Source organism: Grampus griseus (assembly GCF_964374135.1).
Source record: "Grampus griseus genome assembly, chromosome: 6".
Lineage (NCBI taxonomy): Eukaryota > Metazoa > Chordata > Mammalia > Artiodactyla > Delphinidae > Grampus > Grampus griseus.
The window spans coordinates 85,958,392-86,102,570 of record NC_139000.1 but is presented as its reverse complement, the minus strand read 5'-3'; the positions used below and the strand labels follow the sequence as shown (position 1 = coordinate 86,102,570).

At 44.5% G+C, this 144,179-nt stretch overlaps 1 protein-coding gene across 3 annotated transcripts; it reads left to right on the top strand.

Annotated features, from left to right (window-relative positions):
- Positions 1 to 65,696: 65,696 nt before the first annotated feature.
- Positions 65,697 to 129,046, top strand: PTCH1 (patched 1; the record flags this gene model as incomplete). 3 transcript variants are annotated; one of them, XM_082656070.1, is made up of 23 exons in its annotated part: positions 65,697 to 65,888; positions 76,029 to 76,221; positions 93,622 to 93,811; positions 95,445 to 95,514; positions 95,617 to 95,708; positions 97,074 to 97,272; positions 97,572 to 97,693; positions 98,511 to 98,658; positions 99,491 to 99,622; positions 100,044 to 100,199; positions 100,937 to 101,035; positions 101,541 to 101,666; positions 107,008 to 107,126; positions 107,755 to 108,157; positions 108,800 to 109,109; positions 113,929 to 114,071; positions 116,149 to 116,332; positions 117,801 to 118,081; positions 119,513 to 119,650; positions 122,537 to 122,679; positions 125,993 to 126,092; positions 126,658 to 126,912; positions 128,504 to 129,046. In XM_082656070.1, the coding sequence occupies 23 exons, from the start codon at positions 65,697 to 65,699 to the stop codon at positions 129,044 to 129,046; spliced, it is 4,338 nt and encodes a 1,445-aa protein (XP_082512196.1). The 3 variants fall into 3 exon arrangements, with proteins under 3 accessions (XP_082512196.1, XP_082512198.1, XP_082512197.1); XM_082656072.1 differs by lacking the exon at positions 65,697 to 65,888 and adding an exon at positions 74,192 to 74,404; XM_082656071.1 differs by lacking the exons at positions 65,697 to 65,888; positions 100,044 to 100,199 and adding an exon at positions 74,207 to 74,404.
- Positions 129,047 to 144,179: the final 15,133 nt, after the last annotated feature.

The following is a 144,179-nucleotide window of genomic DNA, read 5'->3' as shown; positions in this document are numbered from 1 at the left end:
GGGCTTTCCACAGAAATCTTTTTCCCCTCCCTCTGCCTCTTCACTCACGCCCTACCCCACAGGGACTGGCCTTACCCGTGAACTCTGTGATTCCAGTAGCATGTGAGATGTCCTCTTGCCCCAAACACCCCCATTAACAAGGCTCAGGAAGATTACCGGAAATGAGGGCGTTCAGTTGCTTTCCTAAAATGCATCTGAGGACAATAAAATGGAGAAAATTTGAACTTTGATGGGATGTAGTGAGAGATATAGTGAGGGCTGATGTCAGAGACTGTAGGAACCCAGAGAACAATCTGAGGGCACTGTATGCCTGGGAACAAGAAGAGACAGTACCTGAGGGAAGGAGAGGGAGGGAAGTGAAAAGGTACCCAAGACCTGCATCCCTGCTTGGGGTGCCTGAGAAAACCATACTTAACTTTGGAGTAAGACGCAATTTGTAGGATTTCTGGTTTGAACTAACGGATAAAGAATTTCGTGGATACCTAATCAGTGCTTTCACTCCACATTGAGTATTTATACCTGAGGACCTGAAAACTCTCTAAAAACAAACATTCCTCTCCCATGCAGGAAAACAGTGATTTGAAAAACATAGGAAGCCCCGGTACGAAAAAGTTCAATGACTTATCCAAATAAAACCAGCAAAATTTGACTCTTTTAGACTGGGTTCATAGTAGATTATCCAGATAATTTATCATCTAAACTGGAACACCTTTGAGAGTAAAATGGAGCACTATTAATAATTAAGCCAGGATGTCCCAGGTAAACCGTGATATGAGTTCAGGAGCCCCAGGGCATGTTCTGCTTTCCTCTACTGGGAGGTATCCTTGGCTAGTGAGTGAAAGTCTTCGATATGCACCTAAATAAAACTTGTAATTCACGTATTCCTCCTTGGTGGATATGGACAGTGGAAAATGCTCTAATCTTAGAATTAAAAGACTTAAACTCATGGGCTTCCCTGGTGGCGCAGTGGTTGAGAGTCCGCCTGCCGATGCAGGGGACACGGGTTCGTGCCCCAGTCTGGGAGGATCCTGCGTGCCGCAGAGCGGCTGGGCCCGTGAGCCATGGCTGCTGAGCCTGCGCGTCCGGAGCTTGTGCTCCGCAACGGGAGAGACCACGACAGTGAGAGGCCCGCGTACCGCAAAAAAAAAAAAAAAAAAAAAAGACTTAAACTCAAATAAATAAATAAATAAAAGACTTAAACTCAAGTCCAGCTCCGTCCCTTCCTAACGGAGAGAACTTGAGTGGATCTCTTAACCTCAATCAGCCCAATTTCCTCCTCTATAGAATGGGGAGGATTCCACTCTATTCTCAGGTTGTTGTGAAGATTAAAGATTAGTATATGAAAAAGCACTTTGTAGGCCTTTGTTCAATAAACGTGTGGTATTATTTGTACGTTCGGTGGTAAATCTGGACAACCTCTGGACAATGCATAAAAAAGCTTAAGCCTGATACATGATTTCTTGAAAAGCTATGAAAAGAATTGCCCCATGTTTCCATTCTGGCCTCAATATGAATAAATTTTGTTTATTTCATGTTGAGGTATTTCAGCCCACCAGGCCCCTCCTTTCATTTCAACTTGAAGGCAGCTTTTGACCCCTGAACTTTTAGCACCTTTCTCATTGGGGAGAAATAACAGTTCCACATTTAAGTGAAAACGCATGTATATTCCTTGACTCTCTGCCTGAAGCCACTGAGTTTCACCAAGAAGAGGCAATAGGAGTAACTTGTATTCAGCACTTGAATGTCTTCATGGTCAGCTTGAGGGGTAACATGGAAAAACTTATAGGGGCATGAGAATAATAATATGGGGGTTTTCAACTGTAAAAAGAAGACCACACACATGGTTCCATGTGGATTGCACCCTGGACCGTCTTCAAAAACAGGGGAGTTGCATTCTCCGCGGCCATGCGTAGGCCTGGTTTAATTAAATGTAGGCCACAAATGGGCTGCCAAACATGATGCCGAAACGCTGTTGATTGCTGTGGTAGAAATTTCCCATTGCTCTGTGTTCCTGATAAGATAGTACATGTGGAGAGTACAACCTGAACGCTTGGCAGATGGTCCCATCTGTTTTTCCATCATTTTGAATTTAGCAGGAAAACCTCAAGATGTGTTTTGACACAAGCATGCTTTTTTCCTTTCTGCATTTTGAAATGGCTGTGTTCGGAGCCTAATTAAATCCATATGCTTCTGATTCATTTACACTTAACTCATCAAAATGTTGTTTTGTAATAGCCATTTGAAGTCCAAGGCGCCTCTCTTGAGCCTTTTTTCTGAAAACCAGGAAGCTATGGTGTGCCAGCCAGCCAGCAGGGTTCTCATACCAAAAGGTTCAAATATGGTTCAAGACAAGATTTCACAGCCAGGAGATTCTGGTGGTTAGGAATTGTCCTAAAGCATCACTGTCAAGTGTGGGGTGTGACTTTGAATCCTCTGTTATTATCCAAAGATACTCAGTGTTCAGAATAGTAGAAAACAATTTATGAGAGAAAGAAAAATAATGCTAGAATCATTGGACCCAATGGGAAATTTTAGTTTAAATGGGAATTGGGTGGTTTTCCCTTTTTTGTTTTTTTGTTTTGGTTTTTAAAGAAGAGTTTTTATTAGACATAACTAGAAGTTATAACTGAAGGCTTCATGCTAACCCCTACCCAGAATAAGTAGCTTCTATGTCATATATTCTCATTATCAGATCCTACGTAGGCTTTAAAAAAAATTATCCATAACTTGGACTTAAAAGTATAACTCCTGCTCTTTCAATGTCATACTAGAGCCTTGTCTAAAAAGTCCCCCTAAGAGTCTAGAGTTTGTGATCTTTGTTTGACTCACTATTTACTACTGTTTACTGTTTGTAAAGTAAGTTATTAACTTGTAGAGTTAAAAATTATTAAATTGTAGAGTTAAAAATTATTTTTGTCCACTAAAAAAGCAAGTTGTTTCTATCTAGGAAAAAAGATAACTCCAAAGGTTACAGTTTTGTTGTGCTGTAGGATATTAACAAATTTTGTATCTAACTTAGCAATATTATTTCAGCATTTTTTCTTTGATGGACTGTATATACCAGTCTTCCCAATCCTCACTCAAACCTGCTTTACCATCCATCAGTTCTCTCATTAACACATTAAATATATCTTTGATACACAATCACTAAATATGTGTTTGAGAGTCATTTAACTTTTTGAAAATTATCCTTTGAAACTGAACGAGTCCTAAGCCTGGCTTACCTGATCTATCTTTCCTCCTACTGGTGTTCATTTGAGTTTTATAACTATGTCAAGCAAATGGGCATTTGAAGAGCTGAAAATTGAGTAGATGCAACACCAGAAAAGGCCCAAAACTCAGCGAAGCAGGGAGAAAAGGGAACTGTTTTGAACACTGAATGAGTTTACATTCATCATCTCCTTTCAGCCACGTAACAACTCTGGGAGGGAGGCATCACCCCACATCTCAGGTGAGAAAAGTGAGGTAGGAAGTGATTAAGTAACTTGCCCAGAATCACACAGCTTGGAAGTGGCAGTACCCAGACTTGAACAGGGACCTGTCAATTCCAAACCCACGCGTTCTTCTCACTGCACCTCCCCCTTTACTGTACAGTTAAAGGCTTCATGGGGTGAGGCAGTAGAAAACCATAGAAGTAGAGAGAAGGAGCAGACTCAGCAGGGCCAGGACAGAAAGCAAGTCAGGCAGGGCTTGTTCCACAGATATGTAAGTCAACGCACGTTCACGCTGACATGAAATATGCCAAAACATCCCTGTGATAGGTCAGTAACTCAGAATAAATGCTTTAAAAAGGGCTTACAAACCCAAATGCCAACCTAAATTACTTTTATTGCATTACATAAATAAGTATAAGCATAAGACCAGGGACTGATGGGGGGAAAACATTTATTCCCCTCTTCCCACGATTCCACATGGAGAAACATTCATCAGCCTAACACTTGTAGTCCTGGCTGCTGGATCCTCCCTGGGGAGGAGAAGGGCTTATCTGATTGGTGAGCTGGGAAAGAGCAACTGGGCATGCTCAGTGCAGCCCCTCCCTGTGCTGGGGCTGCCCTCCACAGGGATCAGGATGCTGCTCTGATGTCTGCCTTGGATCAGTGAAGCTCTTCAGCGCAAAGGCCAGTTGACCAAGTTTCATTCTGGAGTGACATGTAACACATCTAAGCCATGACCCCCAGTCTACCTTTTATCAGTTACAGAGCTGACATTTTGATCATCTGTCTGCTTCTTGCATCTCTGATTCCAAACACAGCCAAAGAAAAGAAGTGTAACCACCACTATTACACTTGGGTTTAAACCACCACCATTTAAACCCAAGTATAAATAAACTTGATGCTATAGAACTCCCACACAAATTAACAAATTATACGTTTAAAAATCTGCAAAAATAATAGAATTCAAGCTAGCAACACTAATCAAGGTGACGTGACAGATGGATTCTGTTATTTCTTATCTATTAAGCCTCTGATGCTCTCATGAGAGTGGCCCCCCAGCCAGCCATGTGACTGCTCATTTCCACCCATCCCCTTTCTTCTCTTTCATACTGATTTGAAACTTTCCTTTAAAGGAGCACCTTGGTGTTAGTTTGTCTTCATTGAGTACTAATTCATTATTACATAAGAAGCCTGCCTCAATTCTTTCCCTATTAACTCAAGATAATTAAAATATTTCTACTTGACATGAATAGGATCCTAAAAACAAATGTAGACACAGGTTTGCACTTACGTAGAGCTTCTTGGGGTGTTAGTTATTCATCTAGATCAGTGTTTCTCAGTTTTTTTCATTATTATCCTCTTGACGAGCTTTTTAAGACTTCTTTGTTTTTACGAATCTCCCCCGCCGTGAAATTTTAATACCATAGGCATACTATATATCTGTTTACATGTTATACGTATATCTGTTATTTAATTATTAAAAGATTACAAATTTTCACCACATTTCCCCCAAGAACCAATTTTTTGCCCCACAAGGCACGATATCATCCCCTTTGAGAATGCATAATCCAGACCAGTGCTGTCCAATAGAAATATGATGCAAGCCACATGTATGATTTTAAATTTTCAAGTAGCCACACTAAAAAGTCAAAAGAGCAGGGGCTTCCCTGGTGGCGCGGTGGTTGAGAGTCCGCCTGCCGATGCAGGGGACACGGGTTCGTGCCCCGGTCCGGGAAGATCCCACATGCCGCGGAGCGGCTGGGCCCGTGAGCCATGGCCGCTGAGCCTGCGCGTCCGGAGCCTGTGCTCCGCAACGGGAGAGGCCACAACAGTGAGAGGCCCGCGTACGGCAAAAAAAAAAAAAAAAAAAAAAAAAAAAAGTCAAAAGAGCAGGCAAAATTAATTTTCATATCATATTTTATTTAATTTAATCTATTCAAAATGTTGTCGTTTCAGCAGGTAATGAGTATAAAAACTTACTGAGATATTTTATATTCTTTTTTTCTCACTAAGATTTCAAAATCCAGTGTGCATTTTAAGTTTAAAGTACAATTCAGTTTTGACTAACCGCATCTCAATGCTCAACAGCCCCATGTGGCCAGGGGCTACCGTATTGGACAGTGTAGTCATTCTAAATGATTCAGAATGTGACTGTATTAATCACTTTAGCCTACCTAAAAGCCAGGCTTATTCTCAGACCACTTGCAAACAGCAGAGACTATGTCTGCGGACCTCCGGAGATCCATAGATTGAAGCTGGAGAAGCCCTGAGTTAGGCATTTCCCACATAATCAGATTCCTTAGTCTGAGGGAAGTTTACCGTGAGGATGAACAAGGAAGTGAGGAAAAACAACCCATCTCGTCAAACCTCATTGGGAAATGGAATGCTGTTCCTTGCCCGTCAGCACTTACTGTAGCTCTAGTGGTCAAGGGAGCCTCTCAAACTACTTGTCACCTTGCTCGGCCCCTGAGTCCCTGCTTCTTTCTACTCTCTGTCCTCCATCTCTGCACCTCATAGCTTCTGCTGTCTCGTGGCTTCTCATTCTTCTTTCCAGGTGTGAGTCTGCTCCTGCAACTCTCCACCAGACGCTTTCTCTCATCCTAGCCGCCCACCAGACGCCTTCTCTCATCCTAGCCGCCCACCAGACGCCTTCTCCCATCCTAGCTGCCCAGGCTGTATACCTCCCATCCCAGCCGCCCAGGTGACGGGATCAGATCAGTGGCTCCAGTTTATAGCACATCTTAGAGGTGGAGCCTCCTCGCCAGCACCTTGGTGGGAGTCCCCTCGTCACAACCAGCTCCAGGCAGCAAGAAAATGTGAGGGAAGAGCCTGCCTACCCTGCCTACACGATGCCTCCTTTCCACGCAGCTCCACCCCAGCCCCTTTTAGCTTTCCAGGCTGAAGTTCTCTCCAGAGTCTTACCACCAGCCACACTGAGAGGAAAGAGAGAAGGGGGAAGAAAGAGAACAAGGAAACATCCATTTCATTCTTTCGAAAGTTGCAACTCCAAACTCCACTCCCTCCACAGCGGTCCCATTTTTCATAGGACTCTAGTTTGCGGCCTGTTTTCAGAAGGCTTCCTACTTGAACATGGAGTTGGGTGGAAAGAGGGAAGAGAAGGGAGCCTGAGCTCACCCTAGAAATAAGAGAACTTCCAAGCATCTGGCGCTGGATTGCACTATAGAGTTCTTTGTGTAGCACCCCTCCCTCCGCGTGCACACATGCGCATACATACCACCAGTCTTTGTCTTTAGGGTAACATTAGAAGCATGTTGCATTCCTTTAGGACAGTGGTTCTCAATCAGGGAAGATTTTGCTCCCCCTTCCCGAGGGGATATTTGCAACGTCGGGAAGCATTTTCAGTTGTCATAGCTGGGGCTAAGCGTGCTACTAGCATCTAGTGAGTAGAGGTCAGGCACACTGCTAAGTATCCTGCAAGGCACAGGACAGCCTCCATAACAAGGAATTATCTGATCCGAAATGTCAGTAGTGCCAAGGTTGAGAAGCCCTGAGCTTTAGGGAAATACTTTTTTCCACTGGTGACGGAACAGGGGAGGACTGAGGCAGGAGAGATAAGAGTGAAAGGTGAAGCATTCTAGAAGCATGTTGGACAATTAGGAGAAAGTAGTCTGTGACTGAACACATAATCTTCACTTGAATGTTTGAGAGACTTTGTTTTTTAAAGAAGATGTTGGGGGTAGGAGTTTAGTAATTTTTTTTTTTTTTTTTGGCTGTGTTGGGTCTTCGTTTCTGTGCAAGGGCTTTCTCTAGTTATGGCAAGCGGGGGCCAGTCTTCATGGCGTTGCGCGGGCCTCTCACTATCGCGGCCTCTCTTGTTGCGGAGCACAGGCTCCAGACGCGCAGGCTCAGTAGTTGTGGCTCACGGGCCCAGTGGCTCCGTGGCATGCGGGATCCTCCCAGACCAGGGCTTGAACCCATGTCCCCTGCATTAGCAGGCAGACGCTCAACCACTGCGTCACCAGGGAAGCCCTTGAGAGACCTTATTATGTTATTGCAACAAGGTGAAGATATGGACCGTCAGGATGACTTGGGAGAGACAGCAAAATCTGTGCCTCAGACCGTCTGGGTGCCACGCCCGGCCAGAAGCATGACTTGTTGAAAGATGAGAGCTTGTCTACACCTCAGATGTACCATAGAAGAAACATAAAATATTGCGGTGAAGTGGTGGCCAGGGCATAAAAGACAGTTTTTGTTAAGCCTCTGACCCAATCCCAGTGAAAACACGGGGTTCTCCTTCTCCTCCCGGGGTGGGTTTGCACGAAATGTGTGCACAGACCCTTGTAGAGACAGGAGTTCACTGATCCCTGGTTGTTTCCCCAGTCATTCTTCTATGAGCAGGACTTCTTCTAAGATCTTTTCCATTCATGATGGGGAAGGCCTTCCTGTCATTCTTGTTTTACAGACGGGAAGTCTAAAGCACAGAGAGGCTAAGTGGCCAACGGCTTTACAGCTGGGAATGTGAAGAGGCAGGATGCAAACCAGGTCCGTCTGACATGACCTAACTCAGCACTTAATCACCAGGCCGTGCTGCTGCTCAGCACAGGGACCTCGGTTCCTAGAGGCTGACACCTTCAGATGGTTAAAGTGGGCACATGCAGATGTTTCCATTTGCTGAGCATCTCCCCTAAACCATAGCACTGACCCTTCACTTGACTGAAGAGACCAAGCTGTCACAGGCCGCTGTTCTTCCTTTCTCCCTTTTCCCTGTCTCTGAGGCGCCTCTGAACTGGAAAACCCAGGCACCACACGGGAGGAAACAAACTGAAAGGTACAAGGAGGCGAGCTTGTTCCCCAAGACTCTCTCAGTTGTTATAAGGAGTAACTGAAACTCGTAGTTGACCCCAACCCCGCAGAGTTGGCACCAGGAAGAACACAAGCATTTTATAAATGCTCTTCCAGGAGGGGAGGTGAGCTCACTTCCTGAGGGAATTACTGCAGGGGGTGTCTGCGGGGGCCAGCCAGGCCTGGCTTTCAAACATCTGAAACGGCCCACGGTGTAATCAGGCATGAATATTGATTCAAATAAATTATGCATTTTTATACACTCGTTTATTATTTTATTCACACGCTCGCTCCATGAAGTTAGCCTGGGCAACTGTCATGGGGCTAGTCAGCTCTTGGATGCTGTAAAAACCAGTTGCTTTGAAATATTCGGTGGCCAAAGGGAAATCCAAGTTATTAGTGAAAATTATAACGAAAATGACAGCAACTTTCTATCATCCGGAAGCGCCTTGGTGAGTGCAAGTCGTCAGGGTCAGATGTTGCCCCATTCCTCAGGCTTTCATGAGATATGGATGGCTCCAGAGCATTCTAGCAATTATCATTTTAACAAATAGAGCTCTTTTCTAATATTCACATTCCTTTCGCATGGCCTCATGAAAACACAAACATTCACTCCATCCTCAAAAAATGCAGGCGCTCTGGGAGGAAAGAGCTACCCTCTCAGCCCCATAGTCAGGCTGGAGGAAACAGAGACTGATATCAGATCCTGGGTTATAAAGTTGATTGCCTCTGACTCAGCTGATAAACTAGATCATACCTCTGGGGGCTTGGTTGTGCCCTGTTCTTGGGGCCATTCAGGGCAGGGCATGTATCTTCTGGAAGAGGCCCTTGGAGGCACTCATCCAGAAGACCTGACTTGCACGATGGGTGACAGTAGGGGAAAGTCAGCAGACCTGCCTGTCTGCTCCCAGGTGGGAAGTAAACTGGGCGGACCCCAGGCCCTAACAGCTCTCTGTGTCTTGATGTGACAGGCTGGGAGTGGGTGCAGATCCTCCATGCAGGAGGCTGGGTTACAATGGTCCAGCTTTGCCCTGCAGATGGATCCTCCCACCAAGATCCACATTTTGGAGAGGAAAGAGAGGTAATCCTGAAGCCCTCTCTTTTGAGGACTAAAGCTGATACTGTCCTTTCATCTTCAGCTGATTTCTGGTGTCTTTGTCACTTAGTCACCAACTCCAAAGGGAAATAGAATAAAGAATTTGGATTTCCTCAATACATGATCAAAGGAACCTTATGTACTTCACTGAAAATTGAAATGAACCTCAGTGCGCTATTTTCTCTCTTGATAATTGTTTAAGGAGATACTCATGCCCTGGAAACTTGCATTAAGAGTTATGAATGTTTAAATTAATACATGAATTTACCTCTGTATTTTTATGGGTTATTTTCAAATTTCATTGTCTGAAAGAAATGAAAGTAGAGGAAGACCCAAGAACAACAAACCCATATCTGAAAGAGATATAGGGATTTTCACTTTCTATAGTATGTGTTTCTACAATTTTTTAAAACAATGAGGTGAATTATATGTAATATGAGAAAAATGTTTTAAAGAAAGAGAAAAAGCAATACATGAAATTTTAAATACTTAAATTCTTAGGGAAAAGACACAATACTCCAAAGTTAGGGAGGAAGGAAGAAATGAAAGTTTAAAAATGGTGTGGCCATAATCCCAAAGTACATACAATTCTTACTAGTTTTTCCACTGAAAAGATAGATCATGCTGGTACCATGATGGACCTGACCTCAGAGTTACAATCCTAAGAGCCCAAGATGGTGGGCATCTTCAAGTAGCTACTCTGCAGCAGCCCATGGGCTAAGCTGCAGCCTCCATACACTAAATATTAATGGAACAAGCATCTGGTCATTTCTGGACACCAGTGGAAAGGAAATTTACTAACAGAAAACTCAAGGTGCTAATAGAAGGTAAAATTGTAACTATGAACCAAATTGAGAAAAAAAATCAGTGTTGGGCTGTTTACATCAATGGAGTAGGTCCTTCTGATCACAGAAAACAAAGCAGCCAGAGGACTTTGATGCCAAATGTCCAAGCAATAGATTAGAGTAAAATGAATCACCAAAACTCATTCACAAACTATGTGTGGAGCAGCATTTCCTCTAAGGATAACTCCTAGCAAGAGTTTCCCCAAGCTTTCCCCACAGGGAGATTCTGTATTTGCAGATGCATTAGATCATGTTCATTGTCCTTGCAGAACCCTCTACACAGAAGGGGAAATACTTGTTCATTAAGTTCTGCATACATTCTGGACTTGGAAATAATTGGTACAAGAGAGAGAAAACAGAGTGAGTCAGGAGCAATGTCCCTTTACCGCTCCACTCCTTGTGTAAACCTCCTTCTCTTGGTACTCCTGCAATCACATGAATGGGCCAGTGGGCCAGTGCAGAGGAGTGGGCTGGTGTCTACACACACACACACACACACACACACACACACACACACACACCCCACACTCTCTACACAAACACCACACATTACGCATATACACAACACATACACATATGCCACACACACACCACACTACACACGCACAGTACACAAAACACACACAATGCACACACACACACCCTACACATACCACACAAACACCACACACATATACATACAACACACATACACACACCACATATCACACCTACACACCCCACACACACTGCCCACAACACATACACAGACCGTGCACACACATACACACCACCCACACAACACGTACACACAGACCACACATATACACACATAGACACACCACACATACACACACGCACCTGTAAGCCTTGACCGCACAGGTAGCAATCCCATTGTGCCAATCTGCGGTCAGTATCTGAAGAGCAAACAAGGGCTTAACTAGCACGGGGCCTTACCTAGCGTGAGACCATTGTACAACTGAGTAGCCAAGTGTAACAACATCCTGTGCCCCTTCCAAGCACACAATAGACTGGGCCTCTGTCAGCAAAGAGGGGAGATATTGTGACTCACTAATTTTACCAAAACAAAACAGACTGAATTCCTCATTCAAGAAAGTGTGAGTGGCACTGATTATACAAGTTCGAGAAAAGGAGCAGTAAACCTCAACACGAAATGAGCACTCTTCTTGAGCATTTTTTAGAAAGCAAAAGCAAGATGTGATTTGCAATTTTTCTGGGTGTTCCCCATATTTCCGTCAGTAAGGGAAGAGCTAAAGGATGGTAAAGACTATATATAAAGTTCTTAAATAGAATGAGGCTAGTCTCCGAGATGTAGTGCCTAGCAGGAAAAAACTTGAGTGACAAAACGATGCATAGAGGATGATGCCACTTATGTGGAAAAAGAATTTTATTCCCTGGCCGCAAACCTGTGTGTGAGTGCATAGAAGAAGGACTTGAAGGATCCAGTCCAAACTTAACAATTGTTACCTCTGAGGAAGAAAACAGAATTGCTCAGTGAGGAGAAGCAAGAGGTGAAGAGGCCTTTCACATTTTACTCTACGTATTCCTAATTCATCTGAATCGCTGAGAAAGAAGAACGCACTTTGGTATTACTTGCATAATAAAACAGAAGAAACAGGGCTTCCCTGGTGGCGCAGTGGTTGAGAGTCTGCTTGCCGATGCAGGGGACGCAGGTTCGTGCCCCGATCCGGGAAGATCCCACATGCCGTGGAGCGGCTGGGCCCGTGAGCCATGGCCGCTGAGCCTGCGCATCCGGAGCCTGTGCTCCACGACAGGAGAGGCCACAACAGTGAGTAGGCCCGCGTACCGCAAAAAAAAAAAAAAGCAACAAAAATAACAGAAGAACAGAAAAAAGAAATTGGATTTACATTCATAAGTAAGAATTACAATTATTTTTAAATACCATGCCTCAGTTGGCAGGACACCCTGGATTTTGGGGTGTTTTTTTTTAAGCTGAAGACTTTCAAGGTTACTAGTAGAAAGCACTATTTAAGACACAGAGAGCTGTATTTTAAGTCTCTTGCAGGTTCCTAATGCCTGTGCCAAGCAGAGGAGCTCCAGGGACTCCATGGCAGCAGGTGTCATCGCAGGCAGAAGGGCTGGGACCAGATCGTCCAGGTTCCAACTCCACTGTGGCCACTTACTCGCTGGGTGGCCTAGGCCATTCCCTCTACCTCTCTAAGCCTCAGCTTCCTAGTCTATAGAACAGAGTTAAAAGTAGTATCTACCTCTCTGGTTGAAGAGAGTGACAGAGACAAACACCTGTGTCGTACTTAAGCACTTAATGGTACGCTGATATATGATAATTATTCTAGAAATACTGACTGCTGTTATTAATGAAGCACCACCAGGAATTCTCACCGGAATGCATAATATTATCCTAAACCCAGAATGAATGAGAAGATTCCACCAGCCGAGCCAAGTTTCAAGCTCACACGTTCCACACCGAACAGGAAGTTATTGAGCATTTTCTATGTGCCAAACACCGAGGGCACTATGCTCCAGGAGTCTCCACTCAAAACAATTAGCAGTGATTACAACAAAGAAGAAAAACAGTAGCTGCCCTGGGGGCACGTGTGTGTGGGTGTCAGAGAACTCAGTCCCATCCTAGGGAGAGGGAATCAGGTCAGGCTTCTCAGAGGAAGCAATGTCTCAGACTCAGAAGAAGTCAAGTAGAATGAGAACACGTTCCAGACAGAACTCAGGAGCAAAAGCTCAGCAGTGAGAGGTAATACGGCAGGTGCCCAACAATGCAGGTTATTCAGGTGGAGCTGGAGGTGGGGAGAGTTGGGGGAGACCTGGTGAGTTAAGCAAGAAATCAAAGACTATTCATGCCTAATAAATTTTCTTCCCCTGTCACATCACACACCCCGTAATAGGTTCCCCCAGGTGTGCTAACACAGCAGCCTGACTCACTGCACCCTCACTGGGAAAACTGTGTCCAGTTGGGGGCCCTTTATAGCACCAAAAGGGCAGGCCAGGGCTGGGGGATAGTGGGAAAAAGTTAATGCCCACAGATAAGGAGAAACACCATCAAGTGTTCATGAACCTCATTGCACAAGCCCCAGACAGGCCAGGGTAACTAAAACGCCCACTGCACTCTCCCTTCATAGACACTTGCAGGTCAAGATTTCCCAGGCCCGGGTCTCAGGGGTTTTCTAATGCACTGTCTCCAGCTAGGCCAACGCAGAAGCAAATTGCCAAGGTGACATGTAGCAGGGGAAGGTTTTCAACTCCTTTCAATGGTAGATTTGTCGAGTTCTTCAATAGGGAAAGAAATAGACCTGCACTTAGAGCTTGGCCAGGTCGACATGGCGGTGGGTGAATTCCTGGTACTAGAATGAACTCAGGAAAGTGAAAAGGCAGGTTAACAGAGCTTACCATAGATTCTCTAGAATAGGGAATAAGGCAATCAATATTCATACCTTACCTTGTTTCCTTTTTGATTAGGTTGGAAAATTATTGTTTTCAGTCTAGTTTTCCTTTCTGTCACAAAGAATGGTCCATGGATTGTTAGGGATTCAGCTCAGAAGAAATAATGGATTGAGGCATCCCAGGGCCCAGCACTCCCACAGGCCCCACTGTCTTCAAAGAGCTAGGCGGCTGTGCGTCATCACAGGACCTTGACCCGCCTACATGATTAGACCCAGGTGTAGCCACTCCGTGGAGTAACCAAGCAGGAATGAGCTGGGCCAATGGGTTCTCACTCTTGGGAACTTGGCTTGAGGAAGGAGAGAATCGGGCTGTGGGAACCCAAGCTGAAGGGATGCAGGAAAAGGAGACACGTGAAGTACAGAAGAAGCCACAAGAGGCCATAAGCAAGCTGACGTTTTCAGGAAACCACGTTATGAGGAAGAAGATGATATGAGCAGGATGGAGAGGAGCCGGTTAATAAAGATAAGAGAAGCAAGAAGACACAGACAAAAGAAGGTGAGGCCGAGAGAGGGGCCAAGGCGAGGTGGAGGTGGGACACTGGAGAGAAGATGCTGGTGCTCTCAGGAGCTGTGAAGCATGAGGGAAGGAGCCCCAAGTGCCCCAGCTCCTCATCTTTCACCCCCAAGAGGCTGGCTCTTTTCCTGACATAGTAGGCTCAATACACCTCACCTCCTGAGCCAGCCTGAGATCGCCTCTGTTCCTGGGATCCAAAGAACCTGGGAAACACAGCTGAGATACCTGAACGAAAAACGTATGCACCAGGAACTGGGAGAAAGTGGGTATTTTTCACCAGATCTCTGCTGGTTTCTGCGGAACTGTGAATCACAGGCGTGGTGCAAAAAAGATGGATGTGGGAAACTTTTGTCTGAATTTTATAAAAGTGGGCAGGTGGTAGATTCCACCACATCGTGAACTTTGACTCCATGTTGTGCAGGATTCTAGGATAGAAAAGTCAGACCAAAGGAGGTGGTCACAAGAGCCAGGAATGGATTCTGAAGAACATTTGCAGCAGATTAAGCACATTTTCTTTTCCAGAAGTGGTGTGGAGCTTCAAAAATCTCCTGGTAGAATATGTTTTTATAAGAGTTGACTTTCTTCACCTTTGCTACAATGTGAAAACCATTCTTTAAAATTAACTTGAAAATCAAACACATTATCAGAGGTGGTGAATTAGGCACTTTAAAATAAACCTCCTCGGTCCTTGAGCATTGTCTCTCTCTTTTTTTTTTTTTTTTTTTTTTTCCTTTTTTGCGGTACATGGGCCTCTCACTGTTGTGGCCTCTCCCGTTGCGGAGCACAAGCTCCGGAAGCGCAGGCTCAGCGGCCATGGCTCACGGGCCCAGCCGCTCCGCAGCATGTGGGATCTTCCCAGACCGGGGCACGAACCCGCGTCCCCAGCATCGGCAGGAGGACTCTCAACCGCTGCGCCACCAGGGAAGCCCCGAGCATTGTCTCCTTTGAAGTTGACTTTCTCCAACAATAATGTGTGACTTGTCCACTTTCCTAAATTCTTCCTGCCCGATTACCACCACTTTTTGTTAGCAGGACGAGCCAGATCGCTCTCCCAGATAGCCATGATTGTATTAGCAGTTTGCTAACGGCATCTTCATCCTCTGCTTCCTCCTTTTTAATAAGAAGTAGCTTTTAACAATAGTCTATTTCCAGCAGCCAAAAAGCCTATATATACACTTTCAACTACTCCGTATCCCCAGGATGCCCATTCCCCCAAGCAGAGAGAGGCTACAAGTTGTCGTACTGTTTTCAAGAGGCCCAGTCTTGTCCCCCTCCTCCACACACATCCCAACTAGGAAACCCAGCAGCGATTCTGGTTTTTCCATCAACACCTGCTGCAGCTCTTTAGTGAAACAGGTTTAGGGTTGGAGGGGATATATCAGAGCTCAGGTTTTATTAGAAGCTGAATGATGAGGAAGACATAGGAAGACAGGGACCTAGACTAGCAAAGGTCTCTGTTTTCAGTCTCAGTAGTTTGGATCTTCACTGGTTTCGTTGTTCTTTATGCTTCTAAATCAGATCCAAGCTTTCCACTGCCAGCCATGGGCCCAGACCTGGAGCCATAAACTTGAGTAGGTTCCTGGTACAAAAGTGTGAAGTGATCAATTAGACATTTGCTGTGATCCCATCTACCTCAGGGAATGCAGTTTCTGGTGCAGTGCTGGGATATATGGTGAGACTGTCATACTAGACATCAGATCATCCTTGAGGAAATCATGGAGGTATTAATATTTTCAGCTATCAAGATCTTTCCTTGTTGAACTCCAATCATTGAAACCAGTCATTACCCATGTAATATTGTTCTCTTCATGTCAAATGAGGGATTGCTGGTTCTCCTTGAACCATTGCATCCACAACTACAGGCAACACTGTGGTCTCTGAAACAAGGGACTGGTACTTCAGCCACCATCTTGGATCCAAGAATTATTTTTAACTCTGTTAAAATAAAATTCTGTTTTGATCTCTAGCATCTCTTTTTGGTTCTTAGGATTTCCTTCTCTTTGCTTTCATTGCCCATCTGTTTTTGCATGCTGTCTATCTATCCATTAGAGCCCTTAGCGTATTAATCATAATTGTTTTAAATCCCAGGCTGTTAATTCCAACATCCGGGCCATGTTTGGTTCTGAAGCTTGCTCTGTCTCTTCAAATTCTATGGGGTTTTTTTCCCCTTTGGTTTCCCTTGTAATTTTTTTCTTGATAGCTGGACATAGTGTACTGGGTAAAAGGAACTGCTGTAAGTAGACCTTTAGTAAGAAGGTGGTGAAGAGAGGAAGCATTCTATAGTCCTATGATTAAGTCTCAGCATTTAATGAGCCTGTGCATCTAGACTATGAACTTCACACACGTTCCTCAGTTTTTTTCTCCCCCACCCGCCGTTAGATAGGACATGATGGCTAGAGCCTGCTATGTAGGGGGCACTCCTATGGCTGGGTCCCTCTGGAGTTTTTAACTCTCGGAGTCATCTACACTGAACCTCCATCAATGCATCAATTACCATTCCAGTTTTCCTGCCTCCCTGTTTCCCACAGTGGTCTCTACTTGTGGATCTCCACTCCCTTGAGCCACGGCTCCCTGTGTTCACCTGTCTCTTCAATCTTGAGGGCAGCCGTTTTCTCTGTGTCTTCACTTCTTTTACAGATCCTAGAAGAGTTGTTGATTTTTCAGTCTGTTCAACTTTTTACCTGTTATTAGGACAAAGTGGTGACTGCTAATCTCCTTACATATGGAAATGGAAACAGAAAATCCCCCCAAAATTTTTTAAGTCACTTTTGTCCCCACCACTATCCCGTGAAACAAGAAAGCAAACAGTGTCACCATTATTCATGTTTTATGCTTCTTGTAGTACACTCTTAAAAATAAGAACTGCCCTCTAATCCATCAGTTGACCTGAATCAAAAAACCTAACAGAAATCAGGGAAGAGCAAGGCCACTGACTGAAAGTGACGGCTTGACTCTTTGGTGCCCAAGGGCCTTCCACGGGAAAGGAGGGTCCTGAAGTCTACTGGCTTTAGACGGATGATTAGTTGGGTGCTCTGTGCACAGTAATGTTGAACCAGTTCTGAAAGAGGAAGTGCCTGAAATGACAATGTTTGGGAAATGTAGGCAAGACCTAGGTAATTGTTTCTTCTGAACGGAATTAGTGCTGGGAGGAGGAGACCAGTGATTTGGGGCGATCATTTCTTTTGGTGATTTTGTTAATTATCTGTGGCAGATACTGCAAAATATTTCAACATCATTTCCAACACTGTCTAGAATGTGTCCCTGCTCTGTAGAGGCTGAAAAGGGAAAGACCATCCTTCCCAGACTCCCCTAAAAACCAATTATTAGTCTCAGTTGGAACTACATTCTCAAGGGAGTGGGCAAGTGTTCTAGACTGTGCCAGGTAGATGCATCCATGAGAGACTTGGAAAGCAGCAGTGAGCAATGGGAGGTGGCATAGTGAGGGGAAGTGGGATCTCCTGGCAAGCACTTGTTGGAATGCTTTTGTTCTATGACAGCCTTGGCCACGTTTCTCTCTGTGGTCCCAGCAGCATATGATCTGGAGAGTTGGCAGTGAGGACAGTGAGGTTTCTGCTAAAAAAACAATTTCATTGCGTGGTTGGTTTTCTTTTGGTTGCTTATTCCTGACTATGTAACATCCAAGCTTAGTTCCCTGGTACTCGTGGAAATTCTGTACTAAATGCTTCACTAGCTGGACTCTTATGGTTGAGAAAGCCTGGCCTCTTCTCTGTTTCCAGGCGATGGAGTGGCAGCTGGATGGCCGCGTGGTCAGTTCAGTTCACTTCCTTATCTCTTCTCCAGTGCTCCCAATCAGACTCCAGGGAATGGAAATGGATTCTGAAGGACCAGCCAAGAGACCAAAACCTAATTTTAAAAATATACTAGAGGGGCTTCCCTGGTGGCGCAGTGGTTGAGAGTCCGCCTGCCGATGCAGGGGACGCGGGTTCGTGCTCCCGGCCTGGGAAGATCCCACATGCCGTGGAGCGGCTGGGCCCGTGAGCCATGGCTGCTAAGCCTGCACGTCCGGAGCCTGTGCTCCACAACAGGAGAGGCCACAAGAGTGAGAGGCCTGCGTACTGCAAAAAAAAAAAAAATATATATATATATATATATATATATGTATATATATACACACATATACACTAGATGAACAAATCTGAAAAGTTAGGAATTTCCTCACAAACTCTAAACCAAAAACACTTCTGCTATGTTTATGTTCAAAGGTACAGATCTCAAAGAAATTGATTATATCTTGTATTTTATACAGGAAGCCCACTTCAAATGGCCGTAATGTAGTTAAAATTCTTTTAAGAAAAAGAAATTTGAAAAGAAAGTGTTGTTAGTCCAACTCATTATTGAAAAGAAGAGTTTGAAGTAAGTTCTTTTTTTCTGTCACTTCTTTTACATTTCTGAATTTAGAAATTTTTATTGGGTTTTAACATCATATTTCAATGTTTCATAACTGTACTCCTCAAAAGATAATTTTTAAGCAAGTGCACTTTTTCTGAGAATCATGTTTAGATCTGCTATTTTCCCTATCAGGGCAGCCTACCCATATTTAGAATCTGGAGGTTGACTTGGGTCTGTAGGTTTATGTAATAAAAAGAACTCATTCACTAATCCACACCTTAAAACTATGGCCCAGAAGCTTTGGACACCATAAGCATACAAATAAACACTTAATAAATAAGTGATAATGGTGGAAGAGGGTAGAAGAAAGACTGTTAAGCTCTTCCTGTAAGTGGCAGTCTCTGAAAATAGTTTGCTATTCGCTTGACTCGGAAAACTCCACAAAATCATGTAGATCAAGAGATTCAAATTGTTGTGTTCACTTTAAGGACACCCAGGAAACTGCCCAGAGCCATCAAGGTTATGTATATCTGAAAAGGTGTGGTTTTACGGAATCAATGTGTACCATTCCATCCTTACAATGGCAGAGTTGGTGGGTGTGCCAGGCCCAAGAGTGGAGCTAGATGTAGGGTCAGTGGCCCAAAAACAGTGCTGAATTTTTGCTGCACATGCTTAAAAATGCAGAGAGTAATGCTGAACTTAAGGGTTTAGATGTAGATTCTCTGGTCGTTGAGGACATCCAGGTGAACAAAGGCCCCAAGATGCACCACTGAAGTTACAGATCTATGTGAGCTCCTACTGCCACACTGAGATGATCCTTACTAAAAAAGAGCAGATTGTTCCTAAACCAGAGGAGGAAGTTGCCCAGAAGAAAAAGACATCCCAGAAGACACAAAAACTTAAGGCCAGAATAAATTCAGCACAAAATAAATACCAATAAAAGTTGTTTTGTTTGGTTTTGTTTTGAAGTTCGTTAACAAAAGCTAGGAGACTTCTTTCATTTTGGCATTGAGTGTAGAAAGACACTGGAACTACAGGAGGATGTGGGCAGGTCTTAAGTGCTATAAAAGGAATCTGATGTCCGTAGAAGAGATTCCCCCATCATGGTAAACTCCTCTCACCCAGTTTCACAGGCCAGACCTGGGAGTCATTCTTCTTGCTTGTCCCTCCCTCTCTCCTCACCAGACTTCTTAGTTCCAGCTCTAGCATGTTTCTTGAATTCATCCACATCTTCCAAGTCTCCTGGCAGCGTCCTAGTCCAGCTAAACGTCATCTGGCCTAACATCATCATCCTAACTGGCCTCCCTGCTCCCTCACCTGGCCTCCTATAACCCATTCTCCTCACAGTAGCCAGAGCCATCCTTTTGCACCACTCAGCAGACCACACCCACGCCTCCACACCCACAGCTGGGTCCTGCCTTCCTCACCAGGCTCACTCCGCCTACCCTCCTCTGCCATAAATCCATCATAATCCTTCCAGTTCTTCAGCGCACCAAGCTCCTCTCTCTGTAAGAGCCCACACAAGAGAATGGCTTATCTGCCTGGAACATCCTCCACTGACTCTTCACAGATTCACCCAGGTCTGAGCTGTCACTTTTCAAGCTAAGCTCTCTCCCACTCCCTCCCTGAACCTTCATATCTAGGTGGTACCACCCCTCCCCACAGCCCCTCCTTCTCCCCCAGCACCCTGTTCTTTTTCTATGGAACATCTCACAATCTATAATTATATATTTACATGTGTCTTTTCTCATTTATGTCTCTCCCTCACTAGACTTTAAGCTTCTCCAAGGCCAAGATCTTCCCTGTCTTGTTCACCATTGTGTTTCTAGAGCCTAGCACGGTGCCTGACACATAGCAGGTTCTCACGCATATCTGTTTTAATTTCTGGACAGATCAAGAAATCACTTAGGATATAAATTCAGGAGGATTTAGCAGTAATCAGCAAAAGAGAAATCCAACTTATCAACAAAACTCCAGTTGAAAACAGATCTAGCCATTACCTCCATAAATTGGGGAAAAGGAAAGGACAATTAATTACACATAAAGCTCACTCCGTGGTTGTTTCCACCTACCAGTCTGCAAAAAAGTATAGATAAAGGTTCTTAAAATTGGACCTGCAGTCACCAGTTTGCAAAACAGCTTGCATTACCTACTACCGTTGAAGATAAGCATACCCAGTAATCCCACTCTTACTGTATAACCAACAGAAATGTGTGCAAGAATGTTCAGAGCTGCATTATTCATAACAGTCCCAAACTGGAAACCACCCAGTGTCCACCGACAGTAGACTAAATAAGTAAATTGTGGTTTAGTCATACAGTAGAACACAACTACAGCCACAGAATGAATTTCACAAACATAATGGTGAGAAGGAAAAGAAAAAAAAGAAAAGAAAAGCAGAGGCCAAAGCTATATACTCTATGATTTCACTTATATAGAACTTGAAAAACCAGACAAAACCAATGTATTCTTAAATGTAAATGCAAAGGGACAGCAGAAAAGTGATTGCCATAAAATCAGGATAATAGTTACCTTTGGGGAAAGGAAGAGACATAAGGGGGTCTCTGTATTGCTGATAAAGTTCTATTTCTTGACAAGGGTGATAGCTACGTAAGTGTCCACTTGCAGGCAAATATCGAACTGTTTTTTAAAAAACTAAATATGCAGGCTTCCCTGGTGGCGCAGTGGTTGAGAATCTGCCTGCCAATGCAGGGGACACAGGTTCGAGCCCTGGTCTGGGAAGCTCCCACATGCCGCGGAGCAACTAGGCCCGTGAGCCACAACTACTGAGCTTGCACGTCTGGAGCCTGTGCTCTGCAACAAGAGAGGCCGCGATAGTGAGAGGCCCGTGCACCGCGATGAAGAGTGGCCCCCACTTGCCACAACCAGAGAAAGCCCTCGCACAGAAGCGAAGACCCAACACAGCCAAAAATAAATTAATTAATTAATTTTTTAAAAAACTAAATATGCGTAAGAATTAGGTGTTGAAAATACAGGTTCTTGGTCCCACATCCAAGATAGTCTGATCCAATGAGCGTGACTCAGGCTCAGGAAGCTACGCTTAATAAAGAGCTTGAGAGATTCTAACATATGTGGTCCTCAGGCCAGGCTTGGGGAAATGACCTCATAGCTGGAAAGAGATTTAAGGGATGGTCAGGAAGCTTACCCTGATTCCCAGTTTAGTGCTCTGGCTTGATCAGCTGAGGGTCTTCAGGTTCATTCCCTCAAGTCCTCTTTTGAGTGGGCATGGTACCATCATAAGGAAGAGAGATACAAAGACAGCTCAAAACCAGAAACAGTTTAGGTAACCTTCAAAACAAACTGAGGGTGAAGTTCAGAATTGCATTTCTGTCTAAGGTCACAGCTGTGTCTCATGAGAAGATTGACCATTGCAAAGTTTCTTACCTACCTTTGATCACTTTTCTTAGCTTTTAAAAGAGTAGCTATACGATCATTGTTGGGATCATTGCTGGTTACTTGTCATCATAAAGGCCATCATTTTGCAACGTGCAATACAGAAAACAAGGCCCCATGCTGACACGGGCATTAAATCTGCAAGAGCTCGTGTCCAGTACAAGTGGGGCCTGAAAAGGCTCTGGTTTTCTAGGGAGACACACCCGAGCGATGCAAGAGGGTGGAATGAGCAGGCCCAATATGTCCTTGCCTTTTTGACGAGAAGCTTGGTAGAGCTGTCTCTCCAGGCAGCAGCAGCTCCCAGGCCCTAAGCTTCTCCCAGGTGTCCCCACCCCGACCCTCCCCCAGGGCTCTGTGCTTGACTAACTGGTAAAACAAAGCAGCTGTGACACCAGGTGGCTGCAGCTCAGCTTTGCAGGGCGCTAGGCTGAAGTCATCCTTGAAAACCACTTACCCGGAACTAGACAAATATACCCATTCATCAGGACAATTTTCCTCTCAAAGTTAGGTCCTAACCCCTAAGGCTACCCGCCAAAGAAGCCTGTGCTGCGTTTTGTTGTGTTCAAACTCTCCTGGAGACCTGGGATTCTGCAGGCAGCAAGGGCTTCCCTTTCTCTCTTTTCAGCCTGCTCTCCCCCTCAGATTCTATGCATTTTTGAGAACCTACGCTGAGGATTCCTCCAATGTTGACCGAAACTAGAGGTGTTTGGGGCACATCTGGAATCCCCATCTTTCTTTTCCTGGGCCCAGCAGGCAGCTTTCCCTGAAAACCCCCTACTCTGCCGATCCCACCTGCCACCTGGAATTCACCCACAGCCCACCTCCAGTCCCAAGCTGCCCAAACCCTGTCGTTTCCTCTATCCCGTGTTTTAACCTTCACTCTCTGTCCAGAGCCCATGGGAACGAGTGTGTTTTTGAGCTGGAGCGTTAAAATCAGGGAAAATCAGAGCATTGCTGGCTTTGAGGAAAACGATCAGGGGGCACTTCCCTTCCATTTCTTTATTGAATTTGGAAAGTCTGTGGAGGAAAAAGAATTACATGTATGCAGGCATAACCTCTTAACACATTTTCCAAGGATCTCAAATGAAAAATTCTTAATACACAAAACGGGAAGAACTGCAACTTTGTGGGTGGTATTGTGGAAAAAGCTTTGGGCCAGGAGGAGAGAGAAAAGGATTCTCATCTCGTCTCTGCCAATAAATAGTTTTGGGCCTTAAGCAGATTGCTTGGTTTTCAGTTTCCTCATTTCTACAAGAAAATATTTGGATTTACCAACAATTTCTCTCAGCTCAGAAATTCTATAAACTTACGGATACATATTCTTCATATTATACTACAAGTAACAACTATATGAGCAAAAACTTGACCTCAGGATTTGACTGTGCTTCTTGTCTCCACCCATCTTTTTCCTCTCTGTCCAAGGCAGTATTAAATTTCCAACAGTGCCTGCCGGGCCAGAGTCCCACCCGCTCATGCCAGTGGTGCGGTCAATCCAGGAGTCTCGCTTTCACCATGCCTGTGGATTCATCTGTGCCCCCAATAATTAGCTTGTTTCTCTCCCACCTCATCCCTGGATTACAAAAAAGGAACAAACTATAGCATATAACACAGCGTAACAGGAACAGTCTGGGGTGGGGAAATGTAAATAAGTCTGGAAAATCCCAACCAGAAAGAAAGACATTCAAGTCTCACAAAGTTGTTATAGTTCAGTCTCGAGTTTGGCCCCCAACGTCCTGGAAGCCAAAGAGAAAAAGGCAGCCCTGCAGATACTCAATTAGCACCTTGGAATAGAAAGTTCACAAAGACACAGGCCAGTGCTTTCAGGGATGTGCAGCTTCCCTGTGTCCAACTTCCAAAAGGCATGTCTGTGGGGCTCTTCCTACAGGAGCAAAACCCAACACAGTGGACCCTGCGCTCAGCAGGCATCCCACAGTGAAGTCAGTGGGAGAAAGCATCTAGCTTGTTTTTGTACCTTTTCTCACAAAAACCTGTCGTAGTCTCTCTGTGACTGCAGAGTCAGGAGATAATCAGAGGAAGAGGAAGCAGCACAAAGTGCACAGTGAATGGTGGGGTTGGCCGGGGGTGCTGCTGGTGTAGAACAGTCAGGGAAGTCCTTTCTGGTTAGGTAGCCTCTGAGCAGAGATCCGGAAGAAGTAAGCAAGTGAACCTCCTGGATCCCTGGCGGAGGAGCGTTGCGGGCAGAGAGGATGGCAAGCTTGCAAAGGGCCTGAGATAGACCACGCTTGGTGTGTTTAAGGAAAAGGAAGGAGGCCCGTGTGACTGGGGTGGGGTGAGTGCCGGGAATACCCATGGGGAGCTGGATCAGAGAGGAAGAGCCCCTGGGACAGGGTGGAGAGCAGACCGTGTGAGACCAGCAAGGACATTGGCTTTCACCTTAGATGAGATAGAAAGACAGCAGAGGGTTTCAAGTCAGACTTGATCTGACTTACTGATGTACAAAGCCAGAAATAAGTGCTGCAGCTTCTTCCTCCTTTGGAAACACCTAGAAGCCACACGTAGAGAGAGACAGGTCCCCTCCTCCGCCATGGATGGGGGTCTTCACCACCCAAACAGCAGATTTCTTAAGGTGTGCATAGCCCTGAGCGTGAGTGCCTCCTTAAATGTGCCACGATCGCTTTACCCTGGTCCCCACCTTGGCCCCCAGGCCAGACACCAAGAGGGCTGAGATAGTGGTTTTCGATGTGGGTTGTTCAGAGAGATCCTAGGAGGAGTAGTCGGTGGGCTCTAAGCACCCCACCCCTGCCTGCTTCAACAAGTGCAGTACTGTTTCCAACTGCATCATAGCTTATATTTCCTGTCTGAGTCAGTTATCGCCTGGAAAGAAGGATTGGGGGATATTCACCAGACTGTTCTTGGTTAGCAGTGGTTACCGTAGGTGCATATGGGACGTTGCATGGAGGAAAGTAGCAGGTGAAGGCAGAACTTATTCGTCTAAATGGTTTCAACCGTGTACAGTAACCAGATGCAAATCTTGTTCACTTTAAAAGAAGCATGATATGAAAAAATTAAAACCTGTAAAAGAAGAGGCTAGGATGTGACCCCTGTGTGATGGCTTCTGATGGGTGCTGTAGAGTCTGGATAGAGAGGAGAAGGCTGGAAGGGAGACAGGAAGAGGGGTGTGTTGCCCTAGTAGATACCTCAAAACTTTCTAGATGTAATAATCAGATAAGGCAAAACTTGTTGAGTTCAGTAAGCAAGTCCAGCGGAAACATGTTAAATTGGATGGTTGTCTGCTACAGATACAACCAAGCAAAAAACAGGGTACTGAGATGGTATCTCTGTTAGTCTCCTCAAGCTGCCGTAGCAAATTGCCACAAACTGGGTGGATTAAGGCAGAAGAGATATATTCTCTCACAGTTCTGGAGCCTGGAGGTCTGAAATCAAGGTAGCAGTAGGGTATCTCCAAAGGCTCATGGGGAGAATCCTGCCTTGCCTCTTCCACCTTCTGGTAGCTCTGGACATCCCTTGCTTTGTGGTTCCAGTCTCTGCCTCTGTCCTCATGTGGCATTCTCCTCTTTCTCTCTGTGTATCTCTCATAAGGATCACTTGTCAATGGATTTAGGGCCCACCCTAAATCCAGGATGATCTCCTCTGAAGAACCTTCACTTAATTACATTTGCAAAGACTGTCTTTACAAATAAGGTCATATTCCAGGACACAACATAGCTTTTGGGGAGCCACCATTCTCACCACCCAAGGAGAACTTCTGGAGACAGTAAACAGCCCACAATAAATGGTGAGTGTTAAGCCTCCACCTCTGGGGAGAAGCAAGGATGCAGCCATTCCGAAACAGGAAGGGCCACCAAGCCAGAAAGCAAGCAGCTAGATCGGGGCTGATGAAGCAGTGGGAGCAGATGTGACATGACCAGCGGATCAAGGCTGTAGCTGGCAGAGGGGAGGCAACAGCAAAGTACAGCACAGCAGTTTGGGACCTTGGCTGCACGTTAGAATCACCTGAGAACTTTTTTAAAACTATTAACACCCAAGCCCCTACCTCAGAGATTTTGATCTAATGGGTTTGGGTTGGTACCAGGGCATTAGTATTTTTTAAAGATCCCCAGGGGATTCTAATGTGCAGCGAAGGTGGAGGAACACTGGTAGCTGAAAGAGTGCTGAGTGGAGAAGTCAGAGACCTGGGTTCTCCTTCAGGCTCTGATGCTCACATTGGACAAGTAAATTCACATCTCTCCTGGAGGTGTGGGCCTGGGCTCAGAGATAACAGCCAAGGTGTCCTTTTATTGCGCTAGTTAGTTAAGTATACCTCCTTCACGTGCTTATCTTAGCTTTGTTACTGCTGCCAGGCCAGTTCTGAGACCCTCCATGAATACACACTGTTCTGACTTTGCTTTCCACCTGCTTCTGCACAACTTGAGTGGCCACGCTATACTCAGGACTCAGGCGTAACTAATTGTTCAAATTATTACAAGGTCTTATACAGATCACCAACAGGCACATGAAAAGATGCTCAACATCGCTAATTATTAGAGAAATGCAAATCAAAACTGCAATGAGGTACCGCCTCACACCAGTCAGAATGGCCATCATCAAAAGGTCTACATATAAATGCTGGAGAGGGTGTGGAGAAAAGGGAACCCTCCTACACTGTCAGTGGGAATGTAAATTGGTACAACCACTCTGGAGAACAGTATGGAGGTTCCTTACAAAACTAAAAAAAAACTACCATGTGATCCAGAAATCCTACTCTAGGGCATATATCTGAAAAACATGAAAACTCTAATTTGAAAATCTACGTGCACCCCAATGTTCACAGCATCACTACTTCCAATAGTTAAGACATGGAAGCAGTAAATGTCCATTGACAGATGAATGGATAAATAAGATGTGGTATATATATATATATATATATATATATATATATATATATATATATATATATATACACATACATATATACAGTGGAATATTAGTCATAAAAAAGAATGAAAATTATGCCATTTGCAGCAATATAGATGGACCCAGAGATTATCATGCTAAGTGAAGTAAGTCAGACAAAGAAAAATATCATATGATATCACTTATATATGGAATCTAAAAAAAATGATACAAGTGAACTTATGTACAAAACAGAAATAGACTCACAGACATAGAAAACAAACTTATGGTTACCAAAGGGGAAAGGGGGGATAAATTAGGAGGGATTAACAGATACACACCACTATATTTAAAATAGATGAACAACAAGGTATTACTGTATAGCACAGGGAACTATATTCAATATCTTGTAATAACCTATAAAGGAAAAGAATATGAAAAAGAATATATATATATTCATTTTCAGATATATATATACCTGAATCACTTTGCTGTACACCAAAAACTAACACAACATTGTAAATCAACTATACTTCAATAAAAAAGCATTACAACTCCTTAACAATTTAAGCAGCTTGTCATGGGTCCATTTGATGTGCATATCTAAGGAGACTTGTGTCCTCTCAAAGCACTCTCCAAATGTCTGCTAAAGGTATTTAAAAAATCACCACTCCATCCATGGCCAGGGACCATGGTCCTCTACTTTATCTCTCTACTCTGAGCACTCACTCCTCTGGGGCCTGAACACAGCTGCAGTGAGAGAAACTCTCATTCTCTTCTTGTTTTTTGAAAGGAAGAAGGCACTAACTCAACAGCGCTTTCTGTGTTACAATAGTTACTCATCCCTAGGCCTCAGAGTTTTATTACCTACCTAAAGTGTTATGTCAATATCTTGAGATACTAAGTTAAGTGCTCTTTTTAAATTCTCTTCCCCTACTCTAGCAGGTGACCAGTTCTGTGTTCAGCATTACAGATGTGCCCTGGTTCCTCAGAGAGCTGCTCAAACGTGGCACAGTCTGGAGCATGGCCTCTGGGCCCCCACGAGAAGCAAGTACAACAAGCAACACCCAGCTCCCTCTGCTCCTGGGTGACCCACTGAGTGTGGCCAAGGAGGCTGTCTATTAGAAATTGGCCACGCCATCTTGTTTAGACATTCTAAACGCCAAACCTCAACTGAAAAACCGAGCTCCTTTGTGAATGGGATAAATAATCTGTCAGGGATTGAGAATCTACTGAAGACTGAAAATGAAGAATAAATGAAACCATCTTGAGATAGAGAAGTGGTAGAAGTAGGGGTTTTCCGGAATTGGTATTGGCATAAGATTTGGGTGACATTTTTTTTAACTTTTTTATTATGGGAAATTTCAAACATACACAAAGGTGGAAGGAGTAGTGTAATAAATCCCAATGAATCCATCCATTAGCTTCAAGAATTACCAACACAGGGCTTCCCTGGTGGCGCAGTGGTTGGGAGTCCGCCTGCCGATGCAGGGGACACGGGTTCGTGCCCCGGTCCGGGAGGATCCCACATGCCGCGGAGCGGCTGGGCCCGTGAGCCATGGCCGCTGAGCCTGCGCATCCGGAGCCTGTGCTCCACAACAGGAGAGGCCACAACAGTGAGAGGCCCGCGTACCGCAAAAAAAAAAAAAAAAAAAAAGAATTACCAACACATGGCCAATCTCATCTCATCTGTATCATTCTCTTGTGAGTGACATTTTTAAAACAATTCTGAGACTCCACAGTGCAATCTCCAGGTTTAAAGATAACACTAAACCCTACGGAGAATGCAAGTAAAAGAGAGAACAAACAAATCTCTTAAATTACTGTGATGTGGTATAAAAGCATTGAACCGAGAATTGAGATTGCTGGCATTCAGTGCTGATTTCACATTAACTAGTTATGCAACCTTGGGTAAGATATGTAGGCCCCAATTTTTTCACCTATAAATGAGGAAGATGAATTACAGGGTTATTCAAATGGCTTTCTACATAAACCATAATTTAAATCCATGAGAGTGAACTAAAAATTAAAAGACAACTAATATTTATTTTTAGATACTAAGGGCTAGACATTGAGCTGCATGTTCAATGAGATATATTATCTCAATAAATTTTACAGGATATAATGACATAGGTAGTTTCCGCACTCTCTCTACCACTTCTACAGCTGAGAAAACTGAGGTTCCTTGGCTTAAATATTTTTTTTCCAAAGTCACAGAACTAGGAGGGGGTGACGTTGGGATTGCCCACCTGGCATTATTTAACTCCCCAATTCACTGAAACATGATTCCTCTATAGCTGCAATTTTATTTTTGAGTTTTCATCATTAGTTGGAACTAGCCATGAAAAACAGTAGGTGCTCAATGCATGGTTTTTGGATGAGTGAATGTTGAATCTAAAATTCATTATCAAACTTGCTCACCACAAATCCACAGCACCTAGAATAGTACCCGGCACATAGTAGGTGCTCAATAAACCTTTGTTATAGTAGACTACTCTCTAAACACATTAGTCCAATATGCTGATACAGCTAAGAAGACCAGCCAGCTCAAATGTTTGAGCTGGAAGTATACTGGGAACCAAAGTAAAGGTAGCATGTTCCTAACATAACAACAGGCTGTGTGCTGTTCACTGTGCTGTGTGGCTGTCTCCGCAAGGCTGTATCTACCTCTGCTCTATGTACCTACGTAGAGAGGTGAAGGAGCTGGAGAAAATTCAGAGTGTAAAGTGCTTTTGTGAATAAACAACCATAAAACTGACGACTCTTTCTTGTCCAGTGCTCTTTTCAGCCCTCATCTTCTCAGCCAATCAACAGGGCTGCCTACTCTCTCAATCCATGGTCTCCCAGGCAGAAAACAACCAGTCTCCAAGGCAATGTTCATGTTCATGTTTGTGTTCAAACATTCCAAAAATCTAAGCTGAAAAAGGCAATTGTACTTGACGTGGCACTTAAACTGATTCAAACTTACACTGAATTAGATCATCACAATCTAATTTTAGAACATTTTATGTCCCCAAAAGAGATTGAAGAGATTTCTTTTGAAATTTCTTCAAAAGAAATTTTAGAACATTTTATGTCCCCTGTACAACCTAGCAGTCTTCCTGGTTCCTGCATATCCATCCCCTACTCCAGGCAAGAAGTATACATAGATGATAGATAGATGACTGATAGATAGGTAGATAGATAGATAGATAGATAATGTTTATTACATATATGTAATTCAGATGAGATATATAGATATACAGTTGACCCTTGAACAACACAGGTTTGAACTGTGCAGGCACACTTTTATTGATACATGGATTTTTTTCCGTAAATATATTGGAAATTTTTTTGGAGATTTGCAACAATTTGAAAACACTCACAGATGAACCACACAGCCTAGAAATATCAAAAAAAATTTAAAAAGTATGTCATAAAATATATGTAGATATACATTTATGATACAAAATATGTATTAATTGACTTTTTATGCTGTAAGGCTTCTAGTCAATGGTAGGTTATTAGTAGTTAAGTTTTGGGAGAGTCAAAAATCATACAGAAATTTTTGACTTTTGGGGGGGTTGGCACCCCTAACTCCCATGTTGTTCAGGTGTCAACTGCATGTAAATATATATATATATATATATATATATGGATGGATGTATATTATATGATATATATTAGGAAATGTGTCTCCTGTTGGTTCTGTTTCTCTGAAGAACTCTAACACACCAGTCTTTTTTCCCTGAACTGATTCATTGTTGAATATCTTATGTCTTAGGTTGGATTTCCTGGGAAAGATTTCTAGGACTCTGATACATGTGGGCAAGAGGTTTATGCAGTAGTGTTCATAGGAGTAACACCCAAGTGAGTGAGGCAGAGTGAGAAATTGGACTGTGCGGAGTCCTGGAGCTGACATGGCCCTAGAAAGTTGTCCCAAATTCAGGCTAGCAGGCCAGACTTTTGTAAATTGCCCCCTCCTGCAATAGAGCAAGGAAGCATCATCCTTGTGTCAGGTAGTTTTCTTGGGCTGAAGTCAACTCCCAAAGAGGGACTTAGCTGTGGGTTGTTAAAGCCAATGTTCCCAGCAAATTAGAGAATAAGTATCCCTATCCTGAAGGGGGAATCTGGGCAGCACACTACAGCATCCACTATACATTGAATGCTTCCACCTTCACCAAATCAATTTGTAATTGTGTTGTTTTTTTGTTTGTTTGTTTACAAAATCAATCAAGAGACAAAATCATTCTTTTTGGTCTGTAGAGATGTCTTCTTTAGCTGTTTAAGAGGCTTAGCAAGCCAAGCTGAATAAGAAACAAAAAAGAAAATTTGCCCTTGCTAAGTGATGAAAGAATTCTATAGCAGTTGGCAAGAACACTGAGGAGCTAGTGTTTAGACATTAAAACAAAACCTCTAAGGTACTTACACAAAACACTGGCATTCAAAATGGAGAATCTCACTCACACAGACAGGCGGGCTGACAGACTGACAGAAAAACCAATAGTTCTCAAGGCGAACATCTTAAGTTACAGCAGCTCTTGGTTTATTTATTTTTCCCATTAGGTACTGCATTCAAAGGACCTTCATGTGGTACACTGAAGATCAAAGTACATTTTTTCAAAGAACCAAAAAAAAAAAAAAAAAGCAGAAAGAGCTAACTATTCCAAATATACATATGTTCTGAGTTGTGAATATTTTCCATCCTTTGTTGTAGGAAAATAAGTTGAAGACAGGAAAGAACTAGGTGATAGAATCAATTGTGTACATAGCATTGTCAAGAGAGGATGCCAAATTCAACACAGTGTTAGCCTGTCTGTAAGCTGAAGGTTTTAGAATTTAAAATAATCAGTGACTCCCTTGCTTGGTATATCTTTTGCTATATTACACTTGAGACACTTGTAAAAGACAATTTCTTTTAGGAAAAAACTACAGTATATTGAGTGAGTCTCAATATACTGAGAATTTTCATGGTGAGTCTCACTTTTTTTTCTGCAGGAAAGAGCTTTTCTCTGCAGAAAGTTATATTTCCCCTTCTATTTCAAACATACTTTAGATTAAAGGATTCCTACAACATTATCCTAGTACCTCTAAGAAAAGAAAAATCATACACCACGTTCTTGAAATTTCCTCGATAGAGAAGTATTCTAAATAGGACATGTTCAGCAGCACCGTTCAACACATATTGATCGTTGGCCTTCTATGTGCCAGATATTGTGGCAGGCACTGAGGCTACACCCAAGACCAAGACACAGTTCCTACTTTCAAAATGTGAGGAAGACAGGCAATTTCAATGTTAAGCGGGAAGTTTCAAGACAACATGTAAAGGAACTATCCCACGATGCCCTGGAGATCACCTAGTCCTGTGGAGGGGGTTAGAGGATGAGGGATGGTTTCATGGAAGAAATGTCACATGAGCCTAGACTTAGAAGTTGAGCAGGGGTAGCTGGCTGAGGAGTCCTGGGAAGGACCCTCCATGTTTGGGGAATGGGAACTACAGGTGACTCAGTATTGTTGTATATGAGAGAAAGGAGAGGATGGGAGGAGAGGAACTGGAGAGGTGGGCAGAGGACAATCACAGAAGGCTTTCAATGGCATGTTAATGAGTTTCAGTCATTAAAGAGGAACATGGCCAGGTTTGCTTTTAGATCAGTCATTCTGGCAGCTGCATAGAGGAGGGATTTAAAGGAAACAATACAGGATTGGGGGAAACTAGGAAGGTGGTTCTTACAGCAGTCCAGGCAAGAGATGGTGAGAGCCAACTTTATTAGGAAGGGCCACTTGGGAATTAGATGAGGGGACAGGTGTGAGAACTATTTTAGAAGCAATAGGAAGACTGGGTTACCGATAGGATTTAGGAGTGAGAGAGAAGGAGAAATTAAGTATGATTCCCAGTTCTTTGGATTGGGCAGTTGGGTAGGTGGATGGATGCACGGTCTGTTGGACAAACAAGGAATTCAGGAGGGCAGGTATAGAACAAAAGCATAGGAGTTTGGTTTTAGATATCTTGAGTTTGAGGGACCCAAGGAATAATTAAATATAGGTGTGTCTAAATCGCTGAAAAGAAGGCTGAGCTAAACATGGGCTTGGGAATCATTAGCACATTCAAGCATTATAAGGGTATGAATTTTTTGTTACTGTTTTTATGTATTTTGTTCACTGCTGTATATCCATCATCTAGAATAGTACACACCATAAACATCTGTTAGATGAAGAGTAATTTAACTCATGGGAGTGAAGAAATTGTCCAGGTAGAAATGCAGAATAAGAAGAAGTGGTCAGAGGGCACCCAATCACATAGAAGAGGTAATTCGTTGGACATCTCCGCTGCTCTCATTGCCAGCACCGAACACCAGCTCTTGATGTTTCAAGTTTAACAGAAATTACAGAAGAATTCCCAATTAAGGTTACATGTCAAAGTTTCAGACTTACCTTCATGCAATTATCTCCAAATTAATAGGAGATAAGAAGAAGATTTTCTTAATCTCCTATGGTGGGGAGAAAAATCCATTATACGTATTTTCAAAAATTTTTATGGGCTAAAGTGAATACTGTAAAGGGATGAGAAACACACATGTGCACTTGCAAACCTAAACTCTGCATATTTCATCTAATTTTTAAAATCTTGGAAAGAACAAATTATATAATAATAAAAAAGACCATCTTGGTCTCCAGATCTATATACTAATGCCAGCTCAACCTCTCCATTTAGAAGACTCAAAGGCACTTCAAAATTGTTATGTTGAAAAGCAAACTTATATTCTCCCCCCAACTCATGGTGAACACACGACTTTCCATGCAGAGACACAAGTCAGAAAACTAAGAGTCATCTTTGACTCTTGCTCCCTCCCTCTCTCTTGCTTTCCATAGCTACACCATCCCCAAGCCCTGTCAACTTTACATCCGACATACCTCTAGAATCTAGTCACTTTCTTTCCACGTCACCCCACTCTATTCCAAGGCACTGTCGTCTCTCCACTGGACTTCTGCTACAGCTTACTAATTATCCATCCCTCCCCTTATTCCCTCTGGCCCTGCCCCCAGTGGATTTGATGCCAATCTGAGTTTTTTTGTTTTTTCAAAACACAGACCTGATCACAATTCCCTTCTATATAATGCCCTTCCTCGTCTACCTATGGCTCGCAGGATAAAGACATCTCCTTAAATGATCTAGAAAGCCTTCATGACATGGCCTCAATCTGGCTCCCCAGTCTCATCTGGCCCTCTGTCTTCTGAGCTATCTGTGCTCAGACCTTCCTTTAGATCCTCATGTAGGCTGCCTCCTTCCCACCCCAGGGTCTTTGCACTTGCTATTCTCTCCTCCCGGAACATTCTTATCATCAACTCCCCACTCTCCAATCCAATGCATTTGGCCTAGGTAACCCCACTTATCCTTCATATCACAGCAGAAACATTGCTTCCTCAGCTTAGGTCAGATTCCACTATTAGGTGAGTTCATGGAACTCACTGCTACCCCTCAGAGCACAATCTCACTTTATAACTATATACATTCTTCACTGTATAATTATACATTCACTTGTGCAATTAAATAAGTAATATCTGTTTGCTGGACCATAAGTCCTATATATGTGTTTTGATCACTATTACATCCCCAGCTCCTAGATCTGTGCCAGGGCACATAGTAGGTACTCAATAAATATCTGCTGAAGTAATGAATGCATGAATGAGTGTGTATATCCATTTTTCTCTGAAATACCTATTTTGTATATTTGGACGGCTTTGGAATTATTAACCAAAAAATATCTCCCAAAGCATAAGCACTACATGTTTTTGCTCCCACCTCTTAGTTATTACACAAGATTAAACAACATATGCGTATACATAATCCTTGACAAAATGTTTATTTGTTGCTCATTCATCTGATGTAACTATACAAGTTGAACTGAAAAACTAAAACTGTACTCATGTAAAAATGTCAGAGTCCCTTTCCTTAGACATACCTCCACTAAGAAAAGCAATCAGCTAGAAATGTCTAGTCAAAAGCTACTTCATCGGGCTTCCCTGGTGGCGCAGTAGTTGAGAGTCCACCTGCCGATGTAGGGGACACGGGTTCGTGCCCCGGTCCGGGCAGATTCCACATGCTGCGGATCGGCTGGGCCCGTGAGCCATGGCCGCTGAGCCTGCACGTCCGGAGCCTGTGCTCCGCAACGGGAGAGGCCACAACAGTGAGAGGCCCGCGTACCGCAAAAAAAAAAAAAAAAAAAGCTACTTCATCATTTTACCCTTTACCATAACACGTAACATGGACACTTTTTGAAATTGAAATAAAACAAAAATATTTTTAAAATATTACTTTGAACACTCCATATAACTTGGTGGAAAGTTCATCAGGACGTTGCTAATGAAATATTATAGAATTTGAAAAGTGTTAGACAAACTTCGTAAACATATTTCAAACTCACATCTCTATTTTAGTTAGTTTTTCACATGGCTGTTTCCTCAGCCGTAGCAGGAGCAGGACTTACCCGTCTTTTTATTGCCGGGGCTCAGGCCCACATGCTCACCACCCACTAGCAATAAAGGCCCCTGTCAGCTTCAAAACTTTCATTAAATGTTTCCTCTTTTTTCAAAAATAACTAGAAGGCATCCAGTTCAAAATAATGTCCAAAGATTGAATATCCACTGTTTATACGTATTAGTGTTGTTTTTGCCTCAAAAAAAAAGATACCAAAACTCAAAAAGAGTTTTGATGTCTTTGCACAACCTTCTAAAATGAAACCTCTGTTGAAAGGTGAAAAAAAACAGCAAATGGAACATCAGGCGTTACTGCTGCAAAAGAAACAAATCTGTTTGAAAGTTTTTTAGCCTTTTTATTGCAGCAGCTCCTAGAGAGTTTTCCTTTGGATAAATTGTGCGGATTAAGAATAAAAAACATTTGGGGATTCCCTGGCGGTCCAGTGGTTAGGACTCTACGCTTTCACTGCTGAGGACCTGGGTTCAATCTCTGGTTGGGGAACTAAGATCCCACAAGCCATGCAGAGCAGCCAAAAAATTTTTTTTAAAAAGATAAAAAACAAAAAGACCATTTTTGACTCAGTTGGTTAAAAGGTCTCAAATCTTACTTGCAAGAAGATTCCTTGTAGGAATTTCGAGACCTGAACCCATATGTATACTCATAACTGAGTCCAACTGAAAATTCTTTCCTCATGTTGAAGGTGATTGTCTTAATGGATGTTTCCCCAAAAGTGACCTGAGGAAGGATCTGAGTGCAAGTGCTTTACTTGGGAGTGGCAAGTGGGGGTGTGCAGTAGGAAGAAAGGGAAGGTAGCCAATAAAAGTCCATTATTATGAAAGTCATCCCTTCAGATAAATGTAACTCAATCCCACTGGGGAATTCCAGAGTCAGGTTTATTCCAACCAAGAGGCAGGAGAGCTGGGGTATTTATACACCCGTCAATCCTTTCTTGAAGGCTATTTCCAGACGTATTCATTCTTCACCTCCTCCAGCCAACTGTATGAGGACAGCAGAAATGGTTTAGTGGCCAGAGAAAGCCCTCTGGCAAGGAAAAGCAGCAAGGAAAAAAAAAGCAGCAAGGAAAAGTTGGGCTGATAGAGGCTGTAGTGGTAGGGACAAGGGCATATAGCAGGGGCACCAATAGCATCTACCAAAGTGATGGACAGTACAGAATTAATTCCCATTTATTGAGTGCTTGCTCTGTTCAGAGCCCTGTACTTTAATGATTTCATTTTTCAACTCATAACAGCACTGGGAGGTAGGTACTATTATTGAGATTTTACAACCGAAGAGGGAGGGTATTTAACTTCTCCAAGGTCATGCACTAATGTGCAACACACTATATCTGGCTCCAAAGTCTAAGTTCTGAACCACTACCCTATACTGGAAGGACTTTCCCTGCACCTCAATAAATACATACGTACCACCAACTCCAAACACAGTGGAATTCATGCAAGACCAGCATATCTTTCCTAACTGTCGGGCATTGCACTGCTTCTTTCACGTTGGCATCAAGAGTTGTGCCAATTATTCAACAGTCAGTTGACCAAATACAGGACAACTTTGTGCAGGGTTGTGGGGCTCTATGGGCCTTTGACTGAAATTTCCAAATGAACATTCCGTGTGGCCAAGTGCTCAGTGAAAAAGAAGGTCTAATGAATCTCCATGGTGTATGACTAAAAGCAGCGCCCGAACCACCCGAGCTTGAATACAATTATAAGGGGGTCGTCCCAGTGCTACGGGGCACAAAGTAACTCTTATCTGAAGTTGGAAAGGAATTTCCTGAAATAGCTGGTAATTGTACAATGAAGCACACTATAAAAGCTGCTATCCCCCATCATGCGGGCAAAATTGGACCAGTTAGATAGAGCACTGATATAGACCATGAAATTATTTTCAGAGACTTTCCCTCCAACTGAGAAAAACCTACCTACCTAAAATAACCTCCCTTTATAGGCTGTTGCAGTAATAAAGGGGTTTATTTGATGAAACTTGCTGTGTGTACTCAAAGCAAATTTGAACCAGCCAAATTCCCATCCTTCTGAGAAATTATAGCAATGACCTCCTATATATTCCTACATTAAAGTCACAACACTTTAATTTAGTCTTGAAAAAACCCTGAATTCTTTATATTTGTAACTTCTCAGTGTTCTCATTTTATCTTTTATAATTGTTCAAAGAATCTCCCTAAGTTCTTTGTTTCTATGGAAAGCCCACTACAAAGAAAAATAATCATTTGTCCCTCATCCATTTTAGAACTACAAAACTATTCAAAGATACTCTAGAGACAATTATACAAAATACAAGACCATATGTTTAGGAGGAGAAGCAGAAGCTAGGAGCTCAGCTGACACAAAACTTCCAGGTTCTACCTGTTGCTGGTCATCTCTATCATGAAAAGTTATCTACTACAGCTTACACACCCTGGATGCAAAAAAAAAAAAAAAAAAAATGTGTGAGCAGAGTCCACTGTCTGCGACAATTAATTTAAAAGAGTGTTGCTGCAGAAAGGCATCTGGAACAACTTGAAAATCAAACTGGAGCATGAAACATAAGGGTCTTCCGTATTCCAGCCAATAAGGAATCCCCTCACATCATCTCTTCTAGAGGAAATTTTGTTCCCTTAACATAGACATTGTAAAAGGGCCGATTTATAGTAGATGAAAGAACATTTAAGGAACCCCTGAGAGGAAACCACCAGAAAATGGCCCTGGGAATGAGGGTTTTGTTATCCGAGCCACAGGGACCTCTAAGGTTTCTGCAGTGTCCTCCCCCATTTAAAAGGCCACAATCTCCTTTTCTCCAGGTCACAGTGGGCTTCCTTTAGACACATGCTCTTCTGAAGTCTGACTCAAATGCACTGTGGTTTGTACTCATTTTTAAAGGATCCCCTTCTCTACTAAAGCATTCTCACCCATAAAGCAAACGAATAGCTCTAACTGTGAGATGAACTAGGCAGAGTTTACATTAAGTAGTGAGACTCCTGAAGACTCAGTCAGAATAAATGAATGTGCGTAAAGAGTTTGTGCTGTGAGGAAAAACCCACAGTATTGCCGTCCCCATCGTCCATGTTATCATTTTGATTATGAATTGTGCCTACCAAATTACATCACCTGCTCAGATCAGCACGGATTTGGTGAAAAAGCACAAAGCTGTGCTAAAAGGATGCCAAGAAGTAAGCAATCCTGTGTTTTAAAAAAAGGGGGGTGGGCTTCCCTGGTGGCACAGTGGTTGAGAGTCCACCTGCTGATGCAGGGGACATGGGTTCGTGCCCCGGTCCGGGAAGATCCCACATGCCGCGGAGCGGCTGGGCCCGTGAGCCATGGCCGCTGAGCCTGCGCGTCCGGAGCCTGTGCTCCGCAACGGGAGAGGCCACAACGGTGAGAGGCCCGCGTACCGCAAAAAAAATAAATAAATAAATAAAGGGGGGTGAGGGTTAAGCTGCGCTTTTAAGTAGAAGATACAACAGTAGTTTGATAATGCTACCTCTTATATGTCTATAGGCTTAATTACATGCACAATAATCCTAAAAGGTAAACAAAATCACAAAATTATGGTTGTCTCTGGAGAAGATAATGGAGGATTTGAAGTCAAGGGTAGAACTAGGATACTTACTCTTCGTTCCATACCCTTTAGCACTGCGTGGCTTTTTATTATGGAAGTGTATTTCTTCTTTTTAAGTACTGAATATTTGAAAATGTATGGCCTGCTTAGAAAGCAGGAGCAGAGAAACAGAAAATCCAAATGCATAGTCACGGGCAGTGAGGAGAGGATGAAGCTTAATCCTGCAGGGAAACTCTGGGCACAGTGCAAGCCTCAGAATTATCCAACCCAGGCTGAAGGAGCTGGGGTATTGATGCACCAACCTCTGCGAGTCCACCTTCTGCAACGGTTATTTTCCACTGTGAGCTGCTGGGGGCAGGGAGGTTGTTGATTCCCAAGCACTAAAGGGCAGTGTGGATTTGGCTGTTGGGAGGGACAAGAATCCTCAGGCACAGTACTATGATCTGTTTCTACTCATTACACTTCTGACACCAAATGTGTGAGTTTTCCACACCAAACAGTTCTCCACTTCTCTGTAGACACCAACTGGGTGTCCTACAATTTAATTCAATTCTGATATCAACTCCCCAGAGTTAGCACAGACCCCACAGGTTAAATGTGCAGATCGCCCCTCTACCTCAGGAGCCAATCACAAGTAGTGGGTGCCCAGGTTATCCACACCTCTGTGTGACTGATTACAAGTTGGATGGTCCCCACAACCCCTTCCTCAGGTGTGATAATCTGTTACAATGGCTCACAGACACTGCTTTACTTACTATTTCCAGTTCATTGTAAAGGGATCAAATGAACAGCCAGAGGAAATGGTACATAAGGAGAGGTCCAAAAGGGTCCCAAGTGCCAGAGCTCCTATCCCCATGGAGTTGGAGGCACATGTGTTCACCAACCCAGAAGCTCCCCGAACCCTAGCATTTAGGGATTTTGTGCAGGTGTCATTATGTAGCCAATGAGTGAATTACTGACCATTGGTGATTGAGCTCAATCCCCAGCCCCTCTCCCTCCCTGGAGACCAGGACAGGGGTAGAGGGGAGAGGGGAGGGGAAGGGGGTTGGGAGGGAGGAGCTATTTCTGGAAGTTCCAACCCTCTAATCACATGGTTGTTTCCTCTGGCAACCAGCCCCAATCCTAAGCTCTCTAAGGGCTCACCAAGAATCACCTCATTAGCACAAACAGGTGTGAATGAAAGGGGCTTATTATAAGACATTCCTCTCACCCCTATCACTCAGGAAATTCCAAGGTTTTAGAAGCTCTCGTGGAAGGAACTGGGGACAAGGACCAAATATATACTTCTTATTATATCATCATACCACACACAGAGACGCAGATTCTAGCAGCTGGAAACCTGAAGAGCACTCCCTGCTCACAGATGAGTCTGGAAGGTATGGAGAGGCACTGACAACACCCACTGTAGGCCTGATTTTTTGAGGTCAATATAATGACCTGCCAACCATCACTGAGTATCTCTAGCAGGTACCCAACATTCCTGGGGCTTGAATTTGCCCAGGTAGAGCTTTGCTTGTGAGTCATTACTGGGGGCCCTGTGGAAAACAACAAAGGAAATGAAAGGATTGGAAAAGAGGGTGAACGGCAAGGCCAGAATAGAAGTGGAAAGCACAAGCTCCACGTGCAGACACCACTAGTCAGTCATGTCCCTTTCCCTTTGACTTGCACTGGCTCAGAATCCTCTTCCACATCAGATGATTGGCAGCCACTTTCAGGCTATCAAGATTGGCTCTCAAAATGTCAACTATTTGTCATGTCTTTACTAGAGGGTACAAATGGTTCAGCCAGACTATTCAGCCAGAGAACATAAATAACATTTTTTAAAATGTTTTCTTTCTGGGGCTTCCCTGGTGGCGCAGTGGTTGAGAGTCCGCCTGCCGATGCAGGGGACACGGGTTCGTGCCCCGGTCTGGGAAGATCCCACATGCCGCGGAGCAGCTGGGCCCGTGAGCCATGGCTGCTGAGCCTGCGCGTCCGGAGCCTGTGCTCCACAACGGGAGAGGCCACAAGAGTGAGAGGCCCGCGTACCGCAAAAAAAAAAAAAAAAGTTTTCTTTCTTGCGTGTGTTCTCAGGGAACAAGAGGGAAAGTGGGGAAGAAAAAGATAAAGTCCCCGTATGAGTTTCCTCTTGCTGCTGTAACAAATTACTACAAACTTAGTGGCTTAAGACAACACAAATTGTTATCTTACTGTTGTGTAAGTTAGAGGTCTGACATGGGTCTCACTGTCTCAAGGTGTTGTCAGGGCTTTGTTCCTTTCTGCAGACTCCAGGGAAAATCTGTTACGGCTGGCCACAGTCTTTGGCTTGTGGCCCCTTCCTCCATTAAAGCAAGCAATGGTAGGTGGAGTCTTTCTTACTTGGCGTTCGGGCTCTCCTCCTGCCTCCCTCTCCTACTTTTAAGAATTCTAGTTTGGATCCGCCCACCCAAATAATCTAGGGTAAACAACCCATCAAGATCCTTAACCCAATTACATTGGCAAAGTCTCTTTTTCCAGGTAATGTAACATATTCACAGGTTCTTGGGATTAGGACATGGATATCTCTGGGGGACCATTATTCTGCCTACCAGAGGCTCCTAAAAATCATCAATTTTATCAATGCCTTAATTTTTCCTAAAATGGATCCTGATTCCATGCCATCTCCCTTATTCTTTTTAATCTGTGTAATTTTTGGAACTCTAACATCCACAAAATGTCATAAAATTCCTACCAAAAGCTGTTTCTGGGTAAGTAGGGAGAATTATTCTAAAGGTTTGATTGGCTAGATATTGTGAAGACTAACTCCAATCATAAAGTCATCTAAGAGTTCAAAGTAAATAGAACTTCCTTGAATATGCAGATTCAGTCAGAACCTATCTTCTAAAATTGGATTTATTATGGAGGAGCTGATACCAGCAAACAGTGGACTAACCAGTAAAAGAAAATAGATAAACCCATAAAATATCTTTGAGCCGACAAAGGGATATTTGCACCTTTACGTTTATAGAGGTGTTACTCACAAAATAGCCAAAAAAGTAAAGGTAACCCAAGTGTCCATCAGTGGATGAAAGGATAAATAAAATGTGGTATATCCATACAATAGAATACTATTCAGCCTTAAAAAGGAAGGAACTTATCACACATGCTTGCCATGTACATGAACCTTGAGGACATTGTGTCAGTGAAATAAGCCAATCACAAAAGAACAAATAATGTATGATTCTACTTGGATGAGATACCTAGAGTAGTCAAATTCATAGAGACAAAAAGTAGAATGGTGGTGATTAGGGACTTAAAGGAGAGGGGAAAGGCCAGTTAGTTAGTATTTCACGGGTACAGAGTTTCAGTTTCACGAGATGAAAGAGTTCTGTGGATGGGTGATGGTGACGGTTGTACAACGACGTGTATGTATTTACTGCCACTGAACTGAACACTTAAAATGGTTAAAATGGTAACTTTTATGTTACGTGTATTTTATCACAATGTTAAAAATTGATTAAAAGAGGATTTAATATTTAAATATCTTTGAACGTAATTGTTTTAAAAATTATTTGCGCAACTGTTGCATATGACAATATGATAACATAGGAAAATTCTTTCCTACAAGGAGACGCGTTTCAACAACACAGAAACCAGAAAGTGAGGTTCACAGACTCTTCCGATGCTTAACAGTCTAGAGAGAAGTTACTATTAGCATTGCCTACACTAGCTCCTTTGTCCTTTGCATGAGGAGATTGAGGAAGCCCCAGAAAGTCTTAGAGTTTTTAACTTCTAGGTTGTGGTGAAATACCTAGGTGGTGATTATTAGTTTCTGTTGTATCCCTCTGTCATGGATTAAATGCCCGTAAAATGGGACCAAGAAAAGCAGAGAGAAGTCCAGGAGAGAGTTATCAATAGTTAACTAATTCAATAAAAAATATTTATTGAGCACCTTTTTGAGCAACATATTTTATAATTAGTGATATAAACAAGATGGTCCCTATCTTCAAGGAACTTACAGGCTAACAGAAGATTAACATGTTATTCTAGATATTTTTTAGATTGCAAATATCAGAAAGTCCACTTCTAACTAATTTAAACAAAAAAGGGGAATGTAATGGGCCATGTAAATAAAAAGTCAATGCCTGATCCAGGGACAGAAACTGTAATCAGGATGGAATTTCTCTCCATTCCTCTGCTCTGTCGTCCATGATATTGGCTTTAATTTATTATCAGGCCCCAGCTAGTGTTTCTAGCAAAATCCAGATATAGTAATTTTTATAGTTAGAGAATCTCAGTGAGAAAGTAAGATTGTTTCTTTCTCAATGGTCCCAGAGAAAATCTCACTGTGTTTCATTAACAGATTGGTTCACATGCCCTTTTCTGAACCAGTCACCGTGACCAGGGAAATGAGATGCTCCAATTAGCTGGGCCAGTCTAAGGACCTGTGCAGGGGTGTGGGAGAAAGTCAATTCATCCTGAAGCTCTCAGGTGGGAATAGGAGTTCAACAGGGAGAAACTGAGGTGATGCAAGCTGAAGAAATGGTAAGCGGAGGCTAGGTATCAAAAATAACAGCTGTCCACTCTGGCCTGTATAAAAGAGAATAGAGGGTTGGATAAGGTAAGTATCGTGGGATGTAAGAGATAAGAAAGCTTATTTCAGTGAGGGACCAGGGAAGTCTTCTCGGGGCAAGTGACAAGTGAACTGAGCGAGTGATAGGAGATGGGGTATAGAATGTTTTACATAAAAGAAATAGCATAAGCACAGGTGAGAAAGGTCACCTAGGAGACAGAGCACCTCAGCTGGGTGCTTCATAGTGAGAGCAGAGGAGCTGAGGTTGAGAAGGCTGAGGATATTGGTGGGAGGGCTGAGCATTCACCCTTCATTCAGTTAGTGATGGGGAAGTATCGAAGGTTTCTGGTCCAGGAGTTGGTTGAAAAGACCTGTTCCTTAGGAATGGGACTTCGCCATCGTGGATGGGATGGACTAGAACGGTTGAGGTGGGAAGCAGGGAACCAGTTTGAAAACTATAGTCCACACGAGAAGTCCGAGTATCTAGGGCCAGGGCCCCTGTGAGTATAGGAATGTGAAGGAATATAAGAGAAATGACAGTGGGTAAAGATGTGGGACAGAAACAGCAGTGGTGACAGCTTGAACTGGAGTAGGGAGTGAGCTGGGCAAGAGAAGAAAATGAAAAATATACATTTACATAAAGTGCCAGGCATGAATGGATGTTGATGTCTGTGTGTGTGTGTGTGTGTGTGTGTGTGTGTGTGCGTGTGTGTGTGTGAAGAGAGAAAGAGGGAGAGGAACAATATTTTGGTGAGACAATGATAATTTTTACTTTGACATTTTGAGTTTGGGACACCAGTAGACAACTCAGGTAGAAATTATAAACTTTCTGAGTATAAGGGGATTTAAGGACAAGAATATCTGGCTGCACTGTGCCCACAGCCCCGCGTGGCAACAATGCGTCTGCTGGAGCTAAGTAGTTGCCGGCCCCTTTGGACAGGACTCTGCATTCGCCATACTGTCCATCACTCCCTAGTGTTTCCCCTATACGAAGCTTGTATTTTTCTGGTTACTTAATTTTTTAAATATTTTTTTACCGTTCAAAAATGGTTAATTTGTTTTTGCTTAAAATATTTCTTTTCTCTTATAGACAATTAAATTCCTACCTCTGTTAAAAAGGTTTCTCCAATCCGCGGTCATGCTAAATTACATGATTTTTATTATTTTACTTTTTACATGTAAACACTCCATCGAGAACTAATTTTTGCAAATGCTTGAGATTGGGAGCTAACTACATTTTCTTCCAGGAGATATCCATTTAGGTCAGCACCATCAAATTTCCCATTAAATCTTTCCCATTGAATTAAATCTCCTTTGTCAGATATTAAGTTCCTGTATTTACTGGGGATCTATTCCTATGTTCTCTATTCCAGTTTACTAACCTCTTACTTTCCTCATGACTAGGAGAAGCAAGACAAAGCTCTAAAAGCAAGTTGGAGGATAAGCATGAACCCAGGTTCTGCCTAGAGAACCTGTCTTGAGGTCCTTTATAGGAAGATAAGCAGAACAAAGGAGGACAGACACATATGAATAGTTTGGAGGTTGGAAAATACAGGCAGTTTTGGTGACATTGAGTTTTGTATTCTTGGGAAGCAGTCATATGGTACTGGCTAGTTTGCCATTGAATGAGAAATCATGAAAGGCAATTGAGGCTGATAATTTGAAACAAAGAAAGACCTAGCAAAGAAATGAAGAAGAAAAAGAGATGAAGAATGTGGGCCATGAACACCAACACTCTGATACTGAGACCAATTTTGTTCCATTCAGGGAGCATTTTCGAGTCTTTCTGCTGGGTAAGAAACCAACCTGAATATGCATTAAGTTGGTTAGATGAGTGACTGTACCTGGGAGAGAGAGGAGAGAGGTGCAGGTCTTGGCCAAGGAAAGCCCCGTTTAGCTACCTACAGAGGCCAAATTCACAATGCAAGTGCATCTTCCCTTTCCTTTTTGGCCAGATCTAGACTAATAGAGCTCAAATTTTAGCTGTCACCAGAACCACCTGGAAGACTTGTTAGAGCACAGATTGCTGGGCCCCATCCCAGAGCTTCTGATTTAGTAGGTCTGGGGTGGAGCCTGGGAATTCACGCTTCTAACAAATTCCCAGGTGATGCTGATGCTTCTGATTGAGGGACCCCACTTTGAGAACCACGTCTCTAGACTTTAATAACAAAATGACTAATAATTCTACTAATTACTAACAATTTACCATCAAAATGACTAATAATATTTGAGAGATTTTAATTTTGTAAACGAAAACCTTATTTGTGAAGTTTTCTCTGACCCTCCTCTTGTAGAGTTGATGCCATCTCTGTGTGCACCGATGAAGTGGCATTTAAGTTGCATCTTAAAGGATGTATGCAAAGGTAGAAGGTATAGGAGGCAGATGGAGGGAAGAGCAAATGCACAGGCATAGAGGAGTAAGGAAACTGCATGTAATTCTGTTTGGCTAAGGAAGAGGGACAGGGCGAGGAGATAGGGCTGGAGGGGAAGGAGACCAAGAAATCCACTAGGGACCTTGTAAACCACACCAAGGAATGTGGACATGGTGCCTGAGGAACTCCTTTGGCCAACAGAAAGGCAGCATCAGAGGTGCAGCTTAATTTCTGACTGGCCACCGTGTTAATGGAAGAGCCACTGATTCAAAAGAGCAGGTTTCGGGAATGCGGAAGGGACAAAGAATTCAGCTGGAGGAGGTGGGCAGGAATATGTTCAGTTTTAGGCACTTGTGAAGCATCCATGTCCAGGAGGCAGTTGGATGTAGAGTCTGAAGCTCAGGAAGGAGACTTGGGTGCCAGTGGACTCACTGTCCAACCTATAAGGGTAAAAGAGTAAGCGGGCAAGAGGAACTGAGGTCAGCGATGGGCCCTGGAGAGCACCAACTTTTCAGGAGCAAGTGGAAGAACAGGAACCAGCAAAGGAAGCTGGGGAGGAACAGTCAGACAAGTAGAAGCAGAACAGAGGCCAAGGCAGGAGAACAGAGCTTTACCACCAGGTGCTACAGTTTAGACGTGAGCATGCCACAAAGAAGCCTCAGGAGTGCCTCAGGGTAACGCTCTGTCCTCCACAGGGCAGCCATGCTGACCAAAGAGGCTGGAGCCCCAGGGCAGCCTCTCCAGCCACAAAGCAGCCTTTGCTGGAACTCCTGCAGTAGAGTGGAATGCGGTCCGACCACTGAGATCCCCGCCGGCCTGCAGCACTTGCTGCTCCACGGTGACAGTGCACTGGAGCCTCGGGATACCCACGGTCAGTGACCGGCTGAAGTGCACCCATGAGTAAGGCTCAGTGAGTCAGCTGGTGATGGTCATGTTTCAGGTGCTGGAAGTGGAGCTGTCTGGTGCTGAGGGTGGAAGGCAGAAAACAGATTCCAGGAATCGCAAATCTGTCTACACATATACTGAATGTGTCTCTCCTTTCTGCAACTGGTACACTATTTTAATGGTGTCCAAGTTGGCTCAGGGTGACTGTCTAACCATGTGTGCCTACACTGCAAGTTGGAGCTTCACTGTTATTTTGAAATGCTTGCTTTGAAGAAGTTCTATGATGTTATGGTTTGAATTGTGCCCCCTGCCCCCAAAGATATATTGAAGTCCTAACCCCCAGTACTTTAGAATGTGACCTTATTTGGAAGTAGGGTCAGTGCGGATGTAATTGGTTAAGATTAGGTTGTGCTGGAGTAGTGTAGGCCCCTCATCCATTATGACTGGTGTCCTTAGAAGATGACAAGAGACACAGAGGCACACACAGAGGGAGAACACCGTGGGAAGATGGAGCAGAAATTGGAGGGATATATCTACAAGCCAAGGAATGCCAGGAATTGCTGGCCATCACCAGAAACTAGGAGAGGCCTGAAACTGATTCTCCCTCAGAGCTCTCAGAAGGAACCAACCCTGCCAACACCTTGACTTCGGATTTCTAGCTTCCAGAACTGTGAGAGAATACATTTCTGTTACTTTAAGCCACCTTTTGTGTAATATGTTGTTATAACAGCTCTAGGAAACAAACACATGGAAAATTAGAAATCCATTCATATTATCATAAGACATTTCAATATGAAATTTGTCAAAGCAAAACAAGTTTGCCCAACAAAGAATTTGTTAGATTCTTTGACTATAATTTCAACAGGTGTAAATTTGGGGTTTTTTCATCTTTATTAAGGTACAATTGACAAATAAGATAGTAAGATATTTAAAGTGTACATGATGTTTTGATATACATATACATTGTGAAGATATTGAGTTAATTACCACATCCATGATCTCACATATTTACTTTTTTTTTTTTTTTTGGTGAGAATGTTTAAGTTCTACTTTCTTAACAAATGTCAGGTATATAACACAGTGTTATCAACTATACTCACCATATTATACCCTAGATCCTCAGACCTTATTTGTCATTGGAAGTTTATACCCTTTTACCAGCCTCTCCCTGTTCTCCCCACCTCCAACCCCTGACAACCAATTTTCTATTCTCTGGTTCTTTAGTTTGACTTTTAAAAACATTCTCCATATAAGTGATACTATACAGTATTTGTCTTTCTCTGCCTGACATATCTCTTTTAGCATAATGCTCTCCAGGTTCACCCATGTTGTTGCAAATTTCAGGATTTCCATCTTTTTAAGGCTGAATAATACTCCATTGTAATATTCCATTTATTTATTTATCTCATAATTTTATAATATAAAGAAGATGCAAATTTTCCACTAATTCCCACAGATAGGTGCCTTCCAATCTCCTCCAGTTTATTCCATTGTTTTGTACCAATATTATTTTTTCTATGTGTACCATGACATAAAAAGTTGGAAAGAACGAGAAGCACTAAAGTAGAGGGTATCAAGAAGTATTAGTGGAGTGTGGAGGAGGAGCTTCAAGATGGTGGAGGAGTAAGACACGGAGATGACCTTCCTCCCCACAAATACATCAGAAATACATCTACATGTGGAACAACTCCTACAGAGCACCTACTGAATGCTGGCAGAAGACCTCAGACCTCCCAAAAGGCAAGAAATTCCCCACGTACCTGGGTAGGGCAAAAAAGAAAGAAAGAAAAAACAGAGGCAAAAGAATAGGGACGGGACCTGCACCAGTGGGAAGGAGCTGTTAAGGAGGAAAGGTTTCCACACACTAGGAGCCCCTTCGCGGGCGGAGACTGCAGGTGGTGGAACAGGGGGAGCTTCGGAGCCGCGGAGGAGAGCGCAGCCACAGGGGTGCGGAGGGCAAAGCGGAGAGATACCCGCATGGAGGATCGGGGCCGACTGGCACTCACCAGCCCGAGAGGCTTCTCTGCTCACCCGCCGGGGCGGGTGGGGGCTGGGAGCTGAGGCTCGGGTTTCGGTCGGAACGCCGGGAGAGGACTGGGGTTGGCTGCGTGAACACAGCCTCAAGGGGCTAGTGCGCCACAGCTAGCCGGGAGGGAGTCCGGGACAAAGTCTGGAGCTGCGTAAGAGACAAGAGACTTTTTCTTCCCTGTTTGTTTCCTGGTGCGCGAGGAGAGGGGATTAAGAGCGCCGCTTAAAGGAGCTCCAGAAACGGTCGCGAGCCGCGGCTATCAGCGCGGACCTCAGAGATGGGCATGAGACGCTAAGGCTGTTGCTGCAGCCACCAGGAAGCCTGTGTGCGAGCACAGGTCACTATCCACACTTCCCCCCCACCCCGCCCTCCCGGGAGACTGTGCAGCCCGCCACTGCCAGGGTCCCGTGATCCAGGGACAATTTCCCCGGGAGAACACACGGCGTTCCTCAGGCTCGTTCCTCTGCTGCCGCAAGCTCGCCCCACACTCCATGCCCCTCCCTCCCCCCGGCCTGAGTGAGCCAGAGCCCCCGAATCAGCTGCTCCTTGAACCCTGTCCTGTCTGAGCGAAGAACAGACGCCCTCAGGTGACCTACACGCAGAGGTGGGTCCAAATCCAAAACTGAACCCCAGGAGATGTGCGAACAAAGGAGAGAAAGGGGAATCTCTCCCAGCAGCCTCAGGAACAGTGGATTAAATCTCCACAATCAACTAGATGTACCCTGCATCTGTGGAATACCTGAATAGACAACGAATCATCCCAAATTGAGGAGGTGGACTTCGGGAGCAATGATATATATATATTTTTTCCCTTTTTCTCTTTTTGTGAGTGTGTATGTGTATGCTTCTGTGTGTGATTCTATCTGTATAGCTTTGCTTTTACCATTTGTCCTAGGGTTCTGTCTGTCCGTTTTGGTTTTTTTTTTATTATTATTACTTAAAAAAATTTTTTCTTAATAATTATCTTTTTATTTTAATAACTTTATTTATTTTATTTTATTTTCTTCTTGCTTTCTTTCTTTCTTTTTTCTCCCTTTTATTCTGAGCCGTGTGGAGAACAGGCTCTTGGTGCTCCAGCCAGGCGTCAGGGCTGTGCCACTGAGGTGGGAGAGCCAAGTTCAGGACACTGGTCCACAAGAGACCTCCCAGCTCCACATAATACCATACAGCGAAAATCTCCCAGAGATCTCCATCTCAACGCCAAGACCCAGCTCCACTCAAAGACCAGCAAGCTACAGTGCAGGACACCCTATGCCAAACAACTAGCAAGACAGGAACACAGCCCCATCCATTAGCACAGGGGCTGCCTAAAATCATAATAGGGCCACAGACACCCCAAAACACACCACCAGACTTGGACCTGGCCGCCAGAAAGACAAGATCCAGCCTTATCCACCAGAACACAGGCACTAGTCCCCTCCACCAGGAAGCCTACACAACCCACTGAACCAACCTTAGCCACTGGGGACAGACACCAAAAACAACAGAAACTACGAACCTGCAGCCTGCAAAAAGGAGACCCTAAAAACAGTAAGTTAAGCAAAATGAGAAGACACAGAAACACACAGCAGATGAAGGAGCAAGGCAAAAAACCACCAGACCTAACAAATGAAGAGGAAATAGGCAGTCTACCTGAAAAAGAATTCAGAATACTGATAGTAAAGATGATCCAAAATCTTGGAAATATAATGGAGAAAATACAAGAAATGTTTAACAAGGACCTAGAAAAACTAAAGAGCAAGAAAACAGTGATGAGCAACACAATAAATGAAATGAAAAATTCTCTAGAAGGGGGCTTTCCTGGTGGCGCAGTGGTTGAGAGTCCACCTGCCGATGCAGGGGACACGGGTTCGTGCCCCAGTCCAGGAAGATCCCACATGCCGTGGACCGGCTAGGCCCGTGAGCCATGACAGCTGAGCCTGCGTGTCCGTGCTCTGCAGTGGAAGAGTCCACAACAGTGAGAGGCCCACACACCAAAAAAAAAAAAAAATTCTCTAGAACGGATCAATAGCAGAATAACTGAGGCAGAAGAACGGATAAGTGACCTGGAAGATAAAACAATGGAAATAAATACTGCAGAGCAGAATAAAGAAAAAAGAATGAAAAGAATTGAGGACAGTTTTAGAGACCTCTGGGACAACATTAAACACACCAACATTCGAATTATAGGGGTCCCAGAAGAATAAGAGAAAAAAAAAAGGGACTGAGAAAATATTTGAAGAGATTATAGTTGAAAACTTCCCTAATATGGGAAAGGAAATAGTTAATCAGGTCCAGGAAGCACAGAGAGTCCCATACAGGATAAATCCAAGGAGAAACATGCCAGGACACATATTAATCAATCAAAAATTAAATAAAAAGAACAAATATTAAAAGCAGCACAGGGAAAACAACAAATAACACATAAGGGAATCCCCATAAGGTTAACAGCTTATCTTTCAGCAGAAACTCGGCAAGCCAGAAGGGAGTCGCAGGACATATTTAAAGTCATGAAGGAGAAAAACCTACAACCAAGATTACTCTACCCAGCAAGGATCTCATTCAGCTTTGATGAAGAAATTAAAAGCTTTACAGACGAGCAAAAGCTAAAAGAATTCAGCACCACCAAACCAGCTTTACAACAAATGCTACGACTTCCCTGGTGGTGCAGTGGTTAAGAATCCACCTGCCAACTCAGGGGACACGGGTTCGGGCCTTGGTCCGGGAGGATCCCACATGCCACGGAGCAACTAAGCCTGTGTGCCACAACTGCTAGGCCTGCGCTCTAGATCCCACGAGCCACAACTACTGAAGCCTGTGCACCTACAGCCCATGCTCCTCAACAGGAGAAACCACTGCAATGAGAAGCCCGTGCACCACAATAAAGAGCAGCCTCTACTCACCGCAACTAGAGAAAGCCCACGCGTAGCAACAAAGACCCAACATAGCCAAAAATAAATATATATATATAAATAAATAAATAAATTTATAAAAACAAAACAAAACAAAATGCTAAAGGAACTTCTCTAGGCAAGAAACACAAGAGAAGGAAAAGACCTACAATAATAAACCCCAAACAATTAAGAAAATGGTAATAGGAACATACAAATCGATAATTACCTTAAATGTAAATGTAAATTACCTTAAATGTAAATGTAAATGGATTAAAAGCTCCAACCAAAAGACATAGACCCATATATATGCTGTCTACAAGAGACCCACTTCACGCCTAGGGACACATACAGACTGAAAGTGACGGGATGGAAAAAGATATCCCATGCAAATGGAAATCAAAAGAAAACTGGAGTAGCAATTTTCAAATCAGACAAAATAGACTTTAAAACAAAGACTATTAAAAGAGACAAGGGAGGACACTACATAATGATCAAGGGATCAATCCAAGAAGAAGATATAACAGTTGTAAATATTTATGCACCCAACATAGGACCACCTCAATACTCAAGTCAAATACTAACAGCCATGAAAGGGGAAATCAACAGTAACACAATCATAGTAGGGGACTTTAACACCCCATTTTCACCACTGGACAGATCATCCAAAATGAAAATAAATAAGGAAACACAAGCTTTAAATGATACATTAAACAAGAGGACTTAATTGATATTCATAGGACATTCCATCCAAAAACAACAGAATACACATTCTTCTCAAGTGCTCATGGAATATTCTCCAGGATAGATCATATCCTGGATCACAAATCAAGCCTTGGTAAATTTAAGAAAATTGAAATTGGGCTTCCCTGGTGGCGCAGTGGTTGAGAGTCTGCCTGCTGGTGCAGGGGAGGCAGGTTCGAGCCCTGGTCTGGGAGGATCCCACATGCCGCAGAGCAACTAGGCCCGTGAGCCAAAACTACTGAGCCTGCGCATCTGGAGCCTGTGCTCTGCAACAAGAGAGGCCACGATAGTGAGATGCCCGCACACTGCGATGAAGAGTGGCCCCCGCTTGCCACAACTAGAGAAAGCCCTCACACAGAAACGAAGACCCAACACAGCAAAAATTAATTAATAAACTCCTACCCCCAACATCTAAAAAAAAAAAAAAGAAAGAAAATCGAAATTGTATCAAGTATCCTTTCCGACCACAATGCTATGAGACTAGATATCAATGACAGGAAAAAAACTGTAAGAAATACAAACACATGGAGGCTAAACAATACACTACTTAATATTCAAGAGATTACTGAGGAAATCAAAAAATACCTAGAAAAAAGTGACAATGAAAACACAAGGACCCAAAACCTATGAGATGCAGCAAATGCACTTCTAAGAGTGAAGCTTATAGCAATACAATCCTACCTTAAGAAACAAGAAACATTTCAAATAAACACCCTAACCTTACACCTAAAGCAATCAGAGAAAGAACAAAAAAACCCCGAAGTTAGCAGAAGGAAAGAAATCATAAAGATGAAGTCAGAAATAAATGAAAAAGTAATGAAGGAAATGATAGCAAAGATCAATAAAACCAAAAGCTGGTTCGTTGAGAAGATAAACAAAATTGATAAACCATTAGCCAGACTCATCAAGAAAAAAAGGGAGAAGACTCAAATCAATAGAATTAGAAATTAAAAGGGAGAAGTAACAACTGACACTGCAGAAATACAAACGATCATGAGAGATTACTACAGGCAACTCTATGCCAATAAAATGGACAACCTGGAAGAAATGGACAAATTCTTAGAAAAGCACAACCTTCCAAGACTGAACCAGGAAGAAATAGAAAATATGAACAGACCAATCACAAGCACTGAAATTGAAACTGTGATTAAAAATCTTCCAACAAACAAGAGCTCAGGACCAGATGGCTTCACAGATGAATTCTATCAAACATTTAGAGAAGAGCTAACACCTATCCTTCTCAAACTCTTCCAAAATATAGCAGAGGGAGGAACACTCCCAAACTCATTCTACGAGACCACCATCACCCTGTTACCAAAACCAAAGATGTCACAAAGAAAGAAAACTACAAGCCAATATCACTGATGAATATAGATGCAAAAATCCTCAACAGAATACTAGCAAACAGAATTCAACAGCACATTAAAAGGATCATACACTATGATGAAGCGGGGTTTATCCCAGGAATGCAAGTATTCTTCAATATACGAAAATCAATCAACGTGATACACCATATTAACAAACTGAAGGAGAAAAACCATATGATCATCTCAATAGATGCAGAGAAAGCTTTTGACAAAATTCAACACCCATTTATGATAAAAAAAAAAAAAACCCCTCCAGAAAGTAGGCATAGAGGGAACTTTCCTCAACATAATAAAAGCCATATATGACAAACCCACAGCCAACATCATCCTCAATGGTGAAAAACTGAAACCATTTCCACTAAGATCAGGAAAAAGACAAGGTTGCCCACTCTCACCACTATTATTTCACATAGTTTTGGAGTTTTAGCCACAGCAATTAGAGAAGAAAAAGAAAGAAAAGGAATCCAAATCGGAAAAGAAGAAGTAAAGCTGTCACTGTTTGCAGATGACATCATATTATACATAGAGGCTCCTAAAGATGCTACCAGAAAACTACTAGAGCTAATCAATGCATTTGGTAAAATAGCAGGATACAAAATTAATACACAGAAATCTCTTGCATTTCTATACACTAGTGATGAAAACTCTGAAAGAGAAATTAAGGAAACACTCCCATTTAGCACTGCAACAAAAAGAATAAAATACCTAGGAATAAACCTACCTAAGGAGACAAAAGACCTGTGTGCAGAAAATTATAAGACACTGATGAAAGAAATTAAAGATGATACAAATAGATGGAGAGATATACCATGTTCTTGGATTGGAAGAATCAACATTGTGAAAATGACTCTACTACTGAAAGCAATCTACAGATTCAATGCAATCCCTATCAAACTACCACTGGCATTTTTCACAGAACTAGAATAAAAAATTTCACAATTTGTATGGAAACACAAAAGACTCTGAATAGCCAAAGCAATCTTGAGAAAGAAAAACAGAGCTGGAGGAATCTGATGTCAGACTATACTACAAAGCTACAGTAATCAAGACAGTATGGTACTGGCACAAAAACAGAAATATAGATCAACGGAACAGGATAGAAAGCCCAGAGATAAACCCACACACATATGGTCACCTTATCTTTGATAAAGGAGGCAAGAATATACAGTGGAGAAAAGACAGCCTCTTCAATAAGTGGTGCTGGGAAAACTGGACAGCTACATGTAAAAGAATGAAATTAGAACACTCCCTAACACCATACACAAAAATAAACTCAAAATGGATTAAAGACCTAAATGTAAGGCCAGACACTATCAAACTCTTAGAGGAAAAAATAGGCAGAACACTCTATGACATAAATCACAGCAAGATCCTTTTCGACCCACCTCCTAGAGAAATGGAAATAAAAACAAAAATAAACAAATGGGACCTAATGAAATTTAAAAGCTTTTGCACAGCAAAGGAACCCATAAACAAGAAAGAAGACAACCCTCAGAATGAGAGAAAATATTTGCAAACAAAGCACCTGACAAAGGATTAATCTCCAAAACATACAAGCAACACATGCAGCTCAATATCAAGAAAACAAACAACCCAATCCAAAAATGGGCAGAAGACCTAAATAGACATTTCTCCAAAGAAGATATACAGATTGCCAACAAACACATGAAAGAATGCTCAACATCATTAATCATTAGGGAAATGCAAATCAAAACTACAATAAGATATCATCTCACACTGGTCAGAATGGCCGTCATCAAAAAATCTACAAACAATAAATGCTGGAGAGGGTGTGGAGAAAAGGGAACCCTCTTGCACTGTTGGTAGGAATGTAAATTGATACAGCCACTATGGAGAACAGTATGGAGATTCCTTGAAAAACTACAAATAGGGCTTCCCTGGTGGTGCAGTGGTTGAGAGTCCACCTGCCGATGCAGGGGACACAGGTTCGTGCCCCAGTCTGGGAAGATCCCATGTGCCGCGGAGCAGCTGGGCCCGTGAGCCATGGCCGCTGAGGCTGCGTGTCCGGAACCTGTGCTCCACAACAGGAGAGGCTACAACAGTGAGAGGCCCGTGTACCGCAAAAAAAACCCAAACAACAACAACAAAAAACTACAAATAGAACTACCATACGACCCAGCAATCCCACTACTGGGCGTATACCCTGAGAAAACCATAATTCAAAAAGAGTCATGTACCAAAATGTTCATTGCAGCTCTATTTACAATCGCCAGGACATGGAAACAACCTAAGTGTCCATCAGCAGATGAATGGATAAAGAAGATGTGGCACATTATACAATGGAATATTACTCAGTCATAAAAAGGAACGAAACTGAGTTATTTGTAGTGAGGTGGATGGACCTAGTGACTGTCATACAGAGTGAAGTACGTCAGAAAGAGAAAAACAAATACCGTATTCTAACACATATATATGGAATCTAAAAAAAAGAAAAAGAAAAAGACATGAATGGCCAGAAGAACCTAGGGGCAAGACGGGAATAAAGAGGCAGACCTACTAGAGAATGGACTTGAGGATACGGGGAGGGGGAAGGGTAAGCTGGGACAAAGTGAGAGAGTGGCATGGACATATATACACTACTAAGCGTAAAATAGATAGCTAGTGGGAAGCAGCCACATAGCAGCAGGAGATCAGCTCGGTGCTCTGTGACCACCTAGAGGGGTGGGATAGGGAGGGTGGTATAGGGACGGTGGGAGGGAGGGAGACGCAAGAGGGAAGAGATATGGGAACATATGTATATGTATAACTGATTCACTTTGTTATAAAGCAGAAACTAACACACCATTGTAAAGCAATTATACTCTAATAAAGATATTAAGAAAAAATGAAAAAAAAAAGTATTAGTGTAGCCAAATGGAATTAATTTTATATCTGCAGAAGTGGGGGCATGGAAATGGGTGGGCCACTCAGTGAAGGGTAGGCTGGTAGCCTGTTTCAATCCATGAAGGTTAAACAGATGTGTTCATCTGTCAAAGTAAATAATGAGCTGCAATTTGTAAGCTACCTTCTCCTTCACTTCCGCCAGGTCAATGCTTGTTTGTAACTGAATATTTCTTAAGCAGTCTGTCTGTCACTTTATCCGTAGATGAGTGACTTTATAATAAAACATCCTATCAACATGCAAATTCACTATTTTATGGATTTTTACTATTACTCTCATTTATAGCTCCTAATAGTATTTACAGTAAATAAATGTTATCACCTTATACACAAAGAACCACTGAAATGTCATTATAAGGTGACCCCATGGAATGGTTACATATTGACTTTACTGAGTTTTTTTAACCCAGGTTTGGGCCTGTAAAGTAACAGTACATTTGCACAACATTTTCTGACTTGACTTTAAGCTTATATATCCTCATTCCCTAGGAAAAGATTATGTGGGGTTCTAGTCTGTACCTAGGGCATTGTCTTGATATAGAGAAAGCATGAAGGCAGTCGCTCACAGGTTTGACAGGATCAGGTCCAGAAATAGGGGCCTGGGTTCTAACAACAGGATTTGCTCTGGGGTGCCTCTGGTTCTCCCCTGTCCCTTCCCAAGGAGCTCACTTTCTCTCTCCCTTTGATCTGGTCAGCAGTCCCTCTTCCTTTCTTCAGGGTCCCCCTCCCCCTTCCCTGACCTCTCAGGAGGTGGGGCTCAGGCACACACTCTCTGTACGCTGTGGCTCCTGCACCTGTCACATTATTCTAGAGTTATTTATTCTTCACAACCCACCAGGCCACCAGTTTTTCTAGGGCTACAATGGTGTCTTTTAAAAAAATGTTTCTCCGGGCTTCCCTGGTGGCGCAGTGGTTGAGAGTCTGCCTGCCGATGCAGGGGACACAGGTTCGTGCCCCGGTCAGGGAAGATCCCACATGCCGCGGAGCGGGCTCACTGAGCCTGTGCTCTGCAATGGGAGAGGCCACAACAGTGAGAGGCCCACGTACTGCAAAAAAAAAAAAAAAAAAAAAAAAAAAAAAAAAGTTTCTCCTATGCAATAGATCATACCTTCAAAAGTATATTTATCACCTGTATGTACATTTTAAAGAACAAAAAAATGAATTGTTTTTGAACTCCCCAATCCCTTCACCTCCTGTACCCCTAGAGGTAACAGTCCTTGAATTGGTTATTCACAAGGTATGGGTTATTCACAAGTATTGATTTTGAACTTTAAAAAAAATGGGCTTTATATATGCATTCTCATGGAGCTTCCTTCTGACCTAGGTATTTCACCCAAGATAATGTTCATTCATATTGTTACAAAGTAGCTATCGCTCATTTATTTTCACCTCTTGGTAGAATTTCATTGTGTGTATTCTCCACAGTTTATGTTTTCTACTTTGATTGACACTTTGGTCATGTCTAGTGTTATGCCTTCACAAACAATGCTGATGTGAATATTCTTGAATACTCATCCTGGACCTCGTGTTTCTCTTAGAGATATATCTAGGAATGGGATTCACCCTTTCTAGATAATGCCAAATTATTTTCCGAAAGCGATGAACCCAATCTACACTCCAACCAGCAGTGCCCCAAATTTCCCACTGTTTCAGTCTGCTCACACTTGCTATGGTCAGACTTTTAAACGTTGCCAATCTGATGGGTATAAAATGAAATGTCATGATGTTTTTAAGGAAGACTTCTTTTTCATTCCCCAATTCCTAGCACCTAACAGAGGATTATGCAAGTTAGTGGAAGCTCACAGATCTTTTATTTGGCGAATGAACAGCAATAATGCAATGTGACAAGTACAATTATAGAGAAGGATGATAAGAATATATTTGTAAATTAACCATGTGTCCCTTTGGTCTTCCAATCTAGTTGCACAACGGAATCACCTGGGTATCCTTTTATTTTATCATTGGCATTTCATTATGAAAAAACTTCAAACATACAGTAAGTTTGGGAGGATTTTACAGTGAAAGCGTGCACCTAGATCCTACCATTAGCATTTTACTATACTTGCTCTAGGGGGATTCTTTTGAAAAATGTCTTGCTCCAAGGCTGGGATTCTGATTCTATAGCTCTGAAATGGAAGAAAAGAATCTATCTTTGTTTCTTTGTTTTTGTTTTTGTTTTTAAACTCCCCACGTGATTTTGAGGAGCAGCCTGCCTTGGAAACCACAGCCTGAAGGAACTTGCTGCAATAAATGAAAAAGACAGATTTATAATTAGCCCAACAGTGTTCATCCTTTGTGGTGGGGAAAAAGTTCTGCTGGTTGCCTAAAGCCATTTTCTCAGCTCACCAGCATTCCTAGGAAATGTGTCACCCAGCATCAGTTTTGCAAAGGTGTGGACAGGTTCTTGGGAGGTGGCAGGCCAGGTCCTCTCAGCACTAGAAGCCAAGAAGGATCTGGCTCCAGTCCATCTTGACTCTTCCCTCTGAATATCACAGGCAGAGAGAGGAACTCGCCCTTCAGATGCAAGCCAGCTCCTGTCAACATTTGGGTGCTGTTATGGGCTGAAATGTATCCCCCCCAAATTCATATGTTGAAGCCCCAGTATCTCAAGAATATAACCATATTTCGAGGTAAGGTCTTTAAAGAGGTAATTAAGTTCAAATGAGGTCATATGATGGGTTCCAACCCAATAAGACCAGTGTCCTTACAAGAAGAGGAAATCTGGACACAGACACACAGAGTGAAGACCCTGTGAAGACCTGGAAGGTGGCCATCTGCAAGCTAAGGAGAGAGGCACCAGTAGAAACCAACCCTGAGAACACCTTGATCTTGGACTTCTAGCCTCCAGGACTGTTAGAAAGTTAATTTCTGTTGTTTAAGCCACGCTGTTTGTAGAACATTGTTATGGTAACCCTGGCAAACTAATACAGGTGTGGAGGGGAAGGCACCAAGCCTAGAGTCGGGCAACAGGACAGGCAGACCCAGGCTCCCGCCCCCCCAGCTCCCCACAGAGCAGGCCTCCATCCACAACTGGTCAGAGTTGCCGGAGAAGGCGCCACTGCCCAGTGCCTTCCCCATGGGGGTTGCAAGGAAACAGAAACACACATCCTCTCCAGGCCCTTGTTCCTCAGAGGGTACGTTTCACAAGCCCAAGGAGTGCTGCTGTCTATATACATGAGGGGTCCGCAGAGCCATCAGCAGGCCCACCTGCAGCTGAGCGGCCTCAGAACGCAACGTCATGACAGGCTCAGGGAGGCTTCAGCCTTCCCCTCACACCTCAAACCTTCCCCCACAATCTCACCCGCACGGAGCCTCGCCTTCACACAGCCTCTTTCACTCACAGAGTGGAAATGAAATTTGGCTCACTGTTCCAAATTTTGAATCATGTAGCTCAAATAAATAAAGTTTGGTTCTGCACATTTTCCCACCAGTCTTAAGACACGTGATGAATTCTGAGAAGCAACAACTTTAATTGTGTAAAACAGCACTTTTTGTCAGACAGAGGCTATTTTATTCAGAGACAGCCAACTTTAATATTTTCATATTTAAATAAAAATATAAATTATACAAGTATATATGAATACATATATTTTCCAAGGACATAGCTCTGTTTTGTATCCCTGTGGCGATAGTGCCATTACCACTACATGCAAAATTGGAATTGTAAGCATTGCCATTTTTTTAAATGGAAGTATAGTTGATTTATGATAATGTGTTTGTTTCAGGTGTACAGCATAGTGATTCAGTTTTTTTTTTTTCAGATTATGTTCCATTGTAGGTTACTACAAGATATTGAACATAATTCCCTGTGCTATATAGTAAATCCTTGATGCTTATCTATTTTGTGTAAAGTAGTTTGTATCTGTTAATCCCATACTCCTAATTTCTCCCACCCTTTCCCCTTTGGCAACCATAAATTTGTTTTCTATGTCTGTGAGTCTGTTTCTGTTTTGTATATAGAATTCATTTGTATTTTTTTTTAGATTCTACAGATAAGTGATATCATATGGTATTTATCTTTCTGTCTGACTTACTTGACTAATTATAATATTCTCTAGGTCCAACCATGTTGCTGCAAATGGCAATATTTCATTTTTTAAAATGGCTGTTTTTTTAATATATATATATACATATACACATATATATACATATACACATTATACATATATAATTATATATATGTGTATATATATATGTGTGTGTGTGTGTGTGTGTGTGTGTGTGTGTGTGTATATCACATCTTCTTAAGCCAATCGTCTGTTGATGGGCACTTGGGTGGTTTCCATGTCTTGGTTATTATAAATAGTCCTGCTATGAACATTGGGGTGCATGTATCTTTTTGATTAGAGTTTTTGTCTTTTCCAGATATATGCCCAGGAGTGGGATTGCTGGATCATGTGGTAGCTCTATTTTTAGTTTTTTAAGGAACCTCCATACTGTGCTCCATAGTGGCTGCAAAAATTTACATTCCCACCAACAGTGTAGGAGGGTTCTCTTTTCTCCATACCCTCTCCAGCATTTATTTGTAGACTTTTTGATATGGCTATTCTGAGTGGTGTGAGGTGATACTTCATTGTAGTTTTGATTTGCATTTCTCTAATAATTAGCGATGTTGAGAATCTTTTCATGTGCCTGTTGGCCATCTGTATGTTGTCTTTGGAAAAATATCTATTTAGGGCTTCTGCCCATTTTTTGATTGAGCTGTTTGTTTTTTCAATATTGAGTTGTATGAGCTGTTTGTGTATTTTGGATATCAACCCCTGTTGGTTGCATTGTTTGTAAATATTTTCTCCCATTCTGTAGGTTGTCTTTTCATTTTGTTGATAGTTTACTTTCCTGTGCAAAAAGCATTTAAGTTTGATTAGTTTCCATTTGTTTATGTTTACTTTTATTTCCTTTGCCTTGGAAGACTGATACTGCTATGATTTATATCAGAGAATGTCTGCCTATGTTCTCTTTTGGAGTTTTATGATGTCATGTCTTATATTTAGGTCTTTAAACCATTTTGAGTTTATTTTTGTATATGATGTGAGGCAGTCAATCTAATTTCATTGATTTGCAAGTAGCTGTTCAGCTTTCCCAGCACCACTTGTTGAAGAGACTCTTTTCTCCCTTGTGTATTCTTGTGTCTTTTGTTATAGATTAATTGACATAGGTCCGTGGGTTTATATCCGGTCTTTCTATTCTGTTACGTTGATCTATATGTCTGTTTTTGTGCCAATACCATGCTGTTTTGATCATTGTAGCTTTATAGTATGGTCTGAAGTCTGGAAGGATTATATCTCCAGCTTTGTTCTTTTTCCAGACAGAGGCTATTTTTTATATTTACCACATTTAATATCTTTTTCAGTCCTCTTAGATATAATTTGAACCTTTTGATTATTTTTCTGACCTGCTTGATTGCAATAAGCTATTTCTCCTGGCCCTGATCTGCTACTATCACCATCACCATCATCACCAGCCAGCCTGGGCACACCTGCCTCCCACAGTTTAAAAATCTCCTTTGGCATTTCATTTCATACCACATTCTTCATTTGCAAGGGTGCCCCTGCAGGTCTCCATAAAGGGAATCCTCTCATCAGAGAGAGTCCTATGTGGACATCTGTTACAAGAGTAAGCAACTTGGATCAGTTTCATTTTTTGAGGTAGGGGGTTTCACAGGTATCTTTCTCCCTGCTTCTTCCTCTCCTGAGATTATTGTCCTATCTTTGAATACTATAACTCCTCCATGTGCCTCCCTACTTGGTAATTTTGTCCCTTAAAGACTTTGGTTTATTACATTCCACATCTCACTCCACCTCCTTTGTTTCCAAGCTGTCTGTGCAGGTTTTTCTGTTCTTCAATCCTGTTTTACTTCTTGCTGTTGTTTACACAGTTCTTTTTCTGTTTCAGTGTTGCAGGTAGCACTGTAATTCAGTTGTTCATTCAGTCTCCTAATTCCAACCAACCACCTTCAAATACTTCTTACCCTTCTGTCCTCAAAGCCCCAATTCTACAAGTTGGTTTGGCTTGGGGTATCTTCCTGACAGGAATGGGGGAGGGTAGTTATTTTAGAATGGAAATCCCTACATTGGGCAAAATTGCTTTTTATGAAAGCTTCATCTGTTTGATCCAGTATTAAAGAATGGCCACACCTAGGGTGACTGACTGAGTATGAGAGTGGCATTCATCCTGAGATGGAGAGTTTCTCAAATGTGGACAAATGTTTCTTCTGAACCCTCAGTTATTCATTTGAAGCCCTCCAGCTGCTGGAGGCTGCTCTTAGGGAGGGGATGAGTAAAAGTGCCTAGGCACCCACTTTTACTGGACAGGGAAGAGGGGAGCATAGAATGAAACATGTACATGCATGCATGTGCCTTTGTGTGTGTGTGTGTGTGCGTGTGTGTGAGACAAGGGTAACAGCTGTATCTCAAGTAGCAGCAGATATTCAGAAGCAAACAGAGTCAGGGATGATCTTGTTCATCAACAGAGTTGATCATGCGCATGTGGTCTGTTTTCAGACCTGTTTCGAAAGGTCCCTCCATTGTCCCTTCCTCAGATGCCCCACATGTCTCCATTGGGTCCTGCCTTAATGCCCTGAAATCTCCAAGTTGGGAATTATCCCTCTGGGCATGGCTGTAAAAGTCCAAGTTAACTTGCAAAAGTATTGTCTAGTAGCCCCTTAAGCCACTAACAAACATCTTGACGCAAATTGGCTTATCAGATTGGGCAGGCTACAACTGAGCTCTGCTGCCTGGAAGCCTTGACAGTCATTGACACCTCCACGCCAAGAGGATTATGACTGGGCCACACTGGAGCTGGCTTTGCAGGAAGGGGAAGCACAGGCAACTTTAGAATGGTGGACACAGCTGTTTGATGAGAAAGAGCCCACCCACCCTGGCAGAGAGTCTCAGAGAAATGCCAGAAGGTAACAACGTATGGGGTTCTGGGCCCTGGAGAACACATGTCTCAGAATTGATGATTTAACGTTTCTAACATCTAGGAACAGAGGGAAGAGAGGACATGGCACTGAGATAATTTTCAAAGCCTGATTTCAGAGGAAGGAAAGGAAGGACAAGCTGCTATTGAGCGAGAGCTCTTCAAGTGTGTTCCCGTCCTTCCTGAGCTTTTAGGTTCCTACACCAAAGGTTTTATCTCCCTGATTCACTAAACCACCACTGTCCAACTCCAGTAATTCACACCCAAACCAAGCTCGTCTTTGCTCCCAATTATAAAGCATTTGACTGAAATATGACATTAATACTTTCAGTCTTAACTAATGGAGACCACAAAATCTGGGCAGCTCTGTAACCTTCCTGTTCTGTACTATAAAGGGGGCAATTTGACAGGAAGCTCATGCAGCTTCAGGGCCCCGTATCGCACAGTCCCCCTTCCACGACCCTGTAGTTGATTTTGTTTGTAATTTTGACTTCCTAAAGAAGCCCCCCCCCAAAAAAAACTGCATATGCCTGAGACCCCACCAAACCTTGGCCACACTCAGGGAGCACATAGCCAAGTGGGCTTGCATGAGGGTCTTCTTTTTAATTGGGAAAAGCAAACTCCACAAATTCTGCTGGAATTTCCCCACAAAACTAGCTTACCAAACAACTTTATATTATGGGCCATTTAAATGTCCTTTGCTAAGCTGTTTCTTATTTTTTCTTATCCCTCTTTCTCTGTCATATTCTAGGCCACTCTATTTGGAGATGTACTTATACCTTCCTCTTCCTTGCCCCACCCAAGTTTATAACAGGATATGAACAGAGTCCTTTGATATGACACCAAAATGTAGTGTTTCAGAGGGAAATATTGGTGAGTCTGGTTTTCCAATTATTATTACTCTTAGGATCCATGCTCAACTAATATCCATTTGAGACCATTTTATACTAAAGTCAATTGGTATGAAACGGCTTTCTGGACCAGCCTAATTCATAGGGCTGCCCAGCATTCCAACGTTTAATTACTTAATGTGTTTCAAACACAAACACCCTGTAAACTCAAATGACACTGTTAAAGAACGGTATGTCGTCTTTGGGATAAGGAGATGAATTGTGACTCAGGTTTTGTTTTGTTTTATTTTGTTTTAATAACCACGGGTACACACACACATGTAATCACACTGTCAGCCCAGAATGAGGTGAGGAAAGTCTGGCTTTTCTTGAAGATCTGCTAGGTAACTCTCGGTAGTTTCAGTAAATTATCTTACCCCTTCCCCGTGTATCTGTAATTCATCGTTATTCAAAACGGAGTCCATTTAAAATAGCACCTTTTAGTTGTCTTGTGTGTGAAACAGTCTACCCTGCAAGTTTGAGTAGATAAAATGGTAAACATTGTAGCAAGGTCTCTCCTGAATAGGACTTTCCATTTAGGGTAAGAGCCTGAGAGCCACAGCACTTCCGTCTAGCCCAATCACCCAAGCTGGCCTCATTTGGGAAGGCAGCGTGGGTGGGAGTGTTTGGGTGGCATACCCCAAAAACCACAGTAATTGTAAGGGAAAAGAGCAAATATCAATTAGTGATTCTTCAGCCAGCTACCAATCTTGGTTTCCAAGGGACTCCACCAAAGTCTCTTCAGAAGAATCAGCTTCCCAGGGACCTCCGACAGAAGCTGCACGAATCCACATACATCTTAGTACATTGAACATTTCCCCCCACCCCTCCCCGGGAGTCTCTTGTTATCTGCCCGGCTCCCCTGGCTCTCTGCCTCCCTGTCAGCCTGTGGGCCTGTCAACCAGAATGCTCCCAGCTTCTCGGGGCTTCCGTGGGAATGCGAGCAGGAAAGGGCTTTGAGAACTGCGGACAGGAAGGTGGTGTTCCTCTGCAGCGCTCTGGGCACCCCACACTTCCCGAAGTGCTGGGGATGCTGAAATGAGCTTCCCTGCTCCCCCAGCACCCCCCACCCGGGGGTTCGGGCAAGTGACTAAATGTCAGCAAATAGCGTGTGTAGGGTGGGGGAGCACTAGATGGGGAAGGCGAGGTGGCGAGCGGAGACCCCCCGCCCGGCGGCCCCCCGCAGACAGGGCCGCGGGGGGCGGGGAGGGGCGGCCGTGGCTCGCAGGAGCTCGCTCGGCGGGGCGCCTCCCAGGAAGGAGGGGAGGGGAGCGCCTGTTTACCCAGGAGGGCTGTGCTGATAGCACGTTCCTTGAGTTTACTTTGCTTTCCTTGAGTTTATTGTAAAGGGGTAAAGTTTTCGGATCTGTCACGTGACCCTGACAGGTCCTGCCTATGGCGCGGCAGACCACCCACGCCGAGGGCCATGGAACTGCTTAATAGAAACAGGCTTGTAATTGTGAGTCCGCGCTGCACTCCGCCGAAAGCCTCCGGCGGCCCAGCGCGCCGGGGTTTTTACACTTTCCGTTCCTTTTGTAAAGACGGAGGAGGAGGAGGAGAAGACGAAGACGAAGAAAAAGACGACGACAGGGAAGACAAAGAGATCCGCGGCGACAAGGCTAGGGGGAGACCAGGGAAGACGGGGAGAAGACGGAGGAGCGGAGGACCAGGAAAGGGGGACACGGGGGAAAAAAGGAATTGATGTGAAATCCAAGCGCAGCGTCCGCGCCATCGGCACCCGCGCTCCGGGCAGGGCTTGACGGCCGGCTATGGTGAGTGCAGCCGTCTTGGCCGCCGCCGCCACCTCGCCCTCGCGCGGCGTGCGCCCCGGGGACGCGGGATTGCGGGGCCGAGGCGCCCCGCGCGGCGGCCGGAGGGCCGGGCGGGCCGGGCGGGCGGCGCGCCGGGGCCGCGGGGCTGGGTGGGCTGCGCCGGCGGGGCGCGGGGGCGCTGGCCCGCGTCTCCCAGCTCGCTCGCTCTCTCGCACGCTCCGGGCCCCCGCCCCCCGAGGCCGGCCCAGCGGGGCGGGGAGGGGGCTGGCTGCGGGGCCCGGCCGGGGAACGGCTCCGAGGGGAATTCTCACGGAGGGGGTCGCCTGGGATCCCATTTTCACGCTTGAAAGGGTCGCCACCTTGGCTTCCGCTCATCAGCCTGGTGGTGGCTACTGACTGCCAGCGGAGGCAGAGCTGGGGATGGAGGGCTGGTGCGGAGAGTGACAGCGCCGGGGGGAGGGTGCGGGCCGAGAGCGCGCGCGCACCCGGCCGAGTTCTCTCGTCTCCCGGGAGCTCGGGGAGGTCTGCCCGAGGGGCTGGGCACATGCTCTCGCACCCACACCCGGTGCTCTCGGCACCCGGGCCGGGACGCTGAATGAGTGGGACGCCTAGGGCTAGGAGAGAAGCACCTTATCAAAACCCGGAGCGCAAACATCCTCCTCCTGGCCGCAGTTGGTGGGAAGAAGAGCCAAAGGGGCTTTCCTGAGTTCAGGAAGGGGCCACGGGTAGGAGCGCTATGTGTTGACCCTTGCACCCACGGAATCGGGCATTCTGGTGCCTGCCAACCATTAAAGAGGTGGGCGGCTAGCCCAATGCTGAGAGGGCTGAGTGTGGCCTGAGGGGAGCCCTGAGGTGGGCCAGACTGATCCAAACCGATTTAGACCCGGTGCCAACACTGGGACCACAGGACTTCCAGAGACTGTACCTTGGGGGGTGACATATAGTATGTCTCTAGGTATTTAAGTTCATGTTAAAAATTACCCCTACTTGGTGGGTGAGCAATGAGTTTTCAGATCTCAATTTCCATCACTTAAGAAGAACCATATGGATTGATGTCTATGGAAGACACCTAGAGACCTCTATTTTCCTAGACATGGGAGAGAAGACCATCTTCCTCCCTTTCTGTTCTTCCTTCCTCCCTAGGGAGGAAAAATATAAAAGAACCAGAGGTAAATCATAAAGACCCACCGTGGGTGGCTCTAAGTATTTAATAATTAGATAACTGAGGTCTTGAACTACTACAATAATCCTTTTTCAGCATTCTGTGTGTTCGATTTTTTTTTTTTTTTTTGGCTCTAGTAGTTCAGCATGCAATTAAATTGCCTCCACAAAGAAAGACAATGCTTTTTGGTATTACCTTTTGTCACTGTCACCTATTATTTCTGGGTGGTACCTCAGGATGAATTATTGCCTCAGGTGCATTGTGAACCCATGTTGTAAAATAAGGGCTTTCAATTGTGAGTTTGTGTGTGTTCCAGTTGTCACCCAGCTTCCTTCCACAAGGCTATAAAACACCTTTGAGTCCAAGATCTTTTTATATTAAAATGTTGAATCGAGGTAGACACCAATGGGCCCATTCTGAATTTGGGGTATTAGCTTCATTTCAAACTCACTGAGAAGTGTATCTAATTCCTGCTTATAATCTTGTCATAATGTAACAAGCTATCGGAATAGGAGTTAGCACCATTTGGAATTATTTGGTGAAAAAAAAAAGGCTGTTTTTTTTTTACAAATTATCTTCAACTTTCTACAGATAGAAAAACTAATGAGGCAAATCAATAGGTATTGAATGGATTAAAATATCTGTCTTCCCTATTTTATCCTCCTCTCTCTCACACACATACATACACACACACACACACACACACACCTTTTATTTTCTCCCGCCTCTGCCACAGTGTATAAAGCCCTATTGAGACGTGTAGGCGTGATGTGTAAACCGGATTAGCAGTATGAAAGAAAGACACACAATAAGCTGGAATTGTTTTACTTCCCTTTCATTTCTCATGCCTATATCTCTAATAAATTTGTTGCTCCAGCAGTGGGTCAAAGGGATCATGTTGCTCAGCTTCTTTTTCATGTAAGACCTGATGGCAGAGATCACGGAAGTGAATGGCGTGCCTTCTGCCAAATGCAGAGCTTGATGTGGATATATTAGATGGGGAGACAGAGACGAGGAGAGAGACGCAGGGAAAAATGTTCAAAGTCTAGGTCTTTCCAGAAATACATCCCTATTGCTTAAGGTCATGTGGCTAAGAAGATATACAGACAAGGGAGGAAATCAATAGAAGGGTCAATGCTGTTCTCTTTCAAGTTCATTGTAGACTGAACGTTTTCTCTGCAGTTGGTGACATTCCCAGCAAAAGAATACCAATAGCTTTGGCACTGCATAAAGTCTAATTCCCTTTTTCAAACTAGTATGTGAACCTGGAGTAATAAATGGGGAGATTTCTGGGACCTTCTCAGGACATCTTCCCTCTACCACCCCCTCCCCCCACCAAGCTCACTGTAAGCTCAAAAAATGCCAGTGCTCCCGGGTTTGTGCTGTAGACCCCTCATTTACTCTTTTGTAGAATTGGGAGCAGCTTCCCATTAAAGGAGATCAGGGGTAATTAGCAGCATTATTTTGACAAGTTGGCTAGAGCTGTTCCCTTTCCTCCAGTTCTGGGGAGGGGGGATAGGGGAGGAAACAGAAGATGGAAGGGAGAAGGGGAGGGGAGTCATGCTTAAGGGGGTTACATTCTGTGACTGCTGAATCATTTTTTTCCCTCCCCCTTTTAGACTCATTTTCTACCATCACCTTTAAGCAAATACAAAAGCTGCCAATGAGAAAATAATAAGGCATTCTTAGGGAGCCAAGAAATGGCTTGAATTGAGTCAACTCTTATCCAAGGTACCTGCTTTGAACTGCTCAGGCTCTGGGCCATCACTCATATCCTGTACCCTGGGCTCTCCATCCATAAATAGAATATTACATCAAATCCCCAATTCCTCTCCCCATCATAGCCTCTCAACAGGAATACTTGTGGCACTTAATGTAATGTTTGCAGTTCTTTGCATTTGTGGAAAAGAGTATTAAACTCCGTAGACAAAATTATAACATGGCTCAAGGGTCAAATTACTAGATATATTTACTCCTTCATTCATTTGTACTCTGCAAATATTAGCTAAATTACATTACATTTTAAAGACCCAATTAGTTGGATCTGGGAAACCAGTGAAAAGTCAAGTCCTATCGTGGTTTTTCATTACTCCACCAAGTGCAGCTCCCACAATTGCTTATCACTGGAATGTCCAAACACAAAGGGCAGATGTTTTATTTCAGTGTCATCATTTGGATAATCAGATGTCATTTCTGAGATGTGTGTGGCGTGGCCACGGCTGTTTGACTATTGGAGCAGAGAAGAGAGAAGATATGAGGGAATCATATTTTAAGAGTTTAAGGAATGTGTTTTGAAACTACACATTCCAATGAAGTCTTGGGTCATGATGGGGAGACCAAAATGACAATTAATGCGTTGAGATGGACTTTACTTGGAAAGGGACAATGGGATACTCAAGAAAGAGGGCCAGCAACTCCTGCTGGTTGAAAAGGCATCAAGCTTCTCACTTGTTGGGTAACTCTCACGGGGGAGCCATGCTGCAGAAAGACCATTAAAGGGACTTTTCCCAGCAGACACCTTCACAGCCCTGGCCCCTCCTGTCAGCCTCATCTCAGGTCTGGAGAATACTAGTTGAAGTTAACAAACCCGGTGTGGCGCAGCGGTCCCCTGCACAGGGCATGCATATTAAAGCCGACAATGCTTACAAATGTAAATAAGGGCAGATTGATTAGGAACAACATTATCACTGGGAATGTCGAACTCACATGCATCAGCAATGAGGCAAATTGGGGGCAGGCTCAGCCCTGACCACCCAAGTCGAGCAGGCTTTTACACTGGCTCCTCTTCCCTTTCTTAAAACGTTACAGAAACAAGGCCAATTAGATCCTCAAAGTAATTCATCTCTGTATGAAAAAAGCAGACCACAGGGGAAGCGGCGGGTGGGGGTGGGGAGATTAAGATAGCGCTTGTTAGAGCCCAGGCTGGGGATTGCGTCCTGGAACCGATGGGTAGAATTTACAGGCCGAGAGCATTGTCTGAAATGCTGAAAAGTTAACCTATCAAACAGCGGGTGAGGGAGCTCAGGGAGCTGAAAACCCCTGAGATCAATGTTCAAAACGTTTAGGAATTAAGTCAAACCCAGGGAAATGAGCCCGAGTGGAAGAGGCTTTGCCATTGAAATGGTGCACATGTAGCAGCGCCAAAACAAGAGGATATGCAGCTGCGTGCGGAGAGTAATAGGGAACCATTATGTGTAAATAGCCTATAATTTCATTTTAGAATTCCATAATCTAAGTAGCTATACTAAAATTGCTATGAATAAAAGATTGGGTGGAAAAACTAATATTTTGGTCTAAAACGTTGTAAAGAATTTTGTACAGACAGAGCACCCTGCCTATAGCTGCATGGTTACCTTCGCTATACAGCACGCCTCAAATATAAAAAGACTGACGTGTCTTTTTAGGGATTCCACCCCCAATCTTTAAAAATTAATTTCCAGCGGCAAAGCACAAAATGGTTTGTCTTGAAACGTCTGTAGAACCTTTCAGTGAGAAAAACCAGAATAAAAAATCACGTTTCCTGATTTATACTATTTACCAAACATAATGAAGACCAGGATATTGCTCAAAGATTAAGCTTGCTCTGTGTCGGGCCCAATATTCCTGCTATATTATTTATTAACCTACTGTCATTTTAAATGCACGCTGCTTGTCTTCCCTTCTGCATTTTCGCAGCCCTTCCCAGAGCCGCGCACAAAATCACGTGCTCCTTCGTAGTTTGAGTTTTGAATTTCCGCGCTGGCCGGGTACTCCGGTCCTCCTCCTGATCTCGTGAACACCCCCAGACACTTCTATTCTCTTTGTCTCTTTATTCTGCAGGACACCCTACCCTGCCCAGGGTACTGCACACGTTTTGCCGGTTTGGGATTCAGAGGGCAGGGCCTCCCAGTGAAACCAGGAAGGAGAAAAAGCTAGAGGGAAGGTGGCGAGGCTGGTAGGGAGGAGAGAGATGGGGGAGAAAAGGGGTGAAAGAGGAAGGAGAAAGGAAAGGGGAGACTGAAAGAAGGAGGCAGGGGTAAGCCGCCGAAGAGAAAGTAAGGCGGCGGGGAGGGCTGGCCGACAGACCCCCTGCGGGAGCCGCGTGGGTCGCCCGGGTGGCCGGCGCGCCCGGCTGCAGTCCCTTTCGGTAGAGGGCAGCTAAATGGTAAGGGACCCGAGCGCTCAGCGATTGGCCGGCCGCGGGGAGGCCGCGCAGGCATTGGGTAACGTAAGGGGGCCGACCGCCTTCAGGAATGTACTACGGCGCGTCCGGCACGTCCGTCCGCGCCGGCGGGGAGTGCGCCTCGCCTGGGCTCCCAGGAGCCAGCGCTGGAGACTTCGAGCCCGCCTGGCGCTAGCCGAGCGCAACGACTTCCCTACCTGCTTGACCAGGGCTGCGCGGGCGTGGGGAGTCCGGAGCTCCGGCGCGCGCGCAAGCGGGCGCACTCGGACACGCGCGCGCGTTAATAGGCCTCCGTGCCCTAGAGCGCGCGCCGGCCGGGCCCTGGGTCACGTGGTCGCACGGGCTCCGCCTTCTCCCCCGCTCCTCCCCCTTTCCCTCCATCTGGGTTTCTTTCTTTCCTTTCCTTTCTTTCTTTTTTTTCAATGAACACACACCGTGTGCATCTTAAAGCCACACTGCCCCATTTCACGGCTTCAGTCAGCTACTTGCTGCCGAGAGTCCCTCTGCAGTTCAACCCAATTTTTAAAAGAGAAGAAAAGGAAAAAAATACTAAAACCAGACAGAATCGAGGGTTTGTGGATCTGGTCCCCATCTCAGGGAGGAACTTAACTTGCAAAAGAAAATTACTCTCAAAAAAAATTTTTTTTACGTAAAAGTCGGAGCTGTGTATACAGTTTAATTTGTCTCTGGCCCCAGGATCCACCTCAGAGTCGCGTGTTTTCTTCTCCAGGGGAAGCGAATCCCCGGCATGTCTCGGTGACACTGGCTGCAGTGTCCGGACAAGTCCTAGCAATCAGCGCACAATTTGTTTCAAATGAATCCAGCATCAAAGCCTTTATTCTCCTTTATGTCACGCTACTATTAAATATAACACGATGCGTACCAGTTTGGGGAGGGAACGTTTAAAACAGACTTTAAATAAATAGGGACTTGTGGTTAATTAAAAGGGGGGGGGTCCAAATGAATCCAAAATAAAACTTTTCTCTTTCTAGAGAAAACATTTCTGTTTCTCCGGGTTGTTAAAAGGATTCTGTTGTTTCTCCTTTACCTATGTCGCATTAAAGATTCAAATAAAAACTCCTCTGCCTCCACGAGACTACTTCGGTGTCTGGATTCCACGTTTATAAAACACTGACTCCTTCAAACCAGGGCTGTGCTGCCGAGGGGTTTTGAGAGGGAAAGGGGCGGGGCGGGGGGGAGCGAACTTTAAGAAAGGTGGCTTTTCCCAATGTCCCTACTTTCCTCTTTAACTTTCCATTTTGTTTATCTTAATGCGAGTCGTTGTTCCCTGCAAGAGCCTAAGTCTTCTCTTTGGTTATAAAAGAAAAGAGAGAAGGGAAAAAAAAAAAATCTGGCACACACTGGCGCACTATCCACCACCCTGTCATTATTGGTGCAGGCCTGGGAATTCAAGCCGGACCTCCCAGTATTTGCTGCAGCTTGAGGCCAAGGTGCCTCTGAAAGGGTTTTCTTTGAGGAATTTCTGAAATTGTTTAAGCGCTTAAAAAAATTACATTTTCCCCCGTGTCCATCGCGAGGCAAATGCTCGTGGGTGTCTGTGTGTGTGCGCGCGCAAAAAGCATCTTACAAAAAGAAGACACTGTTGAAAAGAAAAAGAATAAGAAAGAAAGGGAGGGGGAGCATTCCTTAATGGAAGTATTGCATGCGAGAAGGTTGGCGCTCTCGGAGGCTCCCCCCGAAGCCGGGGATGCACACACTGGGGTTGCCTACCTGGGTGGTCTCTCTACTTTGGTGAGCTGTTGCTAAGCAGCTAATAATAGTCATGTTTGCTGAGTAATTTCTGCCCTCCGCGAGCCAATCATGTTGCAGAAACCCAAGCCATCTGACAGCCCCGGGGGCGGGAGCTCGAGCCTTTTTCTCTTTCGCTCTCTCTCTCCCCCTCCACCCCCTCCCCTCCTCCTCCTCTTTCTCCAAATGGAGAGAGTTCTTTTTTTTCTTCTTCCATCTCATCTATTGAATCAAGGAGCTGCTGCGGCCGCTGCCCGCTGCACACACACAGAGCGGAGTCCCCAGGTCCCGGGAGCGAGAGAGGCGCGCTGCACTGGGGCAGAATGGTCCAGCGGGACAGCGAGGAGCACAAGAAAGCAGAGTCCGGGACCAAGCAGCTACCGAGAACCCAGCAGCCAGAGCCCAAGCAGTCCGAGCAGCAGCTTCAGGAGCCGCCACCGCCAGCAGCAGCTGCCGCAGGAGCAGCGGCGGCGGCGGCGGCTGCCCCGGCCCGGCAGCGCTGAGACCCACCGGGCGCCCACGGACCCCGCGGCGGCGGCTCTGCGCTTACCTTCCGCGGCCGCTCGGGCGACCCGTGAGACGCCGAGAGAGTCAGCGAGGCCGGCGGGAGCGGCGGGGATTTGCTGGCGCTTTCTGCAGTGAAGGGGTCGCGGCGCGGGGCGGGGGACGGGTAGGGGGAGTTGGGGACAGCGAGGAGCGCCGCGCGAGCGCCCGAAGGACAGGCTGGCTCCACGCGCCGGCTCTCGCTCTCCGGAGAACTGGATGTGGGCAGCGGCAGCCGCAGAGACCTCGGGACCCCCGCGCAATGTGGCAATGGAAGGCGCAGGGTCTGACTCCCCGGCAGCGGCCGCGGCCGCAGCGGCAGCAGCGCCCGCAGTGTGAGCAGCAGCAGCGGCGGCGGCAGCAGCAGCAGCAGCAGCAGCAGGTCTGTCAACCGGAGCCCCAGCCCGAACAGCCGGCGGCCAGCAGCGTCCTCGCAAGCCGAGCGCCCAGGCGAGCCAGGAGCCCGCAGCGGCGGCAGGAGCGCGCCGGGCCGCCCGGGAAGCCTCGGTTCCCGCGGCGGCGGCGGCGGCGGCGGCGGCGGCGGCAACATGGCCTCGGCTGGTAACGCTGCCGAGCCCCAGGACCGCGGCGGCGGCGGCAGCTGCAGCGGGACCCCGGGCCGGCCGGCCGGTGGCGGGAGGCGCAGAAGGACCGGGGGGCTGCGCCGCAACGCCGCGCCGGACTGGGACTATCTGCACCGGCCCAGCTACTGCGACGCCGCCTTCGCTCTGGAGCAGATTTCCAAGGTGCATTTCAGACTCTCTCCTCTCCTCCCACTCTCTCTTCCCTCCTCTTCCTCTTTGGGATCGTCCCCGCCACACACACACAAACACACACACACACACATACACACACCCCTTTCCAGGAAAAAAAACCAGACAAGTGGGGATTGAAAAATTCAAACCCTCCCTCCGGTCCTGGGAGGAAAGGGCTGTCTGAAGTCCGCAGGGGGTGGGGGGTGGAGGGTGTGTGTGTGTGTGTGCGTGTGTGTGTGTGTGTGTGTGCACGCGCCCTCCCCGGCGTGCCTTTTCCGGAGCACTGGAAAGAGGTCCACAGTGGACCACCTCCAGGGCCGCCGCAGCGCGGCACTGCCCTGTGCCCCCTGCTCCTGAGCCCCCTACTCCCGCGCCCCTGCCCCTATTTGCAGCCTAAACCCCTGTAATACTGCCACATTTCTTAACCTCTTGGAGGGGGAGGCGGAGTGGAGCGAGGCGGGGGGGGGAGGGAGCCGAAATAAAGGTGGTTTCCTTTTTTGGCAGCCGGTTTTGCTTTTGTTGAGCATGAAATCTCTGCTCCCTTAAAAATTATCCTCGCAAGAGGGTATCTCCCCTCTTCTTTTCCAGTTTTTGAGCCACTTCTTCTCAGAGCCTGTGGGGAAAGGGAAAGTTGTAAACAAATTGCCACCTTAAATCCGCGGTGCGGGTCTGCCGAGCGGCCGGGTTCATTGTGTTTACGAGGTTCGCTGAAATGTGTGGAATCCGGGGAAGGCGAGCACCCAGACAGGGGCCGGCCGGGGCCGCGGCCAGCGCCGGGGAAACGCCACCGCCGGGAGCAGCCAGCGCCCAGCCAGGACCCCCGCCTGCGTCGGCCCAGGCTCTTCCCCTGTGCATTCTGCTGCTTTTCACGTTTAACCAGAAGGGAAGGGAGAGGAGGGAAAGATCCATGTGGCTGCCCTCTTCCGATCACAAATATTGTCGTAAGTTGCAGATGGCTGCCCCACTTCCTAATTCAGCTCACACGGCGTCTCCCAACGCTATGGAAATACGTCGCGAGTGAGCTCCGGCGCCCACGCTCACCACGTGTATCCCAATTTACTACCACGTCGGGCGGGGGATCAGGATGCGGGAGCCCGCCAAACATTGTTCCCAAAGTGCTCTCGTCCCCCAGCCTCTGTCCTCGCCGGAGCACCCCGAGAAGGGTGAAGGCTGGGGCAGGACATGCAGGGAAGGGCGCCGTGGTTTGCTGGTTCTTAAACATTGGGCTCCATCGCGGGGTTTACGCAGACCCTCCCTTCCCAGGTTGGTGTGAATATTGCCTGTGTTGAATGGTGTCTCTCCTCTTTGCCTCGGCTTCCCCTTGTTCTTGCAGCCCCTCCTCCCAGACCTCCAAGTCACACTCGGGGATGCTACGAAGGCCGCGCGTGGGGGCGCCCCTGCTGTGACCAAGGTGCAGCTGCCACGCTGCAGCCTGACTTTGATTTAAGACCAGGCCCCCCCACGCCGCTCGTGTTTCCTTGGGCCGACCTGGGGTCCAGCCCAAAGGGCACCCCTCACGGCTGTCGCGGGATGCCGGGCGGGTGCGCGGAAGCTGGCGTGGGCGCGCGGGCCGCGACTCCCCGGCGCTCACTCCTCCTTTCTGCTTCATCCTCAGGGGAAAGCTACTGGCCGGAAAGCGCCGCTGTGGCTGAGAGCGAAGTTTCAGAGACTCCTATTTAAACTGGGTTGTTACATTCAAAAAAACTGCGGCAAGTTCTTGGTTGTAGGCCTCCTCATATTTGGGGCCTTCGCTGTGGGATTAAAGGCAGCTAATCTCGAGACCAACGTGGAGGAGCTGTGGGTGGAAGGTAAGAGATCCAGCGTCCGCCGCAGCGCCCTCTCGTCCCACACCCCGGGCCCCCTGCCCTTCCTTCCAATTGATGAAGATATTTGCCAGCATACACCTAGATCCTTTCTGTGAAGAGCGAAAACCCCCTGCCCGCAACAGGGGGAATTGTTTATTGTTTGGGCGCCTGGCCGGGAGCCAGGCCCGCCCGACAAAGGCCGCGCTGTAATCTACTCGGGGCGCTGCGCTTTGCGAGGTGTTGTGGGAGAGAGTGGCGAGGGCGGGCCGGCGGGGGCGCGGGGGCCCCTCCGCGGGACAGACCACTCCGCAAGGCCGGGGGGCCCCCAGGTCCCGCCGCCACCGCCGCTCGCTTCCGCCGCGCGCCGAGACGCGGCCAGAGGAAGGCCTCTCGACTCCGGGCTGTACTCCTCGGTTTCCTTCCCTCCCCCACCCCCACCCACCGCGTCCAAAGAGAAAGGAGGGCGGGGGGGGGGGCAGAGAGAGGCCACCCCTCCGGCTGGAGGGAGTGTGCGCGCCCCCGGCGGCCGCGACCGCCGTGCGGAGGGCGGGGGGCGGGCACAGCGCGGGCCTGCGGAGGCGGCGGCGTGTGTGGTCCTGTTTTTGGACAGCTTTCAACTCTTGGGGAAAAAAACATTTGTCTCAAGGTACAAAAAAAGGGGGGGGTGGGGGGAAAGGAGTTGGAAAAAAAGCAGTAAAGCACAGACTAGAACGCTTGTTTGCAAAGTAGATTAATGTTTCCTCGCGGGTGGGGGCTTTTAAAATGGAATTATGCTGGGGGAAGGCTGCGTTTTAGAGGCTGAAAGAATAAATGTGTTTTAAGAAAGCGGGTTTGGAGGGAGGGGCCGCAGGAGCTCTCCTAGGGGTTATGCCAGTCTTTTATCCACATTCCTCAATTTGGGGGTTCTTGAACCCTTTTTTTAAGTGGTTGTAAATTTAAAATAGATCACACCTCCCACCCCTGACACCCCAGACGGAAACATTTTACATTTTTTTTTGTCTGGTGACTCTCTTGATTCAGGGGTTTTGTTTTAGAAGCGGTTGTTTTTATTTTCTGTTCGTTGTTTTTTTATTGTTTTTGGAAAGTAACAGAGTTGCTGTTTGGAAACATTTTAACCCCTAAACACTGCTTAGGGATCTCTTACGGTGAGCTGGGAGGGAAGGATTGCCGTAATTATGTAGATATTTCACACCAGAATATCTGAGGCATTCCTAGTGAAAGCTATCTAAGACAGAATTTGGAAGCCTAAGAGTTGCATGCATAATTGCATAATTGATCCCTCTCAATGCTGCTGGAGAACTAACCTTGGAGAATATTTTGTTAATCTTGCCTTGTTTGTGAAGATTCAGCTTTCAGTGTTTTGCAAGAATATGGTGGTGTCTTCCGTTGAGTAGTGACAAAATAATAGTTCAAATAATTAAGACCAGAAAACATTCTTGCCTTAAGAAGCTTGGTAATTAATACAAGTGTTCTTTGGATTGAATCCATGGGGTAATTTACCTCAACTCAGCACCTCATTGTCATTGATAGATAACGAAGGGTTTTAATAAGCACCTGTGATGTCCTAGCTGCAAGTTTACTGAGCATCTATAATGGCCCTAGCACTGTCCAGGCACTGTAAGTGACACTAAAGATGTGAGGCACTCCAAGCGCACAAATTCATGCACTTCACACTACTAGAGTTGAATGTCAGACTTGCACTAAATTTGAGCTCACAATTGCAGTAAGCCATGAAAGTTAAATGGAAAAAGGAAGCAGCTTCCATGGAAGTGGTGAGGCAAATTGGAGCGACCTACAGAGTGGAGGAGGGAGGGAGTTGTAGACAAGAGCTCAGGAAGGGGGTCAAGCAAAGGCCCAAGCTTGAGTGGACAGCCGGCAGTGGGAGATCCCCAGTGTGGCAGGGATAGGGTGCAGTGGCTCCATTGGGCCCTGGGCAGCAGGTTGGGCCCTGGACCGCAGGACTGCAGTTTGGAAACGATGTGATTGACTAGACTGTGGGGAGCTACCACAGGTTCTAAGACAGAGCAGGTGATGAGCAAAGGGGGCTCCCAGCTCTCTCCAAATGTTCACTTTCTGCTACTTGTGCCAACAGATTTGTTGGGTGTCATGATGATGACAAAAGACTGTATCTTGCTGTTTTGAGCAAGACTTTTCAGTAGATTGTTAATAAGTTTAAAGAGAACGAATGTAAAAAAAAAGAGAGCTAATGTAACTTATTTATGTAACATTTTATAAATATTTCTAGAATTAACTATGTTTTTGCATTACACAACTCACGTCAAGTCCCGGGAGGAGAAACCTGCTTATTAGCTTTCTCACTTGGGCTCTAGCTTAGTGACTGAGCGTTGGGGAGTGACACACCTGAGATAAGACTCATTTTGCCTACTTTGGGCCTCTGAGCTATTTTCCTTCCCGTTCTGTTTTGCCAGTTTCAGTGTGGCACACTGGTTCTTTGGCCAAATATTATTTACTCAATACTATCACTTGTTGAGCAGCTACCCTTACCATTTATTATATATTATGACATGCCTTACCACTCAGTAAAGTAGCTATCTATTATTATTTTTATTTTTATAACGTGATAACCTATGTAGCATTTTTAACTTGTAAGTGAATTATTGTCCCATTTTACAAATGAGAAACTATGGATCCTCTATGTCTCCATGTCCACTTTGCCTATTAGTGGCTTAAGTAAACCTGGTCTCCTGTTGCCCCGACCTTGATTTCTCATTCATTCATTCATTAATTGCATGCTAGGTTCTTCCCCTGTAGAAGCAGCGACAGTTTCATAAATGCAAGTGAACCCAACCAGGGAGGCCACCATACCATTTTATAATTTTAATTTAAATTCAGAGTAGAGGTAACAATGAGGAAGTCTTGTTCCTGACATAGTGAGCTTAGTGTTCTTGTTAACAGCAAGTAGTGGAAGCATTTACTTTTCAGAGTAAGAATGCTCTGCTATCCTAGACTTTAGTAGAGTAGAATGAGAAGCAATGTGGAATTTAGGTTCATTGTGTACTTTAACGTCAGATAAATTCTTCATCGCTATCAGCAAAGAAGTCTGTTAGATGGTCTTTTCTTAATAGAGACTGCAGATGTTCTGGACATAAACACGTGTGGTTGCTACACTAAATAAACCAAATGCATAGAGGTTGGATATTTCCTTAGTTAAAAAGCAACAGAAGAAAGGAAAGCATAAGAGATTTTAAGGGGAGAGAATGCTGAGGGACAGTTTGGAAAATGTTATTTCTCCTGTGGGTAAAAAATTGACATACATATACACAAACACAAAGGCAACTGTGTACATCTAGACCCAGATACATTCAGAGGACTTCCACCCACCGGACACACAGACTAGTGGCAGGATGGCAGGGGCACCTTCCAGGACAGCCCTGAGGGACGGTGACTGAGTCAGGACCAGGGCTGGAGAGGTGAGGGTGGTGGGGCATTCCAGGCCAAAGGAACAGCCTGGGCAAAGGCACAGAGGACAGGGGTGTGGCCTCTGGGAGAACTCCCAGTGCTTGCCTTTGGTTGGGGCATCAGGTTTGATGTGGAAAGCCTTGAGGCTTGGAAGGTCCAGATGCATAGCAGGAAGGTCTCTGATGTGTGCAGGGTGTTTGGCTGAGGGGGCTGCCAGCTCTTCCTTTTAGCCATTCTTTGCCTGCCTCAAGATTTACACTGGTGTATTTGGCCTCCAGCGCCCTCCCTGGTACCAGAGTGCTTCTCATCCTTTTGGGCATAGAAGGGAAATGCCTTCTTTTTAACCTTGCCCATTTCTCTGTTGGCTTTTCATTTTTGCTTAGCACTTTTATGCTTCTGCCTCACTGAATATCTACCCCCCACTCCAGCCCTCTCTCAGACACAAGTTTATTGTCATGATTCTCCAGTGACAGAATGTTCATTTCTCTTTTTGAGCTTTTTGGTTTTATTCTCAAAGCTTGCCCAGCCCCCAGCCTCCTTTACTGCAAAAACTAACAGCCTTGAAATAAATCCATATTGCCTTGTGTTTGGTTATTAACATCTCTGGAGGCCAGTATCAAGAGGACACAAATTGTGACTGATTGTTTTTTTAAGGGAAATGGTAAGTTTTGTTAAAAAATGCTTGCTTGATGTTTCTAAGTGCTCTCGAGTTTGTAGCTAGAGTTTGTAGTTGCTAACATAACCCTTCGGTGTTCTTGGCTCCAAGTCAGGCAGTTAGAGGAGATAATTGAGCTTTACCATCCTTTTCAGTTTAGAGCAAGGTTTCTCACTATTGACATTTTGGGCTGGGTAATTCTCTGTTGTGGGAGCTGTCCTGTGCATTGTAGGATGTTTAGTAGCATCCCTGGATTCTACCCACTAGATGCCAGTAGCACTCTCCCAGTTGTGACAGCATGTTCTAGTCGTTGTCAAATGTATGGGGGGGGGGCAGTGCAAAATTGCCCCAGTTGAGAACCACTGGTTTAGATAATAGATTTCAATTGGAAGCCCCATGCTGTGCAGATGGAAGGCTTTTATTATGACAGAGTTGTGGCTGCTAAAGCATTGCTATAAATGCAAAAGTTTTATTTTCAAGATAACCCTCCCTCCCCATCCCGGTATTTACTGACCCAGGTAACTAACTTTTTTCATGCAAATAATTTAAATTTTTGATGATTCGTAGAATTACATTACATAGCAAATAAAAACATCACGAAGTTGAGAGAGAGTGGGTGGGGGTAGGCATAGAAGAAAGGAGAAGTGTTATATTCGAATACTTTTTATTCCTTTTCCTTCAGGTAACTTAATTTTGCAGATAGACTTTGGTGCATTTCAAACACAGTAGGCTGAAGGTTTTTAGCATGAACGTGACTTTGTAAAAAGCGATAAAAGACACCACTGGACTTTGTTCATACTGCAGTAACGGCTCCTTTCCGAAGCCCACGTAGGACGTTGGCTCTTTGGTGGTCTAGTTCTCCAGATGTTCCTGTCACACACCGCTTTTCCCCAGGTGCTTGCTCTTATGCAGCAGAACCAAAGAGACAGCGAGGGACTGAGGCATGTCACTCAGACAGGCGGTGCGTGGGCTCTGCTCTTACTGCCCTTTCCAAGGTTATCACCCAGTTTCTGCTTTCTGGGGCTGTCAGTTTGGGGTTTTGGGCATGTCACAAGGGACAAAAAGAATGAAATACAGAAGTTCCTTGCTGCTCCTTGGTTGCCTTGGCACTTTTTAAAGTCAAGAATATGCTTTTTAGATAGGTATTGATTAGATTCTGATAGTGGGCACTTACAGGTGGAAGCAATTGTGGCATATCTTTCATATCTGGAGAAAAATGATAAAAAAATTAATGCCCAACAATAATTGCTTTAAAAATAACAAGTAGCCTCAGATGCCTTCTTCCCAGGGTAGGTGACCCTGTGAATCATCATATCTCTTTGCTGCCTGCCGACAAGTTTAGAAGTCGGGTTGGGTGAGGGGGTGTTTCAGATACACGGAACGCTGCTTGGAGGCTCCAGAAGATGACAGTTTCCAGATGTATGAACCGCTGGATCGGTTTGTTTGCATTATGCGCCACAGCTGATGGCGAGATTAACGCAGGCTGGACAAGCTATGGGAGATTTGTCTGGTTTCCACAATGCCATGTTTATATTTCATTGGGATTTCTCCTTCAAAGTTGACCTCCCTGTGACCCCTGGAGCTCTGTCCACTCGGGCTGAGCTGTAACTTGTCTGCCCTCCTCCTCTTACTGGGGGGGGGGTCACAATTATGATGCAGTGGAAGGGGCCATTTATATGGCTCCCCCCCTCACACACACTTTGTCCATGCCAGCAATCTGCCCAGATTTAGCCCCTGAGGAGCAGTCTATTCAACTGGTTGAGAGGAGGGGGATGTTTTATTTAAAAAAAAATTTTTTTTGGCTTTAAAAACAAGTATGGAAATATTTTAAATTATTTGAAAGGAGACCAGATTTAATAGAAGCCACTTTGCAGAAATACAGTATTTTAACTTAGCACTGTTTTTCTATTAGTATAATACTGTTATCTCCTTTGCTGCTCACCTGTTCCCAGAACCTTTTCTCCATTCTCCTTCCCTCCTCCCTCACCTATATCCCTTTGCTCATCTCCCCTCCTCTCTTCTCTCCCTCTGCCTCCCACCCTTCCTTCTACCCACCTATTCATAAACTGCCCAAATCATTTCCTCGCAGTGGATCTCTGGATTTACTAGTGTGAAATCTGAAATGGTAGTAAATCTGGTTAATCACAAACTGACAGGGAGAAATTAGTAAATGTATTATTTCAAATCAGCTGTAGGAGATTCTAGATGCACAGCTGCCATTTGCATCCTTGGGGTTCGTAGGTTGGTGAGGGTTTGTTTCAAGACCATACTCTTTGATGGGGTCTTATCAGCAGATGTGCTTCCCCTATTGAAGAGTCATGGCATTTTAATGAGCTTTTGACGTAACTTTAGAATCCCTTGACATGTGGACTGTGAAACAAGTCTCGGTCCCCTGTGCTTAATGTACCATATGAAATGTGGAAGAATTGGGCCCCATAGCATTTCTGAGATAGTAAGTGAAACGTGCACCATGACATTCCAGCCCAGGTGTTCCACCTTCAGGCTTTCCCTGGGTGAAACCCACATCAAAACCAAAGGGAACATGGAGCTTAGATCGAGATGGAAGAGGACAGGTTTCCACATCCAAATTTTGGCAGATGCCACAGTATTAGATGGTCCATCCACATGAGAAATGTCAGTTGACGTCCCAGAAAGCAGACAGCTTTGCTCATGAAGGCGTTTCTGGCAGTCCAGGAGGAAGGACGCTCCTTGGGATTTTCTCAGTGGAAACCTCCCTTGACTACAGAGACATCATCAGGGCCACCAAAATATAAACACTTTTTTTACTCTTTGCTTCCAAACTCTGAATTTAGGTGCTTTATGGTAATACTTCTTAGATTTTTTTTTTCCCTCTTAAACTGGATTTAGGATTGTTTCCTTTACACTGCAATATCTCAGTTTTTCTACATGTATCTTTAAGTTTGACAGAAGAAATAAGCCTTTCAAATCATTAGAATGCTGCCATTGAGAAACTGCTTGACCATCGTGGAGATTTGGGGAGTCGTATGTACAGAAATATGCATCCTGTCCTCAGTTCCTTCAGGACTGTGACCATTTTGTTGTATTGGGGGTTTAGAGCATAGTTGGAAAAACAGCTGTCATGTGTTAAGGAAACTGTATTGTTGGTGGGCAGTCAGGTACCTGCTAATGAGTGACAAGTGTGTTGTTGGAGAGGTTTCTAATGTGGCGGCAGGGCCTTATTACCAATCCAGAAACCCAGGTGTGAGTTGGCCCAAATAATCCACACTGCCTGTGGGTCCCAAAACTGCCTATGAAGGCAAGGCTAGTGAGAAGCAAGCCTCCGTACCGCGGCACAAGCTTTATTTATTAGAGTTAAAATAAATGAAAAACAGTAGACGTCCCCAATTCATCAACCAGGATCGTCTTCAGTTATTGATGAAACATGTATGAAAGTAAGCAAAAGGAACTGGAAGTGGGCTTTGTTAAGTACATATGCACGATTTTTTCCCCTTAAATCATTGCTTAAGGGCTTCTGGCCCCTAGCTCAGGAATCCTGCCCAAAAATGCCAGATGTATTACACAGTCAAGTACTGCAATGTAAACACTGCTCTGTGCCATGAGGCAGGGTGGTCCATCTTCTGTTTAAGAAGAGCAGGAGATTGAGAGGGAATGAGAGGGGTAAGCCCTCTGCATTGAGCACAGTAGTGATTGTGTCATTTGTATTTTTGGCTGCATAGTCAAGATTTGAAACTACAAAAACCCAGTTGAATTAATACTTTGTACGGGCAAGGAAAAGCAACTTGAATTGGGATGCCAAAAAGAGCAAGATGTGGCTTGGATAATGTTGCTTCATTGGGTCAGATAAGTTTATCAAATGTAGAACAGAATGGTGGGGTGAGCTGCTAGGAAGAAAGCTGTTGTCTTCAGAGCGGCATCTTCAAGTTACTATGAGCATCACCCTTTTTATCAGCTGTGAGTTAAATTGAAAGCTGAGTGAAGCAAGACAAGGAGAGGCCAGCTTCTTTCACAGCCCCTTCCTGCTGGGTCGGTCCACCTTCTGTGTGTAAACCTGAGATTTATCACAGAGCTGCTCTGGTGTTTTGTAGCATTGGGGGGAGGGTAACCCAAGTTACCCTGCAAAATGAATGGCCTTCCAGTTTGCTTCCAGTTTCTAAATTTAAATAAAGAATCTAATGATGATCATTTAGAGGTGAGAAAGTAACTAAGCACTTTGGGCCATCCCTCCAGTAGAATGTGTCTCATGTGCTGTGGAAATTGGAATGCCTAGACATATCTGTACACCCAAGTAATCAAATACTAAGCAGTCCTTACGATGACTAGATTCAGGGTTTTTAAAAATTAATAGGGAAGTATTTTGTGAGTTAGGAGGAAATGGGGTTTCAGTTTGGACTTGGGGAATTGTTAAAACAACCTGTAATAATATTATCTTGATTTTAGAAATCCATTCTATAGAATGATCTGAGAAAATTGCTTTAAGAAACATTGATGATAAAAACAGGAATTTTGAGGTTAAGGAAAATGTAGACTTTTTTACTCTCTCTCCCTCCCTCCCTCCCTCCCTCCCTCCATCCCTCCCCAACCACTTTTTTTCTTATTTTGAATTCTCCCATCTTTCCCACCCCTATTCCCTTGATTTCTTTTGCTCCTTTAGTGGAGAAGCCAGAAAACTTCACAAAATAGATGTAAATATCACACAGTGTCTTTTTAAGTAGAAGCTTTCTAAAAGATAAAGTAATGAAATAATTTTCCGAGACTACCTAAGACATCATTCCTTTCCTCTTACCTGATTTTTTCCCCATGAGGTTCATACAGTGTTGTAATAAGTTAAAAAACGATACCATCATTTTTGTCACACATGATCCAGAAAAAAACTGCACATGTTTAATACCTTGCTTAATTGCAAACAAAGCTTGCAATTTGAGAGAATTGGGATTAGGGCTAAATATCTATTAACTGCTCTTTCTAGAGATTTGGGGAATAGGATGACCCTTTTTTTTTTCTTTTTTTTTTTTTAAATAGGCTACAGTTTCACATGGCTCCCAAAAGAAATCTCTCTCCCTTTTTGTTTCCCACACCAATTGATTTATCATTTTGCTTGCAAGCAGATCCAGAATGTTAGGGCAAGAACACACTCACTTTTTTCTCGTAACTTTTTTGTTGCGGACCGAAACCAGTTGACTTGAATAAATTTTTCTGAGGCCTGAATGTAGCCAGCAACGTGGAAAAATCTTGCCATTCAGGGCCGTCTGAATGTACATTTCAGCCACACAGTAAGCTGCATTGGTAGGCACTGGACTGCTAAATACAACCATTTTTCGCAGCAGCGAGTTAGACAGGTGATTAGCATAATTAGCACCGAGCAGCTATACATATGGTAATGCTGAGTGTGTAAATGCCAGCTGCGGTGTAAAATTTATGTCAGGGGTCGGCAGGGCTGTGCGAAAGTATTGTGTTCCAGCTGCAGGTCAGGGCCGCCAAAGCTTACCTCCTTTTCTCTTGTTGGTGAATACGCCAAACAGAAGAGAAAGACAGAAATATAACAGATACGGCTTTGATGGGACAGCCCGATTCTGTGCAAGAGGGACTATTCTATAAAACACACACACACACACACACACACACACTCACACTCACACTCACACACACTTGCAGAAATCCCATTACTTTCTCTACAAATTGTGTTTACTTCATGCAGGGTCCACATGAGTGGCGGCCAGGATGGGAGGTTGGGGTAGGTGAATGGGCCAAATGATTTCCTGGGAGGAAAACTTTCAGTTAGTGAATTTTTAAAAGGAGTTAAGAGTTGTGCCTCTGGTTTTCTCCCCATCCTCTTGTTCCCCCTGCCCCCCTCCCATCCCCTCCACTGTTCCTGTCCATATTGTTTTCCTTCTAATTAAACAGGGGAATCCCCCTTAGGTGAGCTAGTGCAAGCATCTTTAGAAGAATGAGAACTGACCATTGTGGAGGTGTTAGTTCGCCTTGAACATAATAAGGTTCCAACAGTTTGACTCTCTTCCCAAACTGCTTGACTGGCTTTAGCAAAGGGCTAGAATAGAAGTTCCCTTGTGTCTTATGGCAGCTATGCTTACCATCCCACCTACCGCCACTCTCAGACCCATGAAATTCTTTATGGGTAAGAAAAGAATCCTGTAGGTTTCTTGTTTAAAAGGGAGACAGTCTTCAATCGTTCATGTCCTTCGAAATGCATGATGGGGGAATTTATTGCTATGAAGAGTTCATGCATTTTTGCTCTGGAAGCATTTTTTCTGCCACCCTCCCCCCACCCCCACTTTTCTTCGGTTGGTGACTGTAGGAGTGGTGGTGGTGACAGAACATAGTTCACACCATGCTGACCTAGTGACGAAACTTCCTCACAGCACCAGGGGGTCCTTATGCATCAGCCCCTAATCCAGCTAATCCTGATGGCCACACAATCATGAAAGTGGCCCCAAGTGACCAGTGACATGCGTCTCCCCACACAGATGCAGAGGGAAGGGTTGGTGCAGGAGATAAATCGGGCCAGCATGGAGTTCCGCAGGGGCCAGGGAGCCTGTATGCGAAGGTGGGACTCACGTTGTCTCCCCGCTCCCCAGGCCACTCAAGCAGGAGGCCAGTGAAAAGAGGCCCAGGCTGGATCATGGCAAGAAGACTGTTCAGAGCAGAGAGGTGATATCCGCCCCACAGAAGCTGGGAGAAGGGAACCGGGGTTGATGTCATCCGACAGCCTGACTACTAGATAGAGAGCCCACAGCCCTTGCAAGCGTTTGGTTTTGTTGTTGTCGTTCAGTTGCTTTGTGTCCTTATGAAGACATGAGGAGGCCTTCACTAAGAACTTAGAACTTGATGCTGTCTTTGGTCCCTGGGTTCTACTTCCTGGTCCAGCATTGCCTCCGAGCAAGCATGCTGCTCTGTCGGATCCTCCTGGGCTTGCTCAGCTCCTGCTGAAGGACAGGTCTGGGGTTTGCAGCTGCCTGCCTGTAGCACTTGAGCAATTGGGTGCAATCACGGTAGGACCTGGGACAGTTCACAGCCGGGCAAGTATGCAGTTAGGGATAGAGCCGAGCTCTACGCTGCCACATTCTGCTGGAAGCCAGCAACATCCTTCTGCAGGCTTGACTTCACTCAGCCTGTCATAGGTGGGGTTGACCCCAGCCCTGATTTGCCACAGCAGCAAGTGACCAGTGAAGAATGGGCCTCCTGACAGATGCAGTGTCATGTTGGGAGCTGGTGGCCCTGTGAGAAATACCGGGTCGGGGGAGCTGTGGCAGGCAGCAGGTCCAGTGTGGGCAGGGTGCTGGGCTGACCTGATCGTGTCCGACAGGGCGAGCTGGCGGCTTCAGGGAACGCCGTTCAGAGGAAGCAGCCCGGGTGGGAACAGATGGTACCGCAAACAGCTGGTGCGGGGGCTAGTAGCAGGCACATGCTCAGAGCCGCTACTGCCACTGCGCTTGGCCCTCCTCCCCCCTCACAGTCCCTGGGGAGGCGTCGCAGTGTGTCTGTCCTGCTCTTGTTTTTGCTGTCTTCATCGCGCTGGGTTCACTTCATGAAGACAGATTCTCTTTGGGCTATATGATTCTAGCATTTTCCCATGGCAACGCCCAAGGGCACAATCCCACCAGGAGAAAAACAGCCCAGAAGCTTAAGCAGCAGTTGGCTAGTCATGAATAAAAGAGATGGGTGGAAGAGTGACTAAAACTCACAGCCCAGGAGTTCTCAGCCAATTGCCCAAATTACTGAATCTTCATTTTTTTCAGTTTAGAAAATGAGCTGGTGCTAATAATTTTACAGTTACACCCTTTTAGAGATTTGCACTTTTTCATGCTCACAATAACTAATCACAAGATTGAAAGAAGGACCTGAAGCAACTAAAGGGGGGGAAAATCTGTCTAGAGGCTGTTAGATAATTCATGGGATTAATCAAATGCAAATGCCCCACTTGCATATACACAGACCCCATTTTCCTAATTGGACTCTGAGTGGGTACTTTTCAGGCTGAAAGGGTCATTTGTTTTGACTGATTGACTTTTGAGGCTTTGGGGAGAATTAATATCTTATACAGATGACTGCCTGTTCCCAAGGCTCTGTATTGAGACTGTTCATTCATTTATTCATCCGACACACTGAGTGTGCACCGAGGTGAGTGGGCAGCGGACAGTGCCTCCCTGAAAGGACTTGGAATTTATTGTGAAAAACACTTTGGTTGGTCCTTCAGAACATCTTTATGTGAATCACAATAAGCTTTTGCCAAAAGCTTTTTGCATGAATGCCACAGATGTTTATTAAGCTCTGTGTGAAAGGCCGTGCTGAGGAACAATCCAGCAGAACATCATGGGGACCGTCTGGTGTCTACCATGGATTGGAATGCCATTGGCCTGGGGGTACGGACCCCTGAGCGGAATGGTTTCCTACCTATGTCGGCCCCTCTTCACCTTGGAAAACTATACTTGGTTTGATTTGCAGAGGAAAGGATCAGCAGAAGTGATGCTTTTTACCCTGCCTCTTTCAAAGAATTGGTTTAAGCCTCCGATTCCTGGAAAACAAAATGGCAGAATTTGTAGGTAAAGAGGCTTAGGGCTGCTTGTTCCCCGTGTGCCCTCATTCTCTCTGCCCCCTCTAAGACAGGCACCTCTGAGGACCAGAGGCAAACGGGGCCTGTCTACGACTGCCCATGGGGCCCTATGGAAAAAAAACCTGTCTTTTCAGTGGTGGTGAACAATCTGAGAGGCAACATTGTTGTCCTTTAAATAAAGATACCAGTTATTTGTCCTGTGCAATACTTTTGTGCATTCTGAAAACTCTTATCTGTGGGCTTACTTAGTCCGGTATGTGTCATTTTGCGCTCCTGAACTCATAATCTCAGCTGGTGCACGGAAGCCCTGAGGCTTGCAGGACAGTTGGGCTCAGAGTTAAAGGTTGATTCCACCTCGTATCAGCTGGTAACCTTGGGCAAGTCACCCAGACTCTGCAGCTCTGTTTCCTGCTCTGTAAAATAAGGGCGATGATGCATGCCCTGCAATAAACAAATACATGAATGGATGTCTGCTCGGCACCTGGTTAAGGGTTTGGGAAATTTCATATAATTGTCAGTGCTCACACCATCCTGTGAGGTTAGTGGTATCATTTTTATTCCACTTCACACAGAAGGTTACTGAGACTCAACTGTATCCCAAATTTCAGTGCCTCGGGTGGCAAGACTGGGGCTCAGAACCCAGGTCTTCTGATATCTGTTCCCATTGTCTGTCCATTCCACCTTGCCCCATCTTGACTGGGGAGTAGCAGTAAGCAAAATGTTTAAAAATAAGTATATAATGAGTGTGAAGGGCTTTGCAAGTGGAAAGCACCACATACATGTAAACGTTTATTTTGTGTCCAAGATCCTAAGTAACAGTTTTCCTGAGTGTTGTTCACAAAGCTTGGTTGTTAATTTTGTTGTTACAGTTGTTCGGTTTGGAAGAAGGAAAAAAATATCAGAGGACTTCAGAATATCACAGAGATGCATAATATTTTTGCATTGAGTTTGTTTTTAATTCAGATACCTGTCAAGTAGCTTTCGTATTTTTCTCTTTTTGTCACATGGGGGTCTTTAATTATACGTGTTTACTGCAGAAGCATTAAGAAATAGAGATAAACCCCAAAAAGTAAAGTGAGTAAATATTATTCATAAACCACTGCACAGTAATAACCACTGTTCACATGGCTGTATACCTACATCTATATCACAAATGCTGGACCTTACAGGTCATTCCGCTCAGTAGTCAAAAATGACTACGTGGTATTTCATAAATATGAGATTACTTTTCAATTAAAAAAGGACTTTGACCTTGATAATGGTAAAGAGAAGGGAGCAAACCATTTCCCCCAAACCACACCTGTAATTTCAGTACTTGAAAGGGCTTCCTGAGACCATAGCTTCACACTCCTGCGTGGTAAGGAAGACGGCAAGATAAGGAAAGCTCGGGGCCTGTCACTCAGCTGTGATGTAGGATAGGCATTTGCTAGAGTCGCAAAAGTCAGTGAATCTGTACAACTGCCCTGTCCAGAAGGACTTCTGTTCCTGGTAGCTTGTTCTAGAGTGACTTGGGTGAATACTGATGTAAGAGCGTATGAATGCTGTGCAGTTTATGACACAGGTCCACCTGAGAAGGAGCTAAGTCTACCAGTGCAACCAAGTGAATGACACGATTATGGTCTCACCCAGCTCCAGCCACTCTTGCCTTCTTTCTCTCCCTGTTGCAAGCCAAACCTGAGGACTTTGTGGTTGCTAGTTCCTCTGGCCAGAATGCTGTTTCCCCAGGTCTTCAGGGTCAACATAAGTATCTCTTCCTCTTAGGTCTTCCCTGGCAACTCCATTTGAAGTGGCCTTTCCCCTGCCCCACCACCCAGTAACTCACATGGCACCGCCACCTTGATTTCCTCCATAGTACTTGTCATGCCATGAAACTACCACATTGGTTTGTTTGTGTACTGCCTGTTTGCTTCACTGGCCAGCGAGCCTCTTGGAGCTGTCTAATCTACCACACACCCCAATACACAGCACCTAGCATGAACCGCACAAATGCTTGCTGGCTGAATGAGTCATGTTACAACTATTTATCAGAGAAAGTAGATATCAGCTAAACTTTTTAAAAAGTTACTGAATAGTTTTGCAGAAACATTCATATTTGTTTATAAAAGATGAAGTGTTAAGTAAAATATGGTCATGTAATATGGAAAAGTAAATCTAATTTAACAGTATTCAAAAGTAGGATACAGCATAGCTGGTTGTGGAAACTAGAATTCAGGATCCTTCAACTCTAGTTGCTAGATCTACCAATGATAATAGTCTTGTCTTCGTTGAAACTGGTTGTCATGTTAGCAAAATATTCACATTTACACTAGTGTAAAGAGGTGGAAGAGCAAAAAGGTTTTCAATTCTAGAGATGTGGAAAATGTACCCCTTTATTAAAATATAGGCGTTTATTTAAATATACATCTTAAAAACTCTAAAAAGGTGACATTATGGAATCCCTGAGGTACATTTTATATCTTGTAGGAAATAGCATCATTTCTGAAACCCCCTGAGGTAAATTAATCGAACCATTATGAGATTGGTCTAGAAGAGTTTAGTTAGTTCTTAGCAGCATGAACCTTGCATTTGGTTTTTATTTCTGTGTGCACTTCTCTCCTGGGTCATCGCCTTATTGGTTATAGTTGTAGGCAGCCGCTCTGCTGGGCAGGCAGGGGCCTGGGGGCAGTGGGCCGCGGGGAGGTCTATGGTCCTGCTTTGGTGGTGGTTGTTTCTACCTCATGGTCTGAATTCACCTGGTGTTCCGACTTTGTAAGCAGCATGAGAAGTCACGTGCTATGCCAGTGCTTAAGGAGGCAGGTACAGATGACTGATAGGCACGGGGCATTGATGTCTGATAGCCAGAAAAAAGGAGGGGTTGAGCTTTTCTTCAAAAAGGCTATTTGGAGCTCCTTGGTGTGCAGCTCTGTAGCTTTTCAGGAGTGACCTCTGGACTAATAATTGGCTTTTTGGGGGGGGGGACCTCAAACAGCTTTTCTATCTCTAGAGAATGTGGATTGAGTGTAATTCAGTTCACTAATTGGTTGACATAATACACAGTGATTCCTGCCAGAAGGAGCCAGACCCTGCCTGCAGGCAGCTTTTATGTAGCATCCTGAGAAGGCCTATGGCCTTATGTAAATGCAGGCTCTGCTGCAAGTTGTTTCCTATTTTTTCCTATGGTCTTTAACTTCAAACTGATTACTGGGGCCTCAGCAGTTCCCTGGGCTATCTGCCAAAGTTTTCCGCAGCATCTAAATAGTTTTTATAGCCAATGATCATTTCCCTCTCTCTCCTCCTACACCTCCCTCCCCCTCCCCCTCCCCTCCCTCTTCCTCTTCTTTCTCCAACACACCACAGTATGTTCAACCTCACCTCACAGAGTTCCACGGTGGCCTTGGCCATCTGCGTGAACCTGCACAGATGACTCTGCCAGTCTGCGAATCTGGACTAGTTTTCCTAATGAGGGCATTATTTGCTTTTTAGCTTGCTCCCTTGTTTATAAAATATGCCAAGAGAACTAAACAACCCGCTGTTCCCAGTACTTATTTACTTGCTCAAACCAAATGTTTATGTCCTTGAATACTAAACTTGAAGAAAAAGGATTTCTCCTCGTGGGAAAGCTAAGATGATCCCTGAGGGTTCTTTCTAAAAGATAGAACTGAAGGCCTGCTTTTCAGTAAACATTCAGCTTACAGTGCCTTTTGGAACTGGAGTGTGTAGGGGTGAGGGTGCTCGAGGATTCTCTTCTGTTAGCTGTCCCTGTGGGCCTTCCCTCCAAGCCCTTACCGTGCGCCGTGTTGAATCAAAGCAGCCGCTCCAGAGCTTCATTTCACAGCTCCCATCAGGGCCCTGTTGAGAAGTAAAACTCCTTTCCCTCCATATGTCCCAGACAGTGCAGCATCCTGAGCTTGGCGCGTTCTAAAACCCTAATTGAAATACAGCTTAGAACCCGAGGAAGAAGACAAGAAAAGCAGTTTTTAGTAACAACATTACTCGTGCTTTGTTGTGCTGGCTTCTCTCACGCCCAGCTTCGGCCGCCTGCTGGAGAAGCTGGGGCAGGGGTTCCGAATCACCAGGGGAGCTTCCAGAACACAGGCAGCCAGGTGACTCAGAACCTGGCACCTGTGCTTTCTGGATGCTGACCAGGTGAATCTGAGAGAGCAGGTTCCAGGGCCTCCCAAGACAGCCATGGCTGATACATTTGGTTCTTCTCAAGTGGGATTTCCCCTCGTGCATCTGACATAAATCACATTATTTATCTTCTCCTGGCAAGTTTTGTGCTAAATACACATTTGCCACCTTTCCTTGTTTCTTTTTCCAACAAGAAGAAACATTTCCTTGTTACCTTTGCCAGATTATTTAGGAGAAGAGTGTAAATTGAAGCCATTTATCTTGAAATGTGCTGCCGGGGCACATTGTTTATACAAGTGAAAGAAATTGTAACAGGGGTATTTGGTCTGGTCTGCAAGGAAAAGTGTCTCAAGTTTTCCTTCCCCCTCCCCCTTTATACATATGGTGTGTTAGTTAGAAGGTGCACAAAGCACGCATGCATTAGGTTTGCGTGTGTGACAGGCAGGACCATTGTTAATAGGTTTTAGTGAGTATTTTTTATATGTTTGTTATTGGTAGAGTTAACATTGCCAGTCATAATAAAGTGAATGTTACCCCTTAGACATCAGCCATACATTTCTGTGACCAGAGTTCATTTATTGTGTACCCTGCTCCTGTTAGTGAGGTAACAGAATGTGAATTTGTGGGGATTTTGCTGTTCTAATTGAAACCTGTACGTGTTTACCAGTTGGTGGGCGAGTAAGTCGTGAATTAAATTACACTCGCCAGAAGATTGGAGAAGAGGCTATGTTTAATCCTCAACTCATGATTCAGACCCCCAAGGAAGACGGTGCTAATGTCCTGACCACGGAGGCACTCCGACAGCACCTGGACTCGGCGCTCCAGGCCAGCCGGGTCCATGTATATATGTATAACAGGTAAGGTGGTGGGGAGAGGCTGCTGGTTTAGACCCCTTTGTTTTAGCAAATAAAGTTGCCCTGGAAATACAGCGGAAGTGTTAGTTCAAACAGTTTTCTCGTGAAATGATTTTTAAAATCTTGATTTGTCTCTAAAGTTTAGTAACATATGAACTACATTACTTTATAATGTATTTTCAGTGAGTATCTTGGCACTGTACCCAAATGAGTATGGTCCTTCAAGCAGCCATTTGGATGGCTGTCCACCGTTCTGAAGATGTTTCACTGCTTAACCTGTTTTTGGAACAGTTACATTTTGAATTGCCTTTAGTCACCTCACAAAGAATAAAAAAGAAAAAGAAGTTACTTCTCATTACTTTATTCATTACAGATGTTAGTGGTTGGTATGTGTCACCAAAAAATAGGGGGTTGAGCTGAGCCACTGTGGTGAATTCCTGGGGACAGGTAGGCAGAGTAAGGTGGATTCACACACCTTTACCAAATACTACCCTTTAGCTTTGTAGCTAATTCAGCAATGCTGTGGATGTAGTAAAAGCATAGGAGGAGTTCTGGAATGAAACCACCACAGCCTAAGTTAGGGAGAGGAAAGACAATACAGAGAAGCATGTACAAAGCCAAACACAGGCAGTCCCTCCTACAGGTGCTCCAGTGTCAAGAAGGAGAGCCGACCAGCATTGCTCTGGGGTTCAAGAGAAAGGGGTCACTTTCAACAGCACTGATCAAAGAAAGCTTAGCAAAAAGGTGGCATTTCAGCAGGGCACTGAGGGATGGATGGGAAGGTTCCACAAGGAAGAGGACGAAGTCCAGAACGTTCTTTTTGGGCGACTAATAAAAGAAAAAGTAGACCAATAAAACAGAGCAGTCTAGAAGGAGTTTTATATTTTTTCTTTTCCTGGAGTTCCCGTCCCCACCTTTTCCTAATTTTCTCTTTTTTCAAATTAGACTCATTTCCCTAATACACTTGGGAAGGCCTGGGCTTATACAGCACTCTTCTAGGGATAACAAAATGCTATAATAATAGATGATGGATAGTATAGGTAATTGTTGATCAGTATATTTGATATAATTTCTGTAGGACAAGAATAGAAGAATGTAAAGTGGGAAACCAATCTACCTGGTAATGTTCTTTATAGCATTTGTGGTTAAGAGCAGGAAAGTTCATTTTGAACACTCTCTGTTAATAAGGACATAATTTACCAGTAAAAAAAAAGTAATATTTTCCCACCTCAATATATGTTAATACATTATAAACCGTACTAATTTAGTCCCCACCTATTTTGAATTTGTGATAATTCAGCTCTGAATTATCTGCCCTGAAGTTGTTTAATGTATGTGGAAAAGCAGATTAATGGTGTAAACAAGATTATTGGGAGAACACTTAAGAAAACAAGACTTTTCAAGTACTTTGGGTAGCATTCATTTACATAAACACCCCACATGTTAATTACAGTTGAGTATTATCTATTCATTAAAGCAAGCTTGTTGAATCCATTTGGCAAAGCTCTGCTCATTTTGACAGATACTGAAAAGTGATCAAAATTGCAGTTCTCTCTGTATGTTCTATAGTTCTGATTTTGCACACATTTCCTTTATTACTATAAGAAACTTTTGTCTCTGCTTTTTATTTTAATAGGCAATGGAAATTGGAACATTTGTGTTATAAATCTGGAGAACTTATCACAGAAACAGGTTACATGGATCAGGTATATTTTCTTTCTGTTTGCAAAAAAATTCTCAAAAATTCTCAAATAGCCCAGTGGTATACATTAGCCTAATGCGTGGCCTATACTTTTCAACTTTGACAGATAATAGAATATCTTTACCCTTGTTTAATTATTACACCTTTGGACTGCTTCTGGGAAGGGGCGAAGTTACAGTCTGGGACAGCATACCTACTGTAAGTGTGTGATCTTGTTTTCTGATGTCTGTGATTTCTAAACTCTAGAATGTTTCTGATGTTACCTTATCATTGTTTATTCTGTTTCAGTTTTGGACAAGAAATAAAAACATTGAAATTCCATGTGCATGTTTCGAGTGAATAGTTGGGGGAGAGGGCACTTCGGCAGAATGTTTCTCCTCTTTTCAAAAAAAGTTCTGTAGGCATCATTAAATTTCATTCACTTTTACCAGCCCATTTATATGCAAATAAAATGCAAATTATTTCAGAGTATGTGTGATTTTTAACTCTTTAAAATATTTGCAGTTTTGTACACCGAGCACTTAACGTGGGTTTAGCTTATTTTTTAAGGAGAGAATTTATTAGTGGGTACATGTCGAAGTTCAAGATCTTCCTGTTAAGTGAAATGCTGACCTTTCTTTGGATCACATTAATGGCATTTAAGAGGGAAATCCACTATCTTTGAAGGTCATGGTAGGGGATGCTTCGCAGTTTAGCAGTTGAATATTATGTACACGGCATCATTTAAGGAATAATTGTTAATCAGTGTAGACATTTTCAGTTAATTATGCAAGAGTTAGTGCTTGGGTTATTGTTTCTCTCCTAGCTTACGCATATCTGCAAAAGCAATTTGCAGTGGCCATACCCTGACCTTCAGTGTACAGTTTTAGGTGGGAAATAAGGGGTTTTGTGTTTTCTGGTTGGGAGATTCTGAATAATGACTTCAGCCTGGTTAAGCAGCTACAGTGTGGTTTGAACCACATAACAGGCAGCCAAAAGCCTTTCTGGTCTGTCAGCAGCACAAATTCAAAAGTGAGTGTGGGGGGAAGTGGCCTTGATGGCGGTGATGGCAGAGGCAGCAGGGGGCTCGTGGGGCTGACTGCCAGGCTGTCAGAGAGAGCTCATAAGTATGGGATTATTAAAGGTAATGGAGATCAAATATTTTGATTGATGACATTTACAAAGCATTTATTAGGCTGGCAAGTGCTAATTTGACATTGTGATTTCCTCTGCGCCCCCCACCCCTTAATTTTGGGTCTCAGTCTTATGCTTAGAAGCACCCATTTGGCTAATTTGGGTGTTAGGTATTAAATATACTATATCAGCAAGTTAAGATTCTTTGGTACCTTCGTTAATTTATAAGCTCTCTGTTCGCCATGTTCATTCATGAATTATTTTCCTGACTTAGGTTTGCATATAGGTATACTGGAAAGGAGCATTTGGGTTTTGTGCCAAGGTCCCAGAATTACAGTTGTTTCCCCAAAAAGCATCCTACAATCCAGATGCAGTAGACTCAGTCTTGTTATTTTACTAAGGGCTCGGAAGCCTCTCTTTCATTGTCTTGCCTCCTAATTTCTTTCACAGAGGTAAGCCTCCTTTGCAGTGGACAAACTTTGACCCTTTGGAATTCCTAGAAGAGTTAAAGAAAATAAACTATCAAGTGGACAGCTGGGAGGAAATGCTGAATAAGGCTGAAGTTGGTCATGGTTACATGGACCGGCCCTGCCTCAATCCGGCTGATCCGGACTGCCCTGCCACAGCCCCCAACAAAAATGCAACCAAAGTAAGTACAGCCATTGATTGCTCCTCAGGCGGGGAAGGGAGAGAAACTTGCCATGTGCCCCCATTTTTAGTTCTATTATTTTTATTTTTAAGATTGCATTCTCGATGACTTTTTTGGTCTATGGAACTAAGTTTGTTTAAAGAGCTAAATTTTGCTGTAAGATTTGCCATACGCCTCTCATTAGCCTCGTTATTAATGTTCTCACTGAAACAAACAAGCCCTTAATGCACTGGATTTTAACAAGGCATGTGACCTGCCTACTAATTCCTGTAATTATGAGGCTGTCTCTTTATTTTTAGCCTCTTGATATGGCCCTTGTTTTGAATGGTGGGTGTCATGGATTATCCAGAAAGTATATGCACTGGCAGGAGGAACTGATTGTGGGTGGCACAGTCAAGAACAGCACTGGAAAGCTTGTCAGGTAATCCAACACGTGGAGGAAAATCCAAGCCGTCTATTTTTTGTCCTTTCCTCAGAAACCACTTCCCTTCTGACGTCTGCAAGTGTATTTGTATTAATACTTAACTGTTACCCTAGCTAGCTGTCTGGTGTAATAGAATATTAGGAAATATTAGTGGACTAGACCGGCTCAGAAAAGCACCTTATGGGGAATTTTTCAAGATTTATCATTTTCATTGAGACTGTAGTTAGTGATTGTAGGATTTTAGAAGATCTACCCGTGATGTAGAAAATCAGGGCAACTATAAAGTAGGCAAGAGGAATCGGTCATACCATGTGGAGTTAAATGATATGAGCTGAACTCCATCACAGACTGTTCAAGGGAAAGACCAACGACTGAGGGCTAAATGAGAATTATCCTCTGTGCACTTGTGGACTCCGCTCCGTCAAGTGTCAGGCGCTCCGTCTGAGATTTCTCCCTTGGGAGAGCTGTCGTCTGGGATTTCTGCACAAGCAAGCGTGCAGCGCGGAGCCCAGCATATCTGATCAGGCTATCTACTCCATTACCCTTCCTGTTTCGTTGACTAGAAACTGAGAAAGGAAATTGCCTATTAATTTAATTTGGGGGTGTATCTGTAAAAGGTTTGTAAGGTTACACCTTTAATATGGTACATCAATCTATTAAATAAAATAACCATCCAGGTCCCGTTTTAATGGAAACATGTGCTCACGTAGGACAGAATGGCTGCGAGTGAGTCGGGGGTGCTCGGTGGGGATTTTGCACAGTGAGAGCTGCTTCCTGGGGAGGCTGATGGTGTGCCTTTTCCACCCCATCACAGCGCCCACGCCTTGCAGACCATGTTTCAGTTAATGACTCCCAAGCAAATGTACGAACACTTCAAGGGTTATGAGTATGTCTCGCACATCAACTGGAACGAGGACAAGGCAGCAGCCATCCTGGAGGCTTGGCAGAGGACGTATGTGGAGGTAAATGGGTGGCCTTCTGACGCCCTTTGAACCTGAGTACAAACCCCTTAGTTACTAAATACTTCGTTTTAACGTTTTAAAGCATTGTTTTCATTAGAATTTATTTTCAAAACTGATTGTAATTCTGAGAACTTGGGGGGATGAAAACTTCTTCCTTCTCTTTATATTGAAAATCTCACTATCTGGGTGATGCTAATTCTAATTGTGATGCCCTGAAACATTTTGAGTAACCAATTGTGAACCCCAGAGCTAAGGCATAACAGTGTTTAAAAAAAACACTTGGTTAGCGAAAAAAAGGTGTCTGGAAAACATTAGCAAGGCATAGAATCTGTTCACAGCTGCAGTCCCCTTGGTTAGGTCATGTGACAGGAGCTGGCCTTTGTTTCCCAAGCAGTGACCTCTACTGAGCTGCATGTGACCTTTTAAAAGTGGCCAGCGAATGAAGAGGGGGAGGAGTGCCCCTAAGAATGAGTTGTTTTGGATTAGGGGGGAACTGATGGGCCCGCAAATCAGTTGTAGAGTTATGGAGAGGAGAATAGTAGTCTTAGACATAGCATAAATAAGGCTGTCGGAGAAAACTTCAATTACGCAGGCTCACCGGCTCACCACAGCACCACATTCTCGTTTGATTAGCAATAGCCTTCATTGTCCCAGGCTCAGGTCCTTCAACGTTAGTCCAAGTTCAAACCCCAATCATGGAGAGCTCTTTTCAAGGCATCAGAAAAAAGTGGGGGTTGGGTAAAGGGGACATGTCACCTGAGAGGTCTGTGCTCTTGAAGCTCACCGTAGCTTTAATCCCATCTGGGAATTTATCCTTGCGTTGTGACCGCAGGTAGTTCATCAAAGCGTCGCTCAGAACTCCACTCAGAAGGTGCTTTCCTTTACCACGACGACCCTGGACGACATCCTCAAGTCCTTCTCTGATGTCAGCGTCATCCGAGTGGCCAGTGGCTATTTACTGATGGTAACAATCAATTCGGTTCTCCCAGGGGGCGTTTTTGTTTTGTTTTTTAGTTTTTACCTTTCCATGACTGCCCCTGCTTTTTAACTGCTCTTAACACACACTTGCACCCAAGACAGAGAGAGCTCGGCTTCGTAACGGTTTAAAAAGTGGTCGTGTAAAGCATTTATTACCATTTGCAGTTTGCCCACCTTTGACTCGTATCATTTCGTATGATGTCTGTAATGTAAATTTTTGTTGTTGTTCGATTTAATAAGTTCTACCTTTTGATTTGGGGTGATGGGTGGGGGAAAACATTAGAATCTTTACACATTCTAATGTTTGGCTTTTGTTTTGTGTCTCCCCCTTCCTCCTCTCCCCCCTCCTCCAACTCCCCTTCATTCCTTCACCTCCCCACCACCCTGCCCAACTGTTCTGCTTGTAGCTTGCCTATGCCTGTTTAACCATGCTGCGCTGGGACTGCTCCAAGTCCCAGGGTGCCGTGGGGCTGGCTGGTGTCCTGTTGGTTGCACTGTCAGTGGCTGCAGGATTGGGCCTGTGCTCATTGATCGGGATTTCCTTTAATGCTGCAACAACTCAGGTACTAAAGGAGCCGTCCGTCTGCTGTTCATTGACAAACACCCCTCTCCGGGCTTGCCCAGTTGGCCTCCAGTGTGTCCATGTCACCTAAAGGGTCTTCCAGCCTTTTCCACTAAGATGCCCCTTTTCTCAGGGGGGTGCTGTCTCTAAGTGGACCACTTGACAGTGGCAGGTCTGAATGGGCTTGTTGATTAGTTAGAGATGCTTCATTTATCGGTGGAATTTAGATCATTTATTCGAGTAGTGGTTCTTAACCTTGAGTGTGCGTTAGCATCACCTGGCGGGCTTGTGAAAACTGATTGCTGGGCCCCATCCCCAGAGTTTCTAATGCAGTCCATCTGGGGTGAGGGTGGAGAATTTGTATTTCTAGCCAGCTCCCAACACTGCTGGTCTAGGCATCACGCTCTGAGAACCACTGCTTTAAATGAGATGGATTCCTTCTCACTTTTTTTTTCTTAACATCTTTATTGGAGTATAATTCCTTCTCATTTGTTAACTTAAAAAAATTATTGTACGTGGAGCTTAGACATAGTAATGGACAAGATCTGCTGTGAGCCACAACTGCTAGACTTTGGGGTCTAACTATCAGATAAAACTAAATTCTTCACATGAGTTCATGTAAGCCATCCTTTGGGTAAGCTCCTTGGGGTGCTGGTGGCAGTGTTTTAAATGGCTTTGTAGAATTCTCAGAACGGGACCTCACGTGTCTCATGTCACTGTGCTGTGTCTTCACTACAGGTTTTGCCATTTCTTGCTCTTGGCGTTGGTGTGGATGATGTCTTCCTTCTGGCGCATGCATTTAGTGAAACGGGACAGAATAAAAGAATCCCTTTTGAGGTAATAGAAAAACAAAAGAAGAAACCTTTGAGGACAGCAGAAGCCCCTCTCTGTTCCTGAGTGTTTGTCCTTCCACTTTTCTCTATCTGGCCCAGTAAATATTTCAGTCCCAAGTCAGATGACACGTGACTGACTCTAAATAAGTGAAGTAAGTTAAAAGCATCTCAGGAGACTTGTTCCAAAGTGCACGTTTGTTTCTTTGGGTTTTTTGGTTACTTTGTTCTCATTTCTCCTTGCCCCTTTTTAACCATATTAAAAATGTACTTAAATCATTATCTTGCAGCTTTGTGCTTTGGATAGTAATAACCATGAACAACACATGACTGTGTAGATAGCACTGAAAACTTGAATTTCAGTGTTGCTGTTAGAGGGAAAGGCAGAGATATCCCTTTCTTATCCCGTTACGTCAGCATTGTAAACTACCAGTTGTCTTATTTCACACAGTCTGTGAACTGCGGGGACTCTGCCCTGTGCAGCTCTCAGCACTGTGGTTTCTCATCCTTAGGACAGGACCGGGGAGTGTCTCAAGCGCACAGGAGCCAGCGTGGCCCTTACATCCATCAGCAACGTCACAGCCTTCTTCATGGCTGCGTTGATCCCGATTCCCGCTCTGCGGGCGTTCTCCCTGCAGGTGAGTTTCCAGTAACTAGATCCGGGGGGGGGATCTGTGAGCGCTGCGCTCAGCAGCGAGCCTTCCAGGTCTACTTTTCTCCAGTGATGTGCTTACGGTACCACCACCGTGAAGTAAAGCGGCATGCCAGCTTTGGGGACTCTTTCTTCTGGGTAGATGCTTCTTTAAGCAATAACCTTGACACTCCCTCTGAAAGAAAGTTCTAGGGTTCTTTCTTTCCTTTAAAGCCCTATAGCTCAGAAGCCTGAGGCCTGGGTATCCTCGTGGCCCAGGGCCACTCCATGTGGGACGCCTGTAAGCCCGTACTGCAGATAATCAGGATTGGGCCCTGGTGCAGCCAGCTCTTGTTCTTCCCTGCTTCCAAACTCCACTCTCAGTTTCTGTGCTCACCCCCTTCCCCTGCTGGCTACCATCTCTTGATTTCCCTAAAGCAGCCCCCAACACAAAGCCGCTGCATGGAGCAGACTTCACGGATACGAGGATGGGGTTGCAGTGTAGCCCAGGCCAGGCCATACCTTAAAATTGAGCGTTAGATCCCTCACTGTGTGAGGAGGGATTGGCCAGCCCTTACTTGCCACCTCTCCTTCCTTGTTCTTCCTGGCCCCTCTTCTCCTTCCTTTTGGTTCCCTACCGGACCCTGAGGCTGCCCAAGAAAACACAGAATTCCTCTCCCTTTCTTGCGCAGAGCGATTTGGTCCATCGTTGTTCTGTTCTTTCCTTCCAAACCAGGCCCTTTCACATCTAGAGGCCTCTGAGATATGTTTCCAAAGAGCCAGCTAACATGAATTGTAAGAATGGAGAGTTCCCGCAACTGGGGATGCAGCTATGGTCAGTTCTGTGCTTGGTGTAAAGTACTGGCATTGCTCTTCAGCTGCTTGAAACTCGTGGGAGATCCTGAAATTGGTCAACGCAGCAGATAAAGGAGGCTCCTTGCCCAGTTTGTGGCGTGGTCTTCCTAAGCCTGAAGTGGTTTAGGGTTTTGATTTCTCAAGGATATTATTGAGGTTTTGTGAATGAAATTCAAATTTTAAAGCTCCAACTGGTTTCCAAGAAAGATTAAAGGAGCAGTGGCTTTCCCTCTTCCTCCTCTCTTACAATGGGATAGTAATTCCTGAGATGGCCAGGTTTTTAAAGGAAACTATTTTTGGTGTCACTTTTTAAACTCTTGTTACATCCATCCAGCTTATTCATACTGCTTTACTCCTTTTAATCACCAAATGGTTCTAAGGATTGTGACCAGGAAGAGAAATTGACAAGTCATAGATTAGTTTTCTATTTATATTTTTGTCAACAGGCTCAGCTCTTTTCTAGCCTTCAGATATGAATCTTATTTCACTAATTACTGATAAAGGCCTAAGCAGCTAGTGATCTTACTGCATTTGGGACGCTAGACTTGTTTACTCTTTGGTGTAAGGTTTTGTACCCATCACTATGACCACCAGGCCCCCCAAAAAGAAAAATACTAAAAAAAAAAGCTTATTTTCATTTTATTATAAACATATAGAAAGTAGAAATAGAAGTAGTGAGTGAATAAATGAATACATTAAATCTGAAAGTGGGACCAAAGTTCAAAGAAAATGAAAATATATCTAAGAAGTGCTCAGTAATACGGAAGGTAAATAAAAGATGCCCACTAATTTATTGGTACAACTGAAGTTTTAGGATGCCTTTTGCACAGCCATGCACGTGTGCAGCACCCTTTGATAGCCTGCTCTTGTCTCGTATACAGCAGATTCTGGTACTGAGAAACTGTTCTAGAGTCTTTTAACAGTGGGACCCTCCCTCCTCCTCTGTCCTTCTCTGCCTGCCTTTTCCCTCGCTGTTCTTTATCTGCTTTACCTCACGCTCCTTCTTTTCTTCTTGTCCCTCCCTCTCATTTTCTCCTTTCCTCTCTCAGTACAAACTGATGATTCATCAAGGCATACTGTCCTTTAATGATATCCTATGGTGTGGTGGTCTGAAAAGCTACATGAGTTTTCCTTACGCCTTTTAGAAAATCCAGTACGCTAAGTTCTCCCAAGGTAAGCACCTTACTGAGATGAAATGAATACTGTTGGTTTTGCATTTCTATTCCAAGGCACTGGAGTATCACTTTAGGAATTGCATCTACAGCTTCTAGAAGTTCTCATTTGCTAGAGAGTGGCTTCCTGTGATACTGGTTCATTCTCAGTAAACAAAAACAAAAAGTAAAAAAGAAGAATAGAAAATTTAAGAAAAAAGAGCATGCCATGATTTTCGCAGTAGCCATCAGAAATTTTACACTTGGTTCCCTTTAAAATGTATTGACGTTTGAAATTGACCATTATATAGTCTCTCTTTACGTTAGTAACTGTGTTAAGTTGTAACTTTGGGTATTCGTTTGTATTTGTATTTTCAGGATACTCTAGGTTAAGCATCAGAAGGACATATCCAAAATGGTTCTGTCCAGTCATAAACCCATGTTAAAATTTTTCCTTGTGGAGCCTTTCCAATTTTGTAACCTTGCCAAAATAAATAGAATTTCTTTCCCAAAGAAACCTCCTTGTCAATCTTTATCCATCTGTCCAAATGCCACCTCTATACCAGAAAGCAGTGGCACTGTTTATAATTCTTTGAAAACGAATGCCCTACACTGGGGCTTTGCTGGTAACTGAATGGTATTTGTTCTTCAATGAAAAGTCCCAGAACAGAATGCCTTATTGTTCCAAATGGTAAGAGGGTTTAGACGAGGGCCCCTCTAGGCAGGGCCAGTTCCTCTCTGCTCTGCAAGTGTCTCAGTGGGGCCACCCATAGATGCTTTGCAGGGGAATGGGACATTTCCTTAAAGCACAGCAAATTAGAATTGATTGACGGTGCGGGATCATCCCCATCATCTTTTCACGTTTACTTGAAATTTCTTAAAGTGCTCTTTGCTCTAGCAGTGACACTTCTCTCTTACTGAGAAATCCTTGCCGTTTGTTTTTATTATTTCAGTGCACTTTAGAGGATGTTGAAGTTCTACAACTTTCTTATCAGTAAATGTCCTACCTATATATGTAATAAGCTGTTGGACAGTAAGTTTAGATGGGAAGCTACCTTCGGTTTCTTCTTTCGTTTCTCCATTTCCACCACAAAGAGAGCAAGCAAGATGCCCATCAGATTTCTCTGGTGGATGAGGCTGGTATCAGATACATTCCGCAGCCATGGCAGAAAGCATCAGTGTCGTTTTGGCCGCAACATCTGGGCCACCTGTATACACCTGCATGGCTTATCTTTTCACAGTCTCTGTCCTCATCCCCAGGAACTTCTGTTCAAAATGAGATGCCCAGAGTTTCTTGTCTGCAATTATACTCCTGAATTCTAAGCATGACTGTAATAAAAAGAAAAGCTGACAGGATTCCACCCCCCAAGATTAAGTTTTCCTGGAAAACCCTTGAGGAGCAGATGCATTCTCCCCTATGTTCCGATTGGTCAGGAATCCTAACCCTCCCCCCGTGTCTGTCCCTTCAGGAGGTGATCAGATCTAACGAGACCTCCCAGGTCCCAGCTGGGCTGGGGGCTTAGGCCATCAAGCCTGTGTTTGAATCCGATTTACTGGGAGCCTCAGGCAGGTGACCTTCCTCTGCACCACGGGTCTTTATTAGGTAAAGGGTCGCCAGCAGGACTAACGTCTGCCTCCTGGTTGCTGTAAGAATCGAACGGATCGTGTGTAACTTAACTACCTGACCTCCCATCACTCCTCCTCCTTTCTCTTCCCTCAACAGAATTTTAAACCCAGCAGTACTGCATAGCTTTTAAACTCAGACACGGCCTATCGGATTTCCTCCATGCATCCTTCCTCCCTGGTCCTCCCCAAACCCTTTTTTGTCTTCTCCATCTCCCAAGAAACCTTTTCTGGCCACTCCCCCCCCCGTGTACCCCCACCTGCATGCTCCCCTCCTCTGAGCCGCTCTGGAACCCTGGCATGCTTCTATTACTACATTTGTCAGCCTAGCTTGTAATTTGTTTATAGTTCTGGCTGTGTCTTTCCTTGAGAGCAGGATTTTGTCTTATTTATCTTTGTGTCTTCTGTACCCAATACACCGCCCTGACTTTTCTTTTTTCTATTTGCCTCTTAGATAAATCCTCTAGTCGAAATAGTGATTTGCTTATAATATGTTAGGCAGGTCTTTAAAGTACGTTATATACGTTAGAGTGGCCAGTTAACATGTTTCATATATTTTGAATTGATGAGGAATTTTCAAGGCAGACGAAGAAGAGAGGGGTTGGGTCATTTTTAGGAGACTCTTGGTTATTTTTTGGTTTTGTAGACTTGACAGGGAATTAATTATCGAAAAAAGCATCTCTCCAGAACTTGGGCTTGCTATTTCACCTCAAGCATAAATTCACAAATTACTATCCAGAGACCTTTGCAAGGTCCTCCTCTGGTATTGTTCGGTACCAGTTGTAATCGAGTTTTCTTTTCTCACCCTGAAACGTTTACCCAGTTTGAGAAGGTTTTAGAACTAAGCAGTTCTTTGAAAAACCTTGTAAGAGTTTTTATTTTTCAAAAAAACTTTCTGATGATTTCTTGGTTACTTAGCACTCCAGTTGCATTTTTCATCATGCTGCTGCTTTCCATGCCTTTCTGTACGGGAGAGCCCTTTCAACTGTCCTCTGTTGACTTTCCCCCTATTAACAGCCCAATTGTGTAATTTTTACTAGGTCAGCAGGAGATTTGCCAAAGCGCTACAGAATCTAGCCCTGTGTTTATTCTAGGTTATGGAGTGACTTTTGAATCCGTACTTATTTATTCTGCATACTAGAATCACACACAGGAATTTCTGCTTAACTCTCCTTGACCTTTTATGTTACTGCGCTCGCACACCCCACAGGCTACTCCAGAGGCTATTTGGAATGTGCCTATTAAAAACCTCGGGGGACGTGTTTGAATTTTTATTTTGTGTTTTAAAGGTGACATTTGGATATACTCGATCCACTTCATGTATAAATTTTCTAAGTGTAAAATCAGGGCTACGTGAACTCTTAGAAATGTTCTAAGAGGAAAATGTTTCTTTTTATCTTAAAGTAAAACATTTCAAGCATATTCTCTGTTCTGCTTTTGTCAGTTTGGTTTAGTTTAGTTCCTGTGTTTGTACCCTGTGGGCTCATGGAATTATTAGAGATGGAAAGGAATGATGGGGGCCTCTATTCTAGTCAAATGGTCTCTTAATGAAGGACGAGAAGCAAAGTGATGAGAAACTCCAGCATCTATTTCAGGCTTAAACACCTCAGTTAGGAAAGTGAAAGAAAGATTTTGTTTAAAGCATCTTTATTTTCAAAGCAGTCCTCTGACTGGGAGGAAATGTATTAGTGACCTCTACATTTTTTTTTTTTCTCCCAGGCGGCGGTAGTGGTGGTATTCAATTTTGCTATGGTTCTGCTGATTTTTCCTGCAATTCTCAGCATGGATTTGTATCGACGTGAGGACAGGAGATTGGATATTTTCTGCTGTTTTACAAGGTACATTTTCTGGCCCCTGTGGCCTTTATTTGTCGGGAGCAGAGTGGTCATGTTTAGAGAAATTTTCAGTCTGTGAACTTAGAAGGAAGCGTAGTTAACAGTGTGCTGAACGCAGGGGAGATAACGGACAGAGGATGCTTCCTCTGGGGGACATCGGAGTCACTGGGGTTCTCCCCTCCCTCAACTGAATATTCTTACAGCCCCGAGGTTCTGATACACATGATCATTGTTTACCACACACCAGTATTGCTGATTGTTGGGAATGTGTTGTATCTCTATGGATTAGGGCAGAACGAAGGTTGAAAACCACCATCTGGAAAACATATCACCCTTTGGGTGGTTTGGTTTTGGGGTTTTTTTTTTTAAAGGAATTATGCATTAAGAGGTTCATCGGCATGTAACTTGATTTTTGTCAGCCAAATTCAGGATCAACCATCCATTTGGCCTCCTTTGATTGACTCATGTCTGTGTTCGAATGGATAAACCGGATGGTGTTTGTGGAGTTCAGTGCTATGTTTTGCTCCTAAGTCAGAGCTGTGTAAAGTGAATAATGTCAGTCATTGGCAGAAATGAAAGCACCGTTTCCCTGTTTCGGTATACCATTCCAACATACTTCCCCCTCTTTCAGCCCCTGTGTCAGCAGAGTGATTCAGGTTGAACCCCAGGCCTACACAGAGACTCACAATAACACCCGCTACAGCCCCCCGCCCCCCTACAGCAGCCACAGCTTCGCCCACGAAACCCAGATCACCATGCAGTCTACGGTGCAGCTTCGCACAGAGTATGACCCCCACACGCACGTGTACTACACCACTGCCGAGCCGCGCTCCGAGATCTCCGTGCAGCCCGTCACCGTGGCCCAGGACACGCTCAGCTGCCAGAGCCCCGAGAGCACCAGCTCCACGAGGGACCTGCTCTCCCAGTTCTCTGACTCTAGCCTCCACTGCCTTGAGCCCCCCTGCAGCAGGTGGACACTCTCATCTTTTGCCGAGAAGCACTATGCCCCTTTCCTCTTGAAACCAAAAGCCAAGGTAATTACCAAAACAGAAGACTCCTACTGTCTGCAAAAAATAACAGAGCAGGCGCCTTTGGAATTCATCCGATTGCTTCCTCAGATGTGATGTATTTCAGGCCTCCTAACGAGTCAGTCCATTTAGAGCTCGAGGCCATTTTAATGAGCTCATCTTCTACAGGAGTGCATCTCTATGTGGCAAATGTTTCTTTCAATTTACGTCAACTCCTTGCATTTTAAAGATTTTCTTCTAAATGAGCTTGTTTAAAAAATGCGATTACCGGGCTTCCCTGGTGGCGCAGTGGTTGAGAGTCCGCCTGCCGATGCAGGGGACACGGGTTCGTGCCCCAGTCCGGGAAGATCCCTCGTGCCGCGCAGCGGCTGGGCCCGTGAGCCATGGCCGCTGAGCCTGCACGCCCGGAGCCTGTGCTCCGCAACGGGAGAGGCCACAGCAGTGAGAGGCCTGTGTACCGCCCAAAAAAAAAAAAAAGCAAAATTACCATGATTTTATGTTTTTTCCTCTGGGAAAACGACCCCTACACTGTACATCCGGATAGTGTGATGTTTAAGAGTGAGGTATAAACCAAACAGCTCATCTTTGTCAAGGGAGAGTCGGTTATGTTCCTCCGGGTCTGATCTCGGGCCCCTTATTCTGTTGCAGGTCGTGGTGATCTTCCTTTTCCTGGGCCTGCTGGGGGTCAGCCTTTATGGGACCACCCGAGTGCGTGATGGGCTGGACCTTACAGACATTGTGCCTCGGGAAACTAGAGAATATGACTTCATTGCTGCACAGTTCAAATACTTCTCTTTCTACAACATGTATATAGTCACTCAGAAGGCAGACTACCCCAATATCCAGCACTTACTTTACGACCTTCATAAGAGTTTCAGTAATGTGAAGTATGTCATGTTGGAAGAAAATAAACAGCTTCCCAAAATGTGGCTGCACTACTTCAGAGACTGGCTCCAAGGTAAGATGCTGCTGCAGGGCCCTTGTCCTTGGTAAACGTTCACCATTTGGTCTTTGGTGTGTTCAGCTTCTACAGGTTCCCTTTGTTCACTTCATTAAAGTGTTAGATGATAATGTAACACTGACATGTTCCATTGACTTCTAATTGTTGCTGAAAATTCTTATATAGACTCTTTCTGGGGCAGCTCCCAAATCTGGTTTTTACCTATAAAACGATGCAAACAGTTCAAATGGCCGATTCAGGAACTTCTGTAAGAATTTATGAGTACGCAGGATAAATGAACAGATGTTCTTAGAATCACTGAATACATCCCTATTCAGTCAGCAGTTAGGGGCAACTTTAGGCCTTCTTTCTTTCCAGTGACTACTATTTCCTAGAAGTGTTTCTAAGAGCAAGGTGAGAAGCTGAGAAAGGCATTTTAAAGCAGGAAATGGGAAAGTGGGTTATAAAAGACGGAGCTGGATGCTTCTAGTACTTTTTTTTTTTTTTTTTAAATGGTGGCTAGTTTGGTGACCAAGTGAAATCCAAGTGTTAATGGAATTTCTAGGCTGACTCACTGCCAAATTGTAACTTACTACATCAGTAGTTTTGCATCATTGGTGAATATAATTTAAAATTCCGTCTTTTGACCATCTTTTGACTTACCATATGGAGTAAGCTTAATCACTTGATCACATCTCATAGTATATCATAAATAATCAATTTCTGCTTTAAAATGCCTTCTTAGCTTCTGACCTTGCCCTTAGAAACATCTCTAGGAAATAGTAGTCGACTGGAGAGAAAGACGGCCTCAACTTGCTCCTAACTGCTGACTGAATATGAATGTATTCAGTGATTCTAAGAACATCTGTTCATTTATTCTGTGTTGACACATGCAAAGTAAAGTGGAGAATCAAGATAATTATCTACACAATTCAAGCAAAAATACTCTTACTGAAATACCCAAATAATTATGGCCCCAACATTTTTTGGCTTAAGTTATCCAAATGATTGTCTTAATTTCCCACTTAATTAGGCTTGTTTAAACACAGATTTAAGTGCCTTTTTTGGTCTTAAGTCAATACACTTGTATGTAAAGATTAAGCAGCCAATTTCCCTGTGAGTTTGCATGAAATGGTAAACAACTTGAATTTGATTGAAAATTCTTCAGTACGGTTTCTGTCTTTGACTCGTGTTCCTAGAATTTTGTTCGTGCATGTGTTACCAGATTTGACCTCTTTTTCTGAGGAAGGCGAAGAGAACTACATGACATTAACATTATTTTTTAACATGCTCGTGAGATTAACTTGAATTTGTTCCCAGTCTTATTTTTTTACAGTAGTTTGGGAAGCAGTGGGGTTTTTTTTTTTTTTTTTTTTTCAGATGATGAATCAAAAGAAGACGAGAAAGTTGAGAGATTCCCTGCTTTTCATTTTTCCCCCTTTGGCCAAAGACATGCAAATAACTTGCCACAAATAACAAAGAGATCTGCAGAGCACTGCCAGTATCTGAGCAAAGAAGGGTTATCCTGGAATTGATTTCAGTGTCTTCGGCCATTCCTTTGAATGTTCAATATGGCATGTTAGGCGGAGCTTTGGAAGAGGGTAGAGGGGCATTGTCTCCAGGCAGTGCAGAGGGCTAACCTTTTTATAGCCTATTGTAAATTATCCCCATGCTTTCATCCCTTTAAAGACCTAAAGCAGTTGGACTTGGGAATCTTTTTAAAAGGTGCCTTTGAATCATGTTTTGATTGCTAAGTGAACAGCACCCACCTAGACCAAGTAAGATCCATTCACGCCCACTGGTCGGCATCCCAGCCAGCCCTAGACCTCTGCATCTGACTCTACCAAGGTCCGGCAGAGCAGTGTACACGGGATGGCCAGATACTGGGACCACCGGCTGCCTAGACGTTTTTCAGGCCTGTTGAGTGGTTGATTTGGTCTTTGAACATTTCCTCTTAGGAAGTAGTTATCCTTGAGTCAGCTTTCCTTCAAAGCACTTTGTGTGGTTGCTAAGTGATGGGACCCTCATTAGTTTTTAATGGAATGACCATTACAAACCACGTCATCCCATTGGTCTTTAGCAACATTCCAGTAGTTTGGGGGGGGGAGGGATTTACTCATAAAAATGTACAATGGTGATACAGAAATTATCTCCAATGTCACCTTTAAGCATACATGCAAATAAGGTGACCCTGGAGATAAAAACCACACTGTACACATGGTATTTGTTTATATTTCACACTGAAATATGCAAATAAAATTTAGATTAGCATTTTCTTTTTAGCGTCCTGTATCAAAGAAAAATTGGCAGTTGAGATAATTAACTCAGAACTTCACACTAGAAAATAATTTCTAGTATAAAATATTTTAAATGAAAAAGTTCTAGCTAAAACTTTCATGTTTTGCCATAAAATAAGTGAAACGTCACAGTTCTTTCCTACAGTATGCATGTGTTGGAATGTGAAATATTTGGCCAAGGGAAGAAGCAAATCCTTGTTCCTTGTTTTGTGTCAAGACCGTATAGTGTGCGTGCACTTAGGCCAAACCATTGTTCCTTGAGCCTTTTGATAATTAATCAGAAAATAATACACTAATTATGAAAGAACTTAACTTTTCTGTGAAGTCAATGATTATTTCTCATTCATCGTGAAGCCCCCAGCAGAGTGAATGGCGAGTAGGGGGCCAGCAGCGCAGGTGATGAGTTGAGTGGAATTGCCAACAGGGTTGAGCTCCCCAGATCAGATCAGATCTTTCTTTCCTTGTTTCACTCTAGGGTGTCCCCAGAGTCGTAGAGTATAAATATCATAAAACCGCACTCAGATTTTTGGGGCCCTCTATTTGCCACCGGATGTCATTGGTGCCCACGTTAACTCTATCAACAGATGTTTGTTTCCTGGGCACCATAGTGCATTCAGGGCGACTTAGAGCATTCGTGGTTCCAGCTGACTCTGGAAGAGGCTGCCTGGGTTCAAAGCTTAGCTCCAGCACTTACCCGCTGGGTGACTTTCCTCAAGTGACTTCACGTTCCCAAGCCTCATCTGTAAAGTGGGAACCATCATACTAGTAGGTTATCTCATGAGGTCGTTTTAAGAATTGAACGCAGGGTAATCAATGTAAAATGCTTAGACAGCCCCACACTCACAATAAGCGTGAGCTCTGCTCCTCAGGATAGCAGGTCAAGAGGAAAGGGTTAAAGTGCCTACAGGCCACAGAGTGATGGAAATTCTATTATGGTGAGGAAAACAAAACAGGCCTCTTTTCTGGTAGGGGTTGTTTTTTTCTCTCCTGTTTATTTTTTTCAAAAACAGGAAAAAAAAGGCTTTAGGTAATAAAATAACATCTGTTCAGTACTGACGGTTGTATGCATGCCTCGCTATGAAAAACAGTCTGTGTGAGAGGGGAGCGCAGCCATCCCGGTGGTCTCCCCACCCGGCCCCGCGGCCACTCCACGTTCCCCGAACAGGGCCGCCTTTCACCACCGAGCCCGAGGCCCTCATCCCCAAATTGTTCCTGTGAAAACAACGCCCACAGCAACGTCGGAAGGAAGGTTTAGTTGGGACAGAGAGAGAGAACAAGAGAGAGAGAGAGCGTCCTGTGTTCCCTTCTCCCCCCAACTTCAAACCCCAAGAGTTTAACTATTTTGAGTACAAACGGAACCAGTTCCGTGTGTTGTGGGGAACGGGGGCGTGTCGTGAAATGAAACAAACCCTCCTCCCTCCTTACTGGCCACGTCTAACCCGTGCACGTGCAGCTGGTTCAGAAGATGTGGCTTCCTGGGCTGCTGGGGCTTGGGAGCTCAACGTGGGAGGTGGTTTGGGGGAGCAGGGCGACGGAAGAGCGGGGGGGGGGGTGTCAGAGGAGAGTGTGTGCAAGCCAGCAATTGCTCAGACGCGAGGGCCGGGTCACCAGGGCCCTGTTTTCTCTTCCAACACGCTTATCTCTTTACAGCTGTAGCCAAACCGTCAGGTCTGTAATGATGGTTTTGATTACAGAAGCCAAGCGCAGCTGTGTGTGGTGGGCTGGTGGGCGCGCCCATCCCCCAAGCCCAGAAAGCTCTTTCCTTCCCCTCCTTGGCCTTGCGGTTTGTCATCTGTTCTCACAGAGCCCCCTTCTATTGGCCTGTGGCTTCCTGTTCTCAATATGATCCAAATTTACCCTGTGAGGTATTTCCCTGCACACACATGCACACAAGATCCCTCCTCCTCTCTCCTCCACAGCCCCTCTTGGAGGAAGGGTGGCAGAGAGGAAGAGAACAGTCCAGAGTGAATAGGTGTCGGCTGTGATCTTTACACAACCTGGCAGCCGATCCCACAGCTTGTATTAGCTCCACAAGTCGAACAGATGGAACAAATTGACAGAATCATGTTCACTCACCCAGGGCTGGAGAAGCAACTGAGTTGCTGTTTGAAGTTGGGAGTTTGAATGTGTTTTTCCTGCTCTGAGTGGAATTTCTGGTTGTATCGAAGAACCCATGGCTTAGCACCTGAAGTGGCACGAAACACTGAATGGGCCTGGCATGTCTTTCTCACCCAGCCCTCTTGCTTTCTTTTGTCATGGGGGAGAAGAAGTGGAGTTTGGGGGGGACTTTTTGAGGTAAAACATGTGTATTTGTTTCCTAGAAATGAATACTCTCCCCTTCTGCCTTCGAGGCAGTGATTATCAGCAACTTGAAGTTCATTCACGAAAAATCTAATAGTGTCACATGAAGTCAAATACAACTAGAATACAGAGTGTTTGGGGTTGATGGCAAACGCTCCGCTGTCCTCAGAGCACCCTGTTAGGACCAGGATCATTCTGGATAAGAGTTATAATGTATTACACACATTTGCCTTTTCTAGGACTTCAGGATGCATTTGACAGTGACTGGGAAACTGGGAAAATCATGCCAAACAATTACAAAAATGGATCAGATGACGGGGTCCTTGCCTACAAACTCCTGGTGCAAACCGGCAGCCGTGATAAGCCCATCGACATCAGCCAGGTACGCTCACTGCCTTATACCATGGGAGCTTCGGAGAGCGTCGTTGAGCAGGGCTTTGGGGCAACTGCCACTGAAGACTGCTTGACAGCATGCGGTCCCAGCCTGTGCTCTCTGCAGATCCAAGGCATCGGGGGCTGGAAGAATGAATATTGAGTTGGCTCTAATTCTCTTCATTCCACCAGCAGATCGGATGACTGCAGGCAACCCAGAGAGCCTCACCTTGCTCATCTGTCAAGTGGGGACGAGTGTGTTACTTACCTTCAGAGCAATTGTCAGAAGAAAGTCTAGTTGAGGCAATGCAGACTCTTTCAGATGTTAGACATACTGTGTTGCGTTGTTCTCTTTCGAATTCTTGTGCTTGTTACCGTGTCGGTCTTGGTTTTATCCGATCTTGGAAAGGTGGATCCATTGGGGAGCAGAATTTGAAAGAATAGAATTTGGCGTGGATGGATGGGTTAGGGAAGGATAGAAGGATAGGAAGATTTGTTGTGTTTGATTCCTTTGCATTGCTGTGGCCTAAGGGGCAGAGGAGGACAGACGGATTGCTCTCTCATCAGCGAGGCAGATGGAAATCCTTGGAATCTGAGTGGACTCACTGTTGTGCTTACCCCCCAAGTAAGAAGAGCTGTTTCTATTTGGTAATCATATTCTCCAGCTGCATTTGCCTCTTGGCTGTGACACTTGGATTCCGGCATATCCCTTTTGATTCCTTGGGCATGCTGGGGAGGGCGTTTGGACCCTTCAGATTTCAAATGAGTCCAGCCCCACTACTGGCTTCCCCTTGTAGCTTACTTGCTTACTTACTGCAGGCAGAAAACCGTCATGCTAATGATCTTCCTAGCAGCTCTGTTTATTGTCTCCCCTTTTTTGCTGGCATTAAAGGTGACAGATTTACAAAGTACATTGTTCAGAGTTATTATGGAGTGTGAACTTGGTGCTTTATGGCCACATGGGGCATGCTGTCTGGTTTGACAGGGCTGCGGGCAGAGGCGTCTGTCTGAGAGATAGCGGGGATGCCCGGGGGGCTGTGTTGGGTTTTAGGGACCAGGGACACTGTGGAACAAATGTGATTGGGCCAGGCCCCCGGACATCATTTCCTCCGCCTGGGAGGGAGAAGGGCGTGCTGTGTGCACGGAGGCCGTGAGCTGTACTATGTAATTCCAGAGACGGCTTGAAGACGTACAGTTGTTACATATCCTGTGGATTAATTGAATCCAGATCCCTAAAATTTAGTTCTCTCACTCTCCTCCCCTTTCTTCCTTCACTCTTTCTCTATTAACTTCTGTCATTGGTGTTTTCATTTTGTTAAAAAAGACCAAAAGCATTGGAACCGCTTCTCAATCTAAAGTAAACAGGAAAAAGTATATGCACACATACGTGTGGGTCTCTGTATATCTGTCATCTGATGCCTTTCACCTATGCAAGGCCCACAGACCCACTTTAGAGGGAGCATAGTATCTGGCATCCTCACAGGATGTGGCGTACTATGTGTGACCGCCTCTCTCGGAATAAGATTCCAAGAAAGACCAAGGCTGTGCACCCGTCCCTTCCACTTTCTGGCGATGGGCATTTTTTGAATACACAGGTCATAGGAGGCTAGTGTTAGCAAAATTTATACAGATGTTGTTTTATTTTTATAGCTCTCCTCCATTTACTGGGTGGCATTTCCTTTAGTGTTAACAGCAGAGGTTAACTGCACACAGACGTGTATGGGGATTCTTGCCAGGTTTTTTTCCCCCTTCCTCTCCTATAAATATGTTTCTTCAGATTGTTCATTCTCCGCCCTGGCAGCAGACAGTCTTTTAGCATTCAGATTTAATTGGTTCAGTCCATTCCTGGGCCGTCTGCAGAACTGCGTGTGTGTGTGTTATAAACATGCCGATTATTGCATCCTCCGATAAGTGCATTTTGAAAGAAAGCAAAGGTGTTCTGATGGGATTTTCTGTACTTGCAAACAGTGGGCATTCTCTCCTTTGCTGCAAATGCTGGTGCAGAGCTCCGCTCCTATTCTCTCTAGGCAGGAGTGTGTGTACCCCAAGCACCCCTCTGAAAGGCTTCTGCTCTGCCCATTTTGCAGCTCACTAAACGGCGCCTGGTGGATGCAGACGGCATCATTAATCCCAACGCTTTCTACATCTACCTGACCGCTTGGGTCAGCAACGACCCCGTGGCGTACGCCGCCTCCCAAGCCAACATCCGGCCTCACCGTCCTGAGTGGGTCCACGACAAAGCCGACTACATGCCAGAAACCAGGCTGAGAAGTAAGTAGCCTTCCACTGGGCCTGCAAGCTTATGGGGCTCCTTACACGCCGTACCTCCAGGCTCAGTCCCAGCCCTCATCCGTCGACACTACGCAGGGTTCAACAGTGTAAACAGAACAATATATTTCTTTTAGTTTAAAACTCTGGGAGACAGATGAGGATGTGTAATCGAATGCAACTCATGCTCTATCACACTGAGAAATAAGAGTCTGTAATCTCCCTTCGTGCCTTTGACTCGAAAACGTCCACCAGGCCTCTCTTTTTAATGCCAGCTGTTCCATGTGAAAGTTGGGGACGCCTCCAGGTCGAGTGTTGTGTTACTGTTGCAGAGTTTTATCGCTGGGGATTATATGTTTATCTTAACTTTGTCAACTCTGGTGTTGAAGGGATTTTTGGCAAGTTGGGTCATTCCTATAAGCCACCAAGCACCTGTACTCTGTCAAAGCTGTTTAAACCGGAGCAGAAAAGTCTGTATACAACAGCGTCCTCTTCCTTTCACCTCTCAGCCCCGACTTTGAAAGGTGGTTCTGGATGGATTTAATTTGCATTTGGGTTAGAGATATTAGTAGCGTATACCTTGGGTACGAGTCCAAGGGAGGACGTGAGAAAGAAGACAGGTCCCTTTGCGAACATGGCTGGAGAGCAGGCGGGTTGTGCTTCCCTGTATCTAAACCTCAGAGCCTTGTGGCAAGCAGCCAAGGCTTGTCTTAATGAAAATTTATAGTTGAGATTATAATAGGGCAAATCATGTTTAGCAAGTCAACTGAATGACCCCAGAGGGTCTGGAACACACAACGGCAGCAACTAAATGCTTGTTGTGTAAGGATTTCTTCCCCTGCTGCTGAAGACTTAGCATTGCATTAAAAAAAAAGAAGCATGGAAGGTTTAAGTGTGTTAGATCACTAAAAGGATAAGAAAGTCAAGCGTTTTTCTCAGTAAAGCATGACTTTCGAGTTATTTTGTTCTCATAAGTGATTGAGTAAAACAGTTTGAACTTAGTATTTTCACTTGTGTCAGTTGAACAAAAAAAATGTTCCCACAATTGAATTCTTAAGTTGTTTAGACCCATTCCAAAGAGTGACTGCTTCTAGAAGATTAAAATCTAAGGGTAAATCAATACAGAGATCACAGGCTCCTCCTCCACACACACACACACACCCCCCCCAAAATCAAAGGTTGATCATTGTTTAAAATTTCTTAAACCAAAGATTGAAACTGTAAAGACCTGAAGACCATCATTGGTATTGTGTGTCCTTCATGTTGAAAGAGGTGCAGTAAGTGGACTTTCTTGCCGAGTTCTTTCTCTTCTCATTGCAATTGTGGAGAAGCCGGGGATGCACGTCTGGGATGGCTAACGGTGGGAGCTTGTTGCATTTCTTCCACCCTTGGATGGCGTCCGTTTGCCTTTCTCAGTATTGCCAGGAGCCCCTGATCCATGGGCCCTCTCCCTGTTGCCTTCTCTCTCCAGTCCCAGCAGCAGAGCCCATCGAATACGCTCAGTTCCCTTTCTACCTCAACGGCTTGCGTGACACCTCAGACTTCGTTGAAGCAATTGAAAAAGTCAGAACGATCTGCAACAACTACACAAGCCTGGGGCTCTCCAGCTACCCCAACGGCTACCCCTTCCTCTTCTGGGAGCAGTACATCGGCCTCCGCCACTGGCTCCTCCTGTCCATCAGCGTGGTGCTGGCCTGCACGTTCCTCGTGTGTGCTGTCTTCCTCCTGAACCCCTGGACGGCCGGGATCATTGTGAGTTTATTCTAAGGGTCTTTGTGGAAGTCACATTCCTTTCAGCATAGCTCTTTCTGCAGCCGGGAAGTTTTGTTTATGTCTGGGCCTCTGGAGGAGGGTATAGATTGCATCATCCATACTGTATTTATTCTACTGGAGGTGGTGAGGTTCATGGTTAGGTAGAGCCTTTAATGGCCTTAATCTTCTGTCCCCTCTCCTTTAAACTTTTTGTGTAAAGATAGGGGAGTTTTTGAGCACACTTTCCTTAATATAGAGCTGAGCATTTATTAAATACAAACACTCAAAGCGTACCTGTTTTTTCAATTCAAGTGTCATTTTGTTACTACATCCCAGACCAAATATAGAGAAGATTCTTCTAAATGGAGCGATAATTCGAGAAGTTAGGATGGTGGTGTATGGTTAAATGGTTTTAGGGATGGCTTTGTGTGGTGTGTTTGTTTTAACTCTTGGGCAGAATTGATCAACGAGTATTACCAACCTGTTTTTTGCATTCTTTCTCCAAGTATAATACTCTCAGATTTGAAACAAGTTTTGGGTAGAGTCTAATAAAATCATGGCAGTATTTAAATTCCATGAACTGTGGTATAGCCTTCAAAATGCCAGAATTATAAAAACAGAGACCAGGTCTTGTTTCTGCACCATAAGTCTGTGCAACAGGTATGTTTAAAGGTAAATGTTTAGTCTATAGGAGTTTTCATGGTACTTAAGCAATTGATGTTATCCATCTTTCATTAGCTTATTAAAAGAAAGCAAAGGGAACTTTTATTGTACTTGTCTGTCCCCCCTTCACTGCCTGCTGACCCCCACCTCCAGAAGGAAAGATCGTTCTCTCCTTCTTTTGTCTCTGTGCAGTTCATTGTTTTATTTGTATTTTCTCCTCTTTGGCCCCAAAAACTCCAAAATCTGCCACACAGATTTTCTTTCCATCCCCCTAGAAATTTTTACAAGGCAGATGAAAGAAAGGCAAATAAAAGCTTTTCCTTGGATTTGACTGTTTGCTTTGTCCACCCCAGTAACTCCACATTTCTTCAAAGTGAAGGGGCTGTAACCTGACCCACATCAGCTGACCACACGTCCCCTTTCTCCCAAGTCATCCTCAGTCCATGGACTCTCCAAGCAAAAGCAAAGCTACTTTTACGTAAAAGAACTTTTATTCACCCCGTCCGATCAGCTTTCTTAAGGATGGAGGGCAAGGCAACCAAAAACTCTAGTTGCAACTCAGTTATAAGTTGAAGGATGGTCTCTGATGGTTAAGATCAAAACAGAAGGGAACACCTTGTTTTAAACTGTATTAAATTTGTAGCCAGCAATGAGTGCGTGTTTCTATAATTCCTTATAGATTGCACTCGGGGAATAGTTTTGAAAAAATTTTTGCGACACCTAGAGTGTGTTTGTGCCCAGCCACTCATCCTGTGTGTCTTTTTCAAGGTGACAGTCTTGGCTTTGATGACGGTCGAGCTCTTTGGCATGATGGGCCTCATTGGAATCAAGCTGAGCGCCGTGCCTGTGGTCATCTTGATCGCTTCCGTCGGCATTGGAGTGGAGTTCACCGTTCATGTTGCTCTGGTATGGGAGACGTTTTGAGTGAAAGCTATTCACTAGAAAGGCAATCTGTTTCCTCTGGCTCTTTTTAGTTTCCAAGTTGGGAACCTTTTCATTTTCTCCAACATCAAGGAACACACCTGACACACATCACGGCAAAAAGGCTTCAGAGCACAGACATTCCCTGGGAGTGGCTGAAGTTCAGCCGGACTCCTTTCCCTCTGGGGGAAATCTAAGAAAAAGGGTGTCAAAGGTGAAAGCCAGGCCACGTCAGCAGTAGGCAGTGTCTTTGGTGTGTCCGAGTGGGCCAGGAAGGATTCTGCTCATTTGGTGTCGTCAGTTGTGTCACCACGGGTCCTGAACTCGTCTGCTGTTCCTAAGACAGATGGTGTATACGTGTGCATGAATACACACGATTTTTAAAATCACAGTCATAAAGCAGGGATAAAATGAGACCACACTCACAGATTTGGTGGGGATGGCATAGTGGAGGGTGAGGTGAGTTGGCAGCTGAGGAAATACCTTGGGGCTGATGAACTAGCTCTCCCACCTGAGCCCACCCAGCTCCTTCGACCTCCCAGCTTCCAAATTCATGACAGCAGAAAGTAGGAGAACTAGCATTGCTCTCAATAGGAATCCCCCCCCCCACCAACGCCCACCCGGCTCTTTCTATGCACAGTCCTGTGAATCTTTGTGGGAGAAAAGTAAACTTCAAGAGGAGTCTAACCCAAGAGACAAACCCATCGTATACATTTATCAGAGAATCATTCAAAAGCCCTATAGTGATGTGTAAATTATGTTCCGTACACACTTGTGTTTGTAGTCTGCGTCCCTGGGTTTATGTAGGCATTCAGTAAATACTTACTGACTGAATAAATACTGATGTTTGGAATGCTTAGCTAGGAAACCAAGCATTTGACTTGGATCAAGTTACTTTGAGTAAAAGCCTTTGCTCTTGCAAAAAGCCTTGCTTTTGCATCTCTAGCATTGATTTTCTTTGGGCTTAACACATGGCACATGCATAGCTACACACATGGGTGTCTAGACAGATGCTTCTGCCTTCTACCTTCTGTTGTCTTCTTTCAGGGCCATATTTATGCTGCGTAGAGATGATAAATGTTTATATTTCAGAAGGAATGTTTTGTTGCAGTTAACCTGTTTTTTCCCCCAATGTATAACAAAAAGCTGATAATATATAGAAACAGTTTTCTACATTTTGAGCCTACCCTAATTACTTTCCTCAATTGAGCTGGGAAGAAGGAGAGGGGATTTTTAGAAAGAAGAGCCTAGAGCTTAGAGAACACATAATTACGAAATCATTTCTTTTAAAAAGGAGAAAAATTACCCGCGAGTTAAAAATCCACAAATCATTTTATTCTGATGTGAATGAAAACCGCTCTTCTTGGTAGCTAGCATTACAAACAAGGGTGGTCCTAGAACAGATTTTTGCGGTGGAAATGCTAACAACAGTCTTTAAACTGTAGCGGCCCCTTGGATCTCTGAGGTAGTATGAACATAAATATCCATACCGGTGCTGGATAAACAGTGAAGGAATGCCTCTATTCCTCATGCAAGATTTACTCCTGAGAATTGAAGGAGTCTCAAGAGGCAGCTTGGCTTTGTGCTGCTAGCCCAGGTCTTCATCAAGAGGCTACCCACACACAGGACATGGTGTTCTTACCGTGTCCTGTATGTGAAAGTCATCAAGGAATCGATGGGCGCCTGGCAGTTTACTGTTTCCGTAGCATAAGTGCTATGCAAGAAGATCAACCCAACTTTGACCCTTGTGGCCTCACGGCCCAGATACAGCACAGAGCGACATGGTTCCAAACCATCTTGGTGCTTTCCTCCCAGGAGAAAAAGACAACTGCTTTGACCCTAAAATCTCCCAGCTCTGAAAGAGCGTCCATACATAGACCCCACTTCAGAGAAAAATAGGAAAATTCACAATGCACCTTTGCAGACTTTTGTGTCGTTTTATTTCTTCATCCATTAAGTAGAATAACGTCCTGTCCTTCCCTAGTGCACCTGCAAGGGCCCCAAGCCCTCTTCTCAGCACATCCTAGAGCAGCCTTAACTTTCAGAGAGCAAGCTTCTGCCAGGCTCAGCCCTCCCCCCACTGGGGGAGCAGACAGGGTGTAACAGTAACTAACCCACATTGAAATGGTCCTGGGTCACACTCTCAAGCCAATAGTCTGATATACCAAGATCTCCATAAAGTTCCCATTTGGTATCAACAGTACCCTTGACCTAGAAGAGCTTTAGAGAATGCATAAGAGGTGAGATATAGCCACACATATTTAGAACAGGCTTGATTGAATTTACAGCCCTGTCTTTTTCTTGTGATACCTTCATGGTACTTACATGTACTACAAACACATTAGTTGGAACACGGTGACAGAATTTCTAACCTCAGCATAATAGTGAGGAAATATGCATTTAGCACCCAGGTGCTAAGCCCATTTGGAAGTAAGATCTTGACCTTTCAAAAAATCGGGCAAAATGCTGTCGCTTTCACAACTGGAGGTCTCCCATGTGAATGATGCTAGATCATTTAAGTGTGGGGAGTAAACTCAAGCGTGAGTAACAGTGAAAAGAAGGGAACATTTTGCTCATTTGTATAGTTTTGGCATGGTTTTTAAATTTAAAGTAAATATGCTTTTCTTCTTTTCTTCTTGATGTTCAAGATTTACATCAATACCAAATACAACCCATTATCATGAACAGGTCAATTTAGTGTAAGCCTAGATTTAGCTAGTTGAGCAGCCCCAGTTAAACATGCCAGTAGATAGAGGGTAAGATCTGAGAGGTTCAGTGGAGGCAGATGAAAGTGGCTAATAGCATTGAAGACGAAGCTGGCCATTGACCAAGTCCAGGAATCTGATCATCTGAACTCTCCTCGTTGCGCAGGCCTTTCTAACAGCCATTGGCGATAAGAACCGCAGGGCCATGCTCGCCCTGGAGCACATGTTTGCACCCGTTCTGGATGGTGCCGTTTCCACTCTGTTAGGAGTGCTGATGCTTGCAGGATCCGAGTTTGATTTCATTGTCAGGTAAGCATTCGTTTCTAATGGGACCTCTGTTGCTTATTTCCTTCTGCCTCTGGAAGATTGCAGCATGTCTTCATTGTGACTCTACTCCCCACTCCTAACCCCGTAGCTTCATTGAGGAATAATTGACAAATAAAAATTGTATATATAAGGGGGTACAACATGGTGGTTTGATATATGCATACATTGTGAAGTGATTGCCACAATCTGTGACTCCACTCTCTTTTGAGTTTATTAACTCAGAGGTATCCTGAGAGGCATAAAAGCAAGCTCCCTTCTAGAGCTGTCTTGGGGAATATCTTAGGGAGAAAAGATGGAGGGTTTGGGGCTAGCAATAAAGGCAACTCTACAACTTGAAACCGATATCCCAGTTATTGCTATTGAGGTTAGAAATACCAACAGAAAGAAATGAGCTGGTTCCCATGAATTGACTGAATTTGACCTTTACTTCTCCTTCAAAACTGTAGAAAGGAAAACGTACAGATACCTACAGTTTTCACATAGATTTTATTCTTTTAAGAAGTGAAGATGACATGCCTTGATTTCACATTTGAGTTGCCACTAAGATTTAAGAAGCATTTAACGTGTGACTTAACACCAATAAATTTTTGAGATCCAAGCCTAGTTGGATACATCTTTCAATTTGGATTTCATGGCAAGCAGTTTCTGGTGAATTTAATTAAGGATTTGACTTTGTGAAGTATAAAAGGAGAGCAAGTTTTCCTTTTAAAAAGAATTTGAGAACTGCAGGGAAAGACTATTTTCTTCTCTGAACAGCCTCCGCAGCTTTTTGACAAAGCTGCCCTTGGATGTAACCCTGTTGCTCCGTGGAGGGGCGAGGCCAGAATCATCGATAAGTAAAAGATAGTCCAGAATTAGGACCATGGTAAAGCAGAATGAAATGTGAGAAATGACTTGATCGTTAGGGACGTTTCGATAATCTAGAGAGAGAATCTAAACAGGCTTTTCTGATGTGTGTGTTGCGATAGGCCTTTCAATTCCAAGTGAAAAGAAGAGGATTTTAAGTTGTAGCCAACGTTTCTTTATTACGAGAAAAGATCAGTCCACGGGTCTGTGACGTTACCCCATTGGGCGGGTCGGCATCATGGAGATTTAGCCTTGCTAGAATGAGTGCCAGGGTTGGCTCACTGTCGCTTGGGTGGAGAATGAGTGGAGAGGTGTAGACCAGTACTTCTCAAGCTGTAACGTGCTCGTGAGTCATCTGGGGCTCTCTGTAAGTGCAGATCAGACTTCGTTGGGGGTGGGGAGCAGAGTCTGCGTTTCCAGCCAGCTCCCAGATGATGGCCACGTTGCTGATCCTCTCAGCACAGATGACCGATCACTTAACAAGCCCAATTAGTACACCCTGTTTGCCAATATCAGGTAGACATATGCCTAAGCTAGATGAAGGTTTTGGTCTGGGTTTTGTTTTCAGCTCTTAATTTGATTTTGACTTTTCCGTTATTCGGGCATGAGTAGTTGTTTCTCTGTGATGTAAAAACCCTATGTCAAGTAGAGTTTCTTTGTGTAATGTCTCATTCAACACAATGTAGTGAGCACCTCATAAGTGCCATTTCACACAACTGCAAGTAATGTAGACCCCGTCCCCCTGTACATGGGGGGAGAGACAAGGTCACGGGCAATTCAAAACCATGGGAAACAGAGTGTGATGGGATCTCAGAGGATCTAACTCAGCCTTGTGGGGGATGCCAAGGGAGCCACAGAGAAGAAACGTAGCCTGAATTAGAACAACCATCTGGGACCTGGGTGGAGAGCAGGATCCCAGCTCTCTCATCTAACCCATGGCGTCTTGTTCTCTCCCAGAGATATCAGGGTTCTTGTTTCAAGCACTTAAAAGGGCTTCCCATTTTCTAGAACTGGATGGATTAACCTGATAAAGCCCTCACTGAGGTCGACTAAATGAGCAGACATTGTATACACTAAGCTGTCAGAAATCTAATTGGTCTGTTTATTCTACAGTTAGATGGATGGGATGCAAATGTCTTAATGCCTGCTGCTGATATATGCCTCCGCCTAAAGTTGCAGCAGTTTACATTAGTGCAAGACATCGGCTGCTTGGTCTTTACTAATGCAGCTCAGAAGTTTCTAATGTTTACAATAGCTGCGAGGTATTTGTATTTTTATAGGGATTCTCTCTCCTTTCATCTAATGTTGAAACATATATAGGCACAGCGAAGGTTGGTGCCTGTTCCGTTTTATGATCAAGAGGACCATTAACAGATAGATATCTTGCCCTCCCTCTTCCCAGAACATCCTGAGCTCTCCCCCACCCCAGCCCACTTCCAGCAGAATTGCCCTAGAAACCGTTAGTTACAGAAACGCATGCTTGCGTGGAGCCCGCTGCCTCCAGCTGTGTGCAACATCCTCCAGCGACTCTCCCTGGTTGACAGGTTCACCTTGGTATTCGTGAAGGATCCCAGACCTTAGCCCTCAACGGTGGGAAAGCAGGGCCACTTGTGCACTCTCCTCTTCTTCATGGTGCTGCGGCCTTTATGTTTGAATTGGCTGACGCAAAACAAGAGTATTCAGAGATGCTAAATTGTTCAACAAAAGATTGGCCGGCAGAGCAGCCCGTCATTGTGGACCGCCCTCCCCCGAAAATGCCCCAGCAACCACAGAATGGGCAGTGTTTTCTTTGCCGAAAGCTGGTTCCAGTGTTCTAAAAAGATTGCAGTTGGAACTGTTTGGTAAAACTGGAACTCACAGAATTCTGGGCAGAAAGTTGCGGTTAATGAAAGCCCGGGGAAAGCCTTACCTGCTACGCTGGAGACTTAATTAGAGATTCTGCTCTAAGATGCAGAAGCATTTCACAGTGGATTAGCTGCCTGCAGAAGTGGGCTGCTTTTCCTCCTGGGCTAAATTGTTTAAATTCTACACCCTTCACTTCATTTGTTTGCTTCTGCTGGGTTTTCATGAACGGGGCCCCTCTGCATTGTATTTGTGCTTTCAGTCTGCTCGGCCATTCAGTTCACATTCCATATTTTTGTGTTTGTGTAACACATTCATAAATAACATTACATGCCATGAGATTTCAGCAAATTAACAAACCTAATTTTTTTTCTTCCCTTCATGAACTAACACTTTGGGTTGTAGAATGTAGTCCTCAAAGTCATAAGGTTAAAAGAAAAGAGAAAAAAAAAACCTGATCTTGTGCTGAATTTGAAACGCAGTGTTGTAACAGCCTTTTCACTGGTGTGGGTTTTGTTAATTTTTGGCTCTGACGTTTGGGCACGTGAAGGGTAGCTTAATTTACTTTTGCCATGGTAAATGTTCCTGTTTCCCTTTTATCTTCAAGGTATTTCTTTGCTGTCCTGGCAATCCTAACAATCCTGGGTGTTCTCAATGGACTGGTTTTGCTGCCAGTCCTTTTGTCCTTCTTCGGACCGTATCCTGAGGTCAGTAATTGTTGCCAGTGTAATGTGCAACCCTCAGACCACCTGAATATTGTTTTTCCTGGTGTCACTCTTAATTTAGATATTTAAGTATATCCACATTTGCTGGTTGTTTACTTTTTCAGTAAACAGCTCAAATAACTATGGCTTTTTTTCTCTTCAGTTTAGTAGTCTTAGGGGATGTAGGGGGAATGGTTTGGTTTGGTTTAGGTTGTTTATTTTTGAAACCTAGTGATTGGCAAGCTGAGTCTTGTAGGTCTCTATCAATGAAGCACTTTCCACTCAAGAAGAATATCTGGGCTTGAACAGGAGTAAAAGGGGCACAGCCTGCCTTTCCAGAGTGTGAAAGCAGAGGGCAGGTCTTTTGCTCCAGCTGTCAGGCCCAAGGGTCTTCAGAGTGGCAGGGATTGGGCCAAGTGAATACAGGGTAGCGTGAGAGGCCGGGCGGGGGGCGGGGGGGATGCGGGGGAGGGGCAGCGACCCCTGAACAATATTGTGCTTTGAACCTTAAGTGTGGCCACCAGGTAAATGGTTGATAACACCTGTAATACTGAATCCCCTTAAATAGGTGTCTCCAGCCAATGGGCTGAACCGGCTGCCCACCCCTTCCCCTGAGCCGCCCCCCAGTGTGGTCCGGTTCGCTCTGCCCCCTGGTCACACGAACAACGGGTCTGATTCCTCTGACTCGGAGTACAGTTCTCAGACGACGGTGTCGGGCATCAGTGAGGAGCTTCGGCACTACGAGGCCCAGCAGGGCGCCGGGGGCCCTTCCCACCAAGTGATCGTGGAAGCCACAGAGAACCCTGTCTTCGCCCGCTCCACCGTAAGTCATAAGTCACCCCAGGAGGCAGCCCCTGCCTGCTCTGAACAGCAAATCACAGACAGCATGCCAAAAAATGTATAGGTTAGGTGGACTCATATGAAATGGCCAATATTTGACTCTTCTTAAACTATAAAAATGTCAGTTTCATGTGGCTGTATCTCATACAGATTGAAAAGGGCAGGGACCAATATTGGTGACTCCACAGAGCACCTATCAGCATATATCATGTTTGAGCTTAAGGACCGGAGGTAAAGCATGCCTTGCTCCCCCTGCCCCCCTTTTTTAAAAGCTACGTATCATTGTAGGAGGATACCTGTTTTAAAATGTAATGGTATTTTTATTGCCAGCAGAAGTGATTTCTTTTCCCTTCCACTTCTGTTCCTTTTAATTACCCTTGGTGTAAAATTATTTCAATCGTTATTGTCTAAGACTTCACCAGAAGCTTTTGTGGCTCCAAGCTCGTATCCTAGGTGGCGGGAAGGAGCAGAGAAGCTGAGAACCAGCCTTCAGTAATTCAGGAAAACCGTGAGCAGCCCGGAGCCTCTTCTCAGAGGCCCTGAGAGCCCCAACCGCATTCTCCCCTCTCTGTGCTCCCCAGGATGTCCTCGGCCCCCCAGGCCTGGAGCACAGCACACAAAACCCAAGGAATGTTCTAAGGCTCCTGTTGCTCTGACAGGGGGCCTCCTGCTGTCCCTCCAGGAAATGGGTATTCCAGTCCCAGGCTGGAGCTGCCCTTCCATGAAAGAGAGAGAGGCCAACCAAATAACCTAAATTTTCTTCCTCTTACCCCCCGTGACGATGCCTGCTGAGCTGCAGTGTGAATCTGGTTTTGTTCAGCAGGAGCCTAAAAATAGGTACAAGCTGAACGACTTTGAAGTTGGTCACGGTCCTTTTGATTGATGTGGCCACTGTGTTGCTCCATGCTTTGTACAGAGACCCAGAAACCAGATTCCTAACAACAGGATAGAGCAGCACTGCCCGGTAGAACTTTCTGTGACAGTGCGAATGCTCTCCAGTGCAGTAGCCACTGCAACATGTGGCTGTGGAGCATTTGAAATGCGACTAGTGCGACCTAAGGGGCTGAATTTTGAATTTTAGTTAATTTAAACGTACATAGCCACGTGTCCCTCATGGCTACCGTATTCAACAGTGTAGGTAACGTCCGGGTAACGTCCTGCATTTGGGCGAGCCAAGGCCAGACACTTAGTCATTTTAGAAGAAAGAGGGAGCTCGAGATCTGATCCTACCCAGCAGGGTGGGGTGGCGGACTGTGGGAGAGAGGCAGCTCCGGTACTTAGACCACAGCCCTGCATTTATGGGCAGCCAGCCGTATGTGTCCGGCCAGCTGTGCTGGAGAAAGCCTAGGCATAGGGTCCAAACAGGGCGTACCTCTGCCACGTCGTTGTGGGTAGAAGGCCTCTGGTCGCTCCCTGGGGCGCTCCTGGCCATCTGTGGGGTTGACTAAGCTCTAGTTCAGAAAGAGCTGTGTGTGGGTAGTCAGAGCCGTGAAGGGAGGGCTGGGGCAGCAGGGGCCGATGCCCATCCTGGGGTTAGCACGCGGCCTGTTTCAACCTGCCCTTGCCCTCTGCAGGTGGTCCATCCTGAAACGAGGCAGCACCCACCCTCCAACCCTCGACAGCAGCCCCATCTGGACTCAGGGTCCCTGCCACCCGGACGGCCAGGCCAGCAGCCCAGAAGAGAGGCCCCCAGAGAATGCTTGAGGCCGCCCCCTTACAGACCGCGCAGAGACGCTTTCGAAATTTCTACTGAAGGGCATTCTGGCCCTAGCAATAGGGACCGCACGGGCCCCCGGGGAACCCGTTCTCACAACCCTCGGCACCCAGCGTTCACTGCCACGGGCAGCTCCGTGCCCAGCTACTGCCAGCCCATCACCACCGTGACGGCCTCAGCGTCCGTGACTGTTGCAGTGCACCCCCCGCCCGGGCCCAGTCGGAACCCCCGAGGGGGGCTTCGCCCGGGCTACGAGGACTACCCCGAGACTGACCACGGGCTGTTTGAGGACCCCCATGTGCCTTTTAACGTCCGTTGCGAGAGGAGGGATCCCAAGGTGGAGGTCATTGAGCTACAGGACGTGGAATGTGAGGAGAGGCGCCGGGGCAGCAGCTCCAACTGAGGTGGGCGGGGCCGGTGGGCAGGTGGGTGGGCCTCTGAGGCGCTGCTCTTCAGTGACCCCTCAGGGACTTAGAGGGACGCAGATGGCTGCATCCTCCTGGAGCCCTGGGCACTCATGTGTCCCCTACTGAACCGCAGTGACCTCTTACCCACAGGCAGGGTTGCCTGTCTAAGCTTCGTCATCCTTGGAGAACCAGTTGAGTTCCAGATTGGATCTGTCCCTCACAGTTAGCCTGTGGAGGTTTAATGCATCTCAACAGAGACACTGACAGCTGCCCCTTTCACCTATTTTTCAGTCTTTTAAAGCCATAGCAGGTATGTCTGATGAACGCACAGCTCAGTGAACGGTCACAAAGTGAGCACATCCCTGTCACCAGTCCCCAGGTCAAGGGAGAGATCATGACCCACCCCTGGAAGCCCCTCATGCCCTCACCCATCCCCCACCGTCCTGATCTCTATACCCCAGACCCGTGTTGCCTGTGTTTGTGCTTTATCAATAGGGACTCGTAGACCTGTTACTTTGACTTCCTTTTTTTTTTTTTTCTTTTAAAGGGTGAGTAAAATCTGGAGCAAAGAGGCCAAAGATTGGAAGCCCCTCCCTACCCCTACCCTGCCCCACCAGAACTGCTTGAAGAGAGCTGCGGAGTTAGAAAGGCGTGCTGTGCCAGGCAGCAGTTCATTGTTACTGTAACTGATTGTATTATTTTGTGAGATATTTCTATAAATATTTAAGAGGTGTACACATATGTAATATACGAAGGAACGGATGTAAAGTAGTGTGATCTGGGTTTTCTGCACTCCCGCCTCCAGAGCAGGCGGTGGGGAGACCGCAGCGGAGCCCCTCCCTATTTGTACATTGGTCTCTGTGCCACAACCAAGCTTAACTTAGTCTTAAATTTCAGCATATGTTGCTGCTGCTTAAATATTGTATAATTTACCTGTATAATTCTATGCAAATATTGCTTATGTAATAGGATTATTTTGTAAAGGTTTCTGTTTAAAATATTTTAAATTTGCATATCACAACCCTGTGGTAGTATGAAATGTTACTGTTAACTTTCAAACACGCTATGCGTGATAATTTTGTTGTTGTTTAATGAGCAAATATGAAGAAAGCACGTTAACCCCGGTGGCTTCTCTAGGTGTAGTTGGATGAGATTCTCTTGTTTGGCTGTGTGTGTGAACATGTGTGTGATTTCCCAATGTACTGTACTGTGATTTTTTTTTCTTTTTTTTCTTTTTACTGTCTGTGAACCCGTGGTGGGCTCTACCTTAGGCCAGAAGAGTCAGGATATCTCTAGTGCTAGCGCTGGTGGAGGGCTAGCCCTAAACATCTCCTTTATCCTTTTGCCAGACTCACTTCAAGTTCAGGGCATCTCTTAAGATTATTGGCTGCCATCCAGACACCCCAACTCGTGCCTCAGAGGAGATAAGTTCCTTCGCATGGACCATTGTGGTGGATGTTGGAACCTCAGGGTACAGAGCTCACATCTCTTCATCTTCATTGGTATTAAAGACCTAGAGAACATGCCCAGTGGGAGCCTCAGCAGGGCCGTGAGCGTATCCTCTAAAGTACGCAGCCTTCATTGTACCTCTCTTGTAACCAACGCACAACACACACACACACACACACACACACACTTAACACACACCACCACCACTATCACCACCCAAATTTAAGAGTGGATTGGAAATCTTCTGGAGACAATGACCTCTTCATTCTGGGTCCACGACAGACCCAGAGGTGATGTTTTGAGTCCCTACAATTTAAACTCCCTCTCTTGCTAAATGGCACGGTTGGGGCTTTCTGGATCTGTCTGCCTCCTCTTTAAAATAGTGAGCATCCAATATGGTGATACGGAATCAGAAATTCTATAGGATATGAGCTTCAGAAGGCTGATCCTCCAAGTGTTAATATTAACATGATGGGTGCACGCTTCCTAAGTATCTCATCCCCCTCTTCTCACCATCATTAGTATTCTTTCAATGTGACATTTATTGAAGAGCAGGAAGATGCTAATTGCATAACCCCCACTGAAGAATGTATATAGAGACATATCTCTCAACCAGGTGTTATTTTTAAAGATCTGCTTCCATATCAATTCTGTTTTCTTGCTCTGAGGTTTGGTCTTCCTAGGCTCTTAGCCAGAGACCAACAAATGTTGGGGAAGCACTCGGTACCCAGACTAAGCTACTGTAGGAGTGCACAAAGGGCAGCTCCCATTATGCCTCCTGTTTTACATGGAAAATCTTATTCGAAAGGCAACGGCCCACAGTAGTACCAGCAGTGTAGTGACCTCAGACTGTAAAACTCGCCACAAGACTGTGGCTACCAGATGTGTGTGTTCATATGCCAGGGTCCCAAATGGCCCCACTGCTACTGTTTGGTGCCTCTGTCAGCCACACTGTCTGTCTACGTAACACTCAGCTCTGCTCAGAAAACTCAATATCCCGCATTCAGGAGAGAGATGATGCAAAATTCAGAGGTCTGCTTCCCTCTGGCTCGAGGAGTGCCCTCACTCCTTTCCTGAGCCCAGCTTGCATGGTGCCTGACTGCTTGGCTGGCCCCTGCTTTCTGCACAGCGTAGAGCTCTCTCCAGTAGTCACATTGGCAAAGGGAGAACTCGGGGGCTGGCAGGCAACCAGAATTTCTCTCTCTCTTTTTTAAAATAGTTTTATTTTGTCTGTCTTGTTTGTTCATTTGGATGTTTTAATTTTTTTAAAAAAAAAATCTTTGCTGATATTTATAATTTTGTATCATAAGAATGTTTTCCTACAGTATTTGTCATGCCAGTTTATAACAGAAAAATGCAGGGATTTTATTTCTATTGGAAACACTATTACAGCTATGTTTTACCTTTGAACAGAATTTTTATTTGTATAGAGTGCTTACTAATGTTAAATAGTTCAGAGTATATAACATTTTCATTAAGGACTCATGGTAGGTTTTAGTGTAAGGAGTTTAAAGGAAATATTCAAACTGGGTCTCATTGTCTGCCCATTTGGGCAGAAATGGGTTTGTGTCATTTCAGTTACAAAGATAAAAGTATGCCATGTAATTTATTTATATGAAAATTTATTTTTGTAGTGTACATAGTAGTCATCAAGTCTTTTGACAGAAGTATATTTTTAAAGAATTTATATGTGATGAATCCATAATGTCTGGAACTTTGCTGAGACATGAGTGGGGCACACTTTTCATTGTAAAGTACAGCAAGGAGAAGAAAATGTTTAACAGTGTTAAGAGAGTGAGATTGAGTGAATCTTCATGCAGTTGTGGAATGTGTATTAGTTACCATTTGTGACCTAGTGTGGTTCTCATTTTAAACCTCAGAAGGCAAAAATGTACAAACTCTCTAAATATTAATGTTCAAACACTGATAGAAATTCTAACATGAATAAAAAATAATATAACTTGTTGGTTACATCTTTGTTTATGGAATGGTTTTTAATTAAAATATCTTACGAAGGCAGTAGTCGTGCGTCACGCCATCATAAACTTCGTTTTTTGTCTGACTAACCTTGTGAAATACTCATTTTTTTGTTCTCCTTCATGGAGGCATTATTGACATAGGAAGAGTTCTACATTTTTATTTTCTGACACAAAGAAAGTTCCTAAATTACCCTTCAAAATGATTCCTTCTGTCATCTCTTAGCCTTTTTGTGTTTCTTTTTATGTGATGCCTAATAATTCAAGGGGATATTTATAAGTCCAGTTCAATGGTTATTAAAATAAAGGAAGGTGTTGTGCTTAAAAACAGCATAGCTGACAATATGGGACTGACTGAACCTGATACAAAATGTTTTTTCTGAGTGTTTATCGTACTTTGTCTTCATCGTAGCCACGGAGAAAAGTAAGACCAGGAATAGCATCCCCATTTTACAGCTGAAAGCAAGGCGTGGTGGGGAAGAACTCAGATTCTATCAGCGTGGGGTGAGGAATCAGCAAACTACAGCCCTGGGGCCTCCTGTGGATACGAAGATTTATCAGAAGACAGACAGGCCCATATGCATGTAGAGATCGTCCACGGCCACTTACCAGCTACATCGGCAGAATTGAATAGTTGCAGCACAGACTGTACAGCCTGCAAAGCCTAAAATATTTACTAACTGGCCCTTAAGAAAATGTTTGCTGACCCATCTTAAGACAAGGTTATCATAGGCCAGTGATACTCACGTGGGGTGCCTGTATCGGCAGCACTCATGCTTTGGAAGTTTACTAGAAAAGCAGGATCTTCAGTGCCACCCCAGACCTACTGAGTCAGAATCCTGGGACTGAAGCCCAGGAATCTGTGCTTCCATGAGCTTTCCTGGTGGTTCTGATGCACCAGCAGAGGCAATCTCTAAATTCCTTCCAGCTGAATGTGGCCTTGGTTCTATAATTTGACTCGGGCTACACAGCCAATGCAGGCCAGATCTGGAAACAGCACAGAGATCCCAACTCCTCTGTGTGGTCTTTCCACAAAAACACATGTTCATCTGTGGGAGAGTAGAGACCCGTGAACTCTGCGTTTGTGCCTGGGAGTTGAGAGAGGAATTCCCTTCTTAGTGCTCTGCCGCGGCTGTGGGGCAGGCCTCATTGGAGGGTGTGGGCCAATGACCTAACAGGCCGGTGGGGGTGGGGGGGGAGGGGAGGTCCATGCCAGGCCAGACCCTCTTCTACCCTTCCCACCGAGAGGGCTCCAGCTGACCAGCTGTGACTCGGGCAAGTCGTTTGAAACCTTGGGGCCTCTGTGTCCTCATCTGTATGTAAATTAAAGATGATGCCTGTCCCTCGCAGACTTCTGAAGGTTGAAAGCAATGGTGGTTGTGAAGAGGTCTGGACCAGAGGGGATAGGAAGAGTCAACTGAAAGACTCAGAAGAGCCCCTGGACCCTGCACTGAGTTTGGTTCAATCACCACCTCTCAGCCTCCAAGGCAACACAGGCCCTCATACAGAAGCGTGAGAGTAGCTAGGGGAAGGTTTTTGGATATACAGTACACCGACCAAGGAATAAGGTGCTCGGGTAATACAACGTCCTCCTTAACGGATACTTTACCTGGAAAAAATAAAGTATTCAGCAGGGTTTTCTATCATATATAACCTCATCTTCCTACCTCCTGGTATAATCGGCTACGTGTTCCTCAGCCCTCCAGTGGTGAACTTCATCCGTAATGCTCTCTTGGTTCATTCAGAAGTCATGGAGAATCTGTACTCCCTGAAACTGAGCTTGGAAAACACTAATTGCGTTAATTGGGATTCAAACTGAGAGACACTTTCTTTTCGGTGTGTTTTTTATACCACTAAGATGACCATTCAATTTTATATTCTTTAGAAATTACATACACCTAAGTAAGCTAACTTAGTTTTTAATATTGGCCTAAGGAGAACAATCAGATTTGTGTCCCAAAATCCACCACATTTATTCAGGACTTAGGTAAACGTAAGGCCCCACTTTTTTTGTCACGACAGACATATTTAACGGCTTCGGGAATGCCGTGTGCGGCTAAGTTTCAGGCAGCAGCCATGTTGATGTAAAGGCAGGTGTTCATTTTTGGTAACTGGCAATGACCTCCCAAAAGGAGAAGTGGAGATGACCTTTTAATCATCCAACAAGAATATTTGCCCAATTTTAATTACTTTTAATGAAGCCTGCACCTAATGAGAACATGCCTCGAACGCGAATCTGTTTAACTGTTCACGTTGGAAGGCATGTTGGACACCTTTTCTGCATAGGTTCCCTGACAGGAGATTACAACTGCCATCAGAAGGATCTTGAAAGGACATTCTGGTCTGTCGGGAACATGGTGGACCTCAGGAAAACAGAGGGACACAGGGAACTCTGCTACAAAAAGAAGTGACCAATAGCGATAACCCAAACTCAGCTTGGCGTGGCCAAAGCAAAACATTCTACATGGCAGGGTGTTCTAATCATTGATGTATGCCTTCTCCCTTAGGGATTTCCTTTCTTGGGACAAAGGGAAGGAGACCTTTCAGCCAAGATGCTGGGAAGGGAAACAAAGCCTGTAGAGGTAGCATTTGCTCTGAGAATGAGACACACCCCAGCGAGCAGTGGCAATCAGAAGAGGCAACCACAGACAAATCTTTCTCAAAGTCAGTTAAACCCCTTTATACATATTCCTTTTTTCCCTGGGAGGTGTCCTCTTCATTCATCTCCTTCCTATCCACAGAACTTGAAGGTATAGGAGTGTGATGTAAGCTACCAACAGGGCAAAGAATAAAGATAAGAGTTCACACTGGGGCTTCCTTGGTGGTGCAGTGGTTGAGAATCTGCCTGACAATGCAGGGGACGTGGGTTCGAGCCCTGGTCTGGGAGGATCCCACATGCCGCAGAGCAACTAGCCCCGTGAGCCACAATTACTGAGCCTGCGCGTCTGGAGCCTGTGCTCCGCAATGAGAGAGGCCGCGATAGTGAGAGGTCGGCGCACCGTGATGAAGAGTGGCCCCCGCTTGCCGCAACTAGAGAAAACCCTCGCACAGTAATGAAGAGCCAACACAGCCATAAATAAATAAATAAATAAAATTTTAAAATAAAAAGGCAAAATTCCTTAAAAAAAAAAAAGTTCACACTGAAGTAATCCTGGGAAATAACCTCTGTCAGCAGTAGTGCCATCTTTGTACACAGTGGACAACAGCTTGTATTTTTGTGGAAGGGGGAGTGGTAGAAAAGAACCTGTTTTATTTTTATAAAGAAAAAAAAATCATACAGATGGAGGAGAAATTGATGAGCAAGTTCTGACTGGTGAGTTATTATATAATAGGATTGCAGCATTTAGCCCAAGATGCCAAAAGAATAATCTTTGTAATTACAAAGTTCAATCAGCAGCAGTGGTAGGTAGACTCCTGGTGAGAGCCTCTTTTGAGCAAGAGAAGAAGCGAGATGAGGCAGGAACAGAGAGAAGCAGGAGGCTCCCTGCTATGGATTGCGAGAGAGAACAGCTATCCATCAGAGGGGACATGGTCGGATGTCCAGAAAGTGAGGCCGATACTATGGAAAAGACCATTAAGATGAGGAAGAGGTATGAAAAAGATTGAGTGAGACAGATTGTCAGGAGATGGTCAGAACACCCATGGGCCACAAGAGCAGTTGCCAGATGCTGAAGTGTCAATAAGCTCACTTGGCCCTTCTATCAGCGGATGCTTTACCTTTTCCTGTACCGCTCCCGCCTTACATGGAATCATGGGAGGTTATCATGAATCATGGGAGTTGGCCATGAATCATGGAAGACTAAAGCTGTATGAGACTGTTGTCATCTTGTATCCAAGAAATCTGGTGCCTAACACGAACCAACACCTTCAGCGGTCAAGTCAGATTTAGAAGGTGGATCTAGTTCAGTCAGATGTTATTCTCTCTTTTTGCCCTCGTTCCTTCCCCCATTTGTTTTATGTGATAGTTTCAGAGGCATGGGTGACTGCCGTCCACATAACTACTATAACCAAAGAGCTCTGGGCCTCTCGGCCACCATGGGTACATGCATAATCATGTACACAGGGTATATATATCTGCCCTAAATGCAAACAACTGCAATGGGGGAAGCAGTTAGCAAATCTCTGAAGTAGCCTTCTGATTACACTTAAATTCCAAAAGCTAATTGGCTAAAATGTTCCTCCTTAATTAGAAGCGATTACTACGTGAAACTAGGTTTGCATTGCGCAAGACAGTTTGCATTTCATGATTGAAATCTCAGAGTTCATCTACTAATGTTTCTCTAATGGCCTGTAACCGTAAGGCGCACACAATTAAGGTGGGCTTTTCGAAGTGTAAGTAAGGGAGGATGCCTGTATTTATGGATTCTTCTTCCACTGCTGAGGACATAGCCTGCATCCACCCTGGACTGTAAAACACACATCATGCATGCACGTGCTTGCCCAAACATACCCACATGCGTAGAAAGTCCTGACCTGTCACCTTTGACCCCTTCTGAATTCCTTCCTCTCATTCTCCCTCCCACAAGAAGGTTGTCCTCTCGCATACTCAGTGGAGTCAGACTCTCTCAGCACCAACGCCAACAGAAGTCTATCCAAAATACAGATGCTAAAGGTGGAGCTCCACCCTGGGTAGCAGTGCTACTAGCAATAAAAACCACAGTTTCTTGCTTAATATGTGTCAGGCCCTAACTTAACTCACCAAATAAACCCAGTAAATATGACCCTAACAGAGACTCAGAATGAGCAGGAAAGGGCACTAAAATGCAGGAGGAAACAGAAAAGATGAGGAAGAGAGAGGGGTGGGGCAGCGAGGAAGGGAAGTGAGCTTCCTTGCAACTGGAGGGGTAGAGAGTTTTTCATTTTTTTATTTTTATTTTTTATTTATTTATTTTTTTTGCGGTACGCAGGCGTCTCACTGCTGTGGCTTCTCCCACTGCGGAGCACAGGCTCCAGACACGCAGGCTCAGCGGCCATGGCTCACGGGCCCAGCCGCTCTGCGGCACGTGGGATCCTCCCGGACCGGGGCATGAACCCGTGTCCCCTGCATCGGCAGGTGGACTCTAAACCACTGCGCCACCAGGGAGCTCGAGAGTTTTTCTTAGAAAGGAGTCAGTGGAGCAGAAGGCAGAGCCAAGGAAGAAAGAAGGTGAAGTCAAGACTGGTTACATCATTTCAAACCTGGATCAAGCTGTACCTAAAGCTACATCTATGACTGAAATTTTCAATTCTGAAACGGCTTTTGTAGTCAGGCCAACGGGAATCAGGTTTTTTGTTCCAAACGATCTAAACTCAGCCATGGCATCGGACTTGATATGGGAGTCACAGATTCACAGGACATCAACAGGCTTTAGATTGTCATTAAAAGGAGAAGAGATTGGGGAAGTCAAAAGCGATTGACAGTGCGGAAGGTCGGATTCCAAGAGAAGCAGACTCTGAGAAGGAGATCTGTGTACGGGGTCAAAACCTATGGGAAAGTGAAAGAAGCAGCACTGAGCAGAGGGAGAAGTTGAACCGTCATGCAGCTGGTCCCGTGGGGAGCCGAGATGATGGCTCAAATGATGGCAAGGAGGCCAGAGCTTGACATTCTCACATTGACTAGTCATCGGATGCAGGCTGCTGTCAGGAAAAAGGCACGCTCTTGGGCCAGGTGTCTCTCTTCCATCAAGCACAACTCCCAAAGAGGGACAGAGCCGAGACGTCAGTCACCGATACTCCCGCAGCTGGGGAAAGGATGCTGAGTTTGGCACGGGTGGAGCCTAGCAGGCATGGCAGCTAGGTTTCCTGCCTGAGTGAGCGCCATGAGGACATGGACGCCTGCAAGTGAGATGAGGGAGTGAGGAGGGGCAGGTGGACTCAGGGGGAGGATGGATTTAATTTTGAACTGGTAGCATTTAAACACTTGAAAAGATGTTCCCAGAGGTCCAGAAAGATGTCAATCTGGGAACCATTGGAATAGAAACCGTAGTTGACGGGCACCTGGCGAGAGAGGGTGTAGATAGAAAACGACGGAGCCCGAGGAGCGCCCCACTTGGGGAGCAGAGGAAGCAAAGAAACCCACAAAGGGAGGAATAAGCAGTTGAATAAGTAGCATAAACTGGGAAGTGTTGCAAATTCCACGATAACAGTCATAATAAGAAATACATACAGGCTATTTACTCTGTGCCAGACCATGAAGACTTACTGTGTTCCGCATTCTTAATTTATATTAATTCATTTCTGGATGTGGCCTTTTAAAAAGGTGACGCCCAGTGAGTTGGGTGGGAGTCCATCAGTTGATGAGCATTTAGATTACAGCATTTAAATCTGGAATCTGGGCATGAGGCAGGTGTACTTGAAGCATGTGTATTTGCTGACTAAAACATAGAAGTCATAGCATGTGTTTGCTGAATAAATTTTATCTCCACCTTCTGGATTCCTTTTCTTTTAATAGCTTTATTGGGCTATAATTCACATATCATGCAGTTCACCCATTTAAAGTGTACAATCCAATAGTTTTTAGTATAGTCACAGTTATGCGACCATCACCACAGTCAGTTTTGGAACATTTTCGTCATCCTTTAGCTTTCATTCCCTTATCCACCCCTCCCCCTCCCCCAGCCCTAAGCAACTACCAGCCTACCTTCTGCTCTGTTTTAGATGTTTCAGATGAATGGAATCATATAGTATGTGGTCTTTTGCGACTGGCTTCTTTCACTCAGCATAATGTTTCAAGGTTCATCCATGTTGTAGCAGGTATCGGTATTTCATTCCTTTTCATGGTCAAATAAAATTCCAGTGTATGGCTCTACTGCATTTTGTTTATCATTGGTCAGTTGAGGGACATTTGGGTTGTTTCTGCCTTTTGGTGATTAGGAATACTGTTGCTACAAACATTCTTGTACCAGTTTTTGTGTGGACATATTTTTTCATTTCTCTTGGGTATATACCTAGGAGTAGAATTGCTGGGTCACATGGTAACCCTATGTTTAGTCATTTGAGGAGAGAGATACACAGGATGAGTGTGAGTGTTTCCCATGTGAAAATATGTGGTAATAATAAAACCAAGCAAATGACCATCCTAAGGAATGATCTAACCTCTGAGATTCTAATTCTTCAGTACCAAAGGGAGGCCCCATTCCATTCTCAGAGTAGCCACGGACTTAACCATATCCCCACCCTTTCTCATCACCACCTGTTGGGGGTGGGGTGAGGAAAGGAAGAATAGGTCGGGTCCATTGATCCCAATAACACACATATTTTGCTTGCAAAGAGTATTACGCAGCTTACAAAAATGTCTCAGTTGGATTCAATTTAACCAGTATATACCCCAATCTTTTTGGGTACCTTAGTGGGAGCTAGGGAGGGAACAACTATTGCATAGTGTAGTCTATCAGATGATAAAAGGATACTAAAAGGAAGATAGGGGTTAAGCTTCAGGAAGAGGTAAGCAAAACCTAGAAATTCAGAGTCTGGAAGGATCACTGTGAACTGGCAGAGTCATTTTGATATTTCTGCAGAGAGAGGACTGGGCTTTTTGAGATTACATACCTGGCAGAGCTATAGCCACCCTATGAATGAATGTCCAGGATTGGATGGGAGCAAAATAGAGTTACATCTTTGTCAGGTACTGTCCTTCACATTCACTCTCTTAGGTAACCCTTAGAGAGCAAGCCTAGCGCGAGACAGTAAGCCTCACTATGCAGTCAAACAAACTGAGGCTCAGAGAGTGTATCAGTTAGGGTTCAACCAGAGAAGCAGAGGAAGTAAAAGAGATGACAGAAGATGATAGACAGATAGATAGATTTATTACAGGAAATTGACAAATGCAATTGTGGAGCTGGCTAAGCAAGTCCAAGGTCCTTCTTTGGGCAAACAGGAGAAAAGGATCATGAGCAGCCTGGAACCCCACAGGCGTGAGCTGAAGCTTGTTCACAGGAGAGAACTTCTAAAGCTGAGGAAGGCCTGTACCTTCTTTTAAAGGCCTTCTAACTGATTGGGCCAGGCCCACCCATGATAATCTTCTTTTTAATGAAGTTAAGTTTAATGAACTTAAGGTGATTGAGTAGGGATTTTAATCACATCTGCAAAATTCCTTCACAGCAGCACCTATGTTAGTGTTTGATTGAACACCTGGGAGAAGGTGTGTGCATGCTACAAAATGACCACTGCTTCCCTTCCATGCTCCAAGTCTGGAGAGAGGATGACCCTAACCAGAAATACACTGGAAAGAGAATGCTGGGGACTGCAATTGAGCCTAGCCAAGGAGACACATCAGAAGCCATTGCGGAGAGGTTAAGCAGCTCTGCTGGCTCCATTACAAAGAACAGAATCCATTCTTTGCTGGTTTAAGCAAAAAGAGATTTATTACAAGGTAATGAATGATTGAGAATAATAACAGAATTATTGAGAAGGCTGGAGAAGAAAAGCTGTGGGCCGTTTTGAAGAGCAATGCCAATGCCACAGAAACATACTACCAAGAGGGTTTCTGCCTCTTTTAAGATCAAGAAGCCACCAGTCAAACTGGAAAGTTCTTGGCAGCTTCTGAACCACACCACCACAACCATGCTTCCTAGGAGAAACACCAGAAACAACACAAATATGGCCCCCAAATGCACTTCTGCTTTCTGCTTTCTCTGACTGCACTTAATGGGTGGGACTAAACCACATCCATTAGGGTTACCCTAGCTGCAAGGGAGTCTAGGAAGTGTTTTTATTTCTTCACCTCTGAAATGTACTATAGTTGGAATGGATGCAGGACACCAATCCACCACATAATATGCAGCCATTATATGCACCACCGCCTTCAGCCACTGGGGAGCAAAGCCAGGATTCAAACTCAGGTCATGCTCTTAAACCCCACACTTCCTCCCAAGATCCAGAATGGTCTTTCACTGCTGTCTGGGGCTTGTCTAGAAATATTTCTGGTCTCTAAATTTGCATTTACCTATTATATCCACAGTTTCCATTGTTGTCATCAGCTGCAGACTTTTCTGATATAGCCTATACTGGAGAAAATAAAAGCTATCAACCCTGTTTCTAGCCTGTCCACATCACCTCAGGCATTGGGAAGGCTGTGGTATGTACAGCCCTCTTTTCTTCCTGAGCCAGTCACTTCAAAATGCTTCTGTTTATGGAAGCTAGCAGAGCAGTTACTGGGGTAACTGGTGTAAACCCAGGGGTCTTAGTGACGCTTGGAATTATAAAAAGTATTTGGAAAAACAAAACAGACTTCTGACAATGATAATAGGAGATATCTGCAATGGGAATCAAGCCTTCCTCGGCCTTTGGGTGTTAGTTACATCAGTCCCACATGTCAAAGTTCCTAAATAAATCCCAGTGAACACACCTGGGCAGGGACAACAATGCAACAGCACAAAGCGTCCAAGGACCATGACCGTCCACTTGGGCAGTTCCTGAATGAAGAAAGATTCACACATGGTCAGTATGACTCTTTTATAACCATTAGGAACTTGGAAATAATATTATAAAGTCTCTAAAGGGAATCAAATCATCATTCTTTGCAAACATTCCCAGTATCAAAGTTCTAGATGAATGATACATAACTTCAAAATCTTATAAATCTAAACAAGTGTACACTTCTTTCTAAGGAAGAATCCCCACAGTAAGCCCTTAAGAGACATAACCTTTCTTCATGTGATTTGTTCAATATATACCACACACACTCTATATTTGACTATATGCGTATATGTAAGAGGCCTGATAAGTGACATAGCAAAACCTATATACATATTTATTTGGGACAATTTGATTATCTGGAAATCAGAAAAATCCTTGAGGGTCTGCAGAGACCAATGTTTACTGACATTGAAAAAGTTCACAATCTATTCATCAATTAAAAAACAGGTTACCAAAAGTAGGTATATTATAATCCTGTTTCTGAAAAAAAAAAAGACTATCTTTGTATAAGAACAGAGACAAACAAGACACATATTAATCAAACTATCAAAAATTAAATACAAAGAAAAAATATTAAAAGCAGCAAGGTAAAGTTAACAGCTGATCTTTCAGCAGAAACTCTACAAGCCAGGAGGGAGTGGCAGGACATTTAAAGTGATGAAAGGGAAAAACCTACCACCAAGATTACTCTACCCACTAAGGATCTCATTCAGATATGATGGAGAAATTAAAACCTTTACAGACAAGCAAAAGTTAAGAGAATTCAGGACCACCAAACCAACTTTACAACAAATGCTAAAGGAACTACTCTAGGCAGGAAACACAAGAGAAGGAAAAGACCTACAAAAACAAACCCAAAACAATTAAGAAAATGGTAATAGGAGCATACATATTGATAATTACCTTAAATGTAAATGGGTTAAATGCTCCAACCAAAAGACATAGACTGGCTGAATGGATAAAAAAACAAGACCTCTATATATGCTGTCTACAAGAGACCCACTTCAGACCTAGGGAAACATACAGACTGAAAATGAGCGGATGGAAAAATATATTCCATGCAAATGGAAATCAAAAGAAAGCTGGAGTAGCAATTCTCATATCAGACAAAATAGACTTTAAAATAAAGACTATTACAAGAGACAAAGAAGGACACTACATAATGATCAAGGGATCAATCCAAGAAGAAGACATAACCATGGTAAATATTTATGCACCCAACATAGGAGCACCTCGATATATAAGGCAAATGCTAACAGCCATAAAGGGGAAATCGACGGTAACACAATAATAGTAGGGGACTTTAATGCCCCACTTTCACCAATGGACAGATCATCCAAAATGAAAATAAGTAAGGAAACACAAGCTTTAAATGACACATTAAACAAGATGGACTTAACTGATATTTATAGGACATTCCATCCAAAAACAACAGAATACACTTTCTTCTCAAGTGCTCATGGAACATTCTCCAGGATAGACCATATCTTGGGTGACAAATCAAGCCCTGATAAATTTAAGAAAATTGAAATTGTATCAAGTATCTTTTCCGACCACCATGCTATGAGACTAAGTATCAATTACAGGAAAAAAAACTGTAAAAAGTACAAACACATGGAGGCTAAACAGTACACTACTAAATAACCAAGAGATCACTGAAGAAATCAAAGAGGAAATCAAAAAGTACCTAGAAACAAACCACGATGAAAACACGACAACCCAAAACCTATGGGATGCAGCAAAAGCAGTTCTAAGAGGGAAGTTTATAGCAGTACAATCTTACCTCAAGAAACAAGAAATATCTCAGATAAACAACCTACCTTACACCTAAAGCAATTAGAGAAAGAAGAACAAAAAAAACCCCAAAGTTAGCAGACGGAAAGAAATCATAAAGATCAGGTCAGAAATAAGTGAAAAAGAAATGAAGGAAAAAATAGCAGAGATCAATAAAACTAAAAACTGGTTCTTTGAGAAGATGGTAAACAAAATTGAAAAACCATTAGCCAGACTCATCAAGAAAAAAAGAGAGAAGACTCAAATCAACAGAATTAGAAATGAAAAGGAGAAGTAACAACTGACACCGCAGAAATACAAAGGATCATGAGAGATTACTACAAGCAACTATATGCCAATAAAAGGGACAACCTGGAAGAAATGGACAAATTCTTGGAAAAGCACAACCTTCTGAGACTGAACCAGGAAGGAATAGAAAATATAAATAGACCAATCACAAGCACTGAAATTGAAACTGTGACTAAAAAATCTTCCAACAAAAAAAAAGCCCAGGACCAGATGGCTTCACAGGTGA